Here is a 144179-nt window from a genome sequence, read left to right on the forward strand (position 1 = left end):
TAGTGGTCGGATGTTTGTCCAAATTTTCAACTTTTCTGCTGTGTAGGCATAATTATTTTCAATCTTTTATTATTTATATCACATTTTTCAGTGGTAGAGCAAAAGAAGAAAAAATGTTAAAACAAAAACGACAAAAGGTAGCGCGAAAAATTGTCACAAATCAGCTATAGTGCAACATTTTTTACCAGACTAACAATAATAAGCTAAAAGCGACGATTAAGGGCCAAAATTAGCTAAGAAGGGCGTTCAACCGCGTACCAACAAATAGTTTCCCCAAACTAAAAATGAAATGAAGAAGAAATGAAGATCCCTTAGATTAAATCTGCAGAAAAAATGTAGGAAATAAAAAAAAAATATTTTTTAAACTAAAAATAAGTAAATTACTAAAAAAAATATAAAACCGATACAAATTTGCCAACATTAAAAAACTAAAAATCGATAAAATAAAAATTGTAAAAAAATACAAAATTTTATAAAAGTTAAGGGGGGACCCTCATTTATCGGGTCAAAAAAATCGATTTTTTGGAAATAATTTTAATCTATTCTACAACTATTTAAGAATATACTTTCAAAATTTCAAGTCGATATCTGTATTTTTGAAGGAGTGACAAAATTTTTAACAGGACGCGACGGGTGGCCTGATCGCCTGTATCCAAAACTTTAAACGCGTTTTTCTCGAAACATCATTTTTCGATTTTGTGTACACAATTGAGAACGCTGTATTGAACCAATCAGGCTTTACAATAGCTCATTTTAAAGATAATTAAATTGTTTTCAATGTGACATTAAGTGTTTTTTTAAAAAAAAAGATTTTCATATTTTTTTGTAATTTTAAAGTCAATTTTTATGCATGAAAAATCACTTTTAACATAAAACTGGGTAAAAAATATCAATTTCGACATTTTTTTTTTTAAATCAAAATGTCACATCGAAGGTATTATCCTAAAGTTTAAAAAAAAATTTGGTTTTTTTATTTCAGAAAAAAATTCAGAGCGCTAGAATGTACACAGATAGAATGAGGTGCCATGGACGAGGTGTATATTTCCATACTTTTTTCTTCTCCGAAAATTTTTGTAGACAGTCAAGACATTTATTAAAGTACTTTATGAATTACAAAACGTTTGAAGTTATTTTACCTGAGAAAAAAATTCCCAAAAATGATGCATTTTTCGACCGTCTAAATGAGGGTCCCCCCTTAAGTGATATTAAAAATGATAAAAGTTATAAAAATTAAGAAACTGACAAAATCAAAAAAAAAAAAATATTTATATATATAAGTTAAGTAACATTAAAAAACTAAAAATCGATAAAATAAAAATTGTAAAAAAATACAAAATTTTATAAAAGTTAAGTGATATTAAAAATGATAAAAGTTATAAAAATTAAGAAACTGAAAAAATCAAAAAAAAAAAAATATTTATATATACATATAAGTTAAGTAACAAAAAAAGAAATAAAATTAAAAAAAAATTGTAAAAAATTATAAAAATTTACAGGTATATACATACCTATGAAGTGAGACTTTCAGCTATTAGTCCATAGATGTCGCTAGAAGCATTTTTAAACCTTCCCAAATGTCTTGTTTTATTTGTCTGTCATCTGTCAACACTATTCAGTTCATTATTTGTTACGTTTCATACAATAATGCATTTTTGTCGATCTTAAAAATGTCGAGTTTCGTGCTTTCAAACTACGATTTGCGGACATCGTGAAACTACTTGTGAAATGCTGCTCTCCCGGTTCAACAGGAAGTCTTTTTGGCATTGAATCGTTACGGGTGATGAAAAATGGGTGTATTTCTTCAATCCCAAGCGTAAACGATCGTATGATCCGCCCGGCCACAAGCCAAAAACAATGGCCAAACCAAATCGCTTCAGCCGCAAGGCAATGCTGTGTGGTTTCTGGGACCAACGTGGTATGATTTGGGACGAGCTATTAAAAACAGGTGAAACAGTTGACGGTGCACGCTACCAACGACAATTGGCCGATTTGAACTGCGCTATACACCGAAACACCAATATGCCGATCGGCGTCACAAAGTAATTTTTCTTGATGACAATGCACCGCCACATCGAACATGAGCGATTGGGAACCGCTGGTGCATGCGGCTTAATCACCAGACTTGGCGCTTAACGAAGAAGCCAAAAAATGGCTCGATGAGTGGTTTGCGACCAAAGACGGCCAATTTTTTTGGCGGGGCATCCACAAATTCCCTGAGAGATAGGAAAATGTGTCGCTAGCGATGGCATTTTTTGTTAATAAACGTTTGAAATTGAAAAAAAGTCTCATTTCATAGGTATATACCGTATTCTATGAATAAGTAATTAATATTTCAAAAAAAAAATGTTAAAAGTAATACACAAAACAATAAATAAATACAAAACATGGAAATCAATAAAAAATATTTAAAAAATTTAAAAAACTTATAAAAAGAGCTAAGAATAAATGAAATATTAAAAAAAGCTCAAAACTGTTAGAAACTTATAAAAATTAAGAAATTAAATAAATATTATGAAAAAAATAAAAATTTATTTATAAAAATTAAGAAACTAAAAATAAATAAAAAATTATAACCACTTCAAAATAAACAAAATGGTAAAAGAACTTTGAATGTGATAAAAATTTATAAAAATTAAAAAATAAAAAACGAGATAAATTATAAAAATTTATAAAAAAAAACTTGAAATATATAGAGTTTCAAAAAAATGTTAAAAGTAATAAAAATCTACAAAAATTAAAAAAAAATTATAAAAGGTAAGAAACTTAAGTAAATTTAATTTAATTTAAAGATAACAATTTATAAAAAAGATACCAAAAATAAAAAATATCAAAAATGGCAAAAAGTTATAAAAAATTAAGAAACTAACAATAAATAAGACATAAATATTGTAAAATGTTATAAAAACTTAAAAACAAGAACCTAATAACACTGTGGTACAAAAAAAAAGTTGCAAAAAAACTTTGGATCGGACATGGTGAGGGTTGTAGTTTATGAAAAACTGAAAAGAATGGTATGTATTAAATTTTGAATACACCCTCAAAATCTCGTTTTAGAGCCAAAAAACCGTTTTTAGGCATATTCATGTACAAAATACATCGTATCTTTGTCATTTTTGGACGAAATTAAAATTTTTTTTTTTCATTTTCCAGCTAAAAACTTAACCTTTCCAACCGTGAAAGAATTTTTTTATTATCTTTTGAATTCATGGAGATAGAGACCAAAAACTTTCAAAAAATTTGATTTTTTTACTTATTTTTCAACTTTGAGACTAGTTGGTAGCTTTAATTTTATATAAAACATCTATTTTCTCTTACTACATCAAAAATGTATTTAATTTTGCTTTTAATGACCCCTAATTCAAAAGAATTCGTTAGAAATTATCCAAGGAATTGCGTTTATAAGATTATAGTCACTTTACTAGTTTTACAAGTAATGTGATATTTTTTCTATTCTTACTTCCTCGTATTTTTTTTTTGCATTTTATGCACTTTTCTATACTTTTTCCACAAAATTATCAGTGTGTAGAGTTTAATAATATGTTTATCTGATACTATAGAATAATAATAAATTTTCCCTCAATCTTATTGAGGGAAATGCATTGAGGGCATCTCTGCTTTTTCATACTTATTCGGTGCTCGACTATCCCACTCACAAAAATAGTATAGATTTTTGGTATATCCGCCTTGCATGCCGAATAAAATTGTTAAAACTTTTAAATCTGCAACAATTCGCCACTTATGCTCATTATATTTTATCATTTGAAGTATTTTCTCCATTGTAGCATAGGACTCCTTCATCAATCAATAAAACGGAACTGTCGTTTATGTGCTAAAGATACAAAAAACGTGTGATCAGAAATGATGTGCGAAAATCGAAATACCTTTTGCTACATTTGGGGCTGGTTTATAGATAAGAAGCATCGCTTAAAATTTCAAAACAATAAAGCAATGGTTCTAGTGTATAATGAAATTTTTAACCGCGCATACGTTAGTTACGTAAATGGTATGAACCAGAGTATATTTGTGTGGCTTGTTCTTCAAAATTAAAACTAGCAAAATCAAAAAAGAATAACAATCATCTACAACTTTTGAGTCCAATGATATGGAAAAATCAAACTTATCATAAAGAAGAAGATTGCTATTTTTGCCAAACAAATGTTACTGGTCACCATTACAAAACACGTTGTAATATAAAATATGCTGATGTTCTGACCGTAACAAAACCTGTGCCAGTAGCCGTTGACAATTTGCACACAATGCTTGTAAATGATCAATTAAATTGTAATGAAGATCACCAATCTGTAAATATACTAGATTGTGAAGACAGTGATACAGAAAGTGTTCCTTCTACATCACATTCACCTAAACGCCATCTAATAACTAATGCAGATTACAAAGATATTGTACGTGATTTTAAATTTTCTCGAAGACAAAGCGAAGGTCTTGCTTCACGATTAAAGCAGTGGAATGTGGTAGATAGTGACTTCAAGATCACCTCCGGTCGCAATGATTTAGATCGAATGTTCTTCAAACTACTTTTTGAAGAAGATAAAAACCAATCTCTTGTTTATTGTACAGATGTTAATGGATTGTTTATTGCCTTGGATCAGACCTATGTACCGCATGAATGGCGCCTGTTCATTGACGGATCGTGTAGAAGTAAGAACACTCTAATTTAACTTTAGATTGACAAATATATTTTTTAAAAATTAATGATAATTTATTTTTTAAGGTCTGAAAGCTGTGTTATTACACAATGAAAATTCATTTCCGTCAGTTCCTGTAGCGTACGGCACAAACATGAAGGAGTCCTATGCTACAATGGAGAAAATACTTCAAATGATAAAATATAATGAGCATAAGTGGCGAATTGTTGCAGATTTAAAAGTTTTAACAATTTTGTTCGGCATGCAAGATGGATATACCAAAAATCTATACTATTTTTGTGAGTGGGATAGTCGAGTCAATAAGATTGAGGGAAAATTTATTATTATTCTATAGTATCAGATAAACATATTATTAAACTCTACACACTGATAATTTTGTGGAAAAAGTATAGAAAAGTGCATAAAATGCAAAAAAAATACGAGGAAGTAAGAATAGAAAAAATATCACATTACTTGTAAAACTAGTAAAGTGACTATAATCTTATAAACGCAATTCCTTGGATAATTTCTAACGAATTCTTTTGAATTAGGGGTCATTAAAAGCAAAATTAAATACATTTTTGATGTAGTAAGAGAAACTAGATGTTTTATATAAAATTAAAGCTACCAACTAGTCTCAAAGTTGAAAAATAAGTAAAAAAATCAAATTTTTTGAAAGTTTTTGGTCTCTATCTCCATGAATTCAAAAGATAATAAAAAAATTCTTTCACGGTTGGAAAGGTTAAGTTTTTAGCTGGAAAATGAAAAAAAAAAATTTTAATTTCGTCCAAAAATGACAAAGATACGATGTATTTTGTACATGAATATGCCTAAAAACGGTTTTTTGGCTCTAAAACGAGATTTTGAGGGTGTATTCAAAATTTAATACATACCATTCTTTTCAGTTTTTCATAAGCTACAACCCTCACCATGTCCGATCCAAAGTTTTTTTGCAACTTTTTTTTTTGTACCACAGTGTAATAAATGAAATATTAAAGAAAAGTTTAAAAGTGCTACAAATTTGTAAGACTTAAAAACCAAAAGTCAATAAAAAATTTGAAAAATTGTTAATAATTGCAAAAATTAATAAAAATTAAGTAGCTGCAAGTAATACAATTAAAACAAAATTATGAAAATATACAAGAATTAAGAATCTAAACATAAATAAAATATTTAAAAAATTATAAAAATAAAATAAATAAAATGCAAAAAAAGTGCGTGTAGCGTAGTACACATAACAGAAGTGAAACTTTCAAGGCAGACAAAGAAAGAAACAACGGAAACAACGCGCACTACTCCGAGCGTTTATCACCCGCACAAACGCAGCTATTCTAGGACCGCTGCAACGGCACAAATTACCACAAGGCAATACCAATAAATCCGAAGCAGGGAAACGGAAAGATTGAAATTTTACTCTCCTACTCTTACTAGCGTAAGTTATACCTACATACCAAATTAGTAAAAAAAAAATAAAATCTTAAAACTCACACAACTCTATTAATTTTAATTCAATTACAGTCAAATATAGCTCATTCGACGCAAAATTAAATTTACTATAACAGTAGTGTACTAAAAAAATCCTCAATATCGGATAATATCGTAAAAATTATGTCAAAGTTGAAAAAATAGAGAAAAAATAAAAAAAATTCCAAATACTTCCGTCTACAGCCTCGTCAGTTACCGTATCAGAAAAATTGTCTAAACTCTGTCAAAAAGGCTTGTTTTTATTCTTTCGAACTAAAAAGACAAATTCGAAATCGGATGGAAATTGGCAAAGTTAGGATTGTGATTGTTCACATCAACCTACTGAAAAACCGTTTTATGGCCATAAAATGAGATTTTGGGGGTGTACTGGAAATTTCTCCTATACCATTTTTCTTAGTTTTACTATACCTACAAGTTGTACTACGTCTCCATAAAAGTAGAGTATCACTGTTGCACAGTGTTACTGAAGACACAGAATGAAAAGCTAAGTTCCTAAGAGTTCTTGAAAAAATATGCATGGCGTGCGCGACTCATTTTATTATTCGAATGAAAAGAGTTTTTTGGTACTTCGGCGACTCAAGGGGACACTCCGGTGGTCTAGAAATTTCAAAAAATCGATTTTTTGTTTTTTCGATACTTCGAAAGTATATCTTAAGAATTAACTGTGAAATTTTCATGCGGAAAATCCAGATATTATAGCTTCTACAGCCCATTAACGAGGTCCGCGCGCTCCTGCACCTCAAACTTTAAACGACTTTTTTCGGCACGGCGTGAATGAAAAAAAAAAAATTTTTTTTTATGGAAAAATTTTACGAAGCGCGTCATTTTGCTAATTTTTAATTTTTTCGATTTGTTCTAGTTCCGAACGCAACTGCACTCTTTCTGATTAAGAATCTTCTTGAATTTTGTGTATCAGATGAGTAGAAGTCTCGAAATCACCTACGCCATTCGATTCCGATTTTTCGAGAGGGTCATCTGCAGCGGCATTTTTATAATTTTTTTTGTTTGTCCGGACTGGCTAGCAAGTACAGCACTCAGACACAATTAAGTTCATTGTACTGCACTCGGATTCCCTTTTTAATTTTCTTTAAATCTACTCGACGTCCGAAGAAATCTGAGTAGCTCTTGTGGTGCCAAGGACCCAAGGTGGTCGCTTCTTAATACTTCAGCGCCAAAGACCTCAAGCCCGATTCGAGCGAAGGCCGGGCAGAGGCGTAGAAAGTAGTTCGCCGTCTCATTCTCCTCTCCACATGCTGAGATGCCCACCTTTCCCATGTGCTTTGCCCATAGAAAGTGGCTCGCCATCAGTCCAACCAGCTCCTACAGTCCCCTCTGTTTAGTAATTTTTATAATAATAAATATTGTTTTTCAAATAAAAAATTGTTTTTGTTGTATGCTCAAAAGATGTACATAATAATAAACACGAAAAGTTGAGATATCGTTTTTTTTTTTAATTTTTAGTGGCAAAAAAAAAAAGTGAAAATAGGTGAAATTTTCGTGCTCTAGACCACCGGGTCGCTTTAAGATGTATCTGAGCACAACAATGTTACAGGACCGTTTAAGTCACTTAACAATTTACATGTTTATTCAGATAAATGTGAAAAAGAACGCATCAAATGTTTTACTAAAATAATTTACAACTAAATGCTTCAAAGGAGTCGGTTTTCGCTTGAAACAAATAATTACAGAGTAAAGTGAATACATAAAAGAAGAAAGGGAACTACATATAATATAAATATACAAAAAAAGGAGAAGAGAAACAATATTTAAAATAAATATATGAATAAAAATAAAAAGCAGGGTGCATGCTTTATTAGTCCCACTGTGTGAGGGTTTCTTCTTCTTGGGTAGCTGAACTATCCCCACAGGTTGAACGCGAACTACGGAGCGTGACAATAAATATTGAGGCTGCAACCTAAAATCAGCATTAGATTCAGTCTTCTTGCAAAATACAGGCCAGACACACAAAAATTGCAGGCTTGTTTAGAAGAATTTTATGATTTCATAAGAGAGAGTAGTTGGAATTGCACAAAAGGGAAGCACTAAATGCAGTATATTCGCTCTCCGCTATACTGGGATGTTTGGCGCATAATTCCGAATTAAGCAGAATAGCATTTTAAAAATAATTTGTTATTTTATGTAAGAAGCTCTGAGAGCATAGTGTAAGTGGACATACATACATAGGTAGGTGGAAGAAAAACGGTACAATTCGCTTAAGCTATTCAGTTATTATTGAGTTGAAATCTTTGCGTTTACATTCGATCATCTCAAATTGCATGCACACACATATATACAATTGCAATAGGACTCTCGTGGAATATTAATTACAATAAAAATGTTATATTTCAAGACGCTTTTGATTCGTGCATACAGCGCAGAGTTGTATTAGCGAGAAATTAAACGAATTGGGTTTTTTAGTGTAGCAAAGATTATTTAAATTTTTTTTGGGTAAATATTTTTAATTTTTCAATTTTATGAAGTCGCTGACATAAGCATAACTTGAATTGTTTTGACATTTAAATTATAACGCATTCTTAAAGGTTCTACTAGTTTTTGTGAGTATAAAAAATTTGCACAGTTAAAATTTACTTCAAAAATATTACAATTTACTGCACTTGCAAACAGGTAATTGCTTTCGGAAAGATTTTGATTTATATAATATATTATTTTTGTATATTTTAAATTTATTTATATGTATACTATGTCTTTATGTAACACTCTTATGTAAGCTTAAAAGTAATGAAATTTCAGAACTTAATTTACTAAAGAGTTATTCCATATAAATATAAATATATTAACACAATCATTTCTACAGCGCGGGGTTTTTTAGAATTTTCCATGTAAATATTTTTCGATAGATTGCAAGACATAACAAAACGTGTATGCCACGTTTAACGCCACATTTAAGCTGAATTTATTTATTTTTTATTTTTAAAAGCTTACATGATAATAAAATTATAAGTAAACTCAAGCAAACGCAGCGCTAGCAGCAGAGGCTTTCGGCTGAAACACTTTTCAGTTGACTAGAAAATGGCAGAAGTTATAATGTTCAACAAGCCAGGCAAACCAGCGTACGAAATAACTTAACACAGGTCGGCTGAAAAGTTCCGGGTCTAACACACAGATGGCACTAGTATTATTGGATTCGCCCCTTTTCCAGTTAGTAACTAACCTTGAAAAGACAGCTGTTCAAATTTCATGATATTCTATTCGTTAGCTCGTGAGTTATTGTGCTAAGAGTGTCGTGACTTTTGTTATTTTCCAAAAAATGAATCAAAAAGAATTTCGTGTTTTAATTTTACACCGCTTCTTGTTGGGGAAAAATACCATTCAAACGAAGCAATGGCTTGAGAAGAAACAACAAAAAAACGATGGTTTGCTGACTTCAAAGGTAGGCGTAGACACACCGATGATGAACAATGCAGTGGAGGTCCAAATGAGGCAGTAACATCAGAAAACATAAGCAACATCAAAAAAAATCCACAAAAGTCTTGGGAATGATCGAGAAGTGCAGTTGCGTTAGTTAGCTGACATCGTAAAGATATCAAAAAAAACGAGTGGCTTTACATTGCATAAGCATTTGACTATGAGAAAGCTCTGTTCCAAGTGGGTGCCGCGTTTGTTCACTGTTGACCAAAAACAAGTGAATCACAAGTCAATCAAACCAATTGCTCCCACATCCACCGTATTCGCCAGATTCGGCTCCCAGCGACTACTGGCTGTTCGTAGACCTAAGAAAAAATGCTCGCCGGTAAGAAATTTCGTTCGAATGAAGAGGTTGTCGCTAAAACTCAGGCAAATTTGCATATTTTGAGGCAAAAGATAAATCGTTCTACAAAAGTGAAAAAAATGTGTTTTTTTCGTTAGACCCGGGACTTTTTAGTCCACGTGTTATCTCACTACTGCCCACTTTATCAAGAATTTTGGCAAAATTATTAATCAAACGAATTAATACAATAATCGAAAATGAAAATATAGTTCCCGAGCACTAATTTGGATTGGATTTTTGGAAAAACAGAAAAAAATTTATAAAAAAAATTAAAAAAAGTAATAAAAAAAATCGAAAAATTACAAAAGACAATGAAAAAGTTATAAAAAAAAATTTGAAAACGTAATAAAAGTAATTAAAACAAAAAATTAAAAAAGTAAAAAATATCAAAAAATGGAAAAAGTTATAAAAAAATTAAGAAACGTAATAAAAGTAATTAAAGCAAACAAAAGTTCAAAAAAGTAATGAAAAAATTATAAAAAATGGAAAAAGTTAAAAAAAAAAGTTAGAAAACGTACAATAATAAAAGTAGTTCAAGCAAAACAAAAAATTAAAAAAAGTAAAAAAAATCAAAAAAGTAAAAAAATATGGAAAGGTTTAAAATTAAAAAAAGTAAAAAAAAATATGGAAAAAGTTATAAAAAGTTAGGAATAAAAGTAATTAAAACAAAACAAAAAGTTCAAAAAAGTAATAAAAAATCCAAAAATTCAAAAAAAATGAAAAAAGTTTTAAAAAAAGTTAGAAAACGTAATAAAAGTAATTAAAACGAAAAAATTAAAAAAAGTAAAAATAATTAAAACAAAAAAGTTCGAAAAGTAATAAAAAAACGAAAAAAAATGGAAAAAGTTATAAAAAATTAGAAAACGTAATAAAAGTAATTAAAACAAAAAAAGTTAAAAAAGTAAAAATAAATAAAAAAAAAACAACAAAAATGGAAAAAGTTATAAAAACAATTAGGAAACGTAATAAAATAAATTAAAAGAAAAATAATTGAAAAAAGTAAAAAAAAAATCAAAAAAGTAAAAAAAATGGATAAAGTTATAAAAAAAATTAGAAAACGTAATAAAAGTAAAGTAAGAAAACGTAAATAAAGTAAAGTAAGAAAACAAAAGATAAAAAAAGAGGAAAAAGTTATATAAAAATTAGAAAACATAATAAAAGATATAAAAAAAATCAAATAAAAAAAATGGAAAAGTTGTAAAATTATAAAACGTAATAAAAGTAATTAAAACAAAAAAAATTATAAAAAGTAAAAAAACAAAATCAAAAAAGGAAAAAAAAATGGAAAAAGTTATAAAAATAATTAGGAAACGTAATAAAATAAATTAAAAGAAAAATAATTGAAAAAAGTAAAAAAAAAAATCAAAAAAGTAAAAAAAATTAGAAAACGTAATAAAAGTAAAGTAAGAAAACGTAAATAAAGTAAAGTAAGAAAACAAAAGATAAAAAAAGAGGAAAAAGTTATATAAAAATTAGAAAACATAATAAAAGATATAAAAAAAATCAAATAATATAAAAAAAATGGAAAAGTTGTAAAATTATAAAACGTAATAAAAGTAATTAAAACAAAAAAAAAATTATAAAAAGTAAAAAAACAAAATCAAAAAAGGAAAAAAAAAATGGAAAAAGTTATAAAAACAATTAGGAAACGTAATAAAAGCTGCTTTTATTATGCGGCGTTGCTTACTTTTCATTTTTCATTTACTCTCTGCTCGTTAAAAAAAAAAATTAGAAAACGTAATAAAAGTAAAAAAAAAAATTTAAGCAAATTTAAAAAATCTTTTAACTACATACATACAGGGTTGGCCATATTAAACTGACCCATTGAGTAACCCTATAACTTTTTACTGTAATTTGAAATCTAAGGTTTACGTCAACAAGCCAAAGACACTAGGCGCACTTAAGGCCAATATCCGACGGGAAATAGCCGCCATATCGGCCGAGACGCTGGCCAAAACTATGTAAAACGCCGAAAAACGGGCACATTACGCTATACGAGCTAAGGGCGACCACTTGCGCGATATCATATTCAAAAAGTGATGTAAACGAATCTCCTTGAACTAAATTAAATGTTTTTCACAATGAAACACAAAAAAATGTTTCTTTTTCCATATTTTTTTAATAATCACATGGGTCAGTTTAAGATGGCCAACCCTGTACATATCCAAATACGTGCTAAGGGCGACCACTTGCGCGATATCATATTCAAAAAGTGATGTAAACGAATCTCCTTGAACTAAATTAAATGTTTTTCACAATGAAACACAAAAAAATGTTTCTTTTTCCATATTTTTTTAATAATCACATGGGTCAGTTTAAGATGGCCAACCCTGTACATATCCAAATACGTGCTAAGGGCGACCACTTGCGCGATGTCATATTCAAAAAGTGATGTAAACGAATCTCCTTGAACTAAATTAAATGTTTTTCACAATGAAACACAAAAAAATGTTTCTTTTTCCATATTTTTTTAATAATCACATGGGTCAGTTTAATATGGCCAACCCTGTATATGTATAAGTTTATATATATTATGCGCTTACACGCTTTTTGGGTGTTTGCCAGCGCGCCTCCTCCTATTCGTGGCATGCGTCTTGATGTTGTTCCACCAATGCAGGGACCTACAGTTTTAAGTCGACCGAAATGCAATCGGAGGCTTGCCATAGTCTGGGGGCGGAGGGGCGACCGCTAACCAAAAAAATGTTTCTAATTTTTTTGGTACTTCATGCCCGCAAATTCGAACCCTCTTCGCTCTTCCGAATGGTAGTCACGCACCAACCCATTCGGCCGTCGGCAACTGCTTTAACTGCTTAACTTTGCATGCAAAGCTGTAATATTTGCGCATTTTAATAAAGTGTATATGCAGCGATTTTAGTATTGTGCGGTTTGCTTATTTTAAAAAAGAAAATTGTATTTTTTTCTCTGTTTGTTGCAGGCGTTTTTTGTATGTCTTGCAATAATCGCATGTTCAAGATCACTTACATACATATACATATATATCATTAAGATTTGCTATCAATAAATATTGAAATTTTCATATGTTAACGGTAGCTTAAAATTAACTGAGATTTTTGCAGCACTTCTTGATTTGAGTAAAAACAAACAAAGACAAAAAACACATTGCATTGAGTTAAAGTTAGAATTAATTGGAGTAAAATTTAAGCTCCACGCATAGTTGAGCTTTCAAATTGGGAGTTTTCGTATTTTTCGCAGATTTCAGCTCCTCTTTGCCTTAATTACGCTTAACGCTGAGTTATAGACCTTAGTGTTTTTGCTTTTGTTTTTTTTTTTTCAATTAATTACATTTTTCTTATTTTTGTTGCCTCTGTGGCAAGCATGCTTTTGAATACAAAAATACGCTATCAATATTATTACATAGTTATTATGTTTTTGTTTTGTTTTGTTTTGTGTCTTTATAAGCAACTGTTAATTGTAATTGTAATAGTTAATTAATTACTACCTATAGTTTAGATATTTATTTATGCTCCTCTGCTCTCTTCTCTGTTCTCTATTCGGTTTTTTCCGATTTCATTTTTTATTTAATATTTAATAGTTTATGTTGTCTTATCTTTGATTACGAAGTATCTTTCTTTGTTGCTCTAACGCCCACTCACCGCCGCCACCTTCTCCAGCCTTCTCCTGCTAGTTTGTGCCATTAAAACTTTCCTTCTCTTTATGTTGCGCAACGAATATCACCAGATGCAAAGCAAAGAGTAACTATCAGAAATTCTGTGAGACGACGTACAGCGCTTTGTTTGCTGGCACTGCTGCATCCACGAGTGCAGCCAGCATTCATGCGCTGCCCACTAACAACTATGCCACTGGCATTCAATCAAGCAAAATGCCATCAACCGAAGCCATTAAAACCAATGAATCCATCAAATTATACTTCATGTGCCAGCACCAACCAATACTATAAATGAAGGTTAAAAATATTACTAACGAACAACTACAAAAACAATGCTAGGTATGCATGAATGTGGGCAATGTTATTCGCCCTAGCGCATACTTGGAAAGTATTTATGCGAGAATGTCAGCAAAGTATTTGCGTTTGTGAGTGGTAGACAGGCAGGCAGCTCAGCTGGTGTGAATATCGAGAGCATCATTCGAATCAGAATGAATCGTAAAGCCAAATCGTTGCTTGCAATCTGAGCGAGGTGAGGTGAGGTGAGGCGAACGGTGATGCAGCAATAAAAGTTTTACAGCTATGCTTGGCTCAGGCTTAGGGTGATTTTGTGTTATATGCAAATTAAGTGACATTTGCATCAGCGCACAGATGTGCCCGACAGCCTGGGTGGCTCGTGGCTCGTCCCTTGAACGCTATGCGATGACCAAATACCAAATGCAAGCGAGCGATTTGAGTGTGGCGTTGAAGGTAATTGTTGCTGACGACGTTAATGTCGTTACGATGATGTTCAGCTGCTGAGCCCTTTTAAAACTAGCCGCCATGCTGCTTTTATTAATGCTGTGCTGCTTACTTTTCCCTTAGTTTGTTCTTATTGCTAATGTTGCTGTGTGCCACCTCGGTCCTGCTAGCGCAATCTTAGTTCATACTCCCGCACTCTCCCGCACTCTCCCACACCCTCAAACTTCCATTAACTAAATGTACGTAAGCGTTTACAGCTGGTGCTGTTGCAACACTTTCGTTTATCACTTCGCCGGTCCACATGTGGCGTTGTGGCGCCATTCGCTGTCTGCTCGTTACACTTGACCGGCACTTCAATTGATAGTTGCTCAGCACTGTTGGTATTATTTGTTATTCTGTTGCGCCACCACATTCGGCGCCTTGTAGAAGGTTTGCACAAATTCTGAGAGGCTGTAAACGGTACCGGGGCCTTTGCTCGCATTCATGCAGATAAAATCGCCCAAGCTATGCGCATTGCCTGCAGGAGGAGAGCACAGAGAAATGTGGAAAATTACTATGTTAAAGGAAATTGGCAAAATTAAATAAAGAAACATTAAAATTCAATAATAGCACAAATAAGGTGCAAATGCCAAAGGCATAAATGCCTGAATGAACGCCTTACTGCTTGACTGTATGGGCGGGTATGAGGGCGGTGGCTTTATCCAACTGCCATCTGGCCTTCGCATGTGTCGACGGTCCGACGAGAATTCACTTAGATATGTTTCTGCGGGTATAACTCTGAAGTATCTGTAAGAAGGACAAGAAATTATGAAGGCAATAGTAATAGAAATAGAGAAAAATTATATAAATTGGAAAAAGCATAGAGGCATATTCAACAATTTAATGGCTAAGTGTGGCCAAAGAGCTGATAATGCGACCGACGAGCTGGGTATTACAGAATGCGATGAAAACCAAAAAAAAATTAAAACATACGAAAAATCAAAATACTCGCGAAACTAAGCGCCACCTTCAGGATAAAAGAATGGAAGCAGGTGTTTGGAATGCTAGGACGTTTGGCCATAGTGTTATCTTAAACGTTTTGGCCATAGTGTTATCCTCATCATGTTGGTCTCCTTGTCGCGGGGATGAGGCTTAAGTGTTGGTTTGACCCCCATATCATGGGGACCAACCCAATACGAACTAAGAGGGAAGCTCCATATGAGTATTGGCTAGCCATCATGGCAAAATTGGTGGCCACCCAATCACCATATGAAGATCACCGTACCGACGCACCTGTTAATCCTTAACCCTCATCATCCCATCATCTCCTCTCCTCACCCCCCCCCCTAACCCAAGGTGTCATGCGACCCGTGCCTATTGGGTGCTTTGCAGTCAGGGGGTTCTCTGTCCGACTGTATTTCTACGGAGCTACCTCGATACCGGGTCACCTCGGGGTATAACCATGACCTTGCCGTGGTATGGGGCGCTGCCACGGTCGACCATCATGTTTCCCCTTCCTTTTTATAAGATCACCATGTCTGCCACGGTGGACGGTGATCGTAAGAAACAGATGGAGTCTTTCAATCAAAAAACCTCAATGGACAAGCAGTCCCTAAATGCAAAGGAAGCTATAGCTTCCATCCCCAAATCTGGACCAAACCAGATTTCTCTTAGTACGACGGAAGCTGGGATAACTAAACCTAGTGGAAGTGACAGTACATCGAAGCCCTTCACGGCTAGCCCAATTCGTACGGCGGAAGCTGGTGCTGAGGACAAACCTGGCAACAGCAGAAGTGGCGGTACTCACAACAAAACTACGGCCAAGAAGTCAACTTCCTCTACCACCAATACCGGGACTAGCCCTGGTAAAGGTGGCAAAGCTGAGTCTGGAACGACTGATACCTCCGCAGTAGCAGAGCCTGCACGGCATGGCTACAAGGAGAGACGTGCTGCCTTCAGGCTACTGGAGCGCCTGAAAACGATTCCAGAGGGGGAGTGGTCTGTTAAACAGAAGCACTCATTCAGCTGGGCGACAAGGGTAACGGAGGAGTCCCCTCGGGGCTCTGAACCGAACCCAAAACGTCAGTTGTCGGACGACCCACCCAGCAACCCCAGCACGTTGAAGAAGCCCCGAATCAACAAGACTTCTCCAGCTACGTACAGCGAAGCTGTCAAAGGCCAACAGCTATGGGCGGTGGTTGATAAAAGCAACCCTGACGGCACTATTTCGCCTGACAATTGGAAGAAAGTGGAAGCCAGGCTCTCAAGCGTCTTCTTCCAAATTCTGAAGGAGCATCCTGGTCCAGCTCCTTTCTGTCGCGATAGTGGATGGCATCAGAGTCATGTGAAGCTAATCGCCTGTGCCGATCAGAGATCCACTGATCTATACAAAATAGCCATCTCAAGGATTGGCGAAGTATGGCCTGGGTCTAAACTCGAGGTAATTTCAAGGGATGACATCCCTAGTTTACCAAGAGCTAGGGCCTGGTTACCAGCGGAGCCATCAGACCCTAAACAAATCCTTGAGATGCTTCGGGTATGCAATCCAGAGCTTCCTACATCGTCTTGGAAGGTCACAAAGCTGGACGATCCCAAGGGCGAGTACCGAAGCGCTACTTTCGTAGTCTGCAAGGACTCGGCGGACGCACTGGCGCGATCGGACGGTGTAGTAAGCTATGGGTTTTCGTCCATAACTCTGAGGGTCTACAACAAGGACAAGGCGCCTAACTTAAAGGACCCGGTTGGAGCTGAGATAGGCCCCACGGCGGAATCTGGCTCCGGTCCTAACACTGCTACAGCGCTACGGAAGGCATCTACTGACGGCAGTATCTCTTCCTTGTTAGATAGAGTACTTGATACTACTCTCACTGATGAGGAAGAGCTACTGGCGTCAGATTCAGATGAGCCCAACAAAACGGTGGTGGAGAGGAAGCCCAGTAACCATGATGTTACGGGTTCTTCAGATTAATCTTCACCACTCAAAGGTTGCGTCCGCCAACCTCATAAGCCACCTGGCCAAAGGTGGACATCATATTGTCCTGATTCAAGAACCATGGGTATCACATGGACTTGTGTGCGGACTAAGGACTCAACAATATAAACTGATGTATGCTCGCAACAAAGGTAACCCTAGAGCGTGCGTACTAATAAGAAAAGGGATAAATGCTTTCATGCTCTCTAATTACAGCGACACCGATCAATTGACCATTAGCCTGGAGTCGGGAAATGAACGGATGTGGCTATCTTCCTGCTACCTCGCACATGACCACGAGGAGCTACCGAGATCAATATTCAAAGATCTGGTAGCGCAGGCGCAGAAGCTTGGCGCAAAGCTAATCATTGGTGCAAATGTAAATGCGCATCACGAGATATGGGGCAGCACTGATACCAACGCTAGAGGTGAGTGTCTCTTTGATTATCTGATAGGTACTAGACTACAGATTTGCAATAAAGGTAATAAACCTACTTTTGTCATTAGTAATAGACAGGAAGTGTTAGACGCTACTTTTGCTTTTGACTCCGTTATTAACAGAATTAGGAACTGGAAAGTTTTGGAAGAACATTCTTTTTCTGATCATAGATATATCTCGTTTGAGGTTAGCAAAAATCTACCGAAACCTAAGCCTGGTACAAATATCAGGAAAACAGACTGGGAAAGGTATATAGATTGTATCGGGGCTACCCTAGGAACATGTCCATCAGCGGTGCCACAAAGCATAGAAGGACTAGAAAATTTGGTTGACAAGATTACCTACACCATGAATGCTGCCTTGGCGGTAGCCTGTCCCATAAGAAGACTGAGGGGTAAACCCAAGCCTAAGTGGTGGACGGTTGAGCTAAGCGAGCTTCAAAAAACAAGCCGAAGCGCTTTTAATGAGGCAAAGAAAACACGTCTCGATGAAGATTGGAAAGGCTATAAAGATGCTCTGAGAATCTACAAGAAGGAAATCAGAATTGCCCAAAGGCAATCTTGGAAATCCTTTTGTGAAGAGGTTGAGGGGGCAACTGAGGCCTCCAGACTTCGTAAGATTTTAGCGGGAAGCCCTCAAAATTGGGAACTGCTACAGAAAAGTGATAGCACTTTCACTACAACCAGTAAAGAGTCTCTAGAACTTTTACTCGACACTCATTTTCCAGGCTGCTCAGACATTACTGGGCATGACATGGAAGATACAGCACACTGTCGTGAAGTCAGAATAGACGCTATTTCTGAGGATCGGCTCTTATGGGCGATTGAAAGTTTCAAACCTTTTAAATCACCGGGCCCAGATGGCATTTACCCGGTGGAACTGCAAAAGGCCGCCGGATATCTAGCACACGGACTACTAGCAATCTTCAAAGGTTGCTTTCTCTACGGTCATATACCTCTTAAGTGGAGACAAGTCAAAATTGTTTTCATTCCAAAAGCTGGTAGAAACTCACATACCCATCCAAAAGACTTAAGACCGATATCTCTCTCCTCCTTCCTATTGAAAACTTTGGAGAGGCTGATAGAATTTCACTTAAGCCTAACTATAGATAGAAATCTTATCTCTACGTCACAACATGCCTACACGAAAGGGAAATCGGTAGAGACAGCTCTACATAACCTTATTTACACGGCAGAGAGTTCACTGCACAAACAGGAATTTACTTTAGCCGCTTTCCTTGATATTGAAGGGGCCTTTAACAATGTTGAAGGGGGGGCAATTACTGCAGCACTCACTGATCTTAGGGTAGAACCGGGCTTGGTAGGCTTCATTGGCAAAATGCTAAATAGCAGAATCATTGAAGCGGAACTAGGAGAATCGGTGCTCAGGAGATTGGTAAGTAGAGGTACACCGCAAGGTGGAGTCCTCTCACCGTTTTTATGGAACGCAGTTGTAAGCAAACTTCTGTTAATACTGGAATCGGTGGGCTGTAAGGTGATAGCTTACGCCGACGATGTTGTTATTGCTGTCTCTGGTAAATTTGTATCTACATTAAGAGACCTAATACAAAATGCTCTAGATATACTTTCTAGGTGGGCAGGAAAGTGTGGTCTAGGAGTCAACCCAGACAAAACACAACTCATATTGTTCACTAGGAAACACAGAATCCCTCAGCTAAGTCCAATTACGCTCAAAGGGGAAGCTCTTGTGATTTCGGAAGAAACCAAGTACTTGGGACTAAACATAGATAGGAAACTGACTTGGAAGTCAAACACCATAGAAAGGGTCAGGAAAGCGAACCTAGCTTTTTATGCCTGTAGGAGAGCTTTAGGGAAGACCTGGGGAATTAAACCTAAGGTTACTCATTGGCTCTACACTGCTGTCGTCAGACCCATTCTTCTATATGGAAATGTTGTCTGGTGGTGTGCTATGCAGAAAAAAACCTATTCTAATTTATTGAATAAGGTGCAGAGATCAGCGGAACTAGCAATATGTGGCGCCATGAAAACCACGCCATCCATGGCTTTGGACATCATGCTACATCTGCCACCCCTAGATCTCTTCTGCAAATACTCAGCGGCCTGCGCCGCTTTAAGGCTCAAAGCGAGCTCACAGTGGAGAACTGTCACACATGGACATTCAACCATTTTAGACTCCTACACGGATATACCCAGTGACTGTGATTATCACCCTCCCATTCTTTGCTTCGAAAGGAATTTCCTAATGAAAATCCCTTCTAGACTGGAATGGCTTGAGGAAGATCCAACACCCAATACACCCGTTAAGATCTACACGGACGGATCCAAAATGGACACCGGTGTAGGATCAGGGTTATTTTGCGAAGAGCTTTCTATTAGTGAATCCTTTAAATTACCGGATCACTGTAGCGTTTTTCAAGCGGAAATAAACGCTATTCATGAAGCCTTAAAATGGTTAAAGATAAACAGAATATCATCAACGGATATCTGCATTCTATCAGACAGCCAAGCTGCCCTACGAGCCCTGGATGCATTCCAAACAACATCAAGGAGTGTCTTACGTTGTCGCCAATCTCTAAATGAGATGGCCAAACAATATCGTATAATATTATGCTGGGTCCCAGGCCACAGAGATATACCAGGGAACTGTAGGGCAGACCAACTTGCAAGAGAAGGTACCAGACATAAGTAATTTTATGGAGATACCTCTCGCAACTTGTAAGCTTCTCATTAAGGACGCACTAATCAATTCTGCAAATCAGAGATGGATTAGCGCTAACACCTGCGAAATTGCTAGACAAACATGGCCAAGGCTTAATTTACGTCTGTCCAAGAGTATTATAAAACTGAGTAGACTTCAAATCAGGACCTTAGTGGGGGCCCTCACAGGACATTGTCTCATAGGAAATCATGCAAGGAGATTAGGCGTATACACGCATGATTTCTGTCGTAGCTGCAGAAATGAGGAGGAATTGGAAACAATTCAACACCTTTTTTGCACATGCCCAGCTCTAGCCAGAAGCAGAAACCGATTTTTAAAATCCTACTTCTTAACGAACATAGATAATCTATACACTTTAGGTATCAACAACCTTTTACGCTTTGTCAAAAGCTCAGGATGGTTCAATATGGAAAGGGAAATGTAGCCCAGCCCCCGCGGCTCACAACGGACCCACTCCGTGGTCTAAGTGGTTTCGTTGTCTCTATGCGGCGATGCGGCTGCCAAACCTACCTACCTATCTTAAACAGCCAAAGGCTTTTAGATTAGATTAGATTAGATTTGTGGGGGGTTGCACAAGTCCAAGCACTCAGTCAGGAGGCCATTATACTACACCCGGATAGATTTTAGTAGAAAGAATGCAGAGGTAGGAAAGATAAAATGGATGGTGAGACGGAAGAATTAGTTTTAGGTCACTCTTTCACAAATCGCTTGGATGCATTGATGAATCTTAAGGGATCCGAAAAAGGAAGTGTATGAGCTTTATCCCTACTCAGCATACTTGCAATCGCAACCCAATATCCTAAGTCTGATACGGGAAAACGCCGGACAGCTACAGAGAAAATGCTCTGCAGTGTCGTCATCCTCAAGAAAGGATAGGCATATCGGGCTGTCGACGACCCTCATGGCAGCCATAAGCTGACCACAGGCGTTGTGCCCTGTGATTACACCCAGTAGTACTTTCCGGTCCTTTCTGCTGAGTTTTAGGAGAAGGGTCGCTATTTTCATGTTTGGTTCTTTCACAAAGCACTTGGCTACTCTGCACGATTCAACCCAAACCAACGTCCTCTATGGGTAGACCTCATGAAGTCGTCAATCCCTAGTTGAATCGATGCGGAATTGGCACCTAGAAAGGGTTTAGGGCCTAGTGGTATACTTGCAGAGCCATCAGTTTATCAAGGTTATCAAGGCTTACATCAGTTACTACCGCTACTTTAGACTTCAGAATAGAGTTTGAGGTAAAATTCCCCACGCGAAAGGTATGGGATTTGAATTCAGTGGTCAAAGAGAATACAATTGCTCTTTACACTGACGGATCCAAGATGGATTGTGACATCGGCGTGGGTGTATATACGAAAGATCTTGACACTTCCAAATCCTTCCGCCTGGGGAACTGGAATGGTATCAATTTCTCAAGCAGAAGTTCTCGGGATACGGGAAGGCTTGCAGGATGATTAAAAACCATCCACAACAACTCTCGGAAGCATGCATTTTTTCAGTTGGTCAATCAGCCATCTTAGCTCTAAAGTCACTTACAGGGTTGCCTATATTCGACGGACCCGACGAATTTCGATGACTCTTTGGGCCCATTCCAATCGACGAGGCTTGTCCGCAGGCAACAATCTTTGCGTCAATTGAATCTTATACGGGAATAAATGCAAATCAATGCGGATAATCGTTGTAAAGTGGTCCGAGCAATGCCCAACTGTTGAGAACGACGATTTTAGTATGTCCTTGGCGACGCCTTGGCCGGTTTTGATTTGGCCTCTTTGGATTAGAAAGAGCATCACCAGTCGAAAACCTTTCGTACAAACATTTAATGGTTTTCTTAGAAGGCGCACTTTTCACATTATTTAATTTTTTATACGCACGTTGAGTTTTCACAATTGACTTCTTTTGTTGAATGTAAATTTCAAAAATTTGGGAGCGCTCGCGTGGCGTGTACTGTTCCACGGTAAAAATCTGCTTGGACTGACGCTTCCAACACGGTATGTCATTAAGCGATCTGACGTCTCTGTCAAAAGATACAGGGTTGTCAGATGGGTCCGTCGAATATTGGCAACCCTGTATAACCAATTCAAAAGCCGTCAGATAATACAAAGAATGGCTTAACTCTTTAGCGGGCACGACAGACACATAGAAGGAAATGAGAAAGCTGAAGAACTGGCAAGACAGGAGGTATCCTATAACGAATTCGAAGCGGTAAAAAAAGGCTGCCCCCAAAGCGTGTGCGAAAAGGAGGTCTTCTCGCTACTCCAGAAGCAGGCTGCTGACAGGCCATCTATAATATAAAACTGCGTTTTAAGTTATTCTCTTTGACGACAGGACTTTTGTCAAATACTTTGAATTTTCAAGGATATGAGTAATTAAAAAAATTATTTTGAGAATCAGTGCATTGTAGAATACAAATATGAGTAGGATGAAAAATAATATAGAATAATAGAACCTTCTCTGGAAATGAAAAAAAAAAACAATTTGTTGGTGCGCAATGAAAAGATATTGGAAATGTTTCCATCCTTGAATATATTTGAAGATTTTGAAAATAATCCTGAGTTATTCAACAAGTTTTGCATTTCGATAAGAGAGCGCGTTGCTACTAGCCTAGCTTTTCTTTTTTTGCCTTGGTATTATTTTTATGTGAACTTACGAGAAGTTTCTTTTTCTTCTGTCAATTCATTCTTTGCTTACAACCCATTTAGTATCGCCGACATTCGACAGGATTCTCTACAGTGGAAAAAATCAATTATCGAGCAGTGATTGAATTTTTATTTTTGGAATAAATCGTCCAAAGCAAAGGAAAAAGGAAATAAAGGAACGAATGTTGAAAGTGTGCAAGGACTTTTCGCCATCAATTAGTAGAGTAGAAAGTTAGGTTGCTGAACTTAAGCGTAGCCTTACAAGCTTTCAATATAATCCACGTTAAGGACATCCAAAGACAGCAACAACACCAGAAATCGTAGAAAAAAATAGAGGATATCGTATTGGAAAACAGTTGAGTGACTGAAAAAGATTTGTTAAAAGCCGGAAACATCTCATTGGGCAGTGTTAGCAATATTTTGGCTGAAGTATTGGGTTTCAGAAAGCTGTGTGCGCAATGGAGTGGAACAAAAACACATTCGAATGCGACTTTCTTAGCAATTTGTAAGTCGATTCATCACTACGGATGAGACTTGGGTCGATCACTGTGATCCTCAATCAAAACAAGAGGCTAAAGAGTGGTGTGAACCTGGTTCCGAAACGAGTTCGTGCTCAGAAATAAGTCAAGAAGGTGTTAGCATCAGTAATGCGTGGAAAGTGTTTTTCATCAAATGATGAGGTCAAAGCAGCTGTGGAAGCGTATTTTGCAGCGCTTCCAGATTCTCATTTTAGGGATTGAGTTCATAAATTGGAATCTCGTTGGAACAAGAGAGAGGAGATTATATATATATATATATATATTATATATAATTAGTATACACCAAACACCCTTTTTGGGTGTTTGGTCGAGCTCCTCCTCTTTTTTGTGGCGTGCTTTTTATGTTCTTCCACAAATGGAGGGACCTACGTTTCTAAACCGAATCTGAACGGCAAACGGGTTTTTATGAGGAGCTTTTTCATGGCAGAAATGCACTCGAAGGTTTGTCATTGCCTGCTGAGGGGCGATCGCTATTAGAAAAAACTTTTTTTAACATTTGGTGTTTCATGCACGGTGTTTCGAACCTGCGCACTTCCGAATGGCAGTCACGCAACAATGCATTCTACTACGACGAGCGCCAAGTGGATGTGGAAATATGCCGCCATCTCGTTAAGCGATGCCTGGCATTTGCGAGCAATGATGCAATTAGTGACAACCTCACAGATAGATTTCATCGTCGCTAGGCTAATGGAATAAATATAGATTTAGTCACAAAACCAGACAGCTACTTCATTAAGGGCGAGAATTTCAGCTTGAAATACGTTGGAGTGATTAGGCAGAAGAGCTGGTACTCAGGTACTATTATTATTATTGATTGGCTGTTTGTGCACTGTGGCCTGAATAGATCTATTGTGCAGCCATGTAGTCTACTAAAACAGTTTTAGGCTATTAATAAATCCTAAAACTGCTGTAGGCTTAATTTCTACCAGGAGGTTTGGATCTATCGCCCCATTTTCCAGGTAATTTAGTCTGCGTCGTGCCACTGTTGGGCAGTCGCACAGAATATGTTCTGCCGTTTCTTGTGCCTCCTTGCAGAGTCTATAAGAATCGTTTTCTATCACACCTATCTTTTTCATGTGATAATTAAGTTTACAGTGCCTGTTAGTAGTTCAGTGTAAAGTTTTATGTTCTTTTGGCTTAGGTTAAGGATCTATGAGTTCTGGATCTTTGAGTCTTTTCGATTGCCGCATGCCCGATTGGGCTCTCCAGTAATCGATTATGCCTCGTTGTTCCTAGCACTAAATAACCCATTAAAATATGGCTCATATCAACAATAGTCACTGCGATTTGTTGGTCCCAGACCGAGTGTATGGCCGAGTTTCCATTGATTAGTTGCGGCAAGCTGAGCTGTAGTGTTACCTGCATTCTGTTTACCAACCAAGTTTAGGGGAGGTAAGAAGAAAATAGTTTTCAGAGTATTTAAAACATCAAAGGGTATGATTCTAAAAGCGTCGCGATATAAATAAGCGCCACTCGTTGAACTCGATGGTGGAGCGGATAATTCTGTTCGGCAGAAATATGGGGTATGCAAGTAATCAAAAAAGTACTATGTATTTAATCGGCGCGTACACCCTTTTTGGGTGTTTGACCGAGCTCCTCCTACTATTTGTGGTGTGCGTCTTGATGTTGTTCCGCAACTGGAGGGGCCTACAGTTTCAAGCCGACTCCGAATGGCAGATATTTTTTTGAGTAGTGTTTTCATGGCTGAAATACACTCGGAGGTTTGCCATTGCCTGCTAAGGAGCGACCGCTTTTAGAAAAATGTAATGCATAAATAAAAAATTGGAAATAGGAAAATAAGATATGAGTGCAACAGCTGCCTAATACAGGCTCCGCTCTTACGCCTTAGAAGGTATATTAGTTCAAAGAACTGCTGAGTTTCTAAAGTTCCACTTCTGCACTTCTTGAAATTATCGTCAGAAACCACGTCATGTTTTGGTTTAGTTGTAAGAAGGAATACTTGCCTATGGTGTTCTGGCCTCAGCGCCAGATCCGAGCGAAATGTTTCCGTAACATACTTGTGAAAGTACGTGGGAAAAGGTAGCGTCGTATCCAAGTCAAACACCAAGCACCGATTAGGCGATGGATTGTGCATGAAGAAGACGTGGTAATCCTGAAAAGAAGAAAATTAAGAGAAATATAAAATATTTGCAAGAACAAAAGCATCATTCAAGTAGAAAGTTTCGTTTCGTATTTTAATGAAATGAAATAATGTCGTAAACTTTAAGTAGCAGGCACATAACTGTACTTGTGCACGTATGTATGTGTGCTTGTGTATGTGCATACATATCTGCATATATATAAAAGTAAATATGGATTCAAAAAAATACGACGTAATAAAGAAAGAATCTAACAAAGTGGAAAATATCAACCGAAAAAAACGCTGCACTACTCGTTTGTTTGCATTTTATGTGCTGCAGGGTCTGACAAGGCTAAAACTAAGACTGGTAATATAGGCGGTCGGTCGCAAGCACAAAGCCTAGAGGGACCGACGAACGCTGCCATGATGAAACAGAAACACGCATAGCAGCAGCCTCGCACACATACATACATGCGCGCATATATTTAACATATAAATTTTTGTGTAAAATGTAAATGTTGTATGTAATTATTTGGAAGCCATGCCGTTGTAGTTGTGAACATTAACGCCACCGGGCATAATGTGCCACATGCAACATAGCACACACCGACAACATATAATATATCCACAGAAGCTAAACAACAAAGCGAATTTTTTTCCTTGGTGCCATTGGGCCAAACGCTGTTAAGTACGCTCCCCTTACCGATCGTCCGTTAAATTGGCGCTCCTTCATGGCTGACGTTGGCTTGGGCTGACCTCGGCATGTCCGCCACCAAGCACATAATTTCTTTATTTTATTAGTAGAAAAATTCACAAATTTCCCGAATCACGCCCAAATGCACACCACCCGTACTGAACGCCCGAAAGGTGGTGCCAACTTAAATGGTCTTTTCCATTTAGGCTATTCACGTGCAATTGCTATATTTCTTCTGTTTTTTGGGCCGTAAGATATGCTAAGGCAAAACTCGAGCGTGGCTACTCAGAGTAGTTGGCCAATATGACTTTATTAATGCATGCAAGGAAAAGGTTAAGTGTATTCGTGAGATTTGCATCATTGCGCATACAACTACACTCACTTACACACATACATACATACATACATGCAGAAATGCTACATAATAAACAAAATTGCAAACGAACCAAAGCACCCATACAGTTGTATGCGGCCAAGGATAACCAAATACATACATATATATGGGGTAGGTCGAAAAGTTTGCTAACAATAATACGACTTTTTTTCGTCTTATTCGTCTATTTCGTCAAATTAAAAAAAATTTGAAAGAAACAAAAAATGAAATGCAAAAAATAATTTTAAATAAAAAAATTGAAATAAAACACAAATTTTAAATAAAAAAAATCAAATAAAACACTTTCAAAAAAAAAATCAAATAAAACACAAATTTTAAATAAAAAAAATCAAATAAAAAACTCTCAAACAAAAAAATGAAATAAAACACAAAATTTAAATAAAAAAGAAATCAAATAAAAAAATTTTAAATAAAACACAAATTTTAAATTAAAAAAAATCAAATAAAAAAAAATTTCGAAGATACAAAAAATGAAATGCAACAAATAATTTCGAATAAAAAAATTGAAATAAAACACAAATTTTAAATAAAAAAATCAAATAAAAACTCTCAAACAAAAAAAAAAAAAATTAAATAAAACACAAAATTTAAATAAAAAAGAAATCAAATAAAAAAATTTTAAATAAAACACAAATTTTAAATTTAAAAATGCAAATAAAAAAAATTTCGTAAAAACAAAAAAAGAAATGCAACAAATAATTTTGAATAAAAAAATGTAAATAAAACACAAAGTTTAAATAAAAAAATTAAATAAAAAACTTTCATACAAAAAAAAAAATGAAATTAGCAGTAATCCAGGACAGAGGCTTGTAACTATTCGCCCGAAAATACAGTCTGTGTCAGGAAAAAGGAACCGCGATTATGGATGAAGTATAAAAGATATATATTTAAAATTTTTTTACATGAAAGTATGTACAAAACTACGAGTCGCAATTACTCAATAAACCGTGTAGTCTTCATCGTTGTCGAGTATAGCCAGGCATCTTCTTCGTGCTCTCATTTGAACCAGCTTTTGTGCGTAGCTCGTCGACAAAGAGGACCAGATTTTCTGAAATTGACGCACGAGTTGCTTTAAATCGTGGACTAGCTTTGCGGCAAGATACGTTTTCATAGTTCCGCACACATTTCCAATGGAGTTGGCGTCTGGGGACTGAGAAGGCCAGTCCATTACTTTGACGCTGTTTTCATGTTTTGTTGTTTCTCAATTCTCATTTCTGTTTGGTTGCGTTTTCCGGAATTTAAGGTCTTCTGCACGTAAACGCCCTCGAACCATGTCTTTGGATCCATTAACACCACTTTTCTCTAAAACTGCTTTAGCTTCACCCAACGATCGGCTTTGTCACAACCCAATTAATGATTTTCTGATCTTGCTTTGGAAAAGTGTCTTTTCTTTTTGACCTCGTCCGGGGAAGTCCTTAACGTTTTTAACTTCCGTATACCGTTCCTTCATTTTCTTCAAAGCGCGCCAGTCATTTCTTTCTCGTGATAACCGGCACCAGTTCGACATTCCAAGTGAAGCCCAGTTGGTCTCCATCTAATCTTTCCAATGAACGAAGTCCCTTATAATCTCGATATCATAACTGTCAACAGTGACGCCGACTGTTTGTCTGATGACATGAGGCACTTTGTTTTGTCCGCATTCATCACCCGAGCCATTCGCTTTGCTTCTTTACCCAGTTTGGAAAATACTGAACTAACAGCACGGTTGTTAAGGCATGATACGGCATGATCGCACGATCTTTTTCAGCGCCAGTTGGAAGAAGTCACACGATGGCGAGTCACACTGTCAGAAACCTCGTTTGGTATCAAACGGCTCGGAGAGGTCTTTCCCAATTCTGACGGCGCTGCTGATATTGAGCAACGTCTTTTTACATAGCCTCTTCGTGTTGTCGAATGCAGCTTTAAAATAGGCAAAAAGATGGTGTGTGTTGAGTGTCGTTTCATGGGTCTTCTCCAAGGCTTGGCGCATTGCGAATATCTGATCGATTGTAGATTTTCCAGGCCTAAAGCCACTGTGTGTATGTGCGTGTGTGTGGTATACCGTTCCGCCCATTTATTTATGAACGTCTTCGACTTTTCCAAATATTTTGTGCAGTTGCACGAGCCATTTTTGGACCTTTGGAGAAGAATACGCCTATTTAGCAGCATTTGATTCCTTTTTTTTTGTAATCGAACTCTAAGTGTAAATTTCGCCGGTCACGCTACTATTAGACAGACTGTATGTTGTGAATTGTTACATATTCTTTTTAATTTTTGTGAAGTGAATTTTATTAGAAGTTTTCCGAATTTTTATTATTATATCAAAATTTAAATAAAAAAAATCAAATAAAAAAATTTTAAATAAAAAAAAAAAAATGAAATAAAACACTAATTTTAAATTAAAAAAATTCAAATAAAAAAAATTTCAAAGAAACAAAAAATGAAATGCAAAAAAATTTTGAATAAAAAAAAATTGAAATAAAACACAAATTTAAAAAAAAAATCAAACAAAAAACTTTCAAACAAAAAAAAAATGAAATACAACACAAATTTTAAATTAAAAAAATTCGAATTAAAAAAATTTGAAAGTAACACAAAATGAAATGTAAAAAAAAAATTTTGAATAAAAAAAATTGAAATAAAAAAAAAATTTTAAATAAAAAAAATCAAATAAAAACTTTCAAACAAAAAAAAAATGAAATAAAACACAAAATTTAAATTAAAAAAAAATCAAATAAAAAAATTTGAAATGAAGAATTTAAATAAAAAACAAATTTTAAATAAAAAGATTTCAAATAAAAAAATTTCAAAGAAACAAAAAATGAAATGCAAAAAAATAAAAAAAATTTAAATAAAACACAAATTTTAAATTGAAAAAATTGAAATAAAAAAAATTCAGAGAAACAAAAAATGAAATGCAAAAAAAAAAAAATTGTGAATAAAATAAAGTGAAATAAAACTCAAATTTTAAATTAAAAAAATCAAGTAAAACACAAAATTAAAAAAAAAAATAATCAAATAAAACCACTTAAAAAAAAATAAAAAGAACGGACGTAAGTTATATAATATAAAAAACCACAGTAATCTTCATCTACCAGTCTGCAGTGCATTCTTTCCTTTTTATAGTAAAAAGGCGAGATCCGTGGAAAATGTTCGACATTTTCAATCCTCTTCAAATTCAAATCACTTTCCATTAAATGCCACTTTGGTAAAGCTTTTTTTAATGTCAACCTACAAAATTTCACTTTTCAAACGCGCAATAGCCGCATATCGGGTATTGGCAATTTGTTAGCGATCTTTTTAGAATACCCAATACCAAGCGGAGGACCAAGCAATCAGCAAACAGGGCAACCAAGGCAAGCAGGAGGGCAAACGACGTACGGCAGGTTTTATGTTTTCCTTTTCAGCCTTCAGTCAACAAAGTGGCGTCTACCAAATTTTCATTCCAACTACAGCAACAACACTGCTTGGCTCAGGAGAAGATGAATGCTTGCGTAGTCGTAACTACTTTTCGCTAATAAAATTGAAATGCGCCTTTCCATCCATTCAGCCAACTCGTTTGTAAAGTAAATTCATGTATAATTGATGACGCCGATCGATTGTGGCTGACCTAGTCGCAGCTTCAGACTGAACTTCCACTGCACGGTGGTGCGATGCAGTCACCGATGTAGCCTCGGTCCAGCCCAATTGGCCCACCCAGCAGCTTTGCCTTTTCTAAACAACCCTTTCTGCCAACATCGGTACATTTTCTTTGTGCTTTGCGTTACAAATTTAATGTTTGACAGTGACCGGATGTAATTGACTAATGATTTACAACGTTGCTTTTCGCTGGCAGTGGCTCAAAAAAGGTAGTGAATAAAATATTTTCAGACAAATATACTCGTACAATGTGGGTCAGTTTGGTTTTTGCAGAGAAAGAGGCTTGGTGGAAAGGCAACATTTGCTCTTCTAATTTTGAGAATTTAAAAATCTGTTTCTGTTCGCACACTGATTGCCATTGAATGGTCAAATGGAATTTAAGATGTGGAAAAGGTACTTTTAAAGTTAAAATGAGAAAAAAATTACTAATTGAATACCAGTAGCGACTGATGATTCATAAAAGGCGAGGCATTTTGGGAAGGAATTAAGCCAGTGTAGCGGCAGAAAAAAAATGAATATTTTGGGAAACGAATGGAAATTCTGGAAAAGGTCCCTTAGGGTACATGTCAGTAGCTGTCTAAATTAATATTATTTATTATTATTTGTAATACATTTATTTCGTAAAAGGTTTATAAAAACTAAGAGCTTTCAGAATTTTAAAGAGATGCAGCTCCAATGAGCTTCACAACTACTAGGTTGGGGAATAAGTTCGCAGCATTTTTACCAAAGACTTTTATTTAAACAAAAAACAATAATTATACAAATAAGTTAATCAATTTTATATTCGCCGTTGCTGTTTACAACTTCTTTCCACCTCTCTACAAATTTGTTGATGCCGTCCTGCCAAAAATCGCCTCATATGGTTTTAAAGAAGTTGTTTAGCCAGTTTCTAAACGTGCGGACCTCTTTCTTATCGAGAGTAACGCCCTTCATATGGTTTGACAGGGAGTAAAAAAGATGGAATCGATCGGTGCAAGGTACGGAGAATAAAGCGGGTGCTGAAGGACCTCCCATTCGAGCTCTTGGAGTGCTGCTTTGACGCCTTATGCAACATGGGGCCTGGCGTTGTCATGAAGGAGTACAACAAGTTTATGGAGATGCTGCTTTAAGGGAAACAACGTGCCGAGATTGGTTCCGTCGCTTCAAAGACGGTGATTTTAATGTTGACGACCGTCCGCGTGAAGGAAGGCCAAAAACCTTCGAATACGCTGAATTGGAAGCATTGCTCAATGAGGATCCGAGTCAAACGCAAGAAGAGGATGCTTCAGTATTAGGAGTTACCCACCAATTCATTTCCAAGCGGTTGCATGCTTTGCGAATGATTCAGAAACAGGGGACTTGGGTTCCTTATGAGTTGAAATCAAGAGATGTTGGACATCGTTTTTTTGCCTGTGAACAACTGCTCCAGCGGCAAAAAAGGAAGGATTTTCTTCATCGCATCGTGACGGGTGACGAAAAATGGATTCATCACAGCAATCCAAAGAAAAGAAAGTCATGGGGATTGTTCGGTCATGCTTCTACGTCGTCGCCTTGGCCGAATACTCATGCTGCGAAGGTTATGCTATGTATTTGGTGGGACCAAGTTGGTGTTATTTATTATAACCTGTTAAAACCAAGCGAAACCATCACTGTGGATCGGTATCGACCGAGCACTGCGCGAGAAGCGGCCGCAATACGCAGAGAGGCATGAAAAAATGATTCTACAGAATGACAACGCTCGGCCTCACGTTGCCACACCCGTGAAAACGTACCTGGAAACACTGAAATGGGAAATCCTACCCCACCCGCCATATTCTTCAGATATTGCGCCGTCCGATTATCACCAGTTCTGATCGGTGGCGAATGATCTAACTGACCAGCAGTGCCATTCATATGAAGACATCTCAAAATGGCTTGATCCGTGGATAGCCTCAAAAGATGAACAGTTTTACCGCGACGGTATACGAGATCTACCAGAAAGATGGGAAAAAGTAGTAACCAGAGATGGGCAATACTTTCAATGATTCACTTGTAACTGTGTTTTCAGAATAAAGTTGTATTTTCATAAAAAAAAAACAGCGAGAACTTAGTTGCGCACCGAATACCTACTTTGAGTAGATATAATCAAGAAAGACTACTGCTTTCTTAAATTCACCTTCGACAGGCTCTTCAAGTCTAACATACCGTCAAGAAGAGAGTGACAAACTCAAAAACCATGGGGAATAAGTAAAATAAATTTTTATACGTATGAATTCAAGCTACAAAATAAAGTAGGCTATGGAGTTTTTTGTTTTTTTAAGAATTAAGATTAGAATTATCTATCCGACTCCCGGACTACTTTGGCGTCTACCAGGCAGAAGTCTTAGCCATAAATGAGGTATACCTTAACACACACGCCGCAACAAAAACTACGATAAATATCTTCGTGGACAGCCAGGCGGCCATCAAATCAATGGAGGCAGTTATACTAAGATCAAAGATTGCTGAGAAATGCCTGGCAGCTCTAAATGATATTAGCACCGTCTTCAAGGTCAGCCTTATATGGGTTCCGGGACGTAGAGATATTGTAGGAAATTGCAGGGCCGATGAGCTAACCATAAAGGGTATTAAGCTTGCACTGTTTGAAAACAGAGACGATATTGGAATTCGGGAATGGTAACTTGCGAATTAAGGATAAAAAATAATATTCTCTAATAGGTCATGGAGATAATGAAATACTTGGCTAATTTGGCTGCAAATAGATAAGAAAAGATCAGGAGAATTGCTCGACCTCTCAAGAGAAACCATCTCAAAGGTCATGGCTTGTGTGCACTGCGTTGATAGGTAGGCGCTCTTCTAGGTTAGGAGTATTTCCTTATGAATACTGCAGAAGTTGTAGAGATGAGGGAGAGGAAGAAACAGCAGAACGCTTCCTCTGTAATTGTCCAGCCTGAGCTAGGAGTAGAGCAAGGTTGTGAGGAAAATACCATTTTGACTCTCTTACGGAACTATCCGGTGTTGGGGTAAAACCGATCCTACGCTTCATAAGAGACTCCGAATGGTTCCATGATGAATAAATACTGAGCTTCCCGTATTACGCAGTGGTACCACAACGGACCTATATGGCCTAAGTGGCTGAGTTGACTATTCTAAGCCCACTGCCACAACAATCTAACCTATCCTATGCCCAGAAAAACAATTTGATTTTGCTTTCAGATGATTCTGCTACACTTCGTAGATTAGGTTAGGTTAGGTTGAAGCGGTTGTCCTGTGGGACACTCAGGCTCAGGCTCAGGCTCATATCCCATTGTGATGCTGCGTGGGGAGCTTGTCCCTATCACTCCTAAAACCAGTGTGTGCTTTTCAAAAATTTTAAAATATCGCTGATTTCTGTAGAACTGAGATCTTCCAACTCATTAAAAAATTGTCTACCCAGAAGAGTAAACCTGCGTCTGGCTGGAGCAGGACAGTGGCACAGTAGGGGCGAGATTGTCTCTTTCTCGTCCTCATCTAGACAACTTCTACAGAAGTCATGTGTTTGCACACCCATCCCTTAGGCGTGTCTACCTATTAGGCAGTGCCCCGTTATGACTCTGAGATCAATGTGCTAAGACTGTGTTTATTTTGGCTTAACAGAGATTCTGTGCGTTTAGCATTTAGAGTCGGCCACATTCGACGGGCGATTTTGCAGGTGGTTTCATTCCGCCATCTTTCGTTTGCTTTCTTTAAAAATTTCCTCAAGGATGAGTAGCTTACAAGTTTGTAAGAGTATCCCTATGTCATTATCTATGTTCTCATCAGTCAATTTAGTGCCGAGTCTCGCTAGTTCACCGGCTCTACAGTTACTCAATGCCGCGATGGCCAGGAACCCATGATACCTTTAGGTGAAATGACTCAGCCATCTCGTTAAGAGATGTGCGGCATTTCATGGCTACCTTGGAGGTTGTCGACTGTTTTGTGAGGGATTTTATCGCCGCTTGGCTATCAGTGAAAATGTAGATACCATTTCCGGATATCGCATCACACTGTATCAGTGTCGCGGCTTTTATTATTGCCATCAGTTCAGCCTGAAAGACACTACAGTAGTCGGGGAGCCGAAAACTGAAGGAGATCTCCAGATGTTCGGAATATACACCTCCGCCCACCCTGCCTTCAAGCTTTGAGCCATCTATGTATACATGGATGGACTCGCCATATCTCATATCGTCCCGTTCCCACTTTTCCCTTGAGAGTAGGAGGGTCATAAACGATGTAATGGCAAGTATAGGCGGGAGTGCATAGTCCACCAGTCCGGGAAGCCCCAAAGAGCCAGCCAGGATTTTACCGTGACCATAATCCGCGTTTGACCACTTATTTAGAGTGTTCAGCCTTATTGCCGCACTGCGTGCGTTATATATTGTCTGCAGATCTACCGGAATGAAGTTTAATGTCGCATATAATGCTTTCGATGGTGTGGTTGACATGGCGCCGGTTATCAGAATAGATGCTAGTCTTGAAACCTCGTCAAGTTTCTTGATGTTCACACCCTTCTGAAGGACATTCCACCATATTACAATACCATAGTAGAGAATTGGCCTAACCACGGCTGTGTAGAGCCAATGTATCATTCTGGGTTCCAATCCCCATTTCTTCCCAATAAGCCTTCCGCTATGACATTGCGGTCATAGCTTTGCGTGCTCTGTCTGCGATTGCGAGCCCCCAATTTAGCTTCCTATCTAGTACAAGTCCTAGATATTTTGCCCTTTCTGTTACTCTAAGTGGTTTCCCTCCTAGGAATATTTTTTTGAAAAGCAGGTGTTTTGTGTTTCCTACTAAAAAGTATCAGATCCGTTTTTCCGGATTTACTTCTAGTCCTCGCCTTTTACACCAAAGTGCTTATCTGTTGAGAGATCTTTGTTGGAGATCACATAGTGTTGGAAGGTATTTAGAATATCATCGGCATATGATAATATATTATTTTACCTCCCATTTTTTCAAGTTCTTGTAGTAGATTATTGACAGTTAGGTTCCACAGAAGTGGAGATATTACCCCACCTTGGGGTGTACCCCTGATCGGAATTTTTTTAATGAATATGTCACGCAAATTGGCGCTTGCCGTTCGCCCAGTTAGAATTCGTTCTATAAACGAGACTAGTGCATTGCTTATTCCCATTTCCGTTAGCGAAGTGGTAATTGCTTCCGGATATATATTATTGAAGGCACCCTCGATGTCTAGAAAGGCAGCGAGGGTATACTTTTTGTAGTGAAGTGATTTCTAGACTGTGTGAACTAGCTCATGGAGCGCTGTTTCACTGATTTGCCTTTGCTGTATGGATGTTGGGAAGATGATGGTTTGTCGCAAATCCTTCCTTTGATATGCATATCTAGCAACCGCTCTAAAGATTTTAACAAAAAGGATGATAGGCTAATTGGCCTGAAGTCCTTCGGTTTCGTATGTGTGGTTTTCCCTCCGTTGGGCCGTAAAGACGGGCCCACAAACCAAGACAGGCCAACACATACCAGCAAATGTTGATGCGGGAAATTCGAGTAGGTTTAAGGATTGGGAAAAACGTGCTTCGTAATGCCTGTCCTTCCATTATACATTTAGATCAAAAAGATCCAGGAACAACCGCCAGGTGACCATCTAAGTGAACAGACTTGAGTTGGCTTTTTTTTTTGTTATGTTGCCAACTACCAAAATTTTATCGACATTGCTTGACATTTGTAAAAACTTCAATAAAGTGAAAGAAAAGTTGATGAATGGCCGCAATTTAATTTAATAAGGAATTGAATTCATCTGATATGGCTCCCTCCGATTTTTTTCTGTTTGGTTTGGCCAAAAAACTGCTACCCGGCATGTATTTTAGCAGCCGACAGGAAATAATAGACAAATCGAAGACGGCTTTGATGTTTATACCGAAAATAGAGTTCCAAAAATGTTTCGATAGTTGAGTCAAACGCTGGGATAAGTGCATTGCAGTTGATGGAGTGTACTATAAAAGCAATAATATGACTTTTGAGGAATAAACTTGTATTTTCAATTTTCTGAAAATACTCCGGGAACATTTTGATCAAGATGTATTACTTATATAGTCATCATACCACACTAAAGGCCGTCAAATCAATCAATAAAATATAATATAAATTACAAAATTTTATACAATTAAAGAGTTATTAAACAAACACACAGCCGAAAAATGAAATACACCCTGTATGCTCGTTCGGGCGAGTTTTCGTATTTACATACATACACACACACTCGTATGTGCGCCCTGGTACAAAGCATGTTACTGATACGCCCCGTAAGCCTGCTTGTCATCTTCTAATGTTGGCATAATCGAACGGACTGAAATTGGGGTGCAAAGCATAAGACAAGAAAAGAGTATTAGATAGAAAAGTGTAAGATATTCGACTCTAGCTTTGTAACAGTTTAAATGTGGCATCTGCATGGAAACGATGTAGAAGCAACAGCAGTTGAGCAACAAGAGCAGCGACAGCGACAAGCGCTTACAAGTGCCACTTGCACGCTATTGAATGTGTTGCGCTTTATTCGAGTGCTCAAGTTGTTTTTGTTTGTTTTCTTTTTTCTAGTACGAGTATTTTGTGCGCCCTCTCGAACTTTACACATATTGTTGTTTGATTTGTGTTACTTACCCATATCACGACCTGATCATCGCCACGTCCTGCTTTTTGGCGCCACAACGGCACAGTACGTCCCTCATTCGACACGAACACCGCGTAACACTTTGAAAGTTCATCGATGCGTGTTTTCTTCACTTGCTCGGATAATTTCCACACATTCTCCTCGCTGTAAAATATTGAATATGTTGAGGAAGAGAAGAGGATAAGTACAAAGAATTTAAGTATGTAGATGAATAAGTGGTGTGAATAAGCGGCATGCATAAGAATGAGTTATCAGGAATGTTAAAATTCAAACAACAACAGGTAAACCAACAGCAAAATGGTTTATAACAAAGCCTTGCTAAGACACTGTGGAGTGATATTAGGATTTGTCAGAGTTATTTTACAAGCAAATGCTTTTGGTTGTTTATTTTTTTGTGGATGCTATTATGAGGTGTGGGAATTAAGTCGACTCTAGTTGATACACTAACTGTACATTAACGGCCGAAACGGAGTCAGCAAAATGGGTCAATACCCATGCTTACCTTCCATATAACATTGTTAAAATTTAGTACCAAAAGAGACGCCCGACACAAATAAAACTTTGATAAATGTGCAGTACCACGCCCACTTTTGGAGAAAAGGCGTGTACCTCGTTAACGAATTAGTCGGTTAGGTTAGGTTAGTGGGCCAACTTGGACGAAGAAATCAAATTCATCCTTTGTCATACCATTGCAAGAGAAAAGAGGTGAAGGAAACCAATAGGACGCAAAGAGATTACGAACGACGTCTGATTTGCGGTTATGTTAGCCACTTTATGCTGCGGATGAAGTTCATCAGATTTTTAATATCAAGGCCTGCTCTATCAGCAGGCATAGGAAAGAAGTGAGAGCCGAGATGCGTAAATCTTAGTCCCGCGAGAGCAGCTAAGGAGAAGCTGCTGAGATAGTACCACTTCCTCCTTACGGCTGACGCAAAAAAAAACTCGAAGTAATTCCAAGTAAAGAGCGATGGTCCGGTCTAGAACACTGCAGAACTGCAAAGTGTTTTGTGACAAGTCCGAACAGAAAACTGTCAAACTTTCTACTAAAACTGAGAAGGAAAGACATTCGGTTGATGGTCGGTATCATTACAGGACGCAACCCATGAGGTCAGCATATGACCACCATTGGAATCATTGAGGACCCGGTGTGTCTGTCATGTTTGGAGGAGGCGGATAGCACTGAGCACTTTCTCTGTGAGTGTCCTGCCTTTGCTAGAGCACGACTAAGAGTTTTGGGTTCCGATGTCATGAGATGTCCGTTCTCTACACCTGGAGGATATTTACAGATTTGCCAAAGAATCTGAAAAATTCTCACTGGATAGAGATAGTTCTATCTCTGTCTCTGTCCTTTCCTATCTCTTTATCTGATACTTTTCACCTTCCCTCCTTGACTATCTACCATCATTCTAGAGCTTTAAATACAATGGGCTTTTTAGTCTGAGTGTTTTAGAACGACGAATTTTGTGAGCTGAGATTTGTTAACCTCAGAAGATTCCTCGACCGCCTCCAATCCACACATCGCCAGAAAGATTTCGCGACCTTACAAGTTTGTGTTCTTGCCTAGCGCTCGCTGAGTTGACGCGAAGCCCATCGTTCCAGTAGCAGAGGGTAGGTTGTCAAGAGGATTCCAATCTTCTCCCTTCGCGGAGAAACTACCTCACAAGTCTCCTATGTGGCCAGCTCGTTCGCTTAGCAGTTTAGCGCAATCTCGCAAACTAGGTACCCAGATTAGCCTTATACAATCGAAAGTAAAGCCAGGTATTTCGAATGCACCCTAATCGAGTCCAGGGTCCTAATTGCCGCTTGGCTATCAGAGGAAATATGTACTTTCTTAACAGATATTACGCATGTGGGTAGCCAATCAGCTGATTCTTTGATTGCGGCTACCTCTGCTTGGAACCCACTGCAGTGATCCTTTAACCTGAATTTGAGTCTGATGGGAGCTCTTCGCAGAATACTACTCTGCCAACCTTTCCGTCCAACTTCGAACTATCCATGTCAGAGTCAAACTCTCTGCACTCTCATCTTCCCTGTGGCATAACCGCTGAGAGTCTCTGTGAGATAGAAATCTCGTTCGCCGTGTTTTCTGCTTATCCATTCATCTTGCTTGGGCATCAACTTATATGTCCAGCGGCCTTTGGATAAGTGATCCCATTAGTTAAGCTTTCTTGTATGCTAAGCAGTTTTGAGTTCTTTGAAGTTGAAAAAAAAAGAATTTTGCGTCCTGAAGCAGCTACCAGAAAGAGACTTCCCATCATATCTCGACCAACGGAAGATTCTCTTGGAACATTGCAGAGATGAAAGGGTGTTTGTTGAAATAGATAGTAGGTAAACATCTTTGGAGAAAAAGATAGTCATCCTCATTATTTAGTAGACACAACTTGTACAACTTGGATTTTTGGATAGGAGCGGGCTTATTTTCTAAACTTTTCAACTTTTTGTTTTACTTGAATGAAGCACTTGAGCTTTTTTTTCCTTGTTCACTCCTCTCGGGAGCATATGGCCTGGACAAAACTTGTCTTGCGTTGGTTTCGTTAATATATTTGATTTTTGACAGGGCAGGTGATTAGCCTGCCGCTATCAGTCCTAAGTAGTGGGAATGCCAACCTGTCTTTGCTTAGGAACAACGCCTTTTTACTGTTGTGAGCGCCATCTGTGTTTCAAATTTTTCTGCCAGAAGGATCGCACAGATGGTTGAGCACTTCGCTAAATTTGGTGTGTCTGCGCTATTACCGCGGTTGCCCGCTTCCTCTCGCTGGCGCCACTGATGCAATGTGTAACTGTGTCTTTTTCTTTGATTTTGTTTGCTTGTTTTACCAGCCACAATGCAAATAATGCGCTGACTATTGTGCGGGAGTAAGGATGGAAAGGATAGGCTTTTGGGTTCCAGGAACGAGTTCACTTACGCTAGGCTACCGAGGCCCGCGCTTGAGCTTGTGAAGGTGGAATTTAATGACTGTCTCATCTCACGGCGAGCGTTCACCAATTGGCCACTGCGTTCATGTGAATTGGCACCACTCGATTACTTGCTCTAGAGCCAAGCAAAGTCCTTGTTGTTGTTGAAGTGGTTGAGTATTTCTAATTTTCTAATTGAAATAATCCTAATTAGCGACTAGTACCACCCATTTTTTTTGTCCATTTCGAGTTTCTATGTTTGACATTTCATTAATTTGCTGAAAGGAAGGCTTACCGAAAGAGCGAAGTTTTGCTCTAGGTAAACCAGGACATTCGCATAGTTAATGGAAAATAATTTATTTCACACTCTCTCCTTGACAGCTTCTGCAGATGGTATTGAAGGGGATGTTGAGTCTGACTGCATGATACCCTACCTTCCAGTGACCTGTATGGAATGCAGTAATACGTGAGATGTTTGAGCGAGAGCATCCTAACAGGTAATTCGTACTCTGGATGTTGTACGACGGCCATGGTTTTCTTGTTGTGGTGCATGAAGTTAATTCCTTCCACCTTCTTTTGACTAAAGTACATAATAGTGTGAATCAATGGCTGTTTTTATTGTGTGGACTGGGGTAGCAACTGTCACCGACTTTGTAATGTCTAATGGCGAAACTTTTGTCTCAGGTCAACTTCCACACCACAGTTCATCGTAGAACGTCAGGTGCTTAGTCTACGATAATATGCCCATCACTTTGGACGAGTTCGAGGCCAACATTTGAGATGCCATTGTTGCCATACTGCCGCACATATTTCGGCCACGTCGGTATTTATTTAAACAAAACAAAATAATAACAATAAATGAATGAAGTTCAATAAAATTTGCCTACAGCGCCATCTAACGTACACTTAATTAAAAAGAAGCCTCAGAAATGAATTTCTCGATCCTGAAAATGATTTTATAAGCATTTTTTGAGAATAATTTTCAAAAACTTATGCTAATTAAGCAAAAAGTGGCGTGCCAGCATTCAACTAAGGACATTTTACTTATTTGAGATAAACTCCAAAAAATCCTTTAACGTGGGAATATTGACGCCCTAAACAGTTGCTTGCAATTGGCTTTACTCAATAGCGAGCCAATAAGTTCCACTTTGTTGCAAATGGCACTAAAGTGGCATACAAATAAAGCTTAAGCGTACGGAAGTTTCATTGTTATTCGGTTAAAAATATATTTGGCATTTGTATTTCATGTAAATAAATGTAGAAAATATGTATCTGCATAATCAAATAGTAGAAATAGCTCACGTAGCACCAGAACAAGTCACCAGTGTGTTTGAAAATGAGGTCAGCACTTTGCAACCCCATTCCACCGAGCCGTAGATATTTACTCACATACGAAGTGGACAAGAGTTGTGAATTAGTGGCGTAAACCTCCAGAGGAGATGAGCACGCGGTGTCAGTGGAATGAGATGTTGCGCGTTGAACATAAATTGATACAAGCATAGAAATAAATAATTTGGGAATTGGCCGGTCCATAAGTAGCTGAAAATTTAAACAAAGCCAAAGTAGCATTCTAACATGACACACAATCGCCTTTTTCAGTTTTAGCTCAACACACTCCATCAACGTTTGTCAAAGAATCTCGGTTAGATAAAAATTTGTTTCACCTTATTTTCTACTTATCCATTCATCTTGTTTGGGAATCAACTTATATGTCTAGCGGCCTTTGGATAAGTGATCCTTTGGATTAGTTCAGCTTCCTTGTATTCTGAGCTGTCTTATACCCTAACTTTTGTAGGAAAAGGAACTCCATTTGAGTTCTTTCAAGTCGAGCAAAAAAAAACTTTGCGGCCTACAGCAGCTACCACAAAGAGGTTGTCAAATTTTGTGATGCTCTCAAAATAATGAAATTTCAAAATTGAATACCTGTAAAAACATTCGATGCGATCAGAAGTGCAATCAAAAAAAGTGCGTGCAGCTTAGTAGACATAACAGAAGTGAAACTTTCAAGGCAGACAAAGATAGAGGGAGATACTCGAGAGAGAATGAGAGAGTGAGAGAGAGAGAGAGAAAGAATATATATCTAAATAAATTCACAACATTTGCAGAGAATACAAATAGACAAAATTTACAAAAAACGGAGAAGTGTCGACCGGTGTAGGTAAACGCCGGATACAAACCGTGGCAACAACGCGAACTACTCCGAGCGTTTATCACCTGCACAAACGCAGCGATTCCAGGACCGCAGCAACGGCACAAATTACCGCAAGGCAATACCACTAAATCCGACGTCGGAATGGATAGCACTTTATAGTCCGCACAAGCACTAGCCAGGAAACGCAAATAACGCCAAAAAGTAGGCACCAAAACCAAAATGCCAAAAAAATCGGGACGCCCCAAACAGTAGGCACCAAGGAAATATAACACCAAAAAGTAGGCACCAAAAATATATTTCCTACAAGTTTGCACCAACAAACAAGCGTCGAAAAGTAGGCAGTGTTATTTCTCACTAGAAATTAGCAACCACAAGGAAAAACTCAGGAAAAATATCCTAAAGTGTATCTAAGACATATATATACTAATAGGGTTTAGCTTTCTCTCTCCTTTTCCTCTACGCTATATCTTTTTTCTCTCTCGCGGAACGAAAACGCCCAAAACGTTGCATGACCTTGAACCCTACTCTCCATTCGCGCTCGTCCATCGACGCCTAAGAAGTTTCACTTCAAAAATTCTTTCGGATGAGAGAAGTTATACTTTCATGAAAGCATTTTATGCTTAACTAAATCAACGGCGGCCGCCGTAGCCAAATGGTTAGTGGGTGACTATCATTCGGAACGTAGGGTCGAGTCTTGGTGAAACACCAAAATGAAGAAAACATTTTTTCTAATAACGGTGGCCCATCGGCAGACAATGGAAAACCCCCGAGTGTATTTCGGCCATGGAAAGGCCCTTCATAAGAAATATGTGCTGTTCGGAGTCGGCTTAAAACTGTAGGCCCCTCCATTTGTGGAACAACATCAAAACGCACGCTGCAAATAGGAGGAATAGCTCAGCCAAACACCCAAAAAGGGTGTGGGGTTAGATATATATATACCTTTTCGTCGTTAATGGGTTAATTTTGGGAAACAAGTCAGCATGGCTAGGGGAATCGTGAATAACAATTTTCATATCACTTCTACACTTTTTATTTTGTGGAGTTAAGCTGTTCCGAATTGTGTTAATAATAGAAGCATTTTTGAGTAAAACTTTTTTTTTTGTATTTTACACACGAGTAAAAGCACTTGAAAGAATACTCAACCTACCACCGATTGACATTGCGGCAGAAGGTCTAGCAGCAAGACTTAACGCAACGGATGAATTTACCTGTAAAATATTCGAATATAGCTTAATATGTGTGAGTTATCGGACCAATACGGACTATATGACTCCGAAATACAATTGGATGAAGCGATTCCGAACAATAATAGGAGAAGAGGGGTGGAAAAGAGGTATGAAACGTAGCCCCAATACGCTTCACATATTTACCGACGGCTCGAAAACGATGAACGGAGTAGGTGCAGGAATTTATTGCGCAGAGCTGGACATCACACGCCCAATAAAGCTCCCTGAACATTGCAGTTTCTTTCAAGCAGATGTCTTTGCGGTAGGAAAGGCTGCAGAAACTCCCACATAAATATATATGTTGAGAGTCAAGCGGCAGTAACCGCAATAAACTCATATGAAACATCCAAAAACGTTCTTAGGACCAGGGAAGCCATAGTGAGACTAGCCACAGACAGACGGTTATACTTCTATTGGGTACCCGGACATAAGGGCATTGCAGGAAACGAAATTGTAGATGAGATTGCCAACAGCGTTGTTTACAGACATTCAATACAAGATATGAATTACAAACAAGGATAGCTGCAGATTTTGCAATGAACTCGAAGAGAGGGAAACTCTTGAACACCTTCTATGTTTTTGCCCTGCATTAGCTAGAACCCGAATGAAATGTTTAGGAGCTCTACAATATGAAAGGTTAGAATGTTTCTCGGGGTTAGAGCTTCAGAGCTTATTTAGATTCGCAAAAGACCCAGACGTATTACAAGATGCCTACTACAAAGAAACGTAAGGGTCTAGCTCCATCTGGTACCACTAAGGACCAATAGGTCTATGTGATGGCTTTCAGCCAGCCAGCTCAACCTAAGCTAACCTAACATACGAGTAGTTTTGTTGCTTTTAATTTGAAGGCAGTCAAGCCAACGCCAAGCGTGACAACAAATATGTCTTACAAGTAGTTGTTTGATATAAAAAATAAGATAAAATACTTATCAGGCGCATGTAATATTTAGGCCAAGATTCTCTTTCGATTTTTGTCCTTCTCATGAATAGCTGCTTTTACAGATTATATAGTGGGGTTAGAACGCAAGTACCCCCTACAAAAAAACGGAAAAAAATATTTGCGGTAAGGCTAAATGTACATATATATTATATATTCTTACTCGCTGATTTTTGTTATATTCATCAAGGAAAGAAAAAATATAGTTTTTGTGCCCCTCTCTCTCTCTCTCCCTCTCTCTACTCAAACGCATATTAACACTTTCAGCAATTATTCCATTTTCGCCTCTATTTTAGTTTTTAAACTAAATGCACAAAAAAAAAAAATAGTTTTTCAAATTATACCCACAGGAAATAGAAAAGTAGGAAGCGGCGAGCCGCACACGGATGTGCCAACACCTCGCCATAAGCGAACTTTGGCAACTGAAATATGCAACTAAAGTGGAATTTTTTACACTTCTACGTATGTATACGCGTTTACAGTGTCTACAGGATTGGCGAAAATTTAAGCACCCTTGCACACTTGAGCAAAATGACCAAAGTTAGCGGATGAATGACCAAATTTTCAACTTTGAAAACCAGCCAAATTTCTGCTGCCTGCTGATTACCACGAATAGAGTAAGTTGATCGATATTTTCCGAGGTTTTTGAATATGCAGAGATATTAGAAAATATAATTTCATAAGGTCATACAATGGTTCAGACCCATATATTTTTAGACCCATAAATAAGAAAAAGTAGACGCTTTCATTTTTGGTATGAAATGAGACTTTTTTTCAATTTCAAACGTTTATTAACAAAAAATGGTTACAAATTTAGTCTTCAAATTAATAGCCATCGCCTGCGACACATGTTCTCCATCTCTCAGGCAATTTGTGGATGCCGCGGCAAAAAAATTGGCCGTCTTTAGCCGCAAACCAATCATCGATCCATTTTTTGCCTTCTTCGTGAGATTTGAAGCGCTGCTCGTAAAGTGCGTGGCCCATCGATGCAAACAAATGATAATCGGAAGGCGCCAAGACTGGTGAGTAAGCCGCATGCACCAGCGGTTCCCAATCGTACGTCTCCACCAATTCCCGGGTCGCTCTTGTTCGATGTGGCGGTGCATTGCCATCAAGTCAGTTCATGCGGCACCCATCTTCCGACCTTTAAAATCATGCCCATGCCTTTCAAACGTTAGGAAATGGTTTTTTGGGTCACTCCCAACTGCTCTGCCATCATTTCGTGTGTTTGACCATCATCTTCATCCAACAATGCTTGCAATTCGGCGTCCTCAAACTTTTTCGGTAGCCGACCACGGTCCTCGTTCTCCTAGCGACATCTATGGACTAATAGCTGAAAGTCTCATTTCATAGGTATATACCGTAAATTAAGAAAAAAATCGAAAAATGGTTGGAATCGGTTTAGTTTTATGCACATCTCCTTCACAAGCCTAACCTCGAAAAGCTTTGAAAAAGGTAAAGAAAAGTCTTCGCATTATACGGAGCAGAAAACACGAAAATAGATAATAGAAACTCCATAAATATAAAATTACTTGTAATTCGAATTTCAGTTAACTCTGAATAAGAAATGCCGAAATTTACTTTACAATTGCCAAATTCGGTGTTAGTTCCCGAAATAGATAATCAAATACGAGTTGTTTCAGAGTTCTGTCACTTCAAACAAATAACCATTTTTGTTCATGTTGGCATCAGTCCCGCGACTTCGTTGGCTCGGTTTTCAAACTTGAAATTATATTTCCTGGCAAATCTTATAAAATTGGTTAACCCAAGATGTCGAGTACAAGTAATAAACACAAAAGGGCTGCAAAAGTTTTGCGCAACACTGTACATACACCCCACACATCCGCTCGGTTTGAGAAGGCAGTCACAGCAAACTGTATGTAGAATAGTAACGTTGCACACTGGGCCAAAAGACCCGAGTGAGTGGCCAAAAATAAAAATTGTCGACTTAATTTAAACAGGAAATTTATAACATCATCTTATTTTGAGTAATTTTTTACACCAAATTATGAAGTTTCATTAGTTTTTATCAATTAGTTTTTTTATGTAACAGTTCAAAGTCAAAGTTTTAGTTCGATTTTTAACACTTTCAAACAATGTTTATCAATACGTTGTTGTGAAAAATACTACTCAAGATGTTATTATCGTCCATAACTTTTCTTTATGGATATCAAAAAATAATTTATAATTGAAACCATGTGTATTTATGTTGAATAAGTTTTTTTTTTAACATTTAATCAACAAAATCTGTTTTTTATTCATACATGACTTACTTTGAAAACAAAGTTCCCCGAAGTTCCCCTATCAAATGAGTTAAATTTTATGCCAAATTGTTCGTAAAGAAGTATTAAATAAGGTATATATGCGCCTTTTTGCGCCTTTTCATAAACATGTCTGAAATATCGATATTAGTGTGAGAGAAATCTCAAATAATTCTGACCCATTAATGTTTGAGCCAAAACTACCGAGGGAAAATCGAGTTTAGTTCAGTGTTTGTATTTACTACTTCAGAGCAGCAGTAGTACCCCAAATAATGCTCTGCTCTAACTATGTAGTTAAACATTGTCAGAAATGCAGAGATTTTTGCTGAATGCTTAAAGATTGATTGCCAGTTCGTAAATAATTTGAAAATTATTTTAGTTTGCCTTTCTTGTCAGCTACCATTCAACACAGAAAAATTTGAAGAATTCTGCTTAACCACTGCAAGCTTGTATGTTACCTTGTATCCTTGGTCTCCAATGCCAGCAACTCTTAATAAAATCTTGATTCATGCTGGAGAAATAATAAGACATTGTACTTTACCAGTTGGTGTATATGGAGAAGAGGCATCTGAATCGAGAAACAAAGATTACAGAAACTTCAGACTCAGGCACAGTAGACAATGTGATAGGAAAACAAACTTAGAGGATCTCTTTAATCGATTACTAGATACTTCTGATCCATTACTGTCTAGTATGAACAGGTTGTCTAGAGCTAATAACAGAAGACGTTTACCACTTTCAGCAGAAGTTAAACAGTTACTTTTGTTAGATACTCAAAATATGGAAAATGATAATAGCAGTGCCAGTGCAAATGAAGACGAATATGAATCGGAAGATGAAACAGAGGCCGAACGCGATCATGAAATGATTGCGTCTAATGACGTTCACAAACTTCTAGATGAACTTGAACTATCAGAAGAAGAAACTTCTGATTTTGAATAAATTGAGCTTAAATGCAGATTCAAAAATTAAGTCAAATTAAAAAAAATTAAAAACTACAAAAATTACAACAAAAAAAATTAAAAATTACAAAAAAAAATTAAAAATTACAAAAATTACAAAAAAAAAATTGGGATACTAAATCATACTAGAATCCTCCTCGCGGTGTATCCTGGGTGTATGAGTACAGCTAATTCTAGACGTATTTTCTTTGTTCTAAACCCCTAGATTCTGAGTTTGAAACAAAAATACTGATTTTTAAATTTTATGTCCGCCATTTTGGATCCGCCATTTTGAATTTCTCAAAGTTGACTTCAGATTCGCATTCATAGAGTTAAAAAACTATAATAAACGTGGTTTCAATCGGTTTTATGGCCTTTTCCTAAGAAAAAAGAGTTTTGGCCACTCACTCGGGTCTTCTGGCCCAGTGTGCGTTGGTAGCAAGCAGCTACAACAATAACAACAGTGAAACTAACCAAAACTCAAACCAAAAAGAGGCATAGCCAAAGTATAAAATGGTAATAAAGGGTCTTTCAAAACTGACGCCTCGATGTCAGTAGTGAATAGCCAGTACATGGTTTTTTATGTCATCTTTGACAATTGTTTAGAATACAGATGTACAATTTTGGCAAGCGTTAAAATTATTGAAATTTTTTATGAAAATAGCAGACTTTTACGAACAACAAATTTTGAAAACGAGAATAATTGCTACTTGGGATGTGTGATCGCCGCAGATGGAGAAAGTGAGACTGATATTTCTCGTGTTAACCGGTGCCAATTGGACACACCAAGTGAAGCCAAGTCTTTATCGACCTGATCCCTCCAACGAAAAGAAGGCCTTCCTCCTCCTCTGCTACCGCATCGCAGCTGGTCCCGCATCCACTAATTTCAGAGTCGGACCGTTTGTATCCATTCGGACGACATAGCTGGGTCACGAAACCGCTCTATGCAGTCGTAAAGCTCGTACACCCGCCTTCTACGATACTCGCCGTCAGCAACGCGTAGAGGTCCAAAAATCTTCCGTAGAATCTTTCTCTCAAACACTCCAAGGAACGCCTCATCGGATTTTATCATCGTTCAAGCTTCTGCGCCGTACGTTAAGACGGCCATGATGAGAGCCTTATAGAGTGTTAATTTTGTTCCAACTTAGTCCAAAATAGCGTTGCTTGACTGGACAGATTATCCGTTGGAGGATGGTTCTGTGTGTAGAAGTCCACGCAAGAGGTCCTGATTGCCATTCACTTCGGAGTGGCCCGGACGAGTATTCTGCTTGGGCAATATAATAACATAAAATAACTACGCACACCAAACTGCGAATTTTCAACGCATGAGTCAAGTCTGCCCAGCTATGTGGCTTTACAAGAAAGGTGGAAGGTCACCTCTTTGATCTGAAGTCGTCTCCAAATGTTCATTAATCGCTGCTTGCGCCGCGTAATGCGAATTTTCTGTTCTCAAACTATATCTAACACCGAATTACTAAGGAAGGCTAATCAAACCGATGTGGCGACTGAAATCCACAGCCGGAAGTGGCAATGGACCTGCCACACTCTGAGCAAGAGTGACGGCAACATCGCTAAGCGGAAGCTGCGAGAAACAACTTCCAACAGCCACGACGATATATAGGCAGACCCCGAATCACCGAGCGCTGTTCAACGGATGCGGATATGAAGTCTTTGAATAAGACTTAAAGAATGGACATGAAAAAAACTAGTCGATGGTGTTTACTCATCACTTGCCTAAAACTAACTGTAAATAAAAAATTAGTACACGTATTCATAATGTTTATTGTTATCGTTGTTAATTGGCATATTCACTTTTCTTGACTTCTACGTACTTTCCAAAATGTGTTCGGCTAAGTAAGGAGAAAATTGGGCGCAAGAAGTAATTTGTCGCAACAATGCCATCGCAAAATCTTTAAATAGTCTGAAAAGTATGGTAACTTATGTGATAAAAAAGTTGAGTGAAACCTTGTCCGTAGAACGAAGGTAAAAAGGAAGCCAGAAGCCGAAGAAGTGGTGCCATTATTTCGAAAAAAGTGTTACCTTTCACTTCAAGATGCTGCAAAACAGGTCTATAAGTCGAAAGGTTACGTCCAAAAAGCATACAAAAGTGAAGGTTTACGATCATATTGGGTTGGGGAAAAAGTAATGTCGTATTTTGTCAATTGAGCGCGACATTTAAACATATCTTGCGTTGTACTTATTGCATCGGGTGACACTAAACGGCGATTTGAAGACGATAATCTGTACTACAAGTGTCTCTTTGACAGTGTTGTGATCGTACGTTTCAGTCTTAAATTATAGCGCGTCAAAGATGGAGTCCACCAAGCAAGAAATTCATCATATTTAACGTTTTTACTATCTTAGAGGTAAAAATGCAACGAAGGCGGCGAAAAAAATTTGTAAAGTTTATGGGCCTGATACTGTAACGATTCGCACAGCACAGCGTTGGTTCGATCGATTTCGTTCTGGTGTAGTAGGTGTCGAAGATGCACCTCGTACTGGTAGGCCAATCGTCGTAGAGACTGATAAAATCGTTGAAATTATCCAAAGAGACCGGCATGTGAGCATTCGCTCGATTAGTCAGGTACTTGGTGTAGACCACAAAACCGTTTGGAATCATTTGCAGAAGATTGGATTCCAAAAATAGCTGGATGTTTGGGTGCCACACGTGGAACGGAACGAACTTGACCCATTTTTGATGCGGATGGTGACTGGCGATGAAAAGTGGATCGTGTACGACAGCGCCAAGCGAAAAAGATCGGGGGAATAATGAAGTTGCCTTCTAATGGCAACAAATTTGCGAACAAAACGGGGATATTTGACTTGGATCGGATAATTCTAAGTACGCTAAAAAAAGCGTTAAATTTCGATCACAAATACGACATTTATTTTTCCCCAACCCAATATAAAAAGATTGTAGCACGTGCGTGGAAATGATACAGTCAAAACCTCCATAAATATGGCTGGGCGGTTAAGGACGAACATGGACGATACGTCAAAGCCGACCTTAAGCAGATGCAGGGCGCTGAGTTTTATACTGAAACGAAGAGAGGAGGAGTTTTAGGTAGCTTTAAGCTGAAAATGTTGGAGATGTTCCCTAAGAAATATTTGGTTTGACAAACCATCTCTGCCAGTGTGGTATGAAAAGCAAAACCTTCATTAACACGGGCACTAGAAATCAAGAAATTTATATGAAGGAGAGTTTGCAAAAACGTTTGCTGCTATTCATAAAACAAAATACAGACTCAGTTCTGTTCTGGCCCGATTTGGCATCGTGTCATTATAGAAGTCTTGCCGTGAACTGGTATGAAAAGCACAGGGATTGGGAACCATGTTAAAATATTGGGTAATTGTTAAAGAAAATTGCTAAAAATATAAACAGAAATTAAAAATGAACAGCAGCTCAAAATTAATTGGCAGAGAGCGGCAGATACCGTAACAAACACACATTTCAATCGCCTAATTAGAGAAGCCAAGTCTAAATTGAACCAACATAGAGAATTTATATGAGTTTTTTGCTAACAATAGTAGGGTTAACCTTTTGGGGACGGCTGTCGGCGCCCAAGCCGTTTAGTGCAAGGCTCGCGACGTCTGTCGTTCTGAGCGATAAGAGTCACGTTTTCATTCAAAGATATTAGGGGACATTAGCGATGAAGTCTTATCTTCCTTATAATGTAAACTTACAATGTGAGACGACGATAGAGTCAGAACGAATTTCAGTTCTTCGATTTAGTCTCTCAGTGTCAATGCCAGTGGAGCCAGCAGAATTTTTATATATTTTATATTTTATCCTACGCACGAAGGCTAAGCGCTCTAGAGATCATACGTTAGTTAGTGACAGTTCTGACGAATGTTACTTTGAATCTGATAAGATTGAAGGTGAGGGCTTTACTTCGTCAATTGGAAGTGAAATCCGTGAAATAAGGAATCCACTCAGGTGTTTCAACACTAGCCGTGATAGCAGTTTGTTTATAATTATTTTTTGATTCTATGAAAACTTTTCTTGTGTTAAATAAACTCTTAGTTTTTATATCGTTCAAAGTATTTATTTTCTTTACTGCGCACTCTAATACCTCTCGTCCTCAGCGACGCTCGCCCATCGAGGGGCTCCGTCTCCAAAGGGTTAATAAAGCAGAAAATAAAATAAACATTTTTTTGATAGCTTCTAAAAATTGATGATGAAAATTATAATGGTTTTCGCCCGACCGATAATTTTCGTGTTCATTCTTTAGAATGAACTTCGAGTCCTTTCATGGCGCAGTGGAGTTGTTGATGCCCTATGCTCCAACTAGGAGTTAGAGGGTTCTGATATTATCTCAAAATGCATGATTTTTTTGGCGGAAATAATCGTCCGAATGAGTCGACAGTTCAAAGAGTGATGAAAAAAATGTCAAGAAACGGGTTCTGTCGAGTATAAAAAAAAGACTAGCAGCCCAAAACCTGGACAGTCTGTTGAGAATATTGATGCTGTAGCGCGCAAAGTGTTGCCGAACGACTTCAGCATCGATATCTCGACGTTATCTCAGCAATGAGGCATTCATGCAACGATTGTTTGGCGGATTTTAGTGTGAATAAAAATAACTAAATCTAAAATAAACTAAATTTTTTCATGTTTTATTTTCAAACAACATCTGGGCGCGTCTTTTGCAAGACCCTCTTCATTTGTGTGTGCTAAAGCTCAAGTGACGAAGTAGTCAACGCTTACAACGAACTACACGCCACGGCGCAGAGCAGCAACAACAAACAACAGCTTGTGCCAGCAACAGTTATGTTCACTATCCACACTAACCAACCGCTTAAATTTACTTTGTTTAGTTGTTTTTTCGAGGGTTCCAACGTTTTTGCCACCTGCCCAACTGCTAATCAGTCCATCCAGTTGTCGCTGCGCTACCTTAGCGCGGCACAGCGGCGGTGAGTTCACTAGCAGTTAGTTTACTAGTTCGTTTGTTGATTAGTTGGTTGGCTGCGTGCAACAGCACAATTTGGGTGGTGTCACTCATACGCCATGTCATACGCCCTTTTTGAGTAATTTCACCGCCAACACCTGTCTGTGCGCCACACCGCATGACACACCGCAACACAGCCGAGCTCTGTTCCACTCGCAATTTTCATATGTCTACGTGCTTTCTCACATATGTCTGTATGTATTTACAAATCTACTTTTTGGGGCTAGTAAACGTGCAAAAATATACTTTATATGATTTGTCGCAAGCGGTGTTGCTTTTTTTATTGCGTCTTTGCATGCTCGCATAAGGCACAGTGTGGATGTTTTTAAACTTTCTTAAGTGCATTTAAATGTTATAATTACAACTTTAATAGTTCGTTGTAATTATCACTTAGGTTGGGTTGAGTTTTAAGGTTGCCCAAGCAAGGGCCTACTTGGGTGAAAAAAAAGAAATTTGTTCTTTGTTATTTCCATCATTTAAAATTTTTTTGATCAGATCTCGGCCGTACGTTGCTTCTTCATGTGTTTATGACAATCCGCAGTCCAGAGTGAAGTGTAGAGTCCTACCTTCGCTGGCCTTGCGACCACAGAGAATATTCTACTTTTAGTTTTGGCAATGCAAGATTATGCCACATAAAGCATTTTAAGCACTACAGTATTTATGCCCCATTTTGGGACTTACAGTTTCGTTCAAAGTAATAGGAATGACTTCAACATAAATCAAAAAGTACTATTTATTAAAAAAAAGGTGCGTGCAGCGTAGTACTCATAACAGAAGTGAAACTTTCAAGGCAGACAAAGAAAGAGGGGAAGAGACCAGAGAGAGAATGAGAGAGAGAGTGAGAGGGAGAGAGAGAGAGAGAGAGAATATATATCTAAATAAAGTCACAACATTTGCAGAGAATAGAAATAGACAAAATTTACAAAAAACGGAGAAGGGTCGACCGGTGTAAGTAAACGCCGGGCTCAAACCATAGCAACAACGCGCACTTCTCTGAGCGTTTATCACCCGCACAAACGCAGCAATTCCAGGACCGCAGCAACGGCACAAATTACCGCAAGGAAATACCAATAAATCCGACGCCGGAACAGGTAGCACTTTAAAAAGTAGGCACCAAAAAAACCCCAAAAAATTGAGACCAAAAAACTCCCCAAACAGTAGGCACCAAGGAAATATAACGTCAAAAAGTAGGCACCAAAAATATATTTCCTACAAATTTGCACCAACAAACAAGCGCCAAAAAATAGGCAGTGTTATTTCTCACTAGAAATTAGAAACCACAAGGAAAAACTCAGGAAAAATCGCCTAAAGTGTATCTAAGATATAAATAAGGTATAGCTCTCTCTCTCTCTCATTTTCCTCTACGGTATATCTTTTTTCTCTCCTGCGCAACGAAATTGCCCAAAACGTTGCACCTTGAAATTTTACACTCCATTCTTGCTCGTCCATCGACGCCTAAGAAGTTTCACTTCAAAAACAGATTTTATTCAGTACTTTTCCATTTCATACTATATCTCCATACATTAAACATTTTTATTAATTTTAAGATAAAGGAAATCAAATATTTTAATACAAAAACTCAATAATCGATTTAAAATTCAAAATAAGAGAAGTGGAACACAAGACTCAATAAATCAAATATTAGAATAGTATAATGCGCCGACTGTTTGTTTGTTTCGTTTTGTCCTCGTTCACTACCAGACCCATTCGCTTTGCCTCTTTATCCAGTTTGGAGAAGGCAGAACTAACAGTGCGGTTTTAAAGGCCAATGTTGTCAATATCATCAGCATTCGCCAGCAATTGTACGCTCTTATAAAATATTGTGCCTTAGCGATTAAGTTCTGCGGCTCGTACGATGCTCTCCAACATCAGGTTAAAGAAGTCACACGACAGCGAATCACCCTGTCTGAAACCTCGTTTGCTATGAAACGGCTTGGAGAGGTCCTTCCCAACACCGACGGCGTTGCTGTTATTGAGCAACGTCATTTTGTATAGCCGTATTAGTTTTGCGCGGATACGAAATTCAGACATCGCGGCATACATATAACTCCTTTTCGTACAGTCAAATGCAGCTTTGAAGTCGACGAAAAGATGGTGTGTGTCGATTTTTCTTTCACGGGTATTTTCCAAGACAATATCGAACTAATTATTATTAGTTATTTGCGTTAGTTTTCCTAATATTTAGTGAATAACCACAATTTCTTATTACTGCTGCGCATCTGTGTAGCATGGAATCGCAGAGATCACGACACCTTTTCAGTGGGATTTGCTTCCATGCCTCCTGCACTGAATAGATCTGAGAAGTTTGATGGACTACGATCAACAACACTCTTCCTTATAGACGTCCATAGATTTTCACTACTGTTGTGGTCAGACAACTAAGCTGGCTACGACATGACCTCAACTCCCTTGAGCCGAAGCCACTTCTTGGCAAATTTACCTGTGTGTTTTGGGGCGTTATCTCTCTAGAACAACCACTTCAATGACACATTCCATTCAGCGTATGGGAGCATTAAATTTTCTATAATTCCCACCTACACCTGCTGATCCATTGCTTATCTTATTAAGTAAATTGGTCCAACGCCGCTATAAGAAATATTTCCCATACTTTCAATGTCACGGTATTGGGTTATAATCAGCATTTCATGGACGACGCACATACTGTCTAGACTGTCTCCAAATAGAAGCACCATAGTTTCATCCGTCCACAAAATATTTCTCTTTTGGGCCGTTTTTGTGCAAATTTTAAGTGTGCCGCAACGTGTTTTTTTGTCAACAAAGGAACTTTTCGTGGACTTCGCGCATAAAATTTGTGTTCCCACAAGCGGCTACGAGCTGCTACGTCACTTACATTAAGATCTTAACATTTTCTTATTTCCACAGATGATGGCGTAGGTTATTTTTTAGAAACTTGGAGGATATGGCGATCATCATCTCTGGTTGTTTTGCAATTGCGACTACGTTTTCCGGGTGTATCTCTGTACGAAAGGCTGTTCGCGATTATTTGATCAGACCACGCAAGTACTTGCTTTACTTCTCTATATGGTTTACGTTTTTGCGAAGATTTGTACTGATTTTACGCCCTCTGCGCTGCAGACTTTTCCTCACTTTCCAAGAGCCACCTGTCGCAACTGAAGACCGGGTTTTTGGCGTCATTGTTCGGTGCCTCGCAGTATATGCATCTGGGGCCACTTACCTTACCCATGCCGTAAAGGTATTTCTAGAAGTATCCGTGGCCCAAAAGGGTCCTTCGAACCCATTTGTCTAATGTAGGAATCATCTGCCAGCGCAGCATGCCGAAAATATTTCACCATCCAAATCAGCCCCAAAAAAAGTAACATTTCGATAGACCGACTGAAACTGGCCTTTAATTTGAGGTAATGAGCTAACGAAAAGTATGCAAACACTCATAGGCAAAATTTGGTCGCATGAAAGCATGCACAGCGAGTGGCATCCCAGCGTTCTCTGGTCAATCCACAAGACTATCCCATGTCTCCTCATTATCGCATACAAAATCCTATCAAGCGTACTTTGCGTAAGCCTGAAACCCCTCGTCAACAAACTGATTGAGCCTTATCAGTGTGATTGCGGGCCTGGTAAATCTGCCATCGACCAGATTTTCATAATACGTTAAATCCGTTAATGACGTAGTGAAGTTTATAAGAACAAGAAGACGAGCTTGGAATGATCTCGTTTCTAGAGCTAGTGACGATAGAATTATCCGAATAGCGAGGGACTATATCCATGTGGAAAGCGCGAACCTGGAAGACCACCAAAGAGATGGCGCGAAAGCTGGATTTCAACATCAGCGGAAGGACAATAACATTTCGTAATTTTGAATTTTTACAATACTTTGTAATTTATAATTATGTAATTGTGTGAAGAAAAACAGGCGAAAACCTATAATAAAAGAATAAGAAGAAGAAAGTTAAATCCTGGAGGAAACGCAAGAGAAGCAGATCGACGCCCACTATTGGCATTCCCGTAAAGCTCATGCGGCTTTGCAAGATGACCCCAGCATGTACCACCAGCGCAGTGATAATTGAAAAAGATCTGTCGGAGTCTTTTGAAACGAAGCGGAGTTTCAGACAAGGTGATCTCTTATCATGCGATTTTTTCAATTTGATGATTGACAAAATTATTCGCACCACCAACAGCATTATCTCCGGTACTATTTTATGTAAAAGTGTTATGCTGCTCGCTTACGCGGATAATATTGACATTGTTGGCATTAGTCGGCGGACAGTCAGTGCAACTTTCGCTAGTCTTGAAGAATAACTCCGTCGAGTGGGTCTTGCGGTAAACGAGGGCAAGACAAAGTACCTTTTGTCAACAACCAAAACGGCTACGCATATTGGACAGCAGGTTGCGTTTGACAATTACGAGTTCGGCGTAGTTAAGAACTTTGTCTACCTTGGATCCAGCATAAATACCAACAACAACGTCAGCCAAGAGATCCGGAGAAGAATAACTGCTGCTTACCGGTGCTACTTTGGGCTGGGTAGGCAACTGCTTTTTGGCTCTCTCGATGCACGAAAAAAAGCACTCATTCTCCTGGTCTTACTGTTTGGCGCTAGACATTGACGAACACCAATGGACGGTTATTAGGAGCATTCAAAAGAAAAATTCTTCGCAAGATCTATGGTTCGATTTGCGTGAATGATGCATATCGAATAAGATGGAACCAAGAGCTGTACGAGCTGCACGCCCACATCGACGTAGTGAAGCGCATTAAAATTCAGCGGCTGCGCTGGTTAGGTCACAGTGAGCGAGTGGATAATAACGCTCCAGCAATGAAGGTGCTTTTTTGGTGGAACTCGCAAAAAGAACGTCCTCATCGACGTTGAAAAGACCAAGTCGCCGACGACCTGACCGCCTTTGGCGTTTCTAACTGCGTCAACGCGCGCAATGCAGAGGCGATTGGCGCAACATTTTGGCAGCGGCCCAGACCTACCATCGGTTGTAGTTGCCAGCTACGTAAGTAAGTAACACCATAATTTCATTGACTCTAACTAACTTATTTTGTCATTAACTTGCCATTTTTGAGCCGATAATAAGCAGACAATTTAATTTGAAGCGATTAGTTGCGCTTGAGGCACAATTACGTGCCACAACCAAATTATAAAGTTATTAAAAATTATATTCGTGGTTTTTAAAGCGCGCTCTATGGTACGTTTTCGAGGTGAGCTTTCAAAAGAAGGACATACTTACCACATTTTTTTGAGCTACTTTGATGTGCATGGGTATTAAAAGTTTATTTGTTTTGCACAGTCAGCTGAAAAGTAGTTAGCAATTCGCGTTCACTTGTGAAACACCCTCAAACACATTTAATTTATTTGTTCTTTTCGCTTTGCTGTTTGCTTGCAACACTTGAAATTGTGTCACAAATTATAACAAAGACGGCGGCGAGTCGCGAAACGCCACTGCGCCACGAACCGACATGTCGTCTGGCGCCACGCCGCGTGTGTTAAGTTTTACTACACACTGCATATGTAACTGTACGCCACACATATGTATGTACATAAGTACACACACGCACTTGCACACCGGGCGCGCTGATGAACAGCGAATCGTGCTAATGGACATAATATTCATAAAGGTGCGTGTGGCGCTGTTGCGCCTTGGCTGTTTGGTTGGCCTGCTTGGCGGCATGCGATGTGCTCGCGATAGCAACAGTTTATGGCGATGTAGAGCCCGCCTACTTACACACCCACACACACAACATAAACAAGCGCCCGCCATATTTTAATCAAACACACACGCACATGCATAGGCGCACATATATTTAATGTAGTCGTGCACCGTCATGCCAATCTCTAAAGTGGCATTTCCAGCCGTCCCGCGAGAGCTCACGCGCCCCCATGCCCATCGTCCGTAGCAGCGATAACGTGTGGCACACCACTCAACTGAGCACAAGTAGCAATTATACACTGCCGCCGCCGTCGAGGCTATTCATTCAATCTGTGTGCGACCAATTCGATATCCTGATTGCAAGTTAGGATAAGTCATGGCGGACTGAAATTAATTTCGATTTCAGTGTTGGTGAAAACTCGTTAGTTAAGTCTGAAATATTGCAACTGATTTGTGTGTTCGTTGGTCGCGGCAGCGGTGGTGGTGGCATAACGCAATAGGAGGCCGTGATTGTGAAAGGATAGGTTACGGACTGAAATGGTTTCAGCACAATTTGCATATACAATTAAATAGTTCGAAGCCGCCTGCAGGTGGAAAAGTGAAATGAAGGGAAGTTCTTTCGTAAACTTTGCTTTTTATTGGCAATAATCGCATAAAGCGAAATTTTATTAAACAGAGCTAAAGAGTCCTGTGCAGTCAGCTAACGGATAAAATAAAATGTGGCGCAGATATGGACATACGAGGAGTACAAACCTGATATATGTAGACTTATAGGCACATGGACTTAAAGCAAGTTTTGACAATTTAATTGTTTCTTGTTTAATTCTTTTATGAAAATATATGTATGTACATATTTGCTCGAAATAAAAGAGGTGTAGTAAAAATGCATGATATATTTTGTTCAAAACATTTCTCATTTTTCAAAACAAATTTCTCTCGAAATAGTCCTAACTCTTTTTTGAGAGTAGGTAGGTAGGTAAGATGGCAAGAGTACCTCGAGAACACTTCAAGTAGCACTTACATGCCGTTTTGATACCATAATGTGGACCACCACCTGTGAAAAGATTAAGACAAAAAACCGTCTACAGCCCTCCAGTGCTGTTGATGTAGTGGAGGAGAGAAAAGGAATCTAGGCTGGAGAATTTCTTCAAGTCATCCCCAAAGGAATCTCAAGCGCCTAGCCGCCAGAGCCGGACATTTGCAGAGAAAGTGTTCCACAGTCTCTTTCTCGGCAGGACCCCCACAGTTTCTGCAATAGTACGGAATTCCAAGCTTCTCCGCATGAGTACCGATCACTCAGTGACCGGTGAACAAAGCAATGAGTTTGGAAATTGAATGGCGGGGGATTCCCATCACCTTAAGCGTTCTGTTTCTATCGTATTGAGGCCATAGTGTTTTCGAAATAGCACATGATGAGACAGACCTCCATCTGTCTTGCGCTTTTTCTAGAAAGAAATTGTGTAGTTTCCCTTTAACAACGGCCAAGGGGACTCCGATGTCTGAGAAGGGGACAGCTGGAATCGGTTCTGCCGACCCCTTCCTGGCAAGCTTATCGGCAATTTCATTTAACTCTATATTCCTGTGCCCAGGAACCCAGATAAGAGAAATGTTTCCTGCACGTTCGAGACGTTTGAGTTCCTGCTTACAGGAGTTCACCAGAAGAGAGCTGCAATACGGTGACGACAGGGCTATCGGAAAAAATACTAATGTCTCCGTCCCAACAGCGATCCCGACGCATTAAACCCCCGCTCCCACTCCAGACACCATTTTGAATCCGTCAGTGAAAACAGAGGTATCTATATCCGTACCGACTTTCTCCCCGGATGGAGAGGTCAACCTAATAGCACTCTGAGCCGCAATGGATTTAACCTGCAGATCCACAGGAAGTAAGTGTGGAATAACGTTGAGCGCAGCAGTGGGACATGTTCTACAAGCACCAGTGATGCCCACACATGCAGTTCTCTGCACTCTCTCTAGTGTAGTGGTGTTGTAGCCCTTCTGAATAGCCACCGACCAAACTAGGCAACCGTATGTGAAAATTGGCAGGACCACTAAGTTGTACATCCAAAGTACGACACGTGGCTTAAGACCCCATTTTTTGTCGAACATAGATTTACAGGCGTAGAAGGCTATATTGCCCTTCTTAACTCGATTTTCTATGTGCAGCTTCCAGTGGAGCTTGGGGTCAAGTATTACACCAAGATACTTGACTTCCGATGAAAGAGTAAGATACTGGTTGTTAAGTCTTGGAAGCTTAAAAGGTGAAGGCTTGTATTTTCTGGTGAATGGCATCAACTCCGCTTTGTCAGAGTTGACTCTGAGACCGCAACTGGCAGCCCATCTACTGAGTGTAGCAAGTGCAGCTTCCAAAATTTCAGCCATTACTGATGGGAAGGGACCTGAGACCATTAGGACCAAGTCATCGGCATATGCTACCACCTCTTGAGAGTACTGAAGAAAAATTTCATTCGAGAGGTCGCTAGAGGGTTAAAATGTAGGGACGAATTTCCCGGAAAATTTCTCTGGAGGTCACTTCAAACAAAATCTGTATACAAAGAACGCAAAAGACGGCAGAAATTAAAGTAACAAACCAGGTTCTTAAAATTATGCTACATTTATTTACTACTTTCATTGGCAGTTACATATATGATAAACAGATCCGCTATCCTGCTTACACTTATTCGAATATCACTTGGCAAAATAATGCTAATGAAGCATGCATGAAACATTCACGAAACATTCCTTAACATTCCCTGATATGACTGTGTACGCAATTGAATCTTTAATTAAAGGGTCCGGCATTTGATATTTAAACAAGTTCAGATCACTCTTGCAGCTTATGCACGGGCATCACCTGTCTGTTAGTTGGCTAAATGGCAGTCCAGAGTATTGTTTACAAGCGCGCGGAAGCATTTTGCCGAGAGTAAACGCGACAAAAGAAAACCAGGTAATGGATTTCAAACGTAATAGTGAGCTTGCATTATATTGGGCTGGAAAATCACAACCAGCGATTGTTCGTGAGCTCGAGTACTTTAAAGTAAATAAAGTTCTTGTTTATCGCACCATTACTCGTTACAACGATACTGGTAGCATCGCGAAACGTCATGGAGGTGGTCAGCAAAAGACTGAAACCTCACGTGAAACGGTTCAAAAAGTGAAGGAGCGACTTGGGCGAAATCCCTTACGAAGTGCCAATCAAAAGCCGAAAGAACTGAAAATATCTGACCGTAGCATCCACCGCATACTGAAAAATTATCTCAAAGTCAAGCCTTACACAACCCAAAGGCGTATGATCTCACACCAAAGCAGCAACAAGTCAGAGAGAGCGAAGGAGTTGCTTCGCTTGGCCGATAGCGGTCAATTTTTGAACATTGTGTTTTCTGACGAGAAAATTTTTCAAATTCAGCAATTCACAAACTCCCAAAACGATAGGGTTTATTTGACCGACCGTTCATACGAGAATTCGAGTCATCGATTGGCTACCAGCAACAGGAGGCAGCACCCGCCACAGGTAATGGTTTGGGCCGCTGTAATCGCAGATGGGCGCTCTCCAATCGTTTTCATCGAGCCTAGCGTCACGGCAAATGCGAAATATTATCGGGAAAGTATTCTGGAGGTTGCTTTGAAACCGTGGGACGACAAACATTTCGGTGGCAGACCATGAACGTTTCAACAGGACTCGGCATCCTCTCAGAAAGCTCGAGTGAACTAATGACTAAAAAACAACGTTCCGAACTTCATAAAGTCCACACAATGGCTCTCAAATTCAGCAGACGCGAATCCGAAGGATTATTCTTTTTGGGCCATTTTGGAGAGCAAGGTCCTAAATAAGTCTCGAGGAGCTGAAAAAAGCCATTGTCCGTGAGAGGTTCAGTATATCTATAAGTCACATTCGGCAGCTTGCGATTTGTTTGTGGACCCTCTCAAGGCCATAGTCAAGGCAAAAGGTGATCATATCGAGCAAACGTAATTGCTTAACCATCCAAATTTATTTTGTCGCCTTCAAAATAGGCTCCATTCGAAGCAGTATACATTTGCCAACGATTACATTGACGATAAAGAACATCCGACGTGGCGTCCCTTGGAGTGTTTGAGAGCAAGATTCTGCGGAAGATTTTTGGACTTTTGCACATTGGTGACGGCGAATAACGTAGACGATGGAACAATGAGCTGAATGAGCTTTACGGGGATTATGATGGGAATAGTAGATGTGGATCATGAACGATGATTCAGTCCCGTTTGCGTTAATCGCTTTATGCTGCTGATGAAGTTCATCAGATTTTTAGTATCAGGGTACCCTTTATCACTTGGCGTGTGAAAGAAGTAGGAGACGAGATGCCAAAAGCTTAGCCCCGTGAGAGCAGGGCAGCTAACGAGAAGGACTCAAGGTTATTCCAGGTCTCACATCATGTACACCTCGCGGATAGTGTCTTGAAAGCACCTTTTAAACGCGTTCGAAGAGATCTTCTTTACCTCCTTCAGCGAATCGCGTCGAGGAGGCGTCCGCGGAATGGCAATTTAAGTTTTGGGAAAAGGAAAAAGTTAAATAGGTCTAAATCCGGTGAATCTGGTGGTGGTTCGATGGTATTTGTCGAGTTTTTGGTCTAAAAAGTGTTCACAATATGAGCTTTGCGAGATGGTGTGCTATCATGGCGCAAGATCCATGAGTTTTCTTTCGATAAAACGGGCCGTTTCCTACGGACATTCTCTCTCAAACATCGCATTACTGTCAAATAAAACAAAAAATATTCTTTATTTACCGTAGAACTATTTGGAAAGAATTCCGAGTGCGCAACGTCATAATAATCAAAGAAAACGAGCAGCATAACTTTCACTTTTGACCGACTTTGACATGGTTTTTGGGGTTTCGGCTCATGTGGATAGCGCCATTCAGCCGCCTGTTCATTGGTTGATTGGTTTGCATGTCAAACTCATATACCCACGTCTCATCACTTGTTATGATGCGCTGGATAAACGTTGGGTCCGAATTCACTTTCTCAAGCATGTCTTCAGCCATCTTCTTCCGATGCATTTTTTCAAAGAAATTCAACTCTCTTGGAACGAGTCGAGCAGCCACGCATCTCATGCCCAATGGTGCATGGATGGTGTAAAATGTTGCGAATTGATTCATGAGACACGCTGAGGGCACGAGCTACCACCCTAAAACTTAACGGATGGTTTTCCAGCACTATTTCCATGACTTTGTCGACGTTTTCATCCCTTGAAGCCGTTGATGGGCGACCAGATCGGTGCAAATCTTCCACGACTGCTTGGCCTTCGGCAAAAATCTTATACCACTAGTAGACCCGTGTTTTTGATAAAGCACACTCGTCATAGGCTTTCTGCAACATTTTCAACGATTCGGCACACGAAATCCCGTTCACAACACAAAACTTAAGACAAATTATTTGTTCGATATTTTTATCCACAGTGAAAATTGCAGAGCAAACGCACGGTTGACTGATATAATTAAATGCCAAAAACAAGCTAATGGACAGATCTCGCTCAACCTCTGCGACTCTATAGAGGACAGTCGTACCAACATTCCAACAAAAAGAGGTTGTCTGCAAAGTCGATTTACTGACGATAGTTTAACGTGATAACGTCATAAGAAAATACTGATTGAATGGTTGCATTTTTCAAGAGAAAATTTTAATTTTATTTGTTTGATACATATTTTGTATGGATATAGAGAATGAGTTAACATTAACATAACATATACTTTAACATAACATAACATAAAATAACACAACACAACACAACACAACACAACACAACACAACACAACACAACACAACACAACACAACACAACACAACACAACACAACACAACACAACACAACACAACACAACACAACACAACACAACACAACACAACACAACACAACACAACACAACACAACACAACACAACACAACACAACACAACACAACACAACACAACACAACACAACACAACACAACACAACACAACACAACACAACACAACACAACACAACACAACATAACATAACATAACATAACATAACATAACATAACATAACATAACATAACATAACATAACATAACATAACATAACATAACATAACATAACATAACATAACATAACATAACATAACATAACATAACATAACATAACATAACATAACATAACATAACATAACATAACATAACATAACATAACAAATTACCCCGTATTAAAGCACTTATCAACAGCTTTCATTTGATACCCATATTGTACATACACAACCAAAGGTTACCCGGGTCCACGTTTTGACCTATATCTCGAGACCCCAGTCACGGAGCGGCATGAAAAATACTCTGTACTAAAGCATTCACCAACAGCTTCCATTTGATACCCATATTGTGCATACACATCCGAAGGTTACCCGGGTCAACGTTTTGACCTATATCTCGAGACCCTATCTACCAATAGGTATTCAAACTATACGGAAATCATCTTCAATACCTACTTAACAATGTGTGTAAGTTTGGTTTAATTCGGTTCAAAGACACGGCGGGTCCACATTTTGGCATATATTTCGAGACCATAGTCATCAATAGGTATGAAAATTACCCCGTATTAAAGCACTTATCAACAGCTTTCATTTGATATCCATATTGTACAAACACATTCTAGGGTCCACGTTTTGGTCTCTATCTCGAGACCCTAGTCACGGAGCGGATGGAAATACTCTGAACTAAAGCATTCACCAACAGCTTCCATTGGATACCCATATTGTACATACACATCCGAAGGTTACCCGGGTCCACGTTTTGACCTATATCTCGAGACCCTATCTACCAATTGGTATCCAAACTATCCGGAAACCATCTTCAATACCTCCTTAACAATGTGTGTAAGTTTGGTTTAATTCGGTGCAAAGACACGGCGGGTCCACGTTTTGGCATATATTTCCAGACCCTAGTCATCAATAGGTATGAAAATTACCCCGTATTAAAGCACTTATCAACAGCTTTCATTTGATACCCATATCGTACATACACATCCGAAGGTTACCCGGGTCCACGTTTTGACCTATATCTCGAGCCCTATTTCCAAAATGAAATATAATCCATGTTACTCGTGATGTAGCTTTCGAATGGTGAAAGAATTTTTAAAATCGGTCCAGTAGTTTTTGAGCCTATTCATTACAACCAAACAAACAAAGTTTTCCTCTTTATAATATTAGTATAGACAACATATCTTATAAGGTATATGGTAAATATTACCATACATTTTTTCCTTCATATATAATAAAAAAATTAATAATAATAACATTAAAAGAACAGGTATTATTAACAAACTTGGTTTTATTTTAAATTCTTCAAGTGAATCAAATTAATAATAATCAATAAGAAGGCATATGCAAATACAAATACGTGAATTTATATATGTACATATTCGCATATACATACATATATACGCTCACTTAAGTAGGGGAGAGCAAGATGTCGAACGTTGCCGTTCGTTTGCTTTGTTTGCTTTGTCGTTCCTTCCGCGCTTTCGCTTGCAGTTCATTCAATGCAATGAGCAAGGTAACACTAATATGAGCAAGGTAACACTAATATGAGCAAGGTAACACTAATATGAGCAAGGTAACACTAATATGAGCAAGGTAACACTAATATGAGCAAGGTAACACTAATGAGCAAGGTAACACTAAAGAGCAAGGTAACACTAATGAGCAAGGTAACTACATATGAGCAAGGTAACGACACATTTTTTCGTGCGTGCAGCCTGTTAAATCGAATTATAAGACGTTATCACGTCAAAAAAATTTAGACATACTTGTGTATGTAACGTGCGCTTTTTAAATGAACAATTCCCGATATTTTTTTGACAGAATGCATTTTATTCTTATGTACAAGAAAAATCCTACTTTGATTGACCTCATATTAGCCGCACTACACTGCTCACGTTATTCTCTTTGACATTTCCCTATATCACAACACTCACAGCACACTGCATAATGCACTCTGGGAGTGAATCGACTCTGACCACTCAAGAAACCAATGGTGCTTATGTGCTTTCAATATTCGACCATTATCGCGCTCAAAAACCTTATACACATCTACGTATGCGTGCACGTGTGAATGTGTGCCAAGCACTGCCCACTTGTTGTTTGAATGCCAAAGCGATTGGGTTGCATAAATTATGAAAATCCTCAGCTATTATACTGCAAAGGCATTCCATTCTCGATGTTCAGTTCACAATACCACCAACACAAACACATTTCTATTGAGCCAGATATCAAATGTGCATAAGTATTTGCTTCAGTTTGCACACAGCCGCGCTCACTGCTGGCACTTTGCGTTACATCCTTGCGAGCAGTCAATGTTTACGTTTTAATAGGCGATACTTCATACATACTTACATACATATATAAATACCTTTATTCTTATGTGCACATACCCACCCAGATATTGGTATAATTTGTACGCTGTTTATAAACATAATCGTATTTGTACGTGTGTGAGTGAGCTATTTACATTTGTATAGAATGGCATGAAAGGCACATCCTAAGCGTGTGTTGATATGTGCGGCTTCGCAAGGCTGCAGCTCCATTTCATTGTTCAATTTAAGTATTGAATTTTACACGTGAATGGGTTCGGCGTTGTAAAACCAAAAACCATTCATAAGTCGTCTGCAGTAACATGCGAAAGCGCACACACACAAACACACGTATGAGTGTATTTGATATGTGGCTTCCCAGTAGAAGCTGAAAGGAAATCTCTCATAGCGAGGCGAGAAAAATATGAGCGTTGATTTTGATAATAAATTTTAACAATTTGAAGGCTCGTTCGCAGTATACGAAAAGAGGATCGAGCAGGTTATGGAATTAACAGAAAAAAAAAAGAAAATGTTCGCGAAGTGTTGAAGCAGACACCAAAATGTCGATTCGTTGTCATTCTCAACTTGTGGGGATTTGTCCTCCGACTACCTGGAAAGTTGTACACAAGAATCCTGGTCTTAAAAAAAAAAAAAAAAAACATGAATACCCCGTACACTACTGTTAGGTGTTCGGCCGAGCTTCTCCTCCTATTTGTGGTGTGCGTCTTGATGTTGGTTTTTAGGGTTTTTTTGAGAAGCCTTTTCATGGCAGAAATGCACTCGGAGGTTTGCCATTGCCTGCCGAAGGGCGACCGCTATTAGAAAAAAATTCTTCTATTTGATTTTCATGCACGGAGATTCGAACCTACGCACTCCCGAATAGTAGACCAAGCCATCCGGATACGGCTCTTACCTGCCGAAAAAAGCAGTCGTGCTGGGATGGCAGCTAAATGACCATCGTTTGTCTCGCATTTTTGCTGATTGGGCACATTTAGATTTATGTTTTTGTTTTTGGAAAAAATTGTCAAAAATTGGACTGATCGAATGCACCGTGGATGGATTACTCGTAGCCGCGGCGGGCATCTGCCGGATATTATATTCAAAAAATAAATGCCATGAAATTTCTATCAAATTATAATCAAAAAAATTCATTCCAATAATATTTCTGTTTTGTATTCTCATTTTAAGCTCCCAAGCTCTTAAAAATACCTCCGATATATTCTGTTCCAATTGTCAGCTGTTTGACACCAACAAACTGGCAGGTGTCGGCGACAAGGCTAAAGTGCGAACAATTGTCAGTGGCCCCTTCAAGAAAAAACAAAGCTAACGTACAGATCCACAAACTCTACAGCAACTTTGCTGAAATGTGCAGTCATACTTGCTTGTGTACCTAATGAGGGAATATGATACCTTTCCAGATGTACTTGTATTTACACCCAGTAGTGCGTGAAATCAGCGCTTGAGTGCTATATACCATTTTACATTAGATGCGCTTTGAGGGCAAGTAATAGAATCGGAAGAATAGTAAGAAACTTTAAACTCTTCCTACAGTCAAGTGACTGCTACAGCTGCGCCGCAGACTGACACCATCCAAATAAAACATCAGAACAGACTAACCGCTGCACCACCATCGTTGTTAGATATCATTTTGGCTATAAAAAGCTTAAAAATCACCCAACCGCCGGGCTTTGATAGAACCCAGGCTGCAATTTTAAAAGTGTGCCCAGAGTACACGTCGAAACTCCTGTTTCCAATATTCAATTTCTGTTCTATTTGGGTGTAAGAGAAGATCCCCATGGATTGGTAGCAGGGTATTTTGGTTGTGCTCCCAAGGAAAGACGGCCTTTCCCAGTGCAAAAACTAGCGTGGAATCATGCAGAAGCATGTACTGCCCGGCATACTTTTGAACCCCATCAAGCCTTAACCCAAGCTTGACCAATCGCTGAGAAAGCAGCAATCTGGTCTTCGTCCAAACTGTTCGTATGTTGACCAGATTAACACTCTTCGCATTATGGTTGAGCGAATGGCAGTTGACCCTTGAACTTGTTTTCGTTGATTGTAGCACGGCGTTTGGCAACAGCATACACCGCGGAAGTATTTGGAAGGCACCCAGATCCAGAGGTGTTCCTGAGAAGCTGATAGCTTCAAGTGCAGTATACTGCATTATACTGCATAACAGCGCGTTCTCAGACAGCATCACAACCAGCGCAGTTGTTATACAAGGATATATACTTTCGCCGATCCTCTTTCTTACTGTTATTGATGACATCCTACACAATTCCGTAGATGAGAAGAGAAGAGACATCTACTGGAACTGCATCAAATATCTCTAGAAGACCTCGGTTATGCGGATGACATTTGCTTATTATCAGTAAAGCACTCGGACGTGCAAGCAAAACTCGATGCTCTGTGCGCCGAGTTGAGTAAATTTGGCCTCAAAATCAATATCGACAAAACCAAATCAATAAAAATGAACACCAAAAATGACAGCAATTTTATGCTTCAAATTGAACAAAGAAAGAAAGATATGGCAAAGATATTGAACAAGTTGACGATTTTACCCATGAATCATGGATTTTACCTACCTAGGCAGTGTAATATCTGTTGGGAATAGTACGAAAAAGCATATTCTGGCCAGAATAAATAAAACAATTGGCGCAGATGCTTAACTGCGCCAAATCTGGACCTCATCACAAAAATACATTCAAAAAAAATTAGCAAATGTCATCTCAGTACTTCTCTATGGATGCGACACCTGGCTTGTAACCGCCCATCTAATCGGAAATTTTCAAAGCTTTGCAAACAGATGTCGCCGGCGTATTCTCAAGGTGGGAAGGCGCCTCGTAGTCATCGACTTTCTCGTCATTACTGATTTAGCCAACCTATTTTCGGACATGTGTATCCATTCCCTACTTGATCTTCGGCTCCACCTAACAATGTCTTTCGTGTCGCATATCCCTCTAATCTCATTTCGCATAAGATCTCTGCGAGTATGTCCTGTGATTGATCGCAATGTTGCCATCTAAACCTTTTGTTGTTGTTGTCGTAGCTGTAACTTTGCCCTGTCAGTGTAGTATAATCATCGGTCGTCTTCGTGTACCTCATCTAACGGTAGGCCCAGGAAACTTCTTGTTTCGATAGGTTGGGCCCAGAAGGAGATGGGGCATGTGAAAAGGTGGTTAGTGTCGTGCGGGTGTCTTCACATGCCGGACATATGTTTAGTATGTCAGGGTCGATTCTGGATAAGTAGGAGTTTAACCTGTTAAAATATCCAGAACGTAGTGTGCCAAGGTTTACGCGAGACTCTCGAGTAAGTTAGAGCTCTTCGTCTGCAGTAGGTGGTGGTTGGACTCCGATGACGGCATTCGGGGGTTGGGAGCTTAAGAAGGTGGTAAGAGTTTCTCGATGAATGTCGTTAATTGTCTGTCTGTACACTGTCCGATCCAGTAATTATCGGCCTATTTTGTCCTGGATCTCGCCCGCGTAGTTGGGGAGGTGCCTCCTGACATGCCTGGGAGAGCCTAAAGGAGAGCAAGTTGTCGAAGGTAACTCCCAAGATTTTGTGGTTGTTAACAGTTGGAATTGGTGTGTCACCGAATTTTACCTTAAGTTGCAGTTTGACCTCCTTTGTCCAGGTAGTAAAGAGGGTCGCCGTGGTCTTCGTGGACGAAAGTTGTATGTTCTTCGCAGTAAAGAAGTTAGAAAGGCTGGCCTTGCTGCACAGGCTATCGCCATAGTTATCGACATCGATAGTTGTTATGCAGCTAAAAAACACCCGATATTCCATGTACGTACATATATACATACATGGCATTATGCTATTGTAATGACGTTATTGTATGGATTTGAAGGTATGGAATCATATCTCTCGTTTCACAGATAATGTCGGATGTCAATTGCACCTTAAACGATGTGAAGATATTTAAATACGTATAAACGCATTGGGTTTGTGTTAGTGGAATTTATTTTTAATTTTTACAAGATTTCCCCCAGATGGGACTTACGCACCCTCGCTGGATACTATACGGGAGTTCACAGAGAAAAAAGTGTTTGTCGTTCTTACGATATGGGCGATTAAACGCCAAATCGCATCCTCTGCGAATATGCAGCTCTCGCAAAGCGGAGCCTCACTTACTTAGGTGTGGTGACTCTTAGCCCACTGGTGATATGGAATAACAAAGCCCGAAGCTGTGCTCAAATTCATTAGAAGCCTCCAATTATAGGCTCGCAGTCAAGCAGTATAGACCACATCAGAGGACACAGTGAACTATGGCACAATAAAAACTAACTAACTACGAGCACTACTGGCTGACGATATTAGAATTTTCGCTTTGTGTTCACGCGCTGTGAATGCAGTATTCAGAGATTAAGATACCATGCAGTCTTCGCTTTGGGCGGAATTCTACGAAAAAGGATGACAGCCGCCGTAGACGAATGGGTATGTACGTGAATGGGTACGAAACACCAAAATTATAGACAAGATTTCTTCTAATAGCAATCGTCTCTCGACGAGCAATGGCAAACCTCTAAGTACGGAGGCGGCAGAAAGGAATAGGTCCCTACATTTTGGGAACAATATCTAGACGCAAAGCACAAATAGGAAGAGCTCAGCCAAACAACCAATAAAGGATGCAAGCGCTAATATATACTTATATATTCGACGAACTGAGGCCTTAAGATAAGTTTTTTTCGGTGTACAAAACTCCCGTCCCATTCCTAAGTTTAGAGCGCGAAAGTTTTGATGAAAGTAACATCGGCTGATGTAACCTCCCCCAGTGTATTTGAGAAGTTTGTGCGAAAGATTTTTGAGTCTCTACGCGTTCGCCTGGATGAGTATCGCAGCTGATAGAAATTAATAGCCATTGACTCTTAAAACTAAGTCTAATCGTCCGTAGAAATAAAACCACTTAAAGTATTTGATGCTGTGTATAAATAAATAAATAATTGGCGCGTGCATTTCGGTTAGATGTTTGGCCGAGCTCCTCCTCCTGCCGGAGGGGAACCCACTATTAAAAATAAAACTTGTTCCATAATTCTGCTGTTTCATGCACGGAGATTCGATCCTATCCACTCTCGAATGATAGACACGCACCAATAAGATTGCGCCCATCAGAGAATGCAGTTGCATGAGAGAGATGTGAAAGTGCGAACAAGAAAGCAAGAAGAAGATGCAGCACACGAAACAACACTAGTACGACGTTGCGCACACTGCGATTCTGTTAAATTTGCTGAGAGCAAAGTAGCGGTACCACGATCGGTGTCAACTCCTTATTCACTCCATCGTGGGTAGTAACAACTCGGGAAGAGAGGAGAACTTATCTGCTTGAAAAAATTAAAGTGGGAGTGGTTTAGGAAAGTACCTTAAAAATTAAAGTGAGGGTGGTTTAGTTAAGTGCCTTACTTGGCACTTCCAATCGACATTTAAAATTTTTTTTTCCAAAATAGTGTAATCAAAACTTCTCGTTTGGCTTCTATCTAACCCCAATACACTTACTATTGTTAAGATAGAATTTGTATCGGTAGCGACAACAAATACGCTTCTGAAAGAGAATCCAATTTTATCAGAATTTAAAATTCCCAGGTTTCCAAGCAGCATTAATATGCCAGCATAAGTTTGTTGATAGACGAAGCGTATAAAAATGCAATAGGAAAATGTTACGCACAAAGAAATTCCAAAAGTTCATTTCAACAAGCAGCTTTAGTGCCACAATAGTATTCCCATATTCCCAGTTGTGAGTGCACGTCGTTGACCGTCACAGTCAGCAGCAATTTTTCTGTACGTTGCTGGTGTTGTTGGCATGCGAATATGGAGCGCCACTAACCACACTTCAACTCTCACTCTCAACTCGCGAACCAACAACAGAGACGTTATCTCTAAATTGATTCGCACTTAAGCTCATTCTCTAGTTTCTCAACAAAACGAGTGGGATACACTCGTGCTGTTGCTCCTGTTTGTAGCTTCAGCAATGCTGTTGGTGAGTTTGTAGCTTTCACCATTCTCTCTGATTAGTGACTGAGTAAAATATTCTACTATCGCCCACTCGGTCGTACACAATTCCGTTACGTTACATCCACAGCCCACAACCGTTCGTTCGGTTACACACTGAGAAATTCTGTCTTTGCTCGCCACGTTGTGAATTAATCAATGAAAATGTCCTGTGGGAATTCAGGTTGCGAAAGCTTTTTCTTAAGAATTTTTCAAAAACTCTTACGCAGCAGCCAGGTGGCCTGCTACAAAAACAACACCAACAAAAAGGAATAGAAAAATACACAAACACAGCCAGGGAGGCGAGAGGTGGGAAAAAACTTTGTACTTTTAAGGAAAGCAGATTTTGTTTGTACATTTTGTTGCTTGGATATGCAACATAAAAACAATAAGCGCATTCATAATACCCAAGCGAGTATCTATCATCCGTTGTGGACGCATTCGGTGGAAAATGTGGGAGAAAAATGCGGAAGGCGATGCAGCGCCACAAAATCTACGGACAAAAACAAATCCCAGACGACGGCAGGAAAAACAACGCCATCAGCACCACCACCATCACCATCCCTATAACGCCGTCACCGGCACCGCCACCGCTGTCTCCGTTTGTAATCGCTATCAACTTTATCAAGTCTGGCATTAATTTCTTTATTACCTGTGTGCATGCAGAGTTGCATGGGAAAATGTGCTTGTATGGTGGGGATATTCGCTGCAACTGAATGCAAACTGCTAAAAACAGGGTAATTTTTCACAAACTATTTTGCGATGATTCTAAACAAAATTCTCAGCTCCCACCTGCTTATAGAACGAATTTTAAGTACAAAGAGAGAGACATTCCTTTTACAACAAAAACAAAAAAATGGCGGCACAATAAAAGTGAAGTTATAGGCAGCTTTCCTTGTTCATTTCATAGTATTCGGCTACCTTCTATTTGATGTTGTTTCAAGTGTTGCTTCTTAGAAGACGTGGTGGGAGGGTGCAATTTTGTAATTTATTAATTATTTTCAAGATATTATTATCCTGCAAGAATCGAGGGGCACGTTGCGCCAACGTTTCACAGTGGCTAAATGTGGTGCTTCAACCCCAAAAGATGAAGTAAGTTAATCAATGCATTCCTGACGCCATAATCCGTGTCGAAAATCGTAATAAATTATCGTACAAAAATTTTCACGAATTAATTCCAACTTTTGAATTTTAATGAGAGAATGAATTTTTCAGCTCACTGAAAAAAGAATAGACGAGTTTATACTAGGTAGGTAGGTAGGTAGGCAAGATGGCAAGAGTACCCCAGGTACACTACAAGTAGCACTTATGTGCCACTTTGATACCATAATGTGGACCACTACCTGTGAAAAGATTTAGGGAAGAGAAAAACCCGTCTACAGCCATCCAGTGCTGTTGATGTAGGAGAGAAAAGGGATCTAGGCTGGAGAATTTCTTTAAGCCATTCCCAAAGGGCACGCTAAGGAATCTCAAGCGCCTAGCTGCCAGTGCCGGCCATTAGCAGAGTCTCTTTCTCTGCAGGATCCCCTCAGTTTCTGCAATAGGGGTTGTACGAATTCCACGCTTCTCCGCATGAGTACCGATCACCCAGTGACCAGTGAACACCGCAATGAGTTTGGAAATTGAATCGTGTTGAGGCCATAGTACTTTCGAAATAGCACACGATGAGACAGACCTTCATATGCCTTGTGCTTTTTTTAGAAAGAAATTGTGTAGTTACCCTTTAACGACGGCCAAGGGGACACCGATGTCTGAGAAGGGGACAGCTGGAACCGGTTCTGTCCTTCCTGGCAAGCTCATCGGCAATTTCATTTCCCACTATATTCCTGTGCTCAGGAACCCATATAAGAGAAATGTTTCCTGCACGTTCGAGACGTTTGAGTTCCTCCTTACAGGAGTTCATCAGAAGAGAACTGCAATACGGCGACGACAGGGCCTTGATCGCAGCTTGACTATCGGAAAAAATGTTCATGCCTCCCTCCCAAAAGCGATCCCGAAGCCTTTTACATGCCTGCAGACCTCTGCTTGAAAAATGCTGCTTGTTTCCGGAAGTTCAAGGGAGACCGAAATGCTGGGTGATTTAGAGTAAGCCCCCGCTCCCACTCCAGACTCCATTTTGGATCTGTCAGTGAAAACAGAGGTTCCTATATCCGTGCCGACTCTCCTTCCAATCTTGCCTGTTCGGAAATATAGCCCTAAACACAACCTTCAAAGTACAGTTTGCGGATGGAGAGATCAGTGCCAACAACAGAGTAGGAAGGGGAGATCTGCATGAACATGCTACTATGTCCTACAGGAAATTGCCTTCAGAGGCCAAGCTCCTTCAACCTGATAGCGCTCTGAGCAGCAATGGATTTAACCTGCAGATCCACAGGAAGTAAGTGCAGAATATCGTTGAGCGCAGCAGTGGGACATGTTCTATGATACAAGCACCAGTGATGCCAACACATGCAGTTCTCTGTACTCTCTCTAGTTTAGTGGTGTTGTAGCCCTTCTGAAGAGCTACCCACCAAACTAGGCAACCGTATGTCAAAATTGGCAGAACCACTAAGTTGTACATCCAAAGTACGACACGTGGCTTGAGACTCCATTTTTTGCCGAACATAGATTTACAGGTGTAGAACTCTATATTGCCCTTTTTAACTCGATTTTCTATGTGCAGCTTCCAGTGGAGCTTGCGGTCAAGTATTACACCAAGATACTTGACTTCCGATGAAAGAGTAAGATACTGGTTGTTAAGTTTTGGAAGCTTAAAAGGTGGAGGCTTGTATTTTCTGGTGAATAGCATCAACTCCGTTTTGTCAGAGTTGACTCTGTGACCGCAACTGGCAGCCCATCTACTGAGTGTAGCCAGAGCACCTTCCAAAATTTCAGCCATTACTGATGGGAAGGGACCTGAGACTATTAGGACCAAGCCATCGGCATATGCTACCACTTTTACCCCACCCCTGTTTAAGCGAGTTAAAGCTTCACCACAGCTACTAGCCAAAGGAGAGGCAGGAGGGCGCTGCTCTGCGGTGTACCCTTATGTACGAATCTAGTGATTCTAGCCCCTCCTGCCACAGCATTTATTTCTCTACCACCAAGCAGGGACGAGATCCATAGGTAGATAGGTCTTTCCACCCCTAGCCTATTTAGAGCAGTGACAATTGACTCGGCCGTAATATTATTAAAGGCGCCCTCTATGTCTATAAAGGCCGCCAAAGTGAATTGTTTGCCCTCCAGAAATTTCTCTACGGTCCCTACTACTTCATGTAAGGCTGACTCGGTAGATTTCCCCTTCAGGAAGTCGGTTTCAAAGTGCTCTCGGATGTGATAATCGATCACTCTTTCAAACACCTTAAGAATAAAGGAGGTAAGACTTATAGGTCTGAAGTCCTTGGTTAGGACGTGGTCCCTCCTTCCTGCTCTAGGAATGAAGACCACCTTTGTTTTCTTCCAGCTAGCAGTAACGTGGTTTAGCGAGATATACGCCAAAAAGATCATTTGAAGAACGGGAACCACCAATATCGAATTGGAGCTCGTCACACGTAGGGTTGCAAAAACGCATAATATAAAAGTCAACCCTCGTATAATTTAATTTAATTTTAAAGAACACAAAGATGTGAAAATTATTTAATTTGTTTTATGCTTTCAAAAATACAAAAATTCGTTGGAAAATATACAACGTCGCGCCTAACTGAGGTGATTTTTTTTTGTGTTTTAATATTTACACTGCTTCTCGAGTTGAATTTTTTTTTCCAATTTGTCTTAAAGGTATTTTTCACGCTTTACCAAAAACCATATAAATCAAGCAAAATTTAAACAAATTGTAAAATTTTCACACTAAACTGTGAAGCAATTAATTCAGTAGACTTGCCCCTAGTCCACAAAATTTCTCATAATAGTATCAAAACGGCGTTTTAGTGCTACTTGGAGAGTGCAGGACTGGCACTTCAATCAGTTAACCCACCTAAGTGGTTTATTATTATTATTAGAAGGCCATTACGCACTGCGACCAGAGTTGATCTATTGTGCAAGACCTATTTTTGTAACCCTAGATTTTAAGGCTTTTTATAAATTTTAGCACTATTGTGGGTTTGTTGTTCCAAAGATTACATGGAGATACTACGATACCACCAAGGTGGTGAAGTCTTTGTCTGCCCAGCGCAGGACATTCACAAAGCACATGTTCTGAGCTTTCTATATCCATTTCGCAAAAGCGGCAGACATTGGTCTCTGATAGACCAATATTATTTAGATGATACCTCAGGCTGCAGTGACCTGTGAGGTATCCTGTTAAAAGACGCAGATCTACTCTGTTTAGTGAGAGTAGCTTGTCTGATATTCCTTTGTTGGGACTAAGAAATTGTTTGACTTGACGCTGACCGGCACAGTTTAGCCAGTGTGCAGCAAATTTCCTTTCTTCCCATTTCCTGAGGAATTCATTAATGTGGCTTTTCGTGAGTCCACAGAAAGGCTCAGGACCAGTAAGTTGCATATTTGCTCCTTGTTTTGCGAGGTCATCAGCCATTTCATTCCCCTCATGCCCTTCATGTCCCGGAATCCAGACTAGAGTTACTGTGTTGAGGTTTCCTAACATGTTGAGAAGGTTTAGGCAATCATTTACCAATTGATAGTTGTTGATAGAAGGGCTTTTAGAGCCGCTTGACTATCTGAGAGTATGTAGATGTGAGTACCTCTCATTTTCCTGCGAAGGCATTCTCTCACACATATTTCAATGGCATGTATTTCTGCCTGGAATATTGTTGGGTAGAGTCCCATCGGAATCGATTTTTTAAATTTAGGCCCATTGATTCCTGCCCCTGCTCTACCATCTTCCAGCTTGGATCCATCAGTGAACCATAATTGAGATCCAGGCTTGAAATTGATAGAATTAGTTCTCCAAGTTGTTCGTTCATTAATAATAATTCGGAAGTTTCTGTAGAGAATGGGTTTGGGAGATATTGTATCCACCCTGTGTAGTATAGGAGTGTGCCGAAAGTCTTCTAAGATCTTTAGATGTCCTCTCATATCTCCACTTTTAAGATCGGCGTTGCCTTTTAGTCTTAAGGCACTCAATCTTGCTTCTTTTTCAATTAAGATGGGAAGCGGTGGTATACCTAGGAGCACGCCCAAAGCGTCAGTTGGGCATGTTTTCATTGCTCCTGTTATACCGATGCAGATGAGGCGGTACAATTTGTTAAGATCGCTTGCCGCCTTTCGTTGCTTAACTTTGGGCCACCATGCTATGGAAGCATAAGTGACTATAGGCTTAACAACTGTAGTGAATGTCCAGTAGGTCACTCTGGGGCTGAGCCCCCATGTTTTACCAAAAAGCCTTGTGCAGGCATAGAATGCCCTTGTGGCTTTTACAGTAACTTTCTCAAGATGCGAGTTCCAGGTAAGCGCTTTGTCAAGGTTGATACCAAGGTAGTTCGCCTCTGTGGAGAGTTGTAGAGTCGATTCATTCAGGACAGGACATTTGATGTTGATATTCCTTTTCCTGGTGAACGGCACTAGCGCAGTTTTAGATGGGTTGATAGAGAGCCCTTTGTCAGTGCACCATTTGTTTATTATGTTGAGGGCTTGTTGCATGCGGTTAGAGATGGTCTCTTCATGCCAGCCCACTATATATACTACCAGGTCATCAGCATAGCCCTGGGTGTGGAATCCTAGGTTGTTCAGTTTGTGGAGAAGTTCATCTATTACTAGTGTCCACAGAAGAGGAGAGAGTACTCCCCCTTGCGGGCAACCTCTTGTGGCCTTGATAGACTTTATTCTTCCTCCTAATTCTGTACTGATCGTTCTGGATTTCAGCATCGATATAGTCCATCGTCTGATGGGTTTAGGTACGTCCTTTTGAGATAGGGCATTGTTGATTGCCTCATAGGACGTATTATCGAAAGCTCCTGTTATGTCAATAAAAGCGCAAAGTGCGATTTGTTTTGACTCAATAGCTGTTTCAATAATGGTTACCAGACTGTGTATTGCAGTCTCAGTAGATTTACCTTGTTGGTAGGCAAATTGAAGTTGGTGCAGTGGGAAATTAACCAAGTTATTCTCCCGTATGTGCTGATCCAATATTTTTTCCATTGTTTTTAGGAAAAATGAGCTAAGGCTAATCGGTCTGTATGACTTAGGCAATTGTTCGGGTTTTTCCCCTACCTTTGGAATGAATACGACCTTTACCTCAGCCCATTTCGTAGGAATATAACCTAGCAATAGGCTTGCTTTATATAGTCTGGACAAAGTAGGGACAATGTATTGGCTTCCCTTTTGCAGAAGGCAAGGGAATATCCCATCAGGTCCAGGAGATTTGTATGGGCTAAATGTAGATATAGCCCATTGTACCCGATTTTCATGGAATAGCTTATTTGCCACCTAAGTGGTTTACATAAAACAAAAAATTGTTAGTTTTTATTTATTTATTTATTTAATTTCCGACAGGGTTCATATATATTAAATATCTATATTAATTATATATATGCGTGACTGTGTATAAGTGCGGCCTCGCAAAGTTTTGATGATGATGACAAAGTTTTCTCGTCGATATACTCACACACACATACATACACAACGGGCAGCAGCCTACACACCAAGCGCTGCTTGATAAAATCGCATTGCATTGAGTTCCATAATGTGGCCTTAGAAGATTCTTGCCAGTAAATATGCATTACGGTAGGATTGGAATTTTGAATTTGGAATTTGCCGCATTAAGTGAATATTTTATTAACTTCAATCATCAGCTGTGCTATGAGTGCCATAAGTAGGTCTTTTTGTGCATCAGTTTGTGTATAGATGTATATGTATATGTGTATGTACATATGCATAGATGCGTTTATCCGAGGAGGTTTACTTAGATCCATTAAGGAGCATAACAATAAAGTGTTTCTCAACAGCCAATGTTTGGAAGACACGAAATCAGTTTAACGACGCTCAGAGTGGAGGCTTTACCACTGTTAGAAAAAATATCTATACACTTTCAGGGTAGTACAAAAGTTGGTTTAATGTTTTTTTTCATTTATGTTTTTTCTTTTAATAGTTGTTGCAATATTAGCAGTTCTTACGCGCACAAAATCTAGAACATAATAATATTTGCAAATGATTTTCCCCAATATTGAGCTAATGCTAGGAATTTTTCCTCCATTGGATGTTACCAATGAGCCAAACGTTCTTTTTTTTTTTTTAATTGAAATACGCAAAAGCACAATACGAAACTCAATGACGGAATGTGCCTGGAAAATGATGCTTTGGATTCTTTAGCTTTGGATGCAAAAATAGAAGTATTCGTTTTGCTAAAGACTCAAATAAAGTAAAGTAGTTAAAAGTATTGCAAGAAGATTAAGGGGTCCCGGTGGTCTAGAATTAAAACAACAAAAATTAATTTTTTTTTGTATTCCGAAAGTATAGGCTTTTAAGACTACAATGTAAAATTTTTAGAAGGATATTCCCAGTATTTTCGATTCTACAGCCGTTTTAGTTGGTAGAGGCAGATTTGTTACGCGCGCCCAGTCTCAAAACTTTATACTCAACTATCTCAAAACTTCTTTTTTCGGCCTGGTGTTGTCAAAAAAAAAAAAGCAAAAAAACAACTATTCAACCAAATCGTCTGAAATTTTAATATTATATGTTGTTCGCAACATCAATGGCTATCGCCCGTACTAAAATCATATTATTATTTGAATTATTTCGTATTTTTTTGGTTAAAAACTGAAAGAAACCCCGATTTTTTATAGTGTCAAATTCAAAACCGCGCCATTTTGTCAATTTTTTTTTTCTAGTACGGGACATATATATAGCCATACCGACTAATACAATACATGTATGTCTCTATGTAGATAGAAGAGCTAAAAGATATATAGAAGAGCTAAAATGGACACACCGTTCAGGTACAATTTCTCGGGAGGGTCAACATCCGCGCTATCTTTAAAATTATTAAAACTGAAAAAAAAAAAATTCTCATTTTTGTATGTAAAAGTTAAATAAAAAGCATAAAAAATTTAAATATCATTTTTAATTTTTTTATTGTAAAAAAAAAACTTGAAAATTCTCTAAATTTTCGAGCTTTAGACCACCGAGACCCTTTAAGTAAGGCTAGAGTCAACTTCAGCGCCATTTTTTAAATTATTAAAGTAAAATTTTTTTTTTAATTTTTGTATGTAAAAGAAGTTTAATAAAAAGCCAAACAAATTTTAATATCGTTTTAAATTTTTTTATTGTAAAAAAACCCTAAATTTTCGAACTTTAGTAGACCACCGGTACCCCTTAAGTAAGGCTAGAGTTTAAGTTTGTATGAAGGCAAGCAACATTTTTCCGAAGCACTAATAAGGAGTTGAATGGCGAATTATGTGAATGCGTTGGTGCTTGACCACCATCTGGAAGTACGCCGGTTCGAATCTCCATGCATGAAACACCAAATGATAGAAATTTTGTTTCTAATAGTGGTTGCCCCTTGCAGGCAATGGCAAAACCTCTGAGTGTATTTCTGCCATGAAAAAGCTTGTACTATTAAGGGGTTACATGGGTTTCGTGGGTTAAAAAAATCATTTTTTTGCGGCTTTATAATTTCTACAACATCTCAAGAATATTACCCTTAATTTTTAACATGATTCGAATAATAGTTTCGGAGATACAGCCTTTGGAAGGTGTGCGCTCTAAGCCACTTTTATTGTTACTCAAAACTTTAAACGCGTTTTTCTCAAAACCGTGTTTTCAAAGTCGGTTGTCAAATGTTCTCGAAAACTACTCAACCGATCTTGATGAAATTTTACGAAGGTGTTCGAGATACAATTTACTCGTGCTTGAGCGAAGGATGTTTTTTTTTCAATTACAACTATTAAAAAAAACAAAATGTCAAGCAAATTTGACCGAAATTTTAATTTTTTTGGAAAAATGTCTGCCAAAATTCCGATTTATACTTTCTTTTTCTTTCCTTCGTCCAAGCACGAGTTTATTGTCTTAACTAAAACACTTATTTCTGTTTTTTCATTTTTGATGATCCTGTCAGGAGTTATGATGACAACGCGGACGCACCTTTTTTTCGAGGGGTCACCGGAAATGACGTCACAATGGAGGAGTTTTAATTTTTTTTTTTTTTTTGAAAATTCCAGAAATTATTCTTTAAATATGTATCTAGAAGACAGAAAAAAGTTTGAATTAAATAAATAATTATTTACATAGAAAAAAAAAATATTGAAAATAGGCCTTTTTTACGCGACGAAACCCATGTAACCCTTTTAAGTGAATTGCTGCCACCAAATTCCACTATAGTAAATCAAAAAGTTGAAGAACACACCTCACTAGTGTACGGGAAGACCGAAAAGTTAGATGCGACTCTCGCAAGGATTGTAAAAAATGCTCTTCTGCCCTTGCAGCTGCCCTGTGGGAGAAAATTGAAACATACGTGTTCGAACAGCCAGAAGAAGTACAACTGGAAGCAGGTTTGAAGAAACCGTGGCTTTCAGAAAAAAATGGGTAAAAGCATTTAGAATGGCCCTCCGGTACACAAACACTTTACGTAGGAAGATTGGTCGAATGTTCTGAGGTCTGATAAATCGAACTTCGAGGGTCGCTTAGTTTATATCATTTTTAAATATCAACAATCATAGCTTCTAAGGTTCGATTAGGAATTCAAGTTCATCCTCGGTCGGGCAATTCAAGTTCATCCTTTGTCATACCATTGCAAGGGAAATGAGGTGAGGGAAATCGATAGGATGAAAGGAGATAGAGGGGAGGATGGGGGGAAGGAGAAGGATTTGAATATTTGTGTTATACGAACGGTGACTGATTTGCGGTTATGTTAGCCGTTTTATACTGCTAATGAAGTTCATCAGATTGATAGTTTAATATCAAGGCTTGCTACATCAGCAGGCGGAGGAAAGAAGTGAGAACCGCGATGCTTACATCTTAGTCCCGCGAGAGCAGGACAGCTCAAGAGAAGGTGCTCAGATGATTCCATTTCATCCTCTATATAGCTCACGCGAAAAGAACTCAAAGTAATTCCAAGTCTCATGGCATGCATACCTCGTGGATAGTGACTCGCGCGGACACCCACGTGGTTTGAGTGCTGAGATTTTGTCATCCTCAGAATATCCCTCTAACGCCTCCGATCCACACGCGCCCAAAAGGCTGCCCAGCGCTCGCTGAGTTAACGCGAAGCCCATCGTTCCAGGAGTAGAGTGCAGATTGTCAAAGAGATCCCAATCCTCTCCTTTCGCGGACACACTACCTCACAGGTCCCTTGTCTGGCCAGCTCGTCGGCTTCGCAGTTTCCCACAATGTCGCTAAAACCAGGTACCCAGATTAGCCTTATGCAATCGAAAGTGAAGCCAGGTATTCTTTGACCAGTTTCGAATGCACCGTAATTGAGGCCAGGGTCCTAATTGCCGCTTGGCTATCGGAAGAAATATGTTCTTTCTTAACAGTTATTATGCAAGTGAGTAGCCGATTAGCTACTTCTTTGATTCCGGCTACCTTTGGAACACACTGCAGTTATCTGGTAATCTGTATTTGAGTCTGATGGGAGCTCTTCGCAGAAAACTCCTCCGCCAACCCCTCCATCCAACTTCAAGCCCAAGTGTTGCACTCAGTCCACTCCTCTGCAAGAAAAAAATGGTTACAAGTGAATCATTGAAAGTATTGCCCATCGCTGGTTACTACTTTTGCCCATCTTTCTGGTAGATCTCGTATACCAGCTAGACTACCGTTGACTGAACGATATTGGAACGTTTTAAAAAATATAAAAAAACCAAAAAATCAATAGGTGTCACCACTCCGAAATTCGCTCCAAACTATAACTCGCCATGATTCAATGTCGGCCTAACTAGTGAGAAAAAGGAGGCAGTAGCACCACGCTGTGGGCACCACAGAAATGGAAAGAGAAAAAGGAAACGATCTGTAAAAAATCGGTGCCCTAAAAGTGGTGCTTCTTTTTTTATTATACAGCGTTGGCCAAAGTATTAGGCACCCCATTAATTACTGAATTTTTCTTTTTAAAAGTGAAGTTATGATCTTTCATTAACAAATCAGTACAAATGAAAGAAATTTGTGATATGAAAATTAATATTTAGTAGGCCCATCCTTTGCTTTGATAACAGCAGCACTTCCCTAGGGCATGCTGCGTACCAGCTTTCCACATTCGGCTGTGCTTACGGCGCTCCACTCTTGAATTAAAGCATTTTTCAGTGCTGTTTGCAATGTTATGCTGTGTTCCTTTATCTTACGTTTTAAAGTAGCTCACATATGCTCTATGGGGTTAAGAACTGGAATTAGCAGCCAAAAAGCCCCAGATCATAGTGCTATCTCCTCGTTCTTAACAGTGGGCAACAATGCAATCTGGATGGTGTTCCTCGCCAAGCCGCTGCCTCATGAATGTCACACCAGGTGTGCCAAATACCTGTAGGAAAGGGAAAAAAATCGTTTTATAAGTTTTGGACTACAGTAAGAAGCAATTGGTGTTCGATGCGCAGCGGACTACAGCTTTTCGGTAAATCATCTTAAAACGGAGCTCGTCCTATTCACGGGGAAATATAAAATAGCCAGAGCTAAACTCTTCTCAATGTAGTGCTTTCGGACAAAGTGAAGTACGTAGGCCTAACGTGAAAGCCTAACATTGAGCAGAGGGTAAGAAAAGCGACAATAGCCATGTAATGGCCAAGAGCACTATTCGCAAAAGATGGGGCTCCCATTTAGAGTTGTATTTTGGCTCTATAATACCATAATAAAGCCATTTTTGTTATATAGAGTCATTGCCTGGTGGAATTCACTGGAAAGGATCGGTGAAGAAAATGGACAGAATTCAAAGGTCTGCACTCATTGGAATCAGTGGGGCGCTTCGGACCACTCCTACTCTAGCGCTTATTGGAATGTTAAATGTGGTACCAGTAGGCACCTACGTTGCATCTCCCTGACAACGGATCAGTCCAAGCGGAACTTTCTCCAGTCACATTCCTTCAGAATAAAGTTGTATTTCCATTAAAAAAATCAGCGAGAACTTAGTTGCGCACCTAATAATAATCGTAATCGCCGAAAATATGAAAGATAAAGAAAATGTAAAGCTAAATAGAACTGAGTGAATTATTGAACTGAGTTTAAAAAAAATTATATTTTACTAGAGAACAAATAAAAAAATGCTCAATCAAGTTACGAGAATGGTAAAATGGTCACACTGATTACCAATTGAGCAAGTGTGACGTCACGATAATCACCTGATGTTGTCCAATTCACTGACATCAAAGTAACGGGCCACTTTATTATTTTCTCTATAGATCTATGAATATTGGCGTTTTGCAAAATGTTAAGACATGAGTGCAATCAAGCTTTTAGTTCGATAATCATAACATCAGCCACCTCAACGATATCAACTGCATGCCCTTACATGCACTCCAACATTCCCGGCATTTGTGGATTAAAACCGATTTGATTTCTTAATTTATTTTTCATTTTTAAAAAGAAATTTGCAGTTGCACCACCCTTTATTTATCTAACTATTGTGCATCATGCAACATAGCTTCTAACCAGTATACGTGCACATAATTATGTATGCACTCCTATGCATGTATGTATGTGTGTGCGTAGAAACTTTCTCTGCACAGGAATCAGATGTAAATTTATGTTTTGTTTAGACCAAAGCTTCACATCTTTTGTGTCAGCATAATTCTCCCCAGCACTCATTTACTGTATAAAAAATAACAAAAAATTTAAAACAAAATGCTCCAGATATTAAGTCAAGTGCCCGCAATAGTTGCTTGTGTTTTATACGCAAATGCCTCGCAGTGCATGAAGAGTTCAATACGTGTTTCATTGACACATACTTATGCATCTACATGTATGTATATGTGCAAACGTGTATGTGTATTTTCTTGTGGTTGGACAGGCATGAAAAACAAAACACCTCAACGCATTCAATAAAAAATTGGAAGGAAACTTAATTTACAAGGTCCGAACTCAAAGTTTACCCAACTTCAAACCGCTCGCGCAGCTCATGCACGGATATCAGCTGTCGGTTAGTTGAAGTGAAGAAGCGACTTGGGCGAAATCCCCGACGAAGTGCCAATCAAATAGCGAAAGAACTAAAAATATTTGAACGTAGCATCCGCCGCATACTGAAAAATTATCTCAAAGTCAAGTCTTACAAAAGCCAAAAGGCGCATGATCTCACACCAAAGCAGCAACAAGTCAGACTTAAGAGAGCGAAGGAGTTGCTTCGCTTGGCCGAAAGCGGTTGATTTTTGAACATTGTGTTTTCTGACGAGAAAAACGATAGGGTTTGAGTCATCGATTGGCCATCAGGAGGCAGCACCCACCACAGGTAATGGTTTGGGCCGCTGTAACCGCAGATGGGTGCTTTCAAATCGTTTTCATCGAGCCTGGAGTCAAGGTAAATGCGAAATACTATCGGGAAAGAATGCTGGAGGTTACTTTGAAGCCGTGGGCAAACATTTCGGTGGCAGATCATGGACGTTTCAACAGGACTCGGCACCGTCTCACAAAACTAGAGTGAACCAAGAATGGTTAAAAAACAATGTTCCGAACTTCATAACATCCACACAATGGCTCTCAAATTCACCAGACCCGAAACCGATGGATTATCCTCTTTGAGCCACTTTGGAGAGCAAGGTCCGCACTAAAAGATTCACCTGTCTCGAGGCGCTGAAAAAAGCCATTGTCCGCGAGTGAAATAAAATGCCTGCAATTCACATTCGGGCAGCTTGTGAATCGTTTCTGGACCGTCTCAAGGCCATAGTCAAGGCAAAAGGTGGTCATTTCGAGCAGAAGTGAATTAACTCTTAACTTTGTATTATTTTCACATATTTTTTACTTTGAATTGAATAAAAGGAGTTTTCCAAACTAAATTTATCGGCTTTTTAATTGGTCACACTTTGAGTGCCGCTCTTTGTGACGCTTACATGCAGGTGATTGCTTGGATAGTATATACTTTTCTTTTTTTTCCTTGCTCCGGGAGCTCGTTAAGACTCTTCCATCGCACAAAGTTCTGTTCTCTTGATTTTGTGCCGTCCCAGGTGATGTCGGCATCTGCTAGCTCGCGCAACATGAACCTTCTCAAGTACGCTTTGGCCAACCGCGACTTCTGCTTCCCTGCGTGTTCCAGTCTCGTGATGATATCTGGTGGTTTTCTAAGCATGTGGCCTATCCATCGTCATTTTCTGTTTCTCCACAGCGCGTCGTTGCTGATTGTGTTCAGTCAGAATATTCTACAGATGATGCGGACACATTTGTTGACGAAAGATTGTAGCCGCTGTGTGATGCTGTTAGAGACCAGCCATTCATGCATGAGCTGAATATTCACAGTTTAGAGCGCCTGGAAATTTGCTAACTCGCCCATACTGTGTGTATTCGCCCGAACGCCGCCCTTGCCTTGTTTAGCCTGCAGTTGACATCTTCATCAGCTCCGCCGTTTGCCGTGATAGTGCAGCCGAGGTAGCAGAAGCTCTCGACAAATTCCCCCGGGCATCCGTCAACCATTGCATAGGTTGCTTTACTGTGGTTGACGCGCATAGTTTTGGTATTAGCGATGTTGACCACCAGTCCGACAGCCCGTGCCAGCGTGACCAGTCTGTCCGCCTTCGCTTGCAGGCCAGTGAGTTTGTGAGATAGATGGCAGATGTCATTCGTGATGTCAAGGTCCGCGAGATGTCTGGTGCAACTCTATATGATGCCTCTTTTGTGCAGGGTCAATTCGTTCCTGCACGACAGCGAATAGAAGGAGCGACAGGAGAGGACAATCTTACTTCACGCCTGCGTTGGTGGTGAATGGGTCGCTGATATTGCCATTGTGCAGCACTGCCAGTTTAGAGTTTTCATAAAGGGCTCTGATGAGGCGAATTATCTTAGCGGGAGCTCCATTCGAACTCAATAGCATGTAAAGCGGGGGGCGCTACTCAATTGATTGTTCCACTAGGGTACGAATAGTGTTGCCTTGAGCGTTCGATACATTGGAGTCTAGATTTCATACATTTCATTGAGACAAAAAAGTCGCTTGACCACACACTTATAAATTTAAGCGCAAATGATCAACTAATCAGTGGTGCTCTAATATTTTTTGTTTGTATCCCGTTGTGCGCCCACAGCCGGCCCAGTCCCAAAAACAACTCTCAATGGGAGTTCTTCTTAGCGCTGAGTCTCATTCTCTAGTGGAGGCAGCATTCGTCTTCGGTGTCTCCACGATGATAACTTCCATCTCTGAATTAATTTCGGTCACACGCACAGGGGATCTCGCTGTGCCGTGCCTTTGGAAATGGAGACGGTACATCGTTGCGTTTAGTGAGGTGCTCCGCTGTTGCCTTCAAAGGATTTTTCTAATATTGTTGTTTTGTTGAATTAAATCATGGTCGTTGGGTCCCCTCTTCGAAGTCGCTATCCCAGTTCGTACGTAAAGTTGCCTTTATGACCTCGTGTTTTTTGTTTTTTTTGCAATGCAGGGAGGCCGACGCGAGGGTTGACACATGACCTTATGAGAGCATGTGTTCAGAGCCAGGTCGGTGTTAAAAGGAAGAGAGCTCAACATAATCTGTACCACCAACTTGACAGCGACGTACTGAGAACGTACCTCAAGGCCTGTCACGGGACGGGGCCGACGGTAGCAATATCTGCACCGCAGTTTCTGTGGAGTTTCCATCCACCTACTAATGGGACAGTCACTACATTTACAATTCAATTCAAGACGTTTTCCAGTGACATAATACCAGAATCCCACTGAACTCAGAACCCAGTATCCATTGTTGTAGCTGGAGATCGTCATGTACTTGTAGTAAACCTTCCGTGGTGGTTCAGTAGCTCATTCTTAGTCAGACGCTGACCCAACAGTCGCATATTATAAGACAGTCACTGATGGGATTTCGCAGCTAAGTGCTTACACTTAGCGTTTTTCTTGGTTGGTCCGCGAGTGGCATTTTATTTTCCACCTACCCTGCATATCTGCGGAGAATTCCCCTATCCGCCAACTGGGGACGAGTTCGGTGAAAGACAGGGAACTCCGTGTGCTACGTAAGCAGGACGAAGAAAGGCGAACAATAGAGCAGTTTGAGTAGCGGCAGCCAGGGCCAAATAATATCACCGCCCTGGGCCACGTCTGATCCCACCGAACTTCTCCACAATTGCTGAATTGAACATGTTCCAGAGGAGGTCGACACAGATATACCGAAGTCAATTACAGACGCTTGAGTTAACGACTCACTATCATACGCAGACAAGACGGTAATGCACATGACATTACCGCACACTTGCGAAGTTCCATCTGCTTCATAACGAAAGTAATGGAGACTATCAACGACTTATAAACTCCATATGTCATAGGTAGGTAGAGAGTCTGGACGCAGGTTTCTTTTGTGGTTGATAGCCACAGTTACGGCTCCGTCCTGGATGTAGTGCAAATGCGGTTCCGCGGTGAAAGTCAGCCGAAGAGGGGAGGTCTGTTTTAGTGGGAGCATGCCCCACATACCATTGGCGCGACAGCATCAATCGAAATGTTTCTGACATTTTCATGCTCCCCTTCTTCCCAATAAGAAACAAAGATGCTATCTATATCTATCTAAAGATAAAATCTATATATATCTAAATTTATATAAGTTGAAGTGCCATTTTTTGTTAGTAGGCTACAGGACGAATGGATAGAAATTTATGATATTTTCAGCATAAACAGCTTAAAAAAAGTCTCCACAAGCTACAGGTAATGCTCCAGTTGGATTATAAAGTAAAGCATAAAACTGGATTTAAATAGTCAGGGAAATTTTTACCTAGAGGCCAATAACACGCACTTCCTCAGGAGTAGATTAGATTAGATTAGATTTGTGGGGGGTTGGACAAGTCCAAGCGTCCAGTCACTCAGTTAGGAGACCATTGTACTACAACTGGTTAGATTTCAGTTGGAAGAATAGAGATAGGAAAGATAAAATGTGGGTGGTAAGACGAAAAAAGTCTGAAGTCACTTTTCCACAAATCTCTTGGACTCATTGGTGAATCTTAAGAGATCCAGAAGAGGTTGAGTATGAAATTTATCCATACTCAGTATATCGCAACTCAATATCCTAAGTCTGATTCTGGAAAACGCCGGATAGCTGCAGAGAAAATGCTCTCCGGTGTCGTCATCCTCTGCTGACTACAAGCGTCGTGCCCAGTGATTGCTCCCACCAGTACTCTCAGGTCCTTTCTGCTGAGTTTTAGGAGAAAGGTCGCTATTTTCCGGTTTGGTTCTCTCACAACGCACTTGGCTACTCTGCACGAGTTCAACCCAGACCAACGCTCTCTATGGGTGGACCTCATGTAGTCGTCAATCCATAGTTGAATCGATGCAGAATTAACACCTACAAGGGGTGCAGGGCCTAGTAGCACACTTGCGGTAGAGCCTTCATTAGCCAGTTTATCAGCCAAATCGTTCGCTGTAATACCACAATGTCCAGGTACCCAAATAAGACTAACTTTGTTGTGTATTGCAACACTGTTCAGTTTTGTCTTACATTCATCGCCTAATTTCGAAGAGCAGTGTGGGTTAGCAAGGGCTTTCAGTGCAGCTTGACTATCACTACAAATTCCAATACTGATACCCCGCCACTTTTTCTCAATTAGCTAGTATGCCACGTTCAAGAGGGCATAGACTTTCGTAAAGATACCGTGGCCATATGTCCTGTGTCATAGCAGTACTTAGTGTCTTCTTCTAAGTACCATCCAGATCCGCTACCATCACTGGGTTTGGATCCGTCAGCACACTTTCTGCTGATTAATAGGTTCTCTGTACTTAACCATGAATCTCTATCTTGGATCAAAACATCATACTTCCTACCGAAGCTAGCGAAAGGCACCCGATTGGTCACTGGCATCGAGAACAGAGTGCACCGCTCCGACAACTGGTGGTATATCTGACAGTGGCCAGTGCTTTCTTCATTTCTCCAGACTCCGTTTAACTTGAGCCTGTACGCCGCCTTCATCGCTTCGTTTCGAATTTGAAGATCTAGAGGTTGCAAGTTCAGAATGACATTAAGGGCATCACCAGATGTCGTACTCATAGCACCTGTGATACCCAAGCACACAGTTCTCTGTAGCGTGTTTAGGGATTTTACTCTGGAATTAACCATTATAGCCTTCCACCATACTACAGAGGCGTATGTATGTAATAATGGGTCTAATCTGGGTGATGTACAACTAATGTTTTGCCAAAGGTTCTCTTACACTGCCAGAAGACTTTTAGTTCTTAGGTGTAAGTAAACGCCCTTTTTTAGCAAAAGTCTCTATTAAAAAAAAAGAAAGGACTAAATTCAGTTATCTGCACCAAATGACAGATCTTATTCCAATTTTGTCAAAAATCACAGCCACTTTGAAACTTGCACTTTATTGTACTAAAATTGAATGGACTGCAAAACTGCAGTCCTCGAAGTTTTCTAACGATTCTGAAAAAAAGGTGGGAAATTTCGATGTATTTTTTCTGAAATTTGTTAAATTTTTGCGAATTTCGTACAAAGTTTGGAGCTTTGAGTTACATAGTTTTATATAGTTTTTATAGAATCTACTTCACTTAAAAACAATAAGAACAATTTTCTCCGTTTTTTAGACAATGAGTTACAAGACTTTTAAAATGCTAAAGTGTAACACACACACACACACACTGATTTAAATCAATTGATCAAATGCCATACAAAAATCCAAGGTGGCGCAAAATTAATCATCCTATCGGCAAATTTGTGGGAGATTGTTTTTTGACAAACACAAATAATGGAGCTCGCAAAGGACAAAATAAAGAATTCTATGACTTAAAATCGTTTTTTTGGTTGTTTAGTAAAAAAGTTATTCAAAACCAAAACTGGGTTATTAATTTTGCGCCACTTAGTAGTTTAAATGCACTTTCTTTGTCGTCACGTCTGTTTTTATTCTGCATTCATACACATTCTCACACACACAAAAGCATTGCTAGATATAAATTTACTCCTCACTCCTACTAAGAGCGCGGTCGGCTCTCATTGCTGTGATGGCATTTTTTTTACGCAAACACAGCGAACTTCAGCGTGCGTGCGTGCCTACCAAAAATTCCACATAAAGACGGCAAACGAAATAACAAATAAAAACTTTAATGCTCTCTTTGATGTTGTTTTTTTTTTTTGGAGGATGCAAAAAATATTTTTGTCATGATTTTGCTGCGGAAGGCTAAATGCGGTCCGGACTGACCTTCTTTACGAGTATTACCCGCGCACATTTCAGTGAAATTTAATTTGCGTTGGCTGTTGATTTTCGGATTCAAACAAACAAACTTATAACTTCGTTACAAGCAGCACGTTTTTCAATCAAATTTTTGTTTTTGCCGGGCTTGTGTTAGAATGGATCCAAGTCAAAAGTTTCCTTAAAAAATGTTGCCTATGCAAAAAGTTCCCTTCCATAACGCCATGGAAAAAAAATATCAAAAATAAACGAGAATTTAGAGTCACTTCAAACTTCCACTGAAGTTTAATGAGTTATAAAACTGCGCATAAAATATATATTTTTTTAATTCTGATGCAAAAGTTTTAAATTTTCATGAAAATTCGTCGAATTCCTATAAATCTTGTACACAGTTTTAAAATTTGATTTATATTTTATGTGTTGTACAATGAGCTATATTTTTGTAGAAAATTAATGCGAACTAAATCAAAGGAAAGTAGATAAAACTGATAAAAAGATGGTTTATTTATAATTTTGAGTCGATTTAGCCATGTACAGCTGTGTTCGAAATAGTGGGAGCGCCCATGCCAACTATTGCGTTGGGGAATAAGTTCGTGGCGTTTTCACCGAAGACTTTTATTTAAACAAAAAACAATAATTACATCAATAAGTTAATCAATTATACATTCGCCGTTGCTGTTTACAACCTCTTCCCAGCTCTCGACCAATTTGTGAATGCAGTTCTGCCAAAGATCGTCTGGTCTGGTGTCAAAGAAGTTGTTGAGCCAGTTTTTAAGCGTGCGGACCTCTTTGTTATCGAGGGTAACGCTCTTCATATGGTTTGACAGGGCGCGGAAAAGATGATTATCGGTCGGTGCAAGGTGCGGAGAACAAGGCGGATGCTGAAGGAACTCACATTCGAGCTCTTGGAGTGCGGCTTTCACGACTTGTGCAACATGGGGCCAAACGTTGTCGTGAAGGAGTATGGTTTGACCATGTCGTTGAGGTCTTTTCAATCGATAGACGTCATTTACGCGGTGTAGCTGGGCAATGTAGAGCTCTTTGTTGACCGTGGCGTTCTTTTCGAGCATTTCCCCGTGCACCATGGCCTCCCAGTCCCATCAAACACATATCTTCTTTGAATGAAGATCCGGTTTGACTCTCGGCTATGGCGTATCTCCTGAAGCCGCCCACTACTTTCTTTTCTTCATATTGATGTATAGGCACCATTTCTCATCTCCCGTGACGATTCGCTGTTTATGACCGCGTGTTGCTCGACAGCGGACGAGCTGCTGAGAAGCAATTTGAAGACGACTTTCTTTGTTGTTTTCGTTGAGCTCGTGAGGCACGTAGGCTTGCAATTTTTCGTGAATCCCATTGAATGAAGTTGATTGAAAAGCGTTTTACGATCGCAGCTCATTTCTTTCGCCAATTTACGACTGGTTTGGATCCGTTCTCCTTCAAAACGGATTTGAGATGGTCTTCATCGAATTCAGAAGGCCTTCCGCTGCTAGATGTGTCATCGACGTCAAAATCGCCATTTTTGAATCTTGTAAACCATTTCCGTGCTGTAGACTCGACTATGAGATCTTCTCCACACACGTCGCAAATGTACCAGGCAGCTTCGGCAGCTTTTTGACCTCGATGAAAAGCAAAGAAGAGCAGGTGTCGAAAATGTTGATTTTTGCCTCAAAACATAGTTTTGAGTTTAACTTAAAACATAGTTTTGTAGAGCAGAAAGAGTTGTATCGAATGAATACTTACACTTTGCCAAACAGCAAACAATTCGTTGTAAAATAAAAGAAAATTGAAAAACGCTATGAACTTATTCCCCTACCCAATATATGCCTGAAGTCCACGAAAAGTTCCTTTGTTGACAAAAAACCACGTTGCGGCGAGCTTAAAAATTGCCACAAAACACATAAATTGACCAAGAGAAAAAAGGAGAAATATTTTGTGGACGGATAAAACTTCGGTCATTCTATTTGTAGGTACTGGGTCTAGGCAGTATGTGCGTCGTCCATGAAATGCTGAATATAATCCCCAATACACGGCAGAGACAGTCAAACATGGCGGTGCGAAGGTGATGGTATGGGTAATTTCTCTTATAGTGGCGCTAGGCCAATTCACTTGAGAAAAGAAGCAATGGATCAGCAGGCGTCACTGCAGCACTCACTGATCTTGGGGTAGATCCGGGCTTGGTAGGATTCATTGACAAAATGCTAAATAGCAGAATCATTGAAGCGAATCTAGGAGAATCGGTGCTCAGGAGATTGGTGAGTAGAAGTCCTCTCACCGTTTTTATGGAACGCAGTTGTAAATAAACTTCTGTTAATACTGGAATCGGTGGGCGGTAAGCTGATAGCTTATGCCGATGATGTTGTCATTGCTGTCTCTGGTAAATTTGTATCTACATTAAGAGACCTAATACAAAATGCTCTAGATATATTTTCTAGGTTGGCAGAAAAGTGTAGTGTAGGAGTCAACCAAGGCAAAGCACAACTTATATTGTTCACTAGGAAACACAGAAACCCCCCCAGCTAAGTCCAATTATGCTCAAGGGGGAAGCTCTTGTGATTTCGGAAGAAACCAAGTATCATACTTGGGACTAAACATAGATAGGAAATTGACTTGGAAGTCAAAGTCAAAATCGTAGAAAGAGTTAGGAAAGCGAGCCTAGCTTTTTATGCCTGTAAGAGAGCTTTAGGTAAGACCTGGGGAATTAAACCTAAGGTTGCTCATTGGCTTTACACTGCTGTCGTCAGACCCATTCTTCTATATGGAAATGTTGTCTGGTGGTGTGCTATGCAGAAAAAAACCTATTTTAATTTATTGAATAAGGTGCAGAGATCAGCGGAATTAGCAATGTGTGACGTCATCAAAACCACGCCATCCATGGCTTTGGATATCATACTACATATGCCACCCCTAGATCTCTTCTGCAAATACTTAGCGGCCTGCTCCGCAGTAAGGCTCAAAGCGAGCTCACAATGGAAGACTGTCACACAGGGACATTCAACCATCTTAGACTCCTACACGGATATACCCAGTGACTGTGATATTCACCCTCCCATTCTCTGCTTCGAAAGGAATTTCCTAATGAAAATCCCTTCTAGACTGGAATGGTTTGAAGAAGATCCAACACCCAACGCACCCGTTAAGATCTACACGGACGGGTCTAAAATGGATACCGGTGTAGGATCAGGGTTATTTTGCGAAGAGCTTTCTATTAGTGAATCCTTTAAACTACCGGATCACTGTAGTGTTAGATAAACAGTGTAAAGATAAACACAACATCATCAACGGATATCTGCATTCTATCAGACAGCCAAGCTGCCTCACGAGCCCTGGATGCATTCCAAACAACATCAAGGAGTGTCTTACGTTGTCGTCAATCTCTAAATGAGATGGCCAAACAATATCGTATAATCTTATGCTGGGTTCCAGGCCACAGAGATATACCAGGGAACTGTAGGGCAGACCAACTTGCAAGAGAAAGTACCTGTATGCCAGTCATAAGTAATTTTATGGAGATACCTCTCGCAATTTGTAAACACTTCTTATTAAGGACGCACTAATCAGTTCTGTAAATCAAAGGTGGATTAGTGCCAATACTTGTGAAATTGCTAGGCAAATAGGACGCTCACAGGACATTGTCTCTTAGGCATTTACACGCATGATTTCTGTCGTAGCTGCAGAAATGAGGAGGAGTTGGCAACAATTCAACACCTTTTTTGCACATGCTCAGCTCTAGCCAGAAGTAGGAACCGATATTTAAGATCCCACTTCTTAACGAATATAGATAATCTATACGCTTCAGGTATCAACAACCTTTTACGCTTTGTCAAAAGCTCTGGATGGTAGGTAGGTAAGATGGCAAGAGTACCCCAGGTACACTACAAGTAGCACGTACGTGCCGTTTTGATACCATAATGTGGACCACTACCTGTGAAAGGATTTAGGGAGTAGAGAAAACCATCTACAGCCATCCCGTGCTGTTGATGTAGTGGAGGAGAGAAAAGGGATCTAGGCTGGAGAATTTCTTCAAGTCATCCCCAAAGGGCACGCTAAGGAATCTCAAGCGCCCAGCCGCCAGAGCCGGACATTTGCAGAGAAAGTTTTCTGCAATAGGGGTTGTACGGAATTCCAAGCTTCTCCGCATGAGTACCGATCACCCAATGACCAGTGAACACCGCAATGAGTTTGGAAATTGAATGGCGGGGGATTCCCATCACCTTAAGCGTTCTGTTTCTATCGTATTGAGGCCATAGTGTTTTCGAAATAGCACACGATGAGACAGACCTGCATCTGTCTTGCGCTTTTTTTAGAAAGAAATTTTGTAGTTTCCCTTTAACGACGGCCAAGGGGACAGCGATGTCTGAGAAGGGGACAGCTGGAATCGGTTCTGCCGACCCCTTCCTGGCAAGCTCAACGGCAATTTAATTTCCCTCTATATTCCTGTGTCCAGAAACCCAGATGAGGGAAATGTTTCCTGCACGTTCGAGACGTTTGAGTTCCTCCTTACAGGAGTTCATGTGAAGAGAGCTGCAATATGGCGACGATAGAGCCTTGATCGCAGCTTGACTATCGGAAAAAATATGGATGTTTCCTTTCCAACAGCGATCCCGAAGCATTTGGTATGCTTGCACGATCGCGAAGACCGCTGCTTGAAAAACGCTAGTTGTTTCCGGCAGTTTAAAGGAGACCGAAATGCTGGGTGATTTAGAGCAAACCCCCGCTCCCATTCCAGACTCCATTTTGGATCCGTCAGCGAAAACAGAGGTATCTATATCCGTACTGACTCTCCCTTCTTCCCAATCTTGCCTGCTCGGAAAGATAGCCCTAGCACAACCCTCAAAGCGCAGTTTGCGGATGGAGAGGTCGGTGCGAATAATAGAGAAGGAAGGGGAGATCTGCTTCAAGATGCTACTATGTCCTATGTATGGAAGTTGTCTCCAAAGGCCAATCTCCTTCAGCCTAATAGCTCTCTGAGCAGCAATGGATTTAACCTGCTGGTTCAATATAGAGAGGGAAATGTAGCCCAGCCCCTCCGGCTCACAACCGACCCATTTCGTGGTCTAAGTGGCTTCGTTGTCTCTATGCGGCGATGCGGCTGCCAAACCTAACCTATAGGTTCTTGTTGAAAGTGGGCAATATCGGTCTATAACCATGCCTAGCTACCATATAAAGATTTTTTTCAAAAAATCAAAATTTTCAAAATCAGAATAGAAACAAAAAGCAACTATTATTTTACTTAATTAACCGTTTTTTGAGTTTTTACCCCAATCTAGCATGACTTTTTTCCACTATAGAGAATCATTTTTGAGCGAAATTGCGCGGTCAGCGAATAAAAAAAAATAGTTTGCGCATCCCAGCGTTGTTGCCCATTTTATGGGCGCTCTAATGTCCATATCCTCTTTCCTCAACAATTTTTAATTTCTTCTCACTTCCACTTCAACAAACTCAAATAATCTGCCGTCAAATTTCAGTTAAGACACAATTTATTATTATGCATACAAATTTAAGTATGCATACACACATACGTACATACATATACACTTACATACATACATATACACTTACATACATACATATACAGATACCTACACACATACATACACACTTACACACATACATACGCATCTTTACTATACAATTCTGCGCATAAATTCGATTCACTTCAAGCTAAAAGCTATTATCTGTCATGTATGAAATATTTATGTGCATATTTATGTATGTATGAGTGCGTATGTGTGCTATGTGCGTTTGTATGCATGTCGCACATAACCGCATGCCGAAACTAAAATCAACGCAGCTGTGTTTCGCCTTGACATTTAAGCACAATCGTATTTTCCGGCATGCGAAATTTCACAAATTCACTGATGCCAGTTGGTGTCGCAAGGATTTCTTATTTACGCAAACGAATTATGTACTTGCCCTAGATGTCTCCTATTTTTTCCACAACAAGTTGTATACGTATCTAATTGACACTTCGCCTTTACTTGCCTTCTTTCCCATCATCTTCATCCTGGTATTTACGAGCATTCGAGCATTCGCCATCTTTGGAGGCAACAATGTTTCACAAATGCAATATAAATTCATCTTGTTGACACTCGAATATATTTAGTTATTTTTCCCGAACATTAATCGCTGTCGTTTTAAGTTTCAATTACTTAAATTTCATTGCATCCGTCTCTTGCCCGCCATGGATGCCCGCATGGCTGTGAATTGCGGCGCTGCCCATAGCAGAGCGCGCTCCACCCCCCTGTGTCACTGGAGTGTTGGAGCAAATACTCGTATTTCACCAATTTTTGGATAGTTTGTTGTACAATTTGTCGAAAGGAAGGACAAAGTGTAACCAGAAAATTGTAACATAAAAAGAAGCAAAAAGAACAAAAATAAAACTGTTGTAAATACTGGTTTTGGGGCATTCCACGGGGAGTGGCATACACAGTTTTCTTGAATCATTTAGAAATCATTGTATACGAAGAAAATTTGATAACAAACCTCAACTGCAGTTTACAATTGAAGCGAGCGAAACATTTCATTTAAATACCCAAATTCTCATCAAATTGGTTTTTATACAGAGAGCGTCAAAGAGCATCAAATAATATTAGACTTAGGTTAGGTTATTATTATTATTAGAAGACCATTACGCACTGCGACCAGAGCTGATCTATCGTAAAAGGCCTATTTTTCTAACCCTACAGTTTTAGGCTTTTTAAAAATTTTAGCACAATTTTGGGTTTGTTGTTCCAAAGATTGCATGGAGATACTACGATACCACCAAGGTGATGAAGTCTCTGTCTGCCCAACGCAGGACATTCACAAAGCACATGTTCTGAGCTTTCTATGTCCATTTCCCAAAAGCGGCAGACATTGGTCTCAGATAGACCAATATTATAATATTTAGATGATACCTCAGGCTGCAGTGACCTGTAAGATATCCTGTTAAAAGACGCAGATCTACTCTGCTTGCTAAGAGAAGCTTGTCAGATATTGCTTTGTTGGGACTTAGAAATAGTTTGCCTTGACGCTGACCGGCACAGTTTAGCCAGTGTGCAGCAAATTTTCTTTCTTTCCATTTCCTCAGGACCAGTAAGTTGCATATTTGCTCCTTGTTTTGCAAGGTCATCAGCCATTTCATTTCTCTCATGTCCTTCATGTCCCGGAATCCAGCCTAGTGTTACTATGTTGAGATTTCTTAACGTGTTGAGAAGGTTTAGGCAATCATTTACCAATTTAGAGGTGATAGTTGTTGATAGAAGGGCTGTTAGAGCCGCTTGGCTATCTGAAAGTATGTAGATATGAGTAGCTCTCATTTTCCTGCTAAGGCATTCTCTCACACATATTTCAATGGCATTTATTTCTGCCTGGAATATTGTTGGGTAGAGTCCCATCGGAATCGAATTTTTGGAATTTAGGCCCATTGATTCCTGTCCCTGTACTACCATTTTCCAATTTGGGCCCATCAGTACACCATAGCTGGGAGCCAGGTTTGAAAATGATAGAATTAGTTCTCCAGTCTGTGCGTTCATTAATTATAACTTGGAAGTTCCTGAAGAGTATTGGTTTGGCTGATAGTATGTCATCCCTATGCAGAATGGGACTATGTAGGAAGTCTTCTAAGATCTTTAAATGTCCTTTCATATCCCCACTTTTAAGTTAAGATATACCTTTTAATCTTAAGGCACTCGAGCGAGCTTCCCTTTCAATAAAGATTGGAAGCGGTGGTATGTTTAGGAGCACACCCAATGTATCCGTGGGACATGTTTTCATAGCCCCTGTAATACCAACACATATCAGGCGATGCGGTTTGTTTAATTCGTTTGCTGCCTTTCTTTGCTTGACCTTGGGCGACCATGCTAAGGATTCATAAGTGACTATGGGTTTCACAACTGTGGTGAATGTCCAGAAGGTCATTCTAGGGTTTAGTCCCCATGTCTTACAAAAAAGCCTTGTGCAGGTAAAGAATGCCCTTGTGGCTTTTGAAGTAACTCTCTCAATATGGGAATTAGGTTAGGTTGAAGCGGTTGTCCTGTGGGACACACTCCGGCTCATAACCCATTGTGATGCCGCTTGGCGAGCTTGTCCCTATCTCTCCTAAAACCAGTGTGTACTATACTTTTCCAAAAATTTTAGAATATCTGTGATTTCTGTAGAACTGAGATCTTCTAACTCATTCAAAAATTGTTTACCCAGAATAGTAAACCTGCGTCTGGATAGAGCAGGACAGTAGCACAGTAAGTGCGAGATTGTCTCTTCCTCGTCGTCATCTAGACAACTTCTACAGAAGTCATGTGCTTGCGCACCCTTCCTTTGGGAGTGCGTACCTACGTATTAGGCAATGCCCCGTTATGACTGCGATCAATGTGCTAAGACTGTGTTTATTTTGGCTTAGCAGAGATTCTGTGCGTTTAGCATTTAGAGTCGGCCACAGTTGACGGGCGATTTTGCAGGTGGCTTCATTACGCCATTTTTCGTTTGCTTTCTTTTCAATTTCCTCAAGGATGCGTAGCTTACAAGTTTGTAAGGGTATCCCTATGCCATTATCTATGTACTCATCAGTCAATTTAGTGCCGAGTCTCGCTAGTTCATCGGCTCTACAGTTACCCTCAATGTCGCGATGGTCAGGAACTTGCTCAGACTTAACTCAATCGCATTTCTCCGAACTTCTGACAAATCTAAGTTCGAGGGGCGTGCCAGGATAATCTCTCCAAGTAGGCGAGCTTGGAACGAGCGGAAAAGCTGCACCGATCTGGTACCTCAGTCTTCACTGAGGTCTCCAATATGGAATCGGTAATCGGAGCAGGGGTTTTTCTCTAAATTTAATCAGCCAAGTTTTCTATTTCCTTAATAGTGGCGAATACTGCTAGTGCTTTTCAGGCAGACGTCTTTGCGATCCTGCAGGCATGCAAAATGCTTGGGGAACGTGAGATCAAGGGAGATGTTAACATTTTTTCCGATAGTCAAACCGCGATCAAGGCATTGACGACACCATGGTGCAGATTTCAGTTTTCGCGGCTGGGATTAAAAAAAATGTAGCGTGAGAAACCCCGTAGTTTGACATTGACTTCATGGAGCACAAGAGTGCTTAATATTCGAGAATTTCGACGCTTCTGCTCGATAGAGCGGTTAGATTGATAGGATAAGCTCATAGTGGTTTCTCTTTCTTGTTAATTAGCGCGATAACCGCTTACGCGATTTTGGACGACTTTCTTTCGTTTCTTTCTCGTGCTAACCAGCGACAGTTGGACACACCAAGTGAAGCCAAGTCCTTCTCCACCTGATGAGGAAGCTAAACACCAACTCCACAGCCGTACATCTAGACAGAGATGTCATCAGCAAAATAGTGGAAAGACTGTTCCCCACGCACCCCATGCTGTGCGGGGACCTAGACCCGCAAGGTGACGAGATGCTCCCACCCTTCACCGGGGAAGAGCTTAAAACCGCGGGAAGAAGCCTCAAAAGAAACAAAGCTCCAGGCCCAGATGGTATCCCAGCTGAAGCTCTCAAACTTGTGGCTGAAAGCCGACCAGATGTCATGCTCGATGTTTACAATGCATGCATAGCTCCAAGCATCTTCCCTGAGCTGTGGAAAATACAGAAACTGATGCTGATCAGTAAGGGTAAAGATGGCCCAGCGCAACCATCAGCTTGGCGTCCGCTTTGCATGCTGGATAGCGCCGGGAAATTGCTTGAGCGCAGACTTGCAGAGTTTGTTGAGAGTGCAGGGGGATTATCAGCAAGGTAATACGGTTTCCAACGCGATAAATCAACAATTGGCGCAATAGAGGAGGTGGTAAGCAGCGCTCAATGCAGACCCCATTACCCGAACCGCATCACCGTCCTGGCAACGTTTGATGAATGAAACGCTTTTAACAGAATACGATTGATAGACATTATAAAGACACTACGAGAAAGGTTTCGAATACCTGCATACCTGCTAAAGATTCACCAGAGCTACCTGAGTGAGCGTGAACTGCTGTACGGCACACCAGAATGTCAGAAAATAAAAGCGATAACTTCTGGCGTAGCTCAAGAATCTATTCTCGGCCCCGATCTCTGGAATCTGAGCTACGATGACGCTAGAAGGAAGATGAACTAAGTCATGATAAGGACGCAAATATGGCTTGATCATCACGACTTGGAACTCGCCAAACATAAAACCGAAGTCATCCTTATTACACGAAGTCACATGCCAATCGAGGTCAGCATGCAAATAGGCTACACGTCCTTAGTGACACAAAAAGTAGTGAAATACTTAGGTATTCAACTTGACTGCAGGCTTACTTTCTGAGCCCAGATACGGCATGCGGCTACCAAAGCAGCAAAGGTCACGGGTATGCTAAGTAGATCACGGGTATGCTAAGAACATCGGTGGGCCAACATATAGCAAAAGAAAGCTAATTACGGCGGCCACAAATTCAATTCTCCTATACGGCAGCGAAGTATGGGGAATTGAGCTACACTGCAAAGCCAAGCGCAAAGCCCTGGAGGCTGTGCAACGAACAACGGCACTCAGAGTTCTCTCAGCCTACCGCACTGTCGCAGCAATTTTCGTGATCACGGGCAGATACCTGTCGACCTCATGGTCCGGGGACGAATAGATGCGTGGGACTCCAAGAAGAAACACGTCATCACTAGCTTCCCAGAATGGAGACGCCAAACCATGCTGCGATGGCAAAGCCGATGGGACCCTGAATCGAGTGGCAGATGGACGGCGAAACTTATTCCATCAATTGACAAATGGGTCCAAAGGAACTTCGGGGAAGTGAACTACTTCTTAACTCAGTTCCTCTCGGGCCACGAATACTTCCGGAGATACCTATACCACATGGGCAAGGTAACCGATTGCAAGTGCATATACTGCGAAGCGCTGAGCGATGACGCTGAACACACGTTTTTTAGTTGCACCAGATGGCTCGCGGAAGGAAATGCTCTGAGGGAGCAAATTGACAACATCGCACCGAGCAACAAAATCTTCAAAATGCTCGAACGCGAGGACAGCTGGAATGCGGTAAAGAAATACATCGAGAACGTACTACGGGAAAAAAAGATTGACCTCGACGCAGTGCAACAAAGCGAAGTCACACAGACAGACATGGGTGAATATAATTGTTCCTTTTATGGATGTAGTTCTGAGCCCTCCCGAAGTAATATAGAGAGTAATTTTGGGAAGGGTGTGTCCCCAGAAGAAGAGGAGGGACCGTTTTAGTGGCCAACACTACCAAACAGACAGAAAACTGATTTTGACTATTAAAATTGGTTTGGCGGTCGTTTGGTGCAGCTTAATGAGATTTGACAAAGTTCGTTTCTGGCTGTTGTTCTCAAGTGCCCTCCGGCTCAATAATGCGACGATTTCATTAAGTTTCCTTGTAAAGGGTTAAATTTCAAGGACCGATGTTGAATGTAAACCACACCTGAACGTCAATTTTTTTTCGGCATTTCATTTAACATTTTTTAATTTCAGACTAACTCAATTTGAACCATGGAAAGATACACAATCGAGCAACGCGTTAAAGTTATTCAGGCTTTTTATGAAAACGGGCGCTCAAATCAAAAGGCATATCGCGCACCCTGTAATTTTTTCGGTCAATTTAATCGTCGGACAAATTGCACAAAAGTTTGAGCAAACCGGGTCTGTAGGAGATGTGAAAACACCAGTGCATGCTCGTACAGCTCGTACTGCAGAAAATATTGCTGCTGTTCGCGATGTTGTGGTTGAAGAGCCGTCCACCTCAACACGTCGTCGTGCCCCACAATTGCATCTCACACGCTCGTCGTTGATGAACATTATGCATAAAGACTTGCATTTACACGCTTTCCAGGTGCAATTGACTCAAGACCTACAGCCTCTTGACCATTTCAAGCGTCGTCAGTGGTCAGAATGGTGGCAGGAAATGGCAACAGTGAATGACTAATTTTCGAAGAAAATCATCTTCAGTGATGGGCGAATGATAATCCAAGAGTGATTGCCTGATTGCCGAAAAACCAATGCACCCACAAAAAGTGACTGTTTGCAACGGTTTATGGGCCGGCGGCATCATTGGGCCGTATTTTTTCCAAAATGAGGCCGGTCAGGCAGTTACTGTGAATAGTGTTCGCTATCGTGAGATGATAACGAACTTTTTATGGCCCAAATTGGAAGATATGGATGTGGACGATATGTGGCTTCAACAGGATGGTGCCACTTGTCACACAGCTAACGAAACAATGGCTCTTTTGCGCGAAAAATTTGCTGGCCAAATAATCTCACGTCGCGGCGATGTGAATTGGCCGCCAAGATCATGTGATTTGACACCGTTGGACTTCTTTCTTTGGGGTTATTTGAAAGAAAAGATGTACGTCGATAAGCCAGCAACAATTCAAGAGCTAAAGGAAGAGATAATTCAGTACATTAACGGCATAGAAAATCGAAAATTTGGACCATCGGATGGAGGTGTGCCGGCGAGGTCCCGGCAGTCATTTGGCCGATATTTTGTTCCATACGTAATTGAGCCATACCAATATTATCATAATAAGGAGAAATTACAATAATTTCTTAGACAAATTGTATTTTATTCAAAATCAACACCGGCCCATGAAACTTAACCACCCTTTATTTACGCTGTTCTAAGAAGATGATAGCGAAGATTTAGTTTCAACGGTGTTGGAAAATTTGCGTCTGCGTTAAACAATTTTTTTATAAAGGTGGATGTGGCATTTCTGCGACAAGGTCGAGACTTCTTCTTAGCCTCACAGTCCGTGGTGGACCATAGCTTCATTAACAATTTTTCTCCACTTTATTCTATCCATGGCTACATCTCTCCAGTTGTGTACGTTCATTTGCTTAAGATCTGATTCGACGTCATCTAACCATCGCTTTCGTGGGCGTCCTCTTTTTCTTCCTCCAATTGGTGTTAAATAAAAGCTTTCCTAGCATTTCGCTCTTTCGGCATGCGCAGTACGTGCCCAATCCATCTAATTCGTTGGGCTTTGATAAAACGTATTATATTTTGTCCTTGAACGATTTCTTCGATTTCATTATTGTAGCGAATGCGGTAGCTGCCATCTATTGTTGCAACCGGACCATATATTTTCCTTATGATACGTCTTTCGAAGCACATCAGCTGATGAATGTCATTTGTTTTCAGCGTCCATATTTCTGCACCATATGTAAGGACGGGTCGTATCAGTACTTTGTACATTCTTATTTTCTGTGCTCTGGACAAATCTTTTGATTTAAATAGTTTTATGTTAACGTAGTAGGCGTTATTTGCAGCTTGGATTCTGTCGTTAATAGCTATCGCCGAATCTTTATCTGCTGATAGTTTAAAACCCAAGTATTTAAATTCAGTGATATTTTCGAAAGCAAAGTTGTTAATACTTAGGTCATCGCGTGTCGTGTTGTTGACTGACCGAATCATGTATTTGGTTTTCTCGGTATTTACGTGTAGTCCCAGAGCTTTTGCATCTTTATCAATACATTTAAAGACGCGTATAAGAGTGTTTCTATCTTTAGCCATAATAAGAATATCATCTGCGTAGGCACATATCTGAAAATCATTATTAAATAATGTTCCATTCGTGTTTATTTCTTTAACAGTCGTGTGTAGCATTAAATTGAATACTAAACATGACAATGCGTCTCCTTGTTTTACTCCGGATATGATTTCGAATGGGTCTGACAGGCTTCCTTGCACCAGTACTTTACTTGTTGTGTTCGACAATGTACAGAGAATCAAATTAATTAACTTCAGAGGTATTCCAATTTTCTGAAAGCAGTATTTTATCCGTTTTCTATTTATACTGTCAAATGCCTGTTTGAAGTCAACAAAGAGGCAAAATATATCAATTTTATATTCGTAAAACTTTTCGAATATCTGGTGGACAGTAAAACCTTGATCAATCGTTGAGCGGTTGTTTCTAAAACCACATTGGTAATCGTCTAGGATGTTCTCAGCATAAATATTCAGCCTTTCAAATAGAATGTTTGTAAATACTTTATAACCTGTATTAAGTAAAGATATGCCTCTGTAATTTTGGCATTCAGTTTTATGTCCTTTTTTGTGTATAGGTACTATTATGCTTGATGCCCATCCAGTGGGTATTTCATTTGAATGCCATATTTGGCTTACTAAGGTAAATATTTGTTTATGTAGTTCATGTCCGCCATATTTCAGAAGTTCTGCGGGTATTCCATCTTCACCACAGCTTTTATGGTTTTTAAGTTTTCTTATAGCCAATAGTACTTCGTCAAAGCTAGGTTCTTCAACATAGATTTCGGCCGTATGTACTACTTGTTCCTCCTTACTTGTATTATCGTAGTTTTCTTTGTTAAGTAGTTCGTTGAAATATTCTTTCCATCTATCTATTACTTGCTGTTTTTCGCTGATTATGGAACCATCCTTTGCTTTGCATATATTTGTTCGAGGTTGAAATGTTTTAGTCTGTTTTTTGATGTTCTGATACACATGCCACAATTTCAAGGATGATCTCGCAATGAAGTTAGGAAGCAGACGATATAGAGCGGGAAGAATCATATATATATATAGGGTGATCAATTAAGAGGAGTTTTTTTCATTTCCGTTTTTTTTACAGATCGCGCGCGAGTTGTGGCAAACTGTCATTGTGGATTTGTTGAACAGCGTTTGGCATTTCATCATGGAAAGACTCACACCGCAACAACGTCTACAAATTGTTCAACTGTATTATGAAAATCAGCGTTCTGTGACAAGCCACTTGCCATACAGCTCGTGAAACAATGACTTTATTGAGAAGCCAATTCGGAGAGCAGCTGATTTCACGTTTAGGACCTGTGTGTTGGCCACCAAGATCTTGTGATATCACACCTTTGGACTTTTTTCTTTGGGGATTCGTGAAGTCCAAGGTCTATGCTGATAAACCAGCTACGAATGAAGCTCTGGAAGCCAACATTACGCGTGTTATTCACGACATACCAGTCGAAATGCTCGAACAAGTGATTGAAAATTGGACCTTCAGAATGGACCACCTTAAGCGTAGTTGCGGCCAACATTTGAATGAAGTCATATTCAAAAAGTAAATGTCAAAGAATGTCCTTTCAAATGATAAATAAAGGTTTTGAACATAATTTACATTTTTTTTTTTTTTTAACTATTGAAAAAAGCACCTCCTGATTGATCACCCTATATAATTGGCGCGTACACCCTTTTTGAGTGTTGGCCGAGCTCCTCCTCCTATTTGTGGTGTGCGTCTTGATGTTGTTCCACAAATGTAGGGACCTTCAGTTTCAAACCGACTCCGAACGGCAGATATTTTTGTGAGGAGCTTTTTCATGGCAGAAATACAATCGGAGGTTTGCCATTGCCTGCCGAGGGGCGACCGCTATTAGAAAAATGTTTTTCTTAATTTTGATGTTTCACCGAGATTCGAACCTACGTTCTCTCTCTTAATTTCGAATAGTAGTCACGCACCAACCCATTCGACTACGGCGGCCGCCGGAAGAATCATGAAGTAGGTAAGAAAAAGTAGGGATTTCGAATTGATTTTAAGCTAAAACACATTTACATATTTGTTGAAATTAGGAGTTGAATCGGGAGTTGAATTGGGAGTTAAAATTAGGAGTTGAATTGAGAGTTGAAATTAGGAGTTGAATAAAATATATCCGTTACATTTGAAGCAGTGCTAAGTCCTACGTGTTTTCCACTGGCCGTTGTGCCACTGAAATGCCCCAATGCTGTGCACGTATAAAAAATATAAGCATAAAAGAATATGTGAAGCATTTCATAGGCGAAAAAAATGCAAAATCACAATTTCTTCCCCCAAAGCACGAGCATGACCGTTTGACCTAATTCCATACGCGTTGAGTAATGAGCGAAGCGAATTTGAATACGCACCGAAAGAAAAGCAGTAGCACAGCCACTGCAACGCTACCACCTAACTAGCAGCCACTATACACATGCACAACTACATACATATACACACACAGATGCCAGCAGTTTGTGTAAAGGTAGTTATGTATGGATAGAAGCACATAATAAACTATTTGAGACGCGCAGAATCGCCTTGAGTGCGGCAACAGCAGCTGAGCTGAGCGAGCAAGAAATTAAAAAAGACAAAATAAATGTAAATAAATAGCTTAAATAAAATGTGTGATTTTAGTGGTGAAAGGGGACTTGTCAGCACAAACACACACACGTGCGCACTTAACTAAGCGAGCAATGCAATAATCCAGAGTTTCATAGTTTCGACAAACAGACACCCTACGGTTAAATTTATTCATTCCGTTGTGGTTTGTTTATATTAATTTGGTTTTATGTTTCTGTATTCTATGCAAGTATTTGTGCTATGCCAATATGTGGCTACATGCGAATGTATGTATGCTTGAATATGTGAGTACTCACCAGTAACACGAGACGTATGAGCAATCCGAAATTTTCGGAAACAACAAATCTGTGGTCATCTTGAGACGACGTTAAGGACGATGAGTACGATGCGGCGGATGATGTCAGTCGCTGCTGCACGAATCGTTGGATGCGGTCGATTGCGGCTGTTGCTTTGTTGTTTTTGTTGTTATAGTTTATTTTTTTTGTAATTGCAGTTTGTGTGTTTGTGCAGTGGTTGTTTGGGTGCACGCGCACGTAGGTCAGCCACCGAACGACGCGTTATTTCGAGTGTATAGAGTAGATGGTGGGCGTATTTGAAGAAGGGCGGTGTAAAGCGTTTGTATGTGTGGTTTAGCTCGACGTGTATAGAGATTATATGCTACGTTTGTTTGTTTTTTATTTTCGGAAGTCAATTTTTATTTTCACAATGCTCGGCGTGCAACAATCAACGTTGCGTCTTCGTGTTGTTGCTATGTTCAAATATTTGTATGCGTCGTGTTTTGGAATATTATCTTCGAGTCGCCATGACATGCAATATCAGCTAAGCTAAATTATTCCAGCGGAAGCTTCACTGTGTCACAGCTTTTACGTATGCGCTTGCACCGGTAGGCGACTAATTGGCAACTGGCGTTGAACGACGCTCAACGGCACCTCGTGAGCTCTGCCCACGGATCGAAATTCAAAGTGGCGTCAACGATTTTGGCACTGGCACGGTTGGTTTCTTTGTTTACCGCGCGCGCACACACAAACCCAAAACACCGATTTTTGTTATGTTATGCCACATATGCCACTAAAGACACGTCAAAATTTGATCTGTATTTCACGTGTGTGTGTGTGTGGGTATTTGTGAAATTCTGCTGCAATGCAGTCTATGGTTTAACACAACACCGTCTACTACAGACTTCTCTAAAGCCACTAACACACATACACATGCACATGCACGGGAATCCTTCAGTTTATACAAATTTTATATTGCTGCGCATCTGTGAGTGTGTGTGCCTGTATGGGTATCACGTAGGCACACCAGCCGCAAGGTTTGCTGTCTCGCCAAGTTAATGCCTACTTTGCGCGGCTGATTCAGCTGCTTGTGGATGCTTTAAAATGAGCCAATAAGCAGCCGCCTCCAACCCAGTTGATGCGCCAAACGTCAACGGAAACGTATTTCAACGAGTATTCTGGAATTTCTGCTACTTCTTTGTTGCTTTTCACAGCTCTTGCTCTTGCCTGCCTGTCACTGCGCCTAAAAGCCCATTCACTTTGGTTCCTTTAAATGCACATGTACGTGCGTGTGTGCATGCGTGCGTGTGTGTATGTGTATTAAGTGCAAATGTATGTTTTAGGGAGTGTATGCGACTAAGATTACCAGCCTTAATTAAGGAGCAACTCTACTGCGGCTGTTGCTGTTCAGTTGTTGCTGCTGCTGCCGCCACTTCCTTTATAGCTGTTTTGCTTAATTTGTGTTGCCTCTCCTTACTCGATGGCGTCTCTTCACTCCACTCGTTGTATTCAGTATACGCTCTATATTTCTATATACATACGTGTATGCATGTGTGAGTGTGTGTGTGCAGTTTTGTTTAAACCGCAAAGGCACCTGACTTATTCCGCCGAAATTCTGCGTGTACAAAATTTTTTATTGCACTCCTTTCGCAACTCCGACTCTTTTCTCGCCCCTCACTATTATCTACATACAGACTTTTATGTGAGTCCCTAACGCACTTTATGCCTTCTGCCTTTCTGCTTTCTGGATTATACAAAATAATTATACACTTCACCTAAATTAAATGTATTTCACAGTTTTTCGCCGACTTGCCCTCTTTCGCAGGCGCTCGTTATTTGCTATTTGGTAATTTACGTAGTTTAAGGTCCCTTTTTTATACTTTTCTTGCGTGCTTTTACACTTTTTCACTTTTCAAAATTTATGCCCTCTTCGTGCGACACTTTTTATGTTTTCATATATATTTTATATGCGTTATTTGCTAGCATCCCTTTGCGTTTCTCATTCAACTATCGTAAAATGAATTTTCTTCTCGCACACACACTCTATGTACCCTCGTACACAAACACTTATGCATCGCACATAACAATTTTTTATTTATTTTTTTATTACGTTTATAATTGCGATTATAGTTATTATTTATTTATTCTTCTTTTGCTCTATGTATTCAAGCTGCAATGCTTGTCAAGTCGTTGCGAGTAAACATCCGAACGCGTACCCGGTTCTATATCAACTCAGTTGTTGTCTGAGTATCAAGAGTCATACCAAGTCGTATCCATCCATCCAGTATCGCAGTGTAGAAACTTTTTGCTCCTACATATCTCGACATGAGCACAACTCAAATTCGCACAATACTCACACTCTCAGTCGCACTCATTATTTACCTTCGTTTTCGCGTCGCTATGGCAGTGTGCGAATGAGTTTGCGTTTGTAGTTGCGTATCAGTGTATTCGTATGTGTATCACTCCACTGACCTCGTTCTCGTCAAAGCTCGGCTCCACTCGCTCCAGGATAAAATTGAGCGTGTGAAAAATTTGTGAACACTACTAAATCCCGTGACGTGCCTCTCATCCAGAAATGTTTTTTGCTGTTTTCTTTTTTATTTGAGATGAAATTTTATGCTGGTGGGAGATTTCTGTGCTGAGAATTGAGATTTTTTTAGTTGTGATTTGAGAGTTGTTAATAAAAATGGTGCTAAAACAGTTTGAAACGCCAAATTATTTTTGTTGAATGCATCCAGAATACAACAAAAAAAAAAACAAAAGGCGATAAAACCTACTGTGAAAATTTGCACAGAAATTTACTGAAAGAATTTAGCCACAGCAACGTGGAAGAAGAAATCGGATTCCGGAGAGCCCGAAAACATCGTTGGTACGACGAGGAATGTCTTGCTGCCGCAGAAAGAAAAGATGCTGCTTATAGAGCCACGCTGCGATCGGGTGCAATGCGAGCCATGTGGGCTACCGAGAGCTCAGAAAGAAAGATAGACGTATTTTCCGACAGAAGAAACGAGAGGCCGAAATACATGAGTGCGAGGAACTTGAGATGCTGGTCAATAGGAACAACGCCCGAAAATTCTATCAGAAAGTTCGGCAGCTTACAGAAGGTTTTAAGACCGGGGCGTTTTCCTGTAAGAACAAAGACGGCGATTTGGTGACTGACATCCAGAGCATACTTAAATTGTGTAGGGAACATTTCTCGAACCTGTTAACCTGTGATAGCTGCGCATGCCACAGAGAATGTGAAATCCCGATACCCCAATCGTTGACGACGGAACTGTCATTCTGCTACCCGACCATGACGAAATGAGAATAGCGATAACGCGGCTAAAGAACAATAAAGCCGACGATGTGCCGGCTAAGCTATTCAAACATGGCGTTGAAAAGGTGGTAAGGTGCATCCGTAAGCTCCTATGTAAAATATGGTCGGATGAAAGCATGCCTGCCGATTGGAATTTAAGTGTGCTCTGCCCAATCCACAAGAAGGGTGACCTTGCAATTTGTGCCAATTACCGCGGGATTAGTCTTCTAAATATCGCCTATAAGGTTCTAGCGAGCGTATTGTGTGAAAGGCTGAAGCCCACCATCAACCAACTGATTGGTGTGGCTTTAGACCTGGAAAGTCCACCATCGACCAAATATTCACAATACGCCAAATCTTGGAAAATACTCATAAAAGGAGAATCGCCACACACCATCTTTTCGTCGACTTCAAAGCTGCCAAAATCGCGTAAGCGTTTATCGCGCCAATTACGAAGAAGAAGAACGTGGAATTAGGGAGTGTTGCAGCTCATTTGATAGTTTTGTTGCCTTAAAACCGATATTCGTGATTTGTGCATATTTAGAAAGGCCGACGCTTTTGTAATTCTGTGTCAAACTTTCACCGACCGCTCAGAGCAAAACTGAGAGAGTTATAGAACATTTACTGAAAGAATTAAGCCATAGCAACGTGAAATTAGAGAGTGTAGCAGCTCATTTCACGCTACTTAACACAGAAAACAGTTTAGGCGAATACTAAGCTGGCTCCGACTAGGTCGTTCAACAACAGACCAAGTTTTCTTGCTTAAACAAGACATTTCAAGCAAGCGTTCGACAGCGTTCACCGCCGTAAAATCCATCAAGTTTTTGCAAAACTCGGCATCAGCAGCAAATTGATTGGTTAAAGCTACCCTGACAAACACTACCGGAGAAGTAGGAGTCCAGCAGTCCGTCTCGTCTCGTCCTCTCCCAATAACCTATTAGCGCTAACCATTGCATATGCCGCACTTTTTTGCAGCATCGAGAAAGGTCCTGAAACCGTAGGACTCAAATAAATACCGAAAAAAATAAGTATCTGAAGATTTCACGCAAGGTGGAGAGAAGACAGCCAGAAGACATGGTAATTGACACTTACCACTTTCAGGGTGTACAATCGTTTAAGTATCAAGGTATCACGATACAAAACGACAATAGCATACACGAGACAATACAAAGCGAGAAACATACCTATTTCGCTCATACCAAGCTATTAAAATCTAAACTTCTTACGAGAGATTGCAAACTCCAACTGTACTAGTCAATAATACGGCTGATTCTTGCAGACGGGTGTGAATGCCGGACAATGACCTCTAAAGATGGTCAATGACTTCTAGAAATCTTTAAGAAGCTATCGGAGCAGTATCCACTGTTTGTGGCACCTAAGGACGATCTTATGTCCATAGTTTCTTTTGGAAGAAAATTTGATGCCAAGTAATGCAGAATAGGTACATTCAATGAAATTTGACGGATATTTTCTTTACCGACCGCTCTAAGTATGAAATTGGTTCTGACGTCGGATAGTACTTAAGCGATAGCAATAAGTATCATTGCGCTAGGGAAGGAACGGTAACTGTTTTCCACATGGAGATTTTTGCCAATCTGAAAGGAACAGAATAGATAATTGAGAAGATATGGAGCGGGAAACAGATTGGAGGCTTTAGTGACCAAATCACAATAGCTGCACTGAAGGTCCTGGATAATGCGAAGCAAACCTCACGGATTGTTCAAGAAAGCGAGAATAAGCTTAATTATGTTGCAAAACGTGTACTTAGTATACGTGTTTCAGGACACTGCCGTGCACAAGGGAATGAAATTACTAATTTGATTTTCTTGATTTTCTTCCATATCACTATGGGCTGGCAGCCATATGGACTTTATGGCGAAATATTTTATTCCAATGGTGACAAAAGAGATGTCAGACATAACCAGACAAATTTCGGTTACACTACGCTCCACGCTGTGCGATCAGAATAAATATTCATCTCTCTGATGAGACAACGACTCCTGTACTCCGATATACAGAATACCAAGGTGGCGCCTATCTGGTACCGCTATTTCGGTCGCAGTGAATTTTACAGAATCGCTGTGTGTGCGACGTTATACTTGTGCAACTTACTTCCATTTAAAATCAAACGGTAAGTGAGCAGATTAACGACGCTTTGGTTCCGTATGTTGTTTACGATCCATTTTTCTCTAGAGGGAATATGGGTGAAGACCCAATATAGACCCAATATGGGTTTTCTGAGGTCAATCACAGCTTAAATGAAAACGAAGTTTTTGAGAGTTTTAGAATGTCCTTAGCTTTGACTAAACAAATAGTTTGCGCCTTTTAGCCCAATTACAGTGTGGATGGTACCCTCATGCAGCAAGCCGCTTGAAATGTTTGTTTAAAATGTTTCACGCAGCGCGGAATTTGACATCCAGCGGCCGAGCGACTTCTCGGTGCTCATTACCCAAGATATATAATCTAATCTTTGGGTGGGTGGTTGGACAAGTCCAAGCAGAGAGTCTTTAGAGATCCGGAAGAGTAACAACTTTATCTATAATCAGTATATCGCAACCCAATATACTAAGCCTGGTTCTGGAAAACGCCGGACAGTTACAGAGAAAATGCCCCGCAGTGTCGTCATCCTCAAGGCAGGATAGACATATCGGGCTGTCGACGACCCCCCATGGCAGCCATATGCTGACTACAGGCGTTGTGCCCTGTTATGTGAGAGTACTGGTGGGTGTAACCAGTACTCTCAGGTCTTTTCTGTTGGTTTTTTGGAGAAAAGTCGCTATTTTCCTGTTTGGTTGTTTCACAAAGCACTTGACTACTCTGCACGAGTTCAACCCAGGCCAACGTCCTCTATGGGCAGACCTCTTGAAGTCGTAATCTATAGTTGAATCGATGCGGAATTGACACCTAGAAAGGGTTCAGGGCCTAGTGGCATACTTTCAGAGCCTTCATTAACCAGTCCAGGCACCCAAATACGACTAACTTTGTTGTGCCTTGCAACTCTGTTCAGTTTTGTCTTACATTCACCTCCTAACTTCGAAGAGCAGCATGGGTTAGCAAGGGCTTTGAGTGCTTGACTGTCACTAAAAATTCCAGGTAGCCTGTATGCCATGTTCAAGATGGCATAGACTTCCGTTAGGAATACTCTCATTACCCAAACTACTAAGTCGTATTTCATGTACTCAAAAATAGATTGAGTTTCTCAAGGCACTCATGGCGTTTTTGAAGCATCTTCTTGAAGAACCCTCTTTAGGTTTTCTATTCCCAACAACAACAACAGTATTTACATGTATTTTTTTGTTCAATTTGGTGTTTTGAATATCAAAATTTCCATGTGAATGTAAACAAGCAAAAAAAGTAAAAGCCGAGAAGCAGGCCACTTTAACATTCCAAGCACCAAATTGCATAATCAGCCGCCTGGGGAACCAAAATAATTTGAAATAATTTGCTGTTTTTCTAGCTTACAGAATTCCAAGTCTAAGCAGAGTTTACCCTCCCGGTGCTATTAGAGAGATATCGGCGCGAAGCGCTAATTCGGAAAGTTTTGCATTTAAGTACGACTTATACTCACTATTACGGGTGGGTTTGGTAATAAATATAATCGAACCACCCTAATGTACGTACGCACATGTCTTTATTGACCAAGTTCTAGAATGAGTGAATTTCTTTGGCAACAACAAAAACTGTTGACATTGGAGCGCACACTTGCAAATACTTTGCGCTCGCACAAGCATCCTTTGAGTTCGAAACTGCCTCAAAACGAGCACATGACCCAAAGTCAGGCCGAGAAGGAGATGAATGATTGAGCAAAGTAGCTGATGGGAATATGTGAAAAAAAAGGCTTCTCGTAAATGTGTTTGCTACTCAAATTATTTGTATACACTTTTGCGATGGATAATTGACGTCCACACGACTTTTGTTTATATCCGGAATTCCCAACAAGAAATCAAGTCGGTGTATTTCTTACTTCTGCTGTTTGTGCAAGGCAGTGAACATTGCCATTTCGAACAATAAACAAATGGATATGAGCGAAAGCTTTTCTCCACGGATTCTACTCTTCTCATTTGACGTGCCTCCAGAGCGCCATGCAGACTTCTCTACTCTGCCAACAACTCAAAAACGTGGTATAAATTTTGTTTATGGCTGTGGGGAATGCGCAACTGGTCATACAACTTGAAGCCCTTACTTCTCGCTAAATTATCTACGGCAACAACAAAAACACCCGAATAAATGATTTGTACTCGCGCACATTCGCACGTAATGAGAATGCAAAGGAAGCGAACGAAACTCGCAAGGATTTGCTAGAAAGCGCACGTAAAACTCAATTCATTACACGTATTTCGGCACAATTTCTCAACACAATATTTATGCACTTCAATAAATTAAAAAAAATATTGTAATTGACAGTCAATGAGTTCAATGTTTTCACTGACAATTTTCACAAATATTTCCAATTTAGAAATTCATTTCACTCGTCCGCAGCTGTTGTTCAACACAAACTATGCCAAACAGCTGATGCTCTGTGCTGCTTGTCAACGAATGCGAACACAAAACGGGGTGGATGATAGTTTTGAAAGCTGTGGAAGAAGTTGCGCACAAGGCGAAATGGATAGAGTGAAAGGGCTTGCATGCTTTTAGGCGGTTTGGAATTTATTTGACTGTTATTTTAAATATAATACGAAAATGCAAGAGCTGGCGTGAGAATCACAAGTAACTTTGCCCATTATATACAGTTAGAAATAAAAAAAAATTGATTTTATTTCGTGAATATTTTCGAAGTTACACTCAAATTTGAAAAGGCGTTTCAGAGTGCTTGAAGGTCGGGCTTTAAACGCGTTTTTCTCAAAATGGTGTTTCAAAGTCGGTGACCAACATGACTCGAAAACCGCTAAACTGATTAGTCTCAAATTTTAATACAATTTATATTTTTTAGTAATTAATTGAAGATTTTTTCTCACCGACAAATAGTTTTTATAAACAATTTAAGACCGAAATTTTGGTCAAAAATCGATTGTTTGTATGTTTGAGAAACCGCTATTTTGGCAAAAAAAAAAATTATATTTTATTATTCCTTCGATTAAGAGGGCAGATACCTGTAAAATTTCGAAAAATTTTTTTTTTTTTTCATAAAATGTAAATAAAGGGTGGTTAAATTTCAAGGGCCGATGTTGAATGGGAACCACACCTAAACGTCAACGACACCGTTGGACTTCTTTCTTTGGGGTTATTTAAAAGAAAAGGTGTACGTCGATAAGCCAGCAACAATTCAAGAGCTAAAAGATGAGATAATTCGGCACATTAACGTCATAGAACCTCAATTATGCCTCTGCGCCATCGAAAATTTGGACCATCGGATGGAGGTGTGCCGCCGAGGCCGCAGCGGCCATTTGGCCTATATTTTGTTTCATATGTAATTGAGCTACACCAATATTATCTTAATAAAGAGAAATGATAATAATTTCCTAAAAAAATTGTATTTTATTCAAAATCAACACCGGCCGTTAAAACTTAACCTCCCTTTAGATAAGGAACTATTTGTATTTCGTGGTCTTTGGAGGTGTGCCGCCGAGGCCGCAAACCCATTTGGCCTATATTTTGTTCCATACGTAATTGAGCCATTTAAGTATTTCTTATATTATAGATCGTCAACCGTGACGACTCTATTCTTTGCGTTCGAGCGCAGGGAGTTGTTGAATTTCCATGTATTCAAACTTTAGACGCGTTTTTTCTCAAAACTATGTATATTTTTCGAATTGGCGTACACGATAAAGTTATTGACCGATCTCCCTGAAATTTTGCACACATATTTTTTATGATATTACTTTCTATGTGAATTTACAATTCGAAAAGTTTTCGAAAAAATAATTTTTTCGAAGCAAAAATTCGCCCCAAAATTCATTTTTTTTTTTAACATTTTATTCGGCGATTTTTTTCCATTTATTGTTAATTCATATAGAAATTATGACATAAGTAAACAAAAATTTTTTTGATGTTTTGTAGAAGCCCCGCTGAGACCTTCCTGGAAGAATTGAGTGTACATCCGCCATTTTAAATGATTAAAATAAACAAAAAAATCCGCCATTTTAAATGATTAAAATAAACAAAAAAATTGTTTATACTATTTTAATGTATAAATAAAGTGTATGCCAATTTTAAAAAAAATATATTGACTTTTTCATTTTAAATAATTTTAATGAAAATCAGGGTAAAAAATACGGCCGTTTACAGGTATCTGCCCCCTTAATTACTAGATTTAACATTACTCTAACGAAATCTGTTTGGTTTTTTAATTTCAGAGGCTCCAGTTCAGAGATATGGTGATCACCGCAAAACGTTTTTTTTGAGAGAAGCTCCCGGAAATCAGCTCCACTTCTTTTCAAGATAAATATTTTTACTAATAATACGTCGTAAAATATAGTAAAAAGATAACATAATATGTGTACAAATTTTTAGATCAATAAATTTAAAAGTTTTCTTTGGAAAATTCGCTTTTTTCGTTGTTTATAACCCATTATGACAAAGCGTCCATTACCGCGAAAAACTTTTTAGAAAAACCAGAGATGAGGACGTGACAAGCTGATTTCTACGATTTTTACCAATACACTCAACATTTTGCTAATTCTGCTAGGTTGTTCAATAAGTTTTGCGAATCGATAAGAAAAACACATTTTTATGGAAATGCACTTTATTATTCAGTAGAGTCTCCGTGAACATCAATACACTTGTTCCAACGAGATTCCTATTTACGAATTCTATCCCTGAAGTGAGAAACTCGAAGGGCTGCAAAATGCGCTTCCACAGCGGTTGTGAAGTCATCATTTAAGGAAAAATGCTTTCCATGAAAGAATATTTGTTGGTATGGAATCAGATGCCAGTCGCTAGGGGCCAATCCTGAATTTAGTGAATCTGGTGAATACTGTGGATGTTCCAACAATTCGAACTTTAATTCATGGGTTTAAGCTAAGCCATTGCCAAAATGCTCTAGTGATTCGGTGCATTGTCCTGATGAAAAGGCATTTTATTCTTTTACAAACTGGGTCTAGAAGGTTACAACAACCACACTGCAACAATTTTGCTCACACATGAATAGTAGTAAATTTGCGTGTTTAGATTTTCTCCACTACGCCAGAACAAACTCTTTCGTAAATTCAAAAGAAAAACTAAAGAATCTATTCATTTTTTGAAGTTGGACAAGGCTTATTTTCAACAAGACGGCGCTACGTGCCACACAAGCAACGAAACCATTGATCTTTTACGGGAAAAGTTTCCGGCCAGTGTTATCTCTCGATGAGGTGATCACAATTGGCCACCGAGATCTTGTGATTTAACACCTTGTGACTTTTTCTTTGGAGCTACGTGAAAGAGAAGGTCTACGCCAACAGCCCAGGTTCGATTCAAGACCTCAAAGATGGAATTCGTGAAGCTATCAAGGACATAGGGCAGCCACTTTGCAATTTGGTTATGGAAAATTTCATGAAAATGATATTGTTCTGTAAGTTTGGTCGTGGTGGTCTTTTGCCTGATGTTATTTTCCACTATAGCATTTTTTTTTAATATCAAAATAATGCCTCTGTTTGAAAAACCCTTTAGAATAAAAAAAAAACAATTTTGACAAAATGGCGCACTCTAAAAATCGGGGTTTTTCAGTTAATAAAAAAAAAACGAAATAATTGAAATCATAATATTATATGATTCTAGTGCGGTTGTTGTGAACAACATATTACAACAATTTCAGATGATTCGGTTGAATAGTTGTTTTTTGTTGTTTGACAACACCAGGCCGGAAAAAGTAATTTTGAGATAATTGAGTTTAAAGTTTGCGGTACAGAAGCGCGCGGACCGCTCTCTACCTAGTTGGGGCTGTAGAAGCTATAATATTGGGAATGTCCTCATGAAAATTTCACAGTATATTCTTAAGATATTATACTTTCGAAATATCGAAAACCAAAAAAATCGATTTTTTGAAATTTCTAGACCACCGGGTCCAAATCCAAAAAAATATAACTGTTTAGTTAAGTTTTTACATAATAACTACATTTTAAATTATAAAGCCAATATAAAACCAAAATCAAAAGCTTTTTGAAGTTTCATGAAATTGAAAAAAGGTGATCTAGCATTCCATGAGTGATAAAAGTGTGAATTCTGCTAATGAAGCTGCTAACCTATACGCCGATTCGTTTAACTCGAATTTTAAGCATCCGTTCGATAGTTTTTGCGAGTTTGAGAATTGCATTTCGCTTTTCTTTCCTTTATCCACTGGTAATTTTATTGACAAGCGGAAATTGGCTTTTGTCGCGTGTAATTACAGACCTATTTCCAAACTTTCGACTACCTCTAAGTTATTTGAATGCATTACAAAATATGAGATGTTTTTTGCAGTCAAAATTTAATTTGTCCCAAACAGTACGGCTTTATCCCTGGTAGATCGATTGTTTTCAAATTGGCTGTCTTCTCAGAAGATTGCATAGCAGCTTTTCAGAAAGATTTCCAATTCGATGTCGTATAGGTATGCGGATTTCTTTAAGACATTTGACAGAGTTTCGCATGCGATTATTGTTAAGGAATTAGCATACCTTTGCTGCCATTTCCTATTTCTGCGTTGGTTGGAGTCCTATCTGTTTAATCGCAGATGTGTGGTTGTTGTTCACGATCATCAATCATATGCTAATATACTATTGTGTCATCTGGAGTCCCAGTAGTATTTTGGCTTCTTTTATTATTTGTTTTGTTTATCAATTACATGCATGTAAGACATTTATTTTTCACACAAAGTTCACTTTTACTAGTCATATTAATTGTGTAATTTCGACATCATATGTTTGAAGTCCTTTCTGCGGAAGCTGTTTAGAGGACGAGATGGGATCATCTCAGCTGCCTTGCTCTCGTGAGGCAAAGAATTGGACATCTAGTCTCGTACTTTTTTGCTACAACTGCGAATATTGCGGCTTTAAATATGACACAGCTGGTGAATTTCATCAGTAGCTTGAAGCGGTTAAGGGGTTAGGGGTAGTCAGAGGCCGGAAAAAATTATGATTTTCAATAATTTTTCTTTGCTAGTCAATTGCTTTATTAGAGGAAAATAAAAACTTAGCATTAATACATCATGCTTCGACTTGACATTGGCAAAATTCCAAAAAAAAAAAAATTAATAATTGTAAAAGTTATCGCTCTTTGTGTGGAGCCCGTTTCTCCAGAAGTCCCTTGCGGTGATCATCACAAGACCTTGGATATTCATCTGAAAAAACAAATGGAAAAAAGAAATTAGTTTTACTAATGGATAACCTTTTTTTTCAAAATTAACTTAGGAAATATTTTCAGATTCTCGTGAAAAAAACGGACAATTAATTGTTAAAAAAATCTAAATTTTTGAAAATAAAAGCCCTTTAATCGGGCACGAGTTCTTTATGTTTTTCAAAAGCAATATAAATTTTATTGAAATCTACCAAGCTGTTTTTAAGTTACAGTGATCAGCAGTTCAAATACCATAACTTTGAGAAAGAGGATTTCAAAAGTTTGCTATCGGCTCCGGAGCACCCGAGCGCCCTTTGTTAATTGTTGAATAACTCAAAAGTATTTGTCGGATTCACTTCAAATATTCGCAGAATGTTTATACTTGAAGAAAATTCAAAACGAATCCAATTTTTTGAAAATTCTGACTACCCTTAACCCCTTAATATATTCATGAACGGTCCTCTAATCTAAAGTCGCAACTTCCTTTTTCCACCTGTTTTATTCTTTTTCTTCCTTAGCTTGAATCCATTTTTGTGCATTTAAATTTGCATAGTTTTAAATAGCATTTTAGTTCAGAAAAAAACATTAAAAATGCCAGTATTTTTTGGGTTCTATTTTTCAAAAGTTACTAAATCCAGCTCTTAAAGCAGCAAGTTGGCAACTATGATTCTGCTCAAGGCTCGAGGTCTTATTGGGAAAAAGCGTTTGAAAGCCAATGAGTGTATTCTTAAATTCCAAAGATCTATCCTTTCGATTAAGAATAACCTACTTTTAAACCATTTCCGCTAAAATGCAGAAAAATGGAGCAAACCCCTTAGATACAAAAGGCGCTATAGGCTCAGCATCTCGAGTATTCGTTCTGCATGAATTCAGAAATATTGTAATTTAGGAGAAATGTATGAGACTCTCAACAAAATTGCAGTATTTGAACACTAGTCCCATTCGGAGCGGTACTAGTCCGCACGCATACTTTTTAGTGGATATGTCAACTACCTCAGTTTTGTTTGACTTTTGCACTCATGCAGCTTTCTTCCTCTAAGCGACGTTTTAAAGCTCTACAACCCTTCATTTAGTTCTTGCGTTATTTAGGGGTACGTCACTTTTTAATAAGTACTCGGGTGCGCCAAGTCGTTGTTTGCTAATTAAATTAAATCAAATTTTCTGATTGCATTAAATATTTTACTGTGCAAAAGGTGTTATATCTCTTTCGAATATATTTAATATCTATAAGCAAAATATAAAGAACAGTGAAAAGCCCCTAAGCTCCTGAAGGCACTTTTGGGGTTTCCAGTGTCAATTTTTTGCTTTTGCCTTTTCTTATGTTTGATTGATTTTTTTTTTTATTATTGGGCATTGATTTTCCACCGTTTGACCAGTGAGAATTTTTATTTTTTATTTTAAAAAGTTTACATGGTAATAAAATTATTAGGCAGCAGAGGCTTCAGTGAAAAATTACTTAATTGCTTGCTTATAAATATTTAAAACCATCCGAAATAAGCGCCGATTGTTCGATTTTCACACAGACGGCGACATTAGTGATGAAGTGATTTTCAACTTTGATATTGATTTTAGTAGTGACTGCATGTCATGCAAGTCAAGCTCTTGCATTTTGGGCAAAAAAAAGTTGGATATCATTTCACGGTAGCGCTCACCATTCACAGTTACGTTACGATTCGCAGCATCTTTGAAGAAGTACGGTCCAATGATACCTCCAGCCCGTAAAGCCCACCAAACTGTGACCTTTTCTGGATACATTGGTAGCTCTTGCAATTTTTCTGGCTGATCTTCACTCCAAAATCGCAAATTTTGCTTATTTACGTACCCATTGATCCAAAAATGAGTTTCGTCGCTGAACACAATTTTTCGATAAAAAAGTGGATCTTCGGCCAACTTTCCAAGAGGCCATTCACCAAAAATTCTGCGTTGCGGTAGGTCGTTAGGCTTCAATTCTTGCACCAGCTGTATTTTGAAAGGCTTCACACCTAAATCCTTTCGCAAAATGTTGCACGTTGTTAAGTAACAGAGGCCCAATTGCTGCGAACGGCGACGAATTGATAATTGATGGTCATCATTAACACTGGCCGATACAGCTGCGATATTTTCTTCAGTTCGCACTCTACGTAAGCGTGTTGGTGGTTTGATGTCCAATAATGTAAATTTGGTTCTAAATTTAGTCACAATAGCTCGAATAGCCTCTTCAGGGGGTCGATTAAACTGACCATAAAATGGTAGACGCGCGCGATAAACTTTCTTAAGGGGTTAGGCCACTCTAGGATTTTCAAAATATCGAAATTTTTTTTGTTTGCTTAAAAGATGCTTTAAACTCTTTAGAATATAAAACAAAAAGTCCTATGCGTGAAAAAAATGTTTATCTCTAATATTTCGCATTTTTGCGCGAGCGCCTCTGACGTCTCTGAACCGACTATTCAAATTTAAAGCGTGTTTATCTCAAAACGTGATTTTTCAAAACGGCAAGCAGCATAACACAAACAATTTTTAATATTTTCACTTGTAATTGTACAAGGATCTTTAGAACATTATTCCGCACTGAAATACGTACGGATTTTTTTATTAATTAATTAGAAAAATTTTTATAAACAATTAACGGTTCCATTTTAGACGAAAAATTCTACTTTTGACTTCAAACATCTGCAAAATACACAAATTTCAATATTTCTAAAATCCCGTACGTATTTCTACAGCTATACTCACGTCGATTGAGAAGAATGTTTTTAATTTGGTTTAGGTGGACATTTACGTCAGTTGTACTGCTTGCCGTGAAGTGCCTTTTTCGCAGGGCGCGTTCAGAGATTCACTCCAAAGGCGCCATTTTGTAATATTTTTCAATAAAAATATTTGTAATTACACTTAAATACATGCTTAATAATATACTTAAAAAGTTTTTTCCTGGCACCTTTCTTTCAATGTAAAAAAAATCCTTAAAAAACTGCTTTTTTACAGTAGCTAGAGTGGCGTAACCCCTTAACAGAACACGCATTTTTATAATAAAATTCAATGATTTGCAAGCGTTGTTCGTTTTTAAGACGATTCATGGTTAAATTATAGACCAAACTGAAGATGTTTGACAGTGAAACAAAACACGAAACGTGCGTCAGCTCTTTAAACCAACTGTTTAAAAAGATAATAGCTAAAAAATCACCCGTTATATGGTGCGAAGGCATTTTTAACCCAACCAAAAACAAAAAAAATCATAGTCACCGTATTTGGTTACATCAGCACCATGTGACATCTGGTGCCCGCTTCGAGGGCAACATTTCGACATGATTGCAGATATAAAAGGCGAAAGCTGCGCGCTCTGATGGCCATTACCGTAATCGTTATGATCACTGCCATTAATACGGGTATGCCAGCATACTCGTACGCGTGTCACTTTGCTTGTTTGCATTTACTTCTCATTTATTTTTAGTTGAATTTTAAGCCCATTTAAAGCAGTTGGCTGCCGCAGTCAGCAGTTGGCAGCCAGTCACTCACTCATTTAGTTAGCAAATCTATTTTTTAGCGAGGCTGATAAGATAAATCCCTTTTTTCAAGACTTCCGTATATGCAAAGTAACTTTTCAATTTGCATGCATTTATTTTTTGTTAGAAGCTTTTCTCGAGCGCTTCCCCGTAAAACTTATAAATTTACAGTGCATTGTTCTGATTTACAACTTCTCACAACTGGTGTGGATAGGCAGGCATTCAGTACCATTCAGCGAATAGCTCTGCTGTAATGAGATTCTAATCGTCGTAGCTGCTGCTACGATGCAATGAATTTCACGATAGTCGTGCATGTAAATTTTATGCAAATAGTTTGGATACATTAATATATTATTATTTAAAAATAAATACACTCTGTACCATTTACGAATTGCATATTTCAATATGTGCACGTGTATGTGTGTGTAAGTACTAGGCACCAAGTGAAATATGCCTTTTTTTGTTAATTTTTCTAAATGCACTGCAAATGGGTTCAATTACCAAGACCTACATACAATGTCAATCAATACAATGCTTACATATGTATGTACGTATATTTGTATGCGGATGTTGGCACTTGTAATTGAAACCGATCTGCATAATTATGCATATCGTAAATTGTTGTAATTTCTTTGATTGGCGCAAAAAATTTATTGAACATTGAAATCAAGTGCATTACATCAAAGGGAGCTGCTTTCAATTGTTTGCGGTATTCGATGAACAAGCAATGACCGCAATCGTAGAATATGTAGCGGATGAAGCTTATGTACAAATATATCATACATACATATGCGCACATATTTCTCTTATGACACTAAGTGAACTGATGATGGTGTATTAAATTCCTATGAACATCTCAAGTCGGAGAATATCATGCGAGTATATCACGTAATACAAGTAAGTCGCTGCGAGAGGAATCAAAAGTAAAAGTGCAAACATTTTTATTGGAATTTGTTATTGTAGCACTCTGACTGGTTTTCCGTTCTTAATATTTTTACAACAGTATAAGTAGCATACAATTTTTGATTTGTAGAGCATAGAATTGGTCTGTGAGACACTCAACATTTTCTGTTTTTGCTCTCTTTAGGCAACAACAGTTGGTCGTGAAATTTCATAGTAATTCACAAATACAACGATATTTGCATGAGCTAAGGCCTGTGAATTCAACAACCTTACTAACCAATTTATCCAAACATTAGGACACAAAAAGTTCGGTACTATTTGTTTTTTTATTAAATATGCGGAAAATAACTTTAAATTATTTTTTTTTACAATAAAAGAAGCACTGCCTGTCAGGGCTTACGGTTCACCCAGTTCGCTACTAAAACGGTTCTATTCGCAGACAAAATTGGCCGCATGCATTTTTTCTACTTATAGTTGGAATGGTCTGAAAGTATTCGATGCGGTACCAGCTGGTGATAGCAGAGGAAGAGGAGAAGAACTTGACTTCACTTGATGTATCTAACTGGCGCCGGTTAGCACCAGAAAGAAACGACTGGCGCGCTTTGTTAAATTCGGCCAAAATCGCGTAAGCGGTTATCGCGCCAATCAAGAAGAAGTAGTTGGAATAGTTGCCATGGCTGAAAGAGGGGTTGGTGTGTAATTATCATTCGGAAAACGCAAAGGTTTGAAACCCCGACCACGACACACCAATTCTCGGCAGACGGCGGTAGTGTTCGTTGTCTCGTAAAGTATTATTCAAACAATCCAAAATTTATGTTTGTTGTCTAGCTGATAATTTACACTAAAAAATTAGTTTTTTGCCAATTCTCGGCAGACGGCGGTAGTGTTCGTTATCTCGTAAAGTAGTAATCAAACAATCCAAAATTTATGTTTGATGTCTAGCTGATAGTTCACACTAAAAAATTCGTTTGCTTTTTTGTTGTTGTTTGTTGTTCAGTTGTGAGTTACAGCGAGCTTCTTGGGGTAGAACCGGGCTTGGTAGGCTTCATTGGCAAAATGCTAAATAGCAGAATCATTGAAGCGAATCTAGGAGAATCGGTGCTCAGGAGATTGGTAAGTAGAGGTACACCGCAGGGCGGAGTCCTCTCACCGTTTCTATGGAACGCAGTGGTAAATAAACTTCTGTTGATACTGGAATCGGTGGGCTGTAAGGTGATAGCTTACGCTGATGACGTTGTCATTGCTGTCTCTGGTAAATTTGTATCTACATTAAGAGACCTAATACAAAATGCTCTAGATATATTTTCTAGGTGGGCAGAAAAGTGTAGTCGAGGAGTCAACCCAGGCAAAGCACAACTCATATTGTTCACTAGGAAACACAAAATCCCTCAACTAAGTCCAATTATGCTCAAGGGGGAAGCTCTTGTGATTTCGGAAGAAACCATGTATCATACTTGGGTCTAAACGTAGATAGGAAATTGACTTGGAAGTCAAAGTCAAAATCGTAGAAAGAGTTAGGAAAGCGAGCCTAGCTTTTTATGCCTGTAAGAGAGCTTTAGGTAAGACCTGGGGAATTAAACCTAAGGTTGCTCATTGGCTTTACACTGCTGTCGTCAGACCCATTCTTCTATATGGAAATGTTGTCTGGTGGTGTGCTATGCAGAAAAAAACCTATTCTAATTTATTGAATAAGGTGCAGAGATCAGCGAAATTAGCAATGTGTGGCGTCATGAAAACCACGCCATCCATGGCTTTGGATATCATACTACAAATGCCACCCCTAGATCTCTTCTGCAAATACTTAGCGGCCTGCTCCGCAGTAAGGCTCAAAGCGAGCTCACAATGGAAGACTGTCACACAGGGACATTCAACCATCTTAGACTCCTACACGGATATACCCAGTGACTGTGATATTCACCCTCCCATTTTCTGCTTCGAAAGGAATTTCCTAATGAAAATCCCTTCTAGACTGGAATGGTTTGAAGAAGATCCAACACCCAACACACCCGTTAAGATCTACACGGACGGGTCTAAAATGGATACCGGTGTAGGATCAGGGTTATTTTGCGAAGAGCTTTCTATTAGTGAATCCTTTAAACTACCGGATCACTGTAGTGTTTTTCAAGCGGAAATAAACGCTATTCATGAAGCCTTAAAATGGCTAAAGATAAACAGAATATCATCAACGGATATCTGCATTCTATCAGACAGCCAAGCTGCCCTACGAGCCCTGGATGCATTCCAAACAACATCAAGGAGTGTTTTACGTTGTCGCCAATCTCTAAATGAGATGGCCAAACAATATCGTATAATCTTGTGCTGGGTTCCAGGCCACAGAGATATTCCAGGGAACTGTAGGGCAGACCAACCTGCAAGAGAAGGTATCTGTATGCCAGACATAAGTAATTTTATGGAGATACCTTTCGCAACTTGTAAGCTTCTCATTAAGGACGCATTAATCAGGTCTCCAAATCAGAGATGGATTAGCGTTAACACCTGTGAAATTGCTATGCAAACATGGCCAAGGCTAAATTTACGTCTGTCTGTCCCTATCAGGACCTTAGTAGGGGCCCTCACAGGACATTGTCTTATAGGAAATCATGCAAGGAGATTAGGCGTTTACATGCATGATTTCTGTCGTAGCTGCAGGAATGAGGAGGAGTTGGAAACAATTCAACACCTTTTTTGCATATGCCCGGCTCTAGCAAGAAGCAACAACCTTTTACGCTTTGTCAAAAGCTCAGGATGGTTTAATATGGAGAGGGAAATGTAGCTCAGCCCCCGCGGTTCACAACGGATCCATTTCGTGGTCTAAGTGGCATCGTTGTCTCTATGTGCGATGCAGCTGCCAAACCTAACCTAACCTACAGCGAGTTAACAGTAAAAGTCAACAAAGATGATGACAAAGATGACATTGCAAGCCAGGCCTGAGTGGCTGAAATTGTGAATTATGTTTGTAGTGTCGAAGCTGTAACAGTTAATTACGTGCAATTGTGGTTTCGTCGATTCCGTTGAGGCCTTTTTGATGTTGAAGAAAATGTCAAAAATGTCGATAAACTCAAAGAAGTAATCGAAATTGAGCGGCATTTTAATAGTCTTAGCATCGCCCAGGAGCTAAAGATCGACCATTAATCAGCTTTACACCGTTCGCGCAAAAATGTTACGAAAAAATAATGGATTAATTTTACCCCAAACTAATATTTTTTTATAAATTTGTTATGTTAATTATTATTTTTTGTAGGTATCGCAGGTAATGAAATCTCTGACTTTTTAGCTAGGATGAGCTGTGAGACCAACTTCTTGGAGCCCGTTCTGCCACTCCCTTCTGCAGCCATCAAAGCCACGGTTAGCAAACGGGTTGATTTAACCCACAAGCGAGTCTGGCAGGCAGAGAGAGAGGCTGCAGATGCACAAAACTGATGTTATCTGTCATGTCCGACCGACTGGCGCAGTTCCTCCGATCATTAAGCAGAAATGACTGTAGGCAGCTGGTTGGACTGATGACGGGCCACTTTCTATGGACGAAGAACATACATAGTAATGGAAGGCATCTCAGACAGTGGACTCTGTCCAGCATGTGGAGAGGAAGATGAGACGGTGGACCACTTTCTGCGCCTCTGCCTGGCCTTCGCTCGAATCTGGCTTGAGGTCTATGGCAGTGATGCATTAAAAAGCGATCACCTTGGCTCTTTGGCTCCACAAGATCTATACAGATTTCTTCGGAGGTCGAGTAGATTTAAAGAAAATTAAAAAGGGAACCCGAGTGCAGTACACTGGACTTAATTGTGTCTGAGTGCTGTACTTGCTAGTCTGTCCCGATTTTGTTAAAAACTAAAATCTGTGCTAAACTATAGCACTAGAACTTACTGACCAGCTTCATTCTACTACAAAACCATATAAATGCAAGTTTCAAACTTTGTGAAAATTTAAAAAAGAACAAACAATTTTCATCAAAATTTCACACAGAATTTTTATAAAAACTTCGACTATGTCGTTTTTACATGGTACTAGTGCAAGTGGTGCAAGTTTGAGACCTTCCAAAAATTGCGTTGATTTTTGAGAACTTTTTTTGCAGGCGGTATTGTACATTTCTTTATATTTTATATTTGAAATACCGTCAGGAAAAAAAAAATTTAAAACCAGCGCAAGCTTTCAGTCACTCAAAACTATGGAAGTTTCATTGCATCAAAATTAAGTAAGCTATGAAACTGCGTACTCGAAAATTTGTCTAAAATTTTTCGTAAAAAGCACCGGTACAACACATCCTCTGTGAATGCCTTGCACTTCAAAGAAGCCGTGCCAAATATCTTGGCGATTATTTCTTGGAAGGCCTGGGAAATTTGCAAAGTGTCTCATCGGAGCAGGGACCAGTTACCTTCTTAAAAAGATCTAAATGGTTTAAGCAACTTAGTTAGGGGATGGAAATCAAATGCAGGTACCACAATGGGCTTTAGGGCCACCAAGTGCCTTGTCGTAGACAAGCAGCCTGGCTAACCCAACTTAACCTAGTAAAAAGTGTAAAATTTTGGTGAAAATTTATTGAACTTTTTTAAGTTTGCGCCAAGTTTGGAACTCAGATTTATATTGATTTTTGGAAAATAAACTACATTTTCATAAAAAACCCCAACTTAAATGAGAATAAGTCAGTTAGTCCTTGTGCGTTATACAGTTATTGAGCGCACTAAAGTGGGGATGGCTTAATTAAAAAGTGTAAGCGAATAATCTTCATTTAAGTGAATGCCCGAAGTAAGAAGTTGTATATTTGGAATTATCTAGTTTTGGTTGAAGTTAAAAAATTTACTTAAATTATCCAAAAAACTCCTGTCGCTGATTAAATATAACTTTTTGGAGCCGAAAGATGACTTGAGTGAAACTCTCTCTTCAAAATTCGCATTGTATTATATATACTAGGTGGCGCAAAATTAATCATCCAATTATGGAAACTCCTATAGCTGATTAAATATAACTTTTTTGGAGTTGAAACACGATTTGAGTGAAGCTCTCTCTTCAAAATTCGCATTGTATTATATAGACAAGGTGGCGCAAAATTAATCATTCAATTATGTTAACCCCTATCGCTGATTAAATATAACTTTTTTGAAGTCGAAACACGATTTGAGTGAAACTCTGTCTTTAAAACTTGCATTATATTATATTACATATGCAAGGTGGCGCAAAATTAATCATCCAATTATGTTAACTCCTATCGCTGATTAAATATAACTTTTTTGGAGTTGAAAGACGATTTGAGTGAAACTCTCTCTTCAAAGTTCGCATTGCATTATACATACAAGGTGGCGCAAAATTAATCATCCAATTATGTTTTAGTATACTTCTTTTTACTAAATAAAAAATAAATGATTTTGAGTGATATGACTCTGACTCTGCAGTGGACCTCCTGCTCTCCGAGGCTTATTTGTTTGTAGTTCACAAATGTCAAATATAATTGACGCACGACGCCATTTGCAAAAATCATAACATCTGCCGAGAGACTGATTAATTTTGCGCCATGAATGAGATAAAAAAGCAGAACTTAACCACAAAAGAACACAAATCTAAGTGATAGAACCGAAATTCGTTTGACTCATTTTACATTATAAAATTTCCAAGCAAAAAATTGGCAAGTACTGATGACTAAAAACTCTTTATTGCTTCTATTTTACAAATTACAAATCAAAGTTTGAGCTTCGTTATATACATAGAATATGTTTCACGCAAACTAATACGTTGAGCCAATATACCTATTTCAATCAATAATTTTTTGTTTAAATACATAGTAAAGGCGGTAGTTCCTACCTTTGCCTAGAGTAGCGTACGGATAAAATATATTTATTTGTATTTCGATTATTTTCTATATCGACTTAGGCGGTTATTTCTTATCCTCTCAGATATTCGCTTCTAGGATTTTTTAAATAATGTTTTAACGGTACAGCAACAAAAACGTGTTCCGATTTGACACTTGGAATTGCAACTTTTCTCAGTAAATATTTTTCTTAGTGGTAACTGCGGCCGCCGTAACCGAATAGGTTGGTGCGTGACTACCATTCGGAATTCACAGAGAGAACGTCGGTTCGAGTCTCGGTGAAACACCAAAGTTAAGAAAAACATTTTTCTAATAGCGGTCGTCCCTCGGCAGGCAATGGCAAACCTCCGATTGTATTTGTGCCATGAAAAAGCTTCTCATAAAAAAACTTCTGCCCTTCGGAGTCGGCTTGAAACTGTAGGTCCCTCCACTTGTGGAACAACATCAAGACGGACACCACAAATAGGAGGAGGAGCCCGACCAAACACCCAAAAAAGGGTGTACGCGCCAATTATACATACATACATAACAGCCAATCTGGCAACACCCGATTAACCAATACATTTTGAAAATTTTCCATTTGCTATATAAATATTTATGTATAAAGAAAGAGTTTTTAATTGCAATTGATCGATAAAGAAATGCGGTTAACTTAAACAAACAAACCACGAGTGGCAAGCCAGATGACACGAGGGAACTACATGAAAATCGATACATAGAATAATCGGCGACTTTCAACCTATTCAAGATGGGTAAAGTGGATTTTCCCCACTGTTTATCAGATAACGTGAGTCACACATTTTTTGAATGCCAAAGGTGGCAAGCAGAACCCGAACAACTCCAAGCCGTAGTAGAAAATGTAACGGCCGAAAATATAGTTTCAAAAACTTTAGAAAAAAAAAAGAAATTTCGGAGAAGATGGCTTTCTATATAGAAAACGCACTACGTAAGAGAAAGCACAAACTGGACGCAGGTACAATGTGGACACTTACGTAGGGGAGTCCTCCCCGAGGTTACGCGAGAGCGTGGGTGCGCGTCCCACATACCAGTGGTGCGACGGTGAAGAAAAATAAGGTGATCAATTGGCGGCCACCGAAGACGAATGGGTTGGTGCGTGACTACCATTCGAAATTCGGAGAGAACGTAGATCCAAATCTCCGTGAAACACCAAAATGAAGACAATGTTTTTTCTAATGGCGGTCGCTCCTCGGCAGGCAATGGCAAATCACTTAGTGTATTTCTGGCATGAAAAGGCTCCACGCCTGTTCGGAGTCGGATTAAACCGGTAGGTTCCTCCATTTGTGAAACAACATCAAGAATAGCCGTCTTATTGGAATCAAATAATGTGGAGATCGCGGGTTTAAATTTTCGACATCAAAAAGTCAGTTATTATGGTGCGATAGCGTTCGCCATTCACGGTTACCAGCCTCGTCTTTGAAGAAATATGGGCCGATGATTTCCCAATCCATAGCCCGCACAAAAGAGTTGTTTTTAACCACCGCCCTCGGTAGTCTAGCGTAAATGCACAACTAAAGCACAATCCTCGTACTTTTCCAAATTTACCTACTCTCCTTGTTTCTAAAACAGAAAACAAAATTCATTCCTCAACCCCAAAAACTTATCCTTTCCATCCTTACTCCCGCACAATAGTCAGCGCATTATTTGCATTGTGACTGCTAAAACAAGCAAACTCAGTGGCATTGCATAAGTGGCGCCAGCAAGAGGAAGCGGGCGATCGTGGTAATAGAGCAAACACACGAAATTTAGCGAAGTCCTCAATCATCTGTGTGATCCTTCTGCCAGAAAAATATGAAACACAGAAAGACACAAGCAGTAAGAAGGCCTTGTTCCTAAGCAACGACAGGTGGGCATTCTCACTACTTACGGGTAGTAGCGGCAAGCTAATCACCTACCTTGTCAGAAATCAAAATAGATTAACGAAACCAACGCAAGACTGAGTCTTGTAGAGGCCCTGTGCTCCCGAGAAAAGTGAACAAGGACAAGAAAAATGGCTGTTTTTGAATAGCTTCGCTTTGCTCTTCAACCCAAATACGGCAATATTGCTTATTGGCGTAGCCTTTAAGCCAAAAATGACCCTCATCGCTCAACATAAGTTGGCCTGAGGGTGCGATGATTTTCACAGAGCGTCGATTCTTGTAATAGAATTGTACGATTTGTAAACGTAATTGAGGCGTAAGTCTTTTCATGATGAAATGTCAATGAATACTGAAAAAAATTATGTATTTAATTTGACAGTATTCACGCGTGATCTGTCAAAAAACCCCTATTGGCAAAAATTATCTCCAATCTGATCTCTCTTCATATACTCGTATTTAGTACTTCCCTAAAGCCGTTGATTTTTTCGTGAAGCTCTTTTGCAGGCAAGAATTACGAGTGCGCTAAAAGCTTTGCCGAAGAGCGGCCTCTACTAGGAACAATTGGTTTTATCATTTCATTCGCTTCATATCGGAGCAGTGGCAGCCCGCCACCCCGAACGCCACATAGGCACAAGCGCACTCTGATAAAGCGCCCGCAAAAAATGAAATTTAATATGCAAATATTCGCATAAATTGATTGTAATAAATCATAAACATATAATCCAGCGGAAATGCACTCCAAATGAATTCCACTTACTAGAGCAATTTGCATATTCTGAGAAATCGTTTTTATTGTTCCCGTTTGGTTTATTATTTCATGCCACTAACTTGTACCAGTTTCTGTTGAAGCGGCGTAATAAAAATCGCATAGCATTTTCATTAAAAGTAAAGCACATATTAATATATTTTATCTTGAGAGCCTGATGACGGCGAATGTACCAGCGGCAGTGCGTACGAGTGGTAGCAGTGACGTCGCTTGCTTGACTTGTTTTAGAAATTATCTATTGATAGTGACAGACATACATATGTACGGACACATGTTAAGTACTCTGTTAAGTAAATGTTTTAACGGTGTCTTAATTGCCACTTGTTGATATTTCGAGGTGATTGAAACCTATCACGTCAATTGTATTACTGTAGATGTGTTTTACTTGTCAAACAGAATGGATATATCGCTAGTTTGCTGGAATGTTGTCAAATGCTACGCCATAATTTTTGTGTAGTTAAAAACTTTTTTTGTTTTTTTTTTAGATCTCTATTTATTTCATACAAGCTGTCATAACAATAACTATAAGTACTATTTTTACCTACAATTTAAAGAACAATAACTTAGAGTAAGAACTCCAAGTCGAATTCGTTACTTAATAATGAATATTACATAACATATGTATATAAAGGGTGGTTAAGCTTCAAGGGCTGGTTTTGATTTTGAATAAAATACAATTTTTTTTAGGAAATTATTGTCAATTCTCCTTATTATGATAATATTGGTATGGCTCAATTACGTATAGAATAAAATAGCGGCCGCACACATCCATCCGATGGTCCAAATTTTAGCCGACGCTGAGGCATAATTGAGGTTCTATGCCGTTAAAAAAATAAATAATTGGCGCGTACACTTCTGTTAGGTGTTTGGCCGAGCTCTTCCTCCTATTTGTGGTGTGCGTCTTGATGTTGTTCCACAAATGGAGGGACCTACAGTTTCAAGCCGATTCCGAACGGCAGATATTTTTATGAGGAGCTTTTTCATGGCATTAATACACTCGGAGGTTTGCCATTGCCTGCCGAGGGGCGACCGCTATTAGAAAAATGTTTTTATTAATTTTGCTTTCACCGAGATTCGAACTAACGACCTCTCTGTGAATTCCGAATTGTAATCACGCACCAACCCATTCGGCTACGGCGGCCGCCGTAATGTGCCGAATTATCTCATCCTTTAGCTCTTGAATTGTTGCTGGCTAATCGACGTACACCTTATCTTTTCATCACCTATCAAATTTTTCGCCCAAAAGAGCCATTGTTTCGTTAGGTGTGTGACAAGTGGCACCATCCTGTTGAAACCACATATCGTCCACATCCATATCTTCCAATTCGGGCCATAAAAAGTGCGTTATCATCTCACGATAGCGAACACTATTCACAGGAACTGCATGACTGGCCTCATTTTGGAAAAATACAGTCACTCTTTGTGGGTGCATTGGTTTTTCGACAATCACTCTTGGATTACACTGTGCGACAGTGATATTCTACTTTTGTGGAGACCTAGCACAACTTGTAGGTAGAGTAAAACTAAGAAAAATGGTATAGGAGAAATTTCCAATACACCCCCAAAATCTCATTTTATGGCCAAAAAACCGTTTTCCAGTAGGTTGATGTGAACAATCACTCCTAACTTCGCCAATTTTCATCCGATTTCGAATTTGTTTTTTTGGTTCGAAAGAATGAAAACAAGCCTTTTTGACAGTGTGTTGACAATTTTTCTGATATGATAACTGACGAGGCTGTAGACGGAAGTATTTGGAATTTTTTTATATTTTCTCTATTTTTTCAACTTTGACATCATTTTTACGATATTATCCGATATACGAGGGTGCCTTTTATATTTCGGGATTAGAGAACAAAAACAAATTCTAATCATCGAAAATCACTTTATTGTTTTTCAAAATATTCTCCATGAAGATCTATACACTTTTGCATGCGTTTGAACCAATTGTCGAAGTACTTTTGCCACTCTGAATGAGGTACCTCCAAAACATGCATTCTGAATGCCGCAACCGCTTCTTAGGGTGTCGAAAAACGTTGACCTCTCAGTTTGTTTTTTACGTACGGGAAAAAAAGAAGTCATTCGGTGCCAAGTCAGGACTATATGGCGGATGACCCATTAATTCGATGTTTTGGGTGCTCAAAAATGCTGTTGTTTGAGCCGATGTGTGAGAGCTTGCATTGTCCTGGTGAAGAGTGATCCGTCTTTGGCGATTGGTTTTCCTAATTTCTTGGAAGACAACTGGCAAACAAATGGTTGTATACCACTCAGAATTCACTCTTCTGCGTTGTTCTAGTGGTACGGTTGCGACATGTCCAGTTTTTTCAAAAAAACAGGCGGATTTGGCTCATCTTGAAACACCCATACAGTCGACTGCTGTTTACATTCGGACTCATACGCGTAAATCCATGATTCATCACCTGTCACGTTGTCATAGACGTGTTTCGAAGCCCCGCGATCGTATTTTTTGAGCATTTCCTTCGACCAATCGACACGAGTCTTTTATTGAGCGATTGACAAATTGAGTGGGATCCAACGCGAACAAATTTTTTTGACAGTCAAATGTTTATGCAATATTGAATGTTTGCTGCTCCCACTAATGCCTAAGATTGTCTCAATCTCACGATAGGTCACATGACGATCTTGCAATATCAGTTCGCGCACAGCATCAATGGTTTTCGGAACAACAACTGATTTTGGACGACCTTCACGAAATTCGTCTTGGAGTGAACTACGACCACGATTGAATTCTCCATAACATCGATAAACACAGGTCTTTGATGGAGCTTCATCGCAAAAAAATGAATTAAGTTCATTCATGCAATGTTGCTGAGTTAATCCACGTCGAAAGTTGTAAAAAATAATCACACGAAAATGTTCACGATTTAATTCCATTTTTGGACCGAGATGAATCTTTTAAGTTACTGTAAACAACACAAATAACGCTGGTATTTCAAAACGTTCTGAGTACGTAAAAGCAAAAAAATGTCAAACTTTGCGATACAGCGATACAGTCAGTTGCCAGATTGCAACACCAGGGTTGCCAAATCCGGAAATATAAAAGGCACCCCTCGTAGATGATCTTTTTTTGTACACTACTGTTATAGTAAATTTTATTTTGCATAGAATGAGCTATATTTGACTGTAAATGAATTAAAATTTATGGAGTTGTGAGAGTTTTAAGATTTTATTTTTTTGTTTTACTAATTTGGTATGTAGGTATAAATGACGCTAAATCGGAATAAGGGCGCGTTTTGATGCGTTATTATATAATATGATAGGTACATAATATTTATTTGAGTATATACTATGTATTCATAAGAGTACACTGTACTGCATACAACAGAACTGGTTAGAACTTTCGAAAATAGCTAACATATTGTCACGCATTTCTTTTTCAATAGAAATATGAAAAAGCTCCCAAGTGTACCTAAGTTCACACTGTACATTGAAGTTTTTTATTCTAATATAACCTTATTAAAACGTCAAATTTTAATTGTTTTGCTTCAATTTGTGAAAAAGAAATGTGCGATAATCGCAATAAGTTTTGTTTCGTATGTGGTTTGTTGGTGGATCAAAAGCATCGTTCGAAGTTACAGAATAACAAAGCTCTGGTTGATGGCTACAACGATTTCTTTAGGCTTACATATATTACTTCTGAACGCTGGTATGAACTGAAATTCAAGAGATATAAATCAAAACGTTGCCAGAAAAGTCGAATTTCCTTATATTCTCCGATGATATGGCATCATCAGCCTTATCATAAACCAGATGACTGTTATTTTTGTAAAACGGACGTAAACGGTTATCATTATAAAACTCGAAAGCACATAAAGTATGCTGATGTTGCAACTGTTAAGAAACCCGTAGTCTTGGACGATATGATTGGCTCAACTGCAGGTCATGAATTGAAGGAAGTTCAACTCATTGCTGATGATGATCAATCTGATAACAATGAACGTGGTGATGAAGAGTACTTTCCGTCTGGTTTTAAGTCTTCAGAACGACACATTGCATCAAATTCAGATTTCCAGGATCTTTCTCGTGATTTACTTCTATCGGGAAGACAATCTGAAACGCTCGCTTCTCGATTTAAACAATGGAATTTAGTTGATGACGACTTCAGAATTACGTATTTCCGGAAAGATGATGATCGAATTTCTTACAGAGAAGTATTCAAAACTGATGTAGAGAATGACAAACTTGTTTATTGCTCGAATATAAAAGAATTATTCTACCTCTCGGACTATTATCACGAATCAAATGAGTGGCAACTTTTCATTGATGGATCATGCATGATTAAGTGCTTTCCCAATATTCCTCACTTGCATCTTGAAATTAAAATTTGTATGAGAAATTTACGAGTGCAGCTCAGTGCAATAGAAAGACGGGCATGGGAAAGTTTTAAATCATTGTGTGAGAAGTTCCTTGGAAATAAAAAGTGCTCTGATTATGTTGAAGTCGTCAAAGAGTTTTTGAGTGCGTACGAAAAAATGGAATGCAATATGTCCATCAAGATACACTTCCTGCACTCGCATTTGAATTTTTTCCTGGAAAACCTGGGCCAGATGAGCGATGAATAGGGTGAACGATTTCACCAGGAGATAGGAGTCATCGAAAAACGTTTTGAAGGGAAGAACTCCATCAACATGCTTGCTGATTATTGCTGGTCCTTGAAACGTAAAACAAATGATGACTCTTACAAACGGAGCAGGTCTAGCAAACATTTAAAAAAAAATCAAGTTTTAGTTTTACCCGACATCTTTTAAAATTTTAAACCTGTACTGTTTCGTACTGCTCTAGTCCGGTTAAATAATGTTATGTCCTTTTTTTCTGTTTTACAATTTGCTGTTATTTAATGTACTGTTCTGTAATATTCTGTACTGTACTGTACTATAGTGTACCGTACTATTCTGTATCGTGCCGTACTAAACTCCAAAGGGCCGTTTGCAATGCATTTTTAAGTTTGGAACCAGTTCCGTTGAGTACTACAACGTACCGCACCGTACCACAGCTCTGCACTGTACTGTATATCTATACTCCAATAAATATGATGTGTTTATACTGACACTTGCTATCATTTTCATGCTTCGAAACGAATTTTACTATAACAGTAGTGTACTAAAAAAAATCATCTATATCGGATAATATCGTAAAAATGATGTCAAAGTTGAAAAAATAGAGAAAATATAAAAAAATTCCAAATACTTCCGTCTACAGCCTCGTCAGTTATCATATCAGAAAAATTGTCAACACACTGTCAAAAAGGCTTGTTTTTATTCTTTCGAACCAAAAAAACATATTCGAAATCGGATGGAAATTGGCGAAGTTAGGAGTGATTGTTCACATCAACCTACTGAAAAACGGTTTTTTGGCCATAAAATGAGATTTTGGGGGTGTATTGGAAATTTCTCCTATACCATTTTTCTTAGTTTTACTATACGTACAAGTTGTGCTAGGTCTCCATAAGAGTATATTTAATTTTTTTTTGTCACACAGTGTTATGTTATCTTTTAACTGTATTTTAAGACTTAGTATTAGTAAAAATATTTATTTGCAAAGGAGCTACAGCTGATCTCCGGGAGCTCCTCTCAAAAAAGACGTTTTGCCGTGACCACTATATCTCTAAACTGGATTCTCTGAAATTAAAAAACCAAACAGATTTCGTTAAAGTAACTTTAATCTAGTAATTAATCAAAAGAGGTTAGGTTAGGTTGAGCTGCCTGGCTGAAAGCCATCACATAGACCTATTGATCCTTAGTGTTACCAGATGGAGCTAGACCCTTAGGTTTCTATGTAGTAGACATCTTGTAATACGTCTGAGTCTTTTGCGAATCTAAGTAAACTTTGGAGCTCTATCCCCGAGAGGTAGTCTAACTTCTCATATTGTAAAGCTCCTAGGCATTTTAATCTGGTTCTGGCTAATGCAGGGCAGGAACAAAAAAGGAGGTGTTCTAGCGTTTCCCTCTCTTCTAGTTCATTGCAAAATCTGCAGCTATCGTTGTTTGTAATTCCCATCTTGTAAGCGTGCGCCACTAGTGGCCTGTCGGTAGACATACGATAGTTCTGCTTTCCTTTCTAGACGGGGCTAGTACGATTCTGGCGTATTTATCTGCATTCTATGTACACATGATTTTCGCGGATTTTACGAGCGGCTAGATTATTCCACCTCCTGTCTATCCGTGTTTTCATGTCCTCAGCGATGTGACCGTATTTAAAGGTTTCAGTATGTCGTGTTCTTCTTCGAATTGTATGGCACTTCAACGCACTTTTACACTCTACAGGCATTTTTCTGACACAACCTTCTTAAACTAACCCCCAGCTTTCCCTGCAGGGCTTTCGTAAACATTCAGCGACTATTCAACTCAAGCTAATCACTGTCGGCACGTGAATATTTTCGCCTGAGTGCCAAAACTATTTATGAAGATGTTGATAAGACTGATGGTCTCTCCAAGAATGGATTTTTAATTGCGTTTGTCGGTTATACAAGGGGATATACTCACACATACACGTAAGCAACGGATTGCCTGCATCGATCATAAAACACAGTCGATCGGCCGCTATGCGAACCATGTAGCACAACGCGTTTCTCTGCAACTGATAACTAATAGTTGATTACGTTGCAATTTTGCTTGTTTACTTCGCCGTTTTATTATTATTCCTCCTTTGTGGTGATTACGATTGCGATCGCGCAAAGGCCAAACTACTAATACCAATAAAAATTATCAGCACACAAACTTATTTCACAAGTTCCAGCTGCAGCTAAACAGGCCTCTGGTTAGTTGATCGCGCCCATGATCGCGCTTTGGTACTTGTAGATATTTTGCTGGTGTGAGCAAATACACCGCAGGGTTTGAATGCCGCCACTTTAGCGCTTAGCTTTGCGACATTTGTGCTTTAGTTGGTTGTCGTAGCTGCTTCAAATCGGACGGTTATTTCGGTGGTTAACCCGCTCATTGATGTATAATGCGATAGAGGCATATTTGAAACTTTGTAATCGTCCAACAAATCGCTCGTTCAGAGCAAGAGAGTTCATGAAGTAAATGTGTCAAACTTGAACTTCATCAGTGTAGAAAACAGCTGTGCACCGTGTGCCGTCGTCTGATGTTTATTTTAGTACAAAAACGAGTTTTCAAATCTATTTTTGATCATTCGCAGTGCTGCTCAACTCCATACCACACTCGTGCAAGCAAGTCTGCATGCATTTTGTGACAGTTTAGCATTTATTTGCTTGTTTGGTGCATAATTCCGTTTTGTAAGCTTTAAAAGACGTGTCTGGAAAAGTGGTGCGACCAGTTCTCGACTTGCCGCATAGTCTTTATTACGCCTACCAGTGCAGCTGCTACGGAAGAGTGATCGTGCAGACTAGTTTTGTGGATTGCAATACTGCATTTATTCTCGATTGACGTAATTTATTGAAATTACTATAAATTTCATTTGCATCAGGAAGCAGAAAGTGTAGAGAATGTAAGTGGCATAGCCGGAAATTATTAAGGGATTAGAAAATATAAATAATTTTATAGAGAAATAGTTAATGTAAATCGTCTACATATTAATTTCGTGTGCACATAAACACAAAATAAAGCGCGAGATCAGCCTCCAAGTAAGTACAGTAAAGTGAAATTTTTTTCAAGGGAAGGAAGTGCTGAATACCAGCTTTGTAAAGGAGTTCCGATTAGACATTACATGACTGTAGTAAAGTACAATCGCAGAGGTTTGGGCGCTTCATGAGTTCAAGCAACTTCACAATCTGTGTGGTGCAAACAATTATCAGGGATGGGGGATGGGGTTAATTCAGTGAAAAAGGTAAGGGTAGGCAGGTGAAATGGTTGAAAACCAGACTGACACTCCCCAAGTAGCACTAAAGCGCCGTTTTGATAGCATTTGAGACTTCAACAGCAGATATCTGCAGCCAGCCAGAGCTGTTGATATAACGGAGACGGTTGATGCGATTTTGGTTGGATTACTGCCTGGACGTTGTCGAAGAAAGGAGCACCCAGTGACTTTAATCGTCTAGCTACCCAAGCCGGACATTTACAAAAAAAGTGCTCAATAGTCTCCTTCTCTGAAAGGTTCCCACAACTCCTGCAATGGAGATTAAATGGTAAACCTAGCTTTACTGCGTGAGTGCCAATCATTCAATGACTGGTAAGAACAGCTAAAAGTTTGGAAATTTAATGACATGGAGTCTCCAGGATTTTTGTTGTTATTGTTGTTGTAGCAGCAATACTAATCTCTGACAGTGTAGTGTATATCACCGGCCGTCTTCGTATAACTCATCTAACTGTAGGCCCAGGAAACTTGCTGTTTCGACAGGTTGGGTCCAAAGGGAGAGGGGTGTTAGATAAGTGGGTTAAGTGGGGCAGGTGAAAAGGTGGTTAGTGTCGTGCGGAGTGCCTCACATGCATGACATATGTTTAGTAGGTCGGGATCGATTCTGGATAAGTAGGAGTTTAACCCGCTGCAATATCCAGAACGTAACTGTGCCAGTGCAACGCGGGTCTCACGGGGAAGCTGGAACTCTTCATTTGCTTTAGGTGGTGGTTGGTCTCCGATTAAATTACTTACGTAATGAATGAAACACAGAAAAACTGATGACCGATTATCGCAATTTCTAAAAATATATTGATTGAATTGAATAAAATGTACAGGGTGCGCCATATTTTATGTCGGTATGAAAACATTGAATAACTTTAAAAAACAACTGATTTGTATATGTGAGGTATTTTTATTTGATTTGGTTATTTACAATTTATTAAAACTATGTTTTGAATATTATTAGCAGTCACAAACTGCGATTTTTTGTCTGCGTTTGTCATCACCTTGTCAAGCATTTCGGGTTCCATAGCGTCGATTTCGGCACGAATATTTGCCTTAAGCTGGTCAATAATCTGCGGCTTGTTGGCGTAAACCTTACTTTTCAGATAGCCCCACAAAAAGAAGTCCGGGGGGGGGGGGGTTAAGTCAGGTGATCTGGGGGGCCAGTCGATGTCGTCTCTTTTTGACACTAGACGTCCCGGGAATTTTCGTTGCAGAAATTCAATTGTTGCCTTCGCAGTTTTGCATGGCGCACCGTCTTGTGTTTATTTATTCACCCTGCCAGAGTGGTTAAAATGTGCCTCGTTAGTCATTAAAATTTGCTTCCAAAAATTGGGTTTAGTGTCAACCAATCGTGCGACTGTTTGGCGTGTTCCAAGCGACGTGAATGGTCCGTCGGCGATATTCTTTGTGTCAATTGCACTTTATATGGAAACAAATTTAAATCCTCATTTAAAATGCGCCGCATTGTGGTTTCACTGACGCCAAAATGCTGAGCGCAACGACGATAAGACACTGTGGGCTCCTGGGCAACGCTCTCCCTCACTGATTCAACAAGTTCATTGGAACGTCTTGGTCGTTGCTGAACTTCTACTGTCCCGTGCTCAAAAAAATTCGACACCACACGACGAATAGTATTGTCAGACGGTGTTTGTTCGCCGCGATACTTTTTGCGATATGGGCGTTGAGTTGTAACAATTTTTTTTTTTTTTTTTTGGTGGTGAGGTAGGGTTCAAAATGCCTTCCCAATTACAGCGACTATCGACTACTGCGTCGTGTAGTGTGACCACTAAAACGATCCCTCCTCTCCTTCTGGGAAGACACCCTTCCCGGAACTGCTTTCTATATTACTTCGGGAGGGCCCAGAACGGCATCCTTAAAGGACCAATTCCATTCACCCACGACTGGGTCCACCATATTTGTAGCCAGCTTTCATGCTTGTCTTCTTGTGTCTCTATCTGTGCGGCTATCAATCTTTTTTTTTTCGTAGCACGTTCGCCACTGGTAACTCCGGAAGTATCCGTGACCCGAGAGGAACTGAGTTCAGAAGTAGTTCCCTTCCCCGAAGTTCCTTTAGACCCATTTGCCAATTGATGGAATAAGTCCATCTGCCACTCGGTTCAGTGTCGCATCGGCTTTGCCTCCGCAGCAAGGTCTGCCGTCTTCGTTCTGGGAAGCTAGTGATGACGTGTTTCTTCTTGGAGTCCCAAGCATCCATTCGTTTCCGCTGATCACGAAAATTGCAGCGCCTGAGACAGTGCGATAGTCTGAGGCAACTCTGAGTGCCGTTGGTCGTTGCACAGCGTCCAGTGCTTAGCGCTTGGCTTTGCAATTTGGCACAATTCCCCATACTTCGCTGCCGTACAGGAGAATTGAGCTTGTGGCCGTCATAAATAACTTTCTTTTATTCTGTGTTGACCCACCGATGTTTGCTATTAATCTACTTAGCATACCCGTGACCTTTGCTGCTTTGGTAGCCGCATGCCGTATCTGGGCTCAGAAAGTAAGCCTGCAGTCAAGTTGAATACCTAAGTATTTCACTACTTTTTGGGTCACTAAGGAAGTGTCGCCTATTTGCATGTTGACCTCGTGTCATAAGGATGACTTCGGTTTAATGTTTGGCGAGTTCCAGGCCGTGGTCCTCAAGCCATATTTCCCTCCTTATCATGACTTGGTTCAGCTTCCTTCTAGCGTCCTCAGTGTCCCAAGCTGACCGCCACTATATCGTCCGTGCATCCCACAATGCTCAATATCTCATCGTAGCTCAGATTCCAGAGACCGGGGCCGAGAATAGATCCTTGAGCTACGCCAGACGTTATCGCTTTTGTTTTCTGGTGTGCCATCTGGTGTGCCGTACAGCAGTTCACGCTCACTCAGGTAGCTCTGGAGAATCCTTAGCAGGTATACAGGCATTCGAAACCTTTCTCGTAGTGCCTTTATTATGTCTGTCCATCGTAGGCTGTTAAAGGCGTTTCGTACATCAAGCGTTTCCAGGACGGTGATGTGGTTCGGGTAATGGAGTCTGCATTGAGCGCTGCTTACTACCTCTTCTATTGCGCCAAGGGTTAGTTTTCTACGTCGGAAACCATTTTGCCGTGCTGACTCTTCCTCGGTGAAAGGTGGGAGCATCTCGTCACCTTGGGGGTCTGGGTTCCCGCACGGCATAGGGTGCGTGGGGAACAGTCTGTCCACTATTTTGCTGATGTACGGCTGTGGAGTTGGCGTTCAGCTTCCCCGTTACAATTTTATAGCCGAGATCCCAAGGGCTGCTATTTATATTCCTTCGGTTGGAACAATAGAACGACTATTTTCGATG

The 144179-nt window shown here is 39.4% G+C and overlaps 2 protein-coding genes across 4 annotated transcripts in view; one reads left to right on the plus strand and one right to left on the minus strand.

The window, feature by feature from the left end:
* Window positions 1–14509: 14509 nt before the first annotated feature.
* Window positions 14510–108461, minus strand: LOC129246072 (protein N-terminal glutamine amidohydrolase). Its single transcript, XM_054884600.1, has 5 exons — window positions 107716–108461; window positions 36905–37058; window positions 25492–25640; window positions 14928–15052; window positions 14510–14783 (listed from the first exon to the last, which is right to left on the minus strand). Exons 1-5 carry the CDS (start codon window positions 107772–107774, stop codon window positions 14650–14652), a joined length of 621 nt encoding a protein of 206 aa, XP_054740575.1. The 5' UTR covers window positions 107775–108461; the 3' UTR covers window positions 14510–14649.
* A 12853-nt stretch (window positions 108462–121314) lies between these two features.
* LOC129243557 (facilitated trehalose transporter Tret1-2 homolog) overlaps window positions 121315–144179 on the plus strand; it is a 37986-nt gene continuing 15121 nt past the window's right edge. For 2 of the 3 annotated variants that reach the window (XM_054880654.1, XM_054880653.1), the window contains exon 1: window positions 121315–121413. The gene's annotated coding sequence lies outside the window, so the exon portion shown is untranslated. Of the gene's footprint in view, window positions 121414–139882; window positions 140513–144179 lie in introns of those variants that run through there. The other variant, XM_054880652.1, reaches the window with a different exon arrangement.

Source organism: Anastrepha obliqua, chromosome 4 (genome assembly GCF_027943255.1).
Source record: "Anastrepha obliqua isolate idAnaObli1 chromosome 4, idAnaObli1_1.0, whole genome shotgun sequence".
NCBI lineage: Eukaryota > Metazoa > Arthropoda > Insecta > Diptera > Tephritidae > Anastrepha > Anastrepha obliqua.

What these genes read in the sequence shown, in the direction of transcription:
- LOC129246072 (XM_054884600.1), bottom strand. Translation starts at nt 107,774, where the DNA reads ATGACCACAGATTTGTTGTTTCCGAAAATTTCGGATTGCTCATACGTC. An exon ending in ATGATCAGGTCGTGATATGG is followed by an intron (nt 25,641 to 36,904) that starts GTAAGTAACACA and finishes TCTTCTTTTCAG; the next exon opens with GATTACCACGTCTTCTTCAT. An exon ending in CCCGCCCATACAGTCAAGCA is followed by an intron (nt 14,784 to 14,927) that starts GTAAGGCGTTCA and finishes CTCCTCCTGCAG; the next exon opens with GCAATGCGCATAGCTTGGGC.